Raw genomic sequence first — 144,179 nt, 5'->3', positions numbered from 1 at the left:
CTAAGGAGAATAGTAGTAGCGCTTGGCGGGCATCAGTGCTATGGCTAAGCGTTATAGCAGAAGCCCCCTTAGGTGTAGAGCTGCCCCAGGAAAGCGCTACTACTAATACCAATAGCAGTAGCGTCCTTTGTAAAGCAGCGTGACTGCTATGCATGGCTGGTGGCTGAATTTAAACCCACACACGCCCTCTCTGCCCCTTCCTCCCCCTTTGCCCTCTCCCCTCCTTTCTCCCCTCCTCTCTCTTATTTACTTCTACACCACTGTTGCCCTTCTTCTTTCTTCCTTCTACCTCTCTTCTCTGCCCATTAATGCCCCCTCCACCCTAAATCTCCTCCATAAATGACCTCTTCTAACTGTATGTTCCACATTTATTTGGCTCTCCCTCCTTCCATACATATAGATCTAGCTAGCTAGGCCGTCTCTCTCCCTCTACACTAGTTAGCTAGAGTCATCTCTCCTCACAACAACAAGATCTAGCTATTTGTTTTGCCGTTCACAATCTCTCTCGGGATATATATAGGTGAGTAAAAAGTTGTGCATTTCAATAATGGGAATTTTGTGTTTGCGATATGAAGGGATCTGTGTGAGTGACATGCCCCGTGAGTTGCTTATGTTTTGCCGAAATGTCGATTTATTTCCATTTCGGCGAATTTCGAGCAAACTCGACATGTCCTATTTTTACGCAAGGTAATGCCAAATTTTTATATGACTTGGATTCATGCATGCATTTTGTTTATAACCCTTTTCCTTGTTATACCGTGCAGTCATGACGGTGAGAAGAAGGAAGGTGGAGTGATACTTGCAATCCGCGGTGATGGAGAGATATGCAAATAAACGGACTGGGATTAGATGTCCATGTACAAAATGCAAAGAAGGAGTAGTTTTGGACCCGTTTGATGGTGGCTGTTTGAAGGCGCACTTGCTGATCAATGGTTTCATGCATGGCTATACTCGGTGGATAAGTGAAGATTATGATCAGGATGTCCACATGGCAGGGAATAACAACATGGAACTAAACGAAGAGATGACAGGTCGACACAAAGACGATGGCGCCGGACACACCGGCAGTGAAGAGTCCGAACACGACGACGAGGAAGAGTCCGGAAACGGTGGCGGAGAAGATTCTCGACATGGTGGAGAAGAGGCGACGAACACGCCACAGACTTCAACGATACTAAGTTCAGTCATGCAGGACCCTCATGTCTGAGACCTCCTTCGCAAGAGTACGACTAGGGACAAAGTTGCTTCTAGAGAGGAGACCAAAATGGCGCAACTTGAAGTAGACTCAAAGACTCCATTATATGATGGTTGTGATCCTGAGGTTACCCACTTGAGTTTCACACTAGAACTTCTAAAGACGAAGGCCAAAAACAAATGGACAAAAAAAGCCTCGATGAGCATTTGAAGTATCTACATAATAATGTTCTTCCCGCGGAGAACCTATCTCCTACTAGTGTCGATGAGTCCAAGAAAATCGTTTTCCCTCTTGTTATGCCTCACAGTAAATACCATGAATGCATCAACGATTGCATCATTTATCGGTGGGAGCAGGCGGAAAAAACCAGGTGTCCAGAGTGCAATGCTTCTCGATACAAGAAGGCAGGAAAGAAAGCTCCTCGAAAAGTTGTATGGTACTTTATGATCACTCCCCGTGTGCACCGTATTTCGTAGATCCTAAAGAAGAAAAGCTCATGCGCTCGCACGCGGAGAGGAAGAAGCCCGATGATGGAGATGATCCGAAGCTGAGACACCTCGCATATGCTATCCAGTGGAGATCATTCAACACCGAATATTGATTTTCCGCAGAAGATGCAAGGAAGATCATGCTTCGTGTATGTACCTATGGCATGAATCCGTTTGGAAACCAGAGCACCAACCACAACACATGACCCGTCATTGTATGGATGTACAACCTCCCCCATTGAAGTGTATGAAGACAAAGTACATACACAGGAGCATTCTAATTCAATGGCCGAAACAACCGGGAAATAATATTAACCTGTATATGGGGCTTCTTAAAGAGGAGATAGACACTTTATGGAAATCGCCGGTCAAGACATGGGACGCTAGGACAAGAGAATATTTCTATATGAGAGCTGCACTTATGACGACAGTGCAAGACTATCTCGGTTATGGGTACACCTCAGGGCAGGTGTGCCACGGATACCGTGGATGCACTAGGTGCATGGATGATACAACATCTCAGCAGCTTACGTCAACAAAAGATGGCGGGTCTGGGACAATCGTGTACATGGGGCATCGTAGATGGCTAAAAAAGGATGACCCGTGGAGAAAACGTGGAGATCTATTCAATGGTTTGGCTGAGCATCGAGGACCTCCACGTAAGAGGAGTGGTGCCGAAATCAACGAGATGTTGAATGACTGGCAAGAGTGCCCCGCGCTAGGAAGTTGGAAAAGGCGTCGGAGCCCCTGCTGAAGGTATGGAAAACGAGGTCTGTTTTCTCGGACTTGGAGTACTAGCACAATCACGACACACCTCATTGCCTTCATCAAATGCATATCACGAAGAATGTCCTCGAGAGCTTGCTTGGGACACTATTGAACATGCCGACTAAGATCAAGGATTGGCCATAGGTAAGGAAACACTTGGAAGATTTGGAGATCATGGGGGTCTCCACATGCCCGTGAAAAAGTCGACGGAGGAGACGGAGACAACGGCGGGGACAAGGGGAAGAAAAGTCAACAAGAAGGAGGATAATTGTGCCCCCCCCGTCTTGCTTCACCTTATGTCCTAAGGAGATCGATCAATTCCTGAAGTGCCTTACGGGAATGAAAGTCAGTTCCGGTTACTGTGAGAACATAAGCAGATTTCTAGACACTAAGAAGAAAAGGTTTAGCGGGATGAAGTCTCATGACTGTCAAGTGATGATGACGCAGATACTCCCGGTTTCCATTAGAGGGATAATGGACAAGCACATCCGTGAGACGCTTACTGGTCTCTGCAACTTCTTCGATGTTATCTCTCGAAAGTCCATTAGTGTGAAGCGGCTCCGAAGGCTACAAGAAGAGATCGTTGTCATACTATGTGAGCTTGAGATGTACTTCCTGCCATGTTCTTTGATGTCACGGTGCATCTATGTGTCCACATCGAGGACGACATCATCGACCTTGGGCCAACATTCCTTCACAACATGATGCCGTTCGAGAGGATGAATGGGGTAATCTGTGGGGACCCCGACTTACAAGTCAAGATTGCCGAATGATCGTGCTCAGTGATCCCAAAGATCAATGCTCACCGAACACACAGATACCAAATAAAAGAGTCTTACATCCAAGTACCGAATTATTACATCACATGACCGAATGGTCAAGTTCACAAGGTTGGGCCTAAGGCCAAATCATACTGATAGAACTAATAGCGGAAATCATAGGGGCTAAGCGGGTGCCCATGCCATCAAGCCTACACCGAGAGGCATTCTGACTCGGAAGCGTCCTCGTTCGGAGGGGCGTCTCCGAAGACGTACTCATCTCCAAACTCCGGTCCTTCCATGTCTGGTCAATAATATAACCACTGGCAAGCCAATGAGTACTGTTAAACGTACTCGCAAACAGCCCATGATATGAATGTTGAAAGTGAAGGATAACAATAATTTGCATCTTTGGTGGAATTCATCATGGTGGAACGGTCATGAATATGCATCAAGTTAAAGAATTACTGTTGAAGAACATGTTACAGATATCAATATATCTGTCGAGGGCTGAACCATCCGGGCTCACCCTATATGCCAAGTCACCAAACTTGGTCATATCATTACTTCCATAGTAACTCCTTTTTATCACCACTCACACACACTTGGTTTATGCGGAAACGACTGGACGTAGTTTAAGCAGAATTACCTAACTGTCCTTGACCGTGGACACGGCTATTCAAATAGATTTACACTCTGCAGAGGTAGTACGCTGGACCCATGAGATTCGGGAAACTTCTGTGTGATCCACGACTCGTGGTATGTATCATACCCGACGTAAGTACCCGATCAATGCCTTTCCCCTGATGATACTAGACAAAGAGGTCCACTCGATTGGTACCCAGCCCACATGTTGTACATCTTACGAGCATCGACTCTAGACAGTAACAACCATGCGGGGAACAATGGTGTGCCTGGGACTCATAAAAATGTCATAGTCATCCTAACTGGCACGACCCCATCAAAAGAGTGACCACACATCACTCCCGCCACTCGTAATGTGGCTCTTTGCTTGCACCGACGAGAGTAATCAACATAGCCCCATCCCATAAGGGGTAACGTGGTCGTACTGGTAAGGTTGGGACGTTCAACACATCATAAGTCTAATCGCATTTCTGAAACCATACTCACACAAATACCTAGTGCACCACGTCACCACAAGTGGCCACCTAACTCATCATCACCCTCGAGCATTAGTGGCACTCGACGGGGTTTTCATAAATCTTTGTTTATACCAACAACATGCTCATGCTATTTGCTCTAGTATTACTTGTCAACATGATACTAGCATGATCCTCAAAGGTGGTAGGATCAAGCTTAATGCATGTGCTCCGGAGAAGCAATCGGTAACATCACCTTAGTTATTTACCGACACTTATGATCATATGCAACAGAAATACTTGCTATCTTAACATGCAGTATGACATATGCTCAGTCATGGTCAAAGGGCTGCTTGCCTTGGTCAGCTAGGTATCCGGGGTCTTCGAGGTCTTCCGCTCCGATTCCCTTGTCACAGGGATTTTCTATCGTCGTCAAAAGAATAAATAAGAAATAACTCACTCAAAAACAGATCACAAAGTTATGTTAAAAATGTTCTTTATTACTAATAAATCTTAGTTGTTATTTTGAAAAATATTTGCCACTGTTTCCAATGAAGGAACTTTTTTAAAATTATCCAAACAGAAGCAAAACTATTCAAATTTAGTCATTTTTATTATTACGAAACAAAATAGTTGTTTGAAAAATTCTTCTCAAGGCCTTATTAAATACTACATATTTTTAGAAGAATAATAGTGGAAAAATTATATTTTTACACTCGTTAAATATTTTTATAAAAATCTTAGAAATAAGATTTTAAAAATAAAAGAAAAATGGGCTAAGTCCTTGGTCTGGCTCGGCTTGGAACTGGGACAGCCCAAGGCCAGCCGACAGCCTGCCCAGGCGCGCGCGCCGTCAGGTTTGAACCTGACGTGCGAGGCCGTGCGGTCAGCGGCTGCGGGCATCGCGGGGGAGGGAGTTGTGCCACCGACAGGTGGGGCACAGCTGTCGGGCTCATTTCCTACCTCTAGCTAGAGAGGAGAAGGAGCACGCCGGCGAGGCTGTCGACGTTCTCAAGCCCCAACGAGGATAAAAATGGGCTCGGCATGACGCCGCCTACCTGCTGGTGGTCGGGACAACGACGGAGAGGCAAGGGTTCGCCGGCGACGAGAAGGCTGCGGGGGAGGAGTTTCAGGAGGTTGTCGAGGAGGTAGCTAGGGGCACGGAAATGCTCGGGGAAGTTGGGGAAAGCTTCGTGAGGTCGAGGGGATCAGTTTGGTGGGTCGAGGAACGCATGAGCCATTGTGTATCTGGGGATCGACCGGAGCTCCGAGGCGGAGGGGCCTCGGTCGATCTCGGGAACCGGGGCTCTGCTAGTTTGCTAGGGTGGCTAGGGAGGTGCTAGTTGTCGTGGTGAAGCTGTCCGAGGGGTGCAGGAGCGAGGAGGAGTCCTAAAAATAGGCCCGTGATGGTGAGACGATTCGGGAGCGCCGGTGACTCACCATGGCACGCATGGGGGTGCAGGGAGGAGATGGGGTCGAAACCACTATCCTATGACGTGGTTTTGGACTGCCAGAACCATCTGCAACAGAGGGAGAGAGAGGAGTCGAGCATCCGTGCCCGCGCAACCTTGGCCAGTTCTCGTGCACGCGGGCATGCGTCGCACGAGCTCTAGCGCGGGAGAGGAGGGCCCTCATACGTCTCAAACGTATCTATAATTTTTGATGGTTTCATGTTGTTATCTTGTCAACTTTGGATGTTTTATGTACCTTTTATATCTTTTGTGGGACTAACTTATTAATTCAGTGCCAAGTGCCAGTTCCTGTTTTTTCTGTGTTTTTTACTCTTTTCAGATCTGATTTTGGAACACAGTCCAAACGGAATAAAATCCCCGAAATAAAATTTTCCAGAACAGAAGAATATCGGGGAATTGAGGGCCAAGGCAGGAGAGCTATAGGGAGCCCACAAGCCCTGTAGCCGCCACCAGGGGGGCGGCGGCTACCAGGCTTGTGGCCTCCCTTGCGCTCCCCTGCCCTAGCTCTTTCGCCTATATATTCCCTAAAATCCAGAAAAAAATCAAGGCATCCACGAAAACACTTTTCCGCCGCCGCAAGCTTCCGTTTCCGCGAGATCTCATCTGGAGACCCTTCCCGGTGCCCTGCCGGAGGGGACTTTGGAGTTGGAGGGCTTCTACATCAACATCATCGCCTCTCCAATGACTCGTGAGTAGTCCACTTCAGAACTACGGGTCTGTAGTTAGTAGCTAGATGACTTGTTCTTTGTCTTGGATCTTCAATACAAAGTTCTCCATGATCTTCATGGAGATCTATCCGATGTAATCCTCTTTGGTGGTGTGTTTGTTGAGATCCGATGAATTGTGGATTTGTGATCAGATTATCTATGAATTATATTTGAGTCTTTGCTGATTTCTTATTTGCATGATTTGATATCCTTGTAAGTCTCTCCGAGTCTTGGGTTTTGTTTGGCCAACTAGATCTATGATTCTTGCAATGGGAGAAGTGCTTGGTTTTGGGTTCATACCGTGTGGTGACCTTTCCCAGTGACAGAAGGGGCAGCAAGGCAAGCATCGTGTTGTTGCCATCAAGGGTAACAAGATGGGCTCTTATCGTAGATATGAGATTGTCCATCTACATCATGTCATCTTGCTTAAGGCGTTGCTCTGTTCTTATGAACTTAATACACTAGATGCATGTTGGATAGTGGTCGACGTGTGGAGTAATAGTAGTAGATGCAGAAAGTATCGGTCTATTTGTTTTGGACGTGATGCCTATAGATATAATCATTGCCATAGATGACGTCATGACTTTGCGCGGTTCTATCAATTGCTCGACAGTAATTTGTTCACCCACCGTCTACTTGCTTTCATGAGAGAAGCCACTAGTGAACACTACGGCCCCCGTGTCTATTCACAACTATCGTCTCCACTTTTACTTTTACTTTGCTTTGTTTACTTTTTTATTTCAGTTCTCACTTTGCAAACAATCTATAAGGGATTGACAACCCCTTCATAGCGTTGGGTGCAAGCTCTTTGTGTTTGTGCAGGTACTTGTGACTCGACACGTTTCTCCCACTAGATCAATACCTTAGTTCTCAAACTGAGGGAAATACTTACCGCCGCTGTGCTACATCACCCTTTCCTCTTCAAGGGAACACCAATGCAAGGCTCCCAGGCCACGGGGAAATCCTTTGCATATTTGCTAAGGAAGTCCCTATAGGCGTAGCCCGTGACAGAAGGATTCCTGGTGCCGTTGCCAGGGAAGGTCTGTTGTCGCAGTAGCAGAAGGATTTCTGGCGCTGTTGCCGGGGAGGAGGGTCGCTTGCCGAGGAGAGATCAAGTCAAGATCTATCCAAGTAGGTGTCACGAACTCATCTCTTACATTTACTTTTTTTCCCAGTTGCCTCTCGTTTTCCTCTCCCCCACTTCACATTTGCCATTTTCATTTGCCTTTCTCCTTTGCCGTTTTTATTTGCCTTTCTCCTTTACCGTTTTCTTTTGCCTTTTGCCGTTTTCCGTTGCCAGTTTTCTTGCTTGCTTGTGTTCTTGTTGGTTTGTTGAAGTCATCATGGCTGAAAACACCAAACTTTGCGACTTCTCGAGTACCAATAATAATGATTTTATTAGTACTCCGATTGCTCCCGCCACTAGTGCAGAATCGTATGAAATCAATGCCGCCTTGCAGAATCTTGTTATGAAACAGCAATTCTCTGGCCTTCCTAGTGAAGATGCCGCATCCCATCTCAATACATTCATTGAACTTTCTTCGATATGCAAAAGAAAATAGATGTGGATAATGACGTGATTAATTTGAAGCTTTTCCTTTCTCGTTGCGAGATCGCGCAAAAACTTGGTTTTCTTCTTTGCCTAAAAATAGTATCGATTCTTGGGATAAGTGCGAAGATGCTTACATATCCAAGTATTTTCCGCCGGCTAAGATTATCTCCCTATGTAACGATATCATGAATTTCAAGCAACTTGATCATGAACACGTTGCACAATCTTGGGAGAGGATGAAGTTAATGAGTAGAAATTGTCCCGCTCATGGCTTGAGTTTGTGGATGATTATACAAATCTTTTATGCTGGTTTGAATTTTGCTTCTCGCAATATCTTGGACTCCGCCTCAGGTGGAATGTTCATGGAAATCACGTTAGGAGACGCTACAAAACTCCTAGACAATATCATGACCAACTACTCTCAGTGGCACACTGAAAGGTCACCTGCTAGCAAAAAGGTACACGCTATAGAAGAAATTAACTCGCTTAGTGCTAAGATGGACGAGTTGATGAATTTGATTGCTAGTAGAAATGCTCCTTTATATCCTAATGACATGCCACTATCTTCCTTGATTGAAAGTAGCAATGCTAGTTTGGAAGTTAATTTTGTTGGTAGGAACAATTTTGGCAACAACAATGCTTTTAGAGGAAACTATGTTACTAGGCCTTTTCCTAGTAACTCCTCTAACAATTATGGCAATTCCTACAACAACACATGTGGAAATCACAACAAATTACCCTCTGATTTAGAGAGTAATATCAAGGAGTTCATCAACTCTCAAAAGATTTTCAATGCGTCCATAGAGGAAAAACTACTCAAAATACACGATTTGGCTAAGAGCGTTGATAGGATGTCTTGTGATATTGATGCTTTGAAAGTTAGATGTGCTCCTCCCAAGGTCAACTTGGATGGAACTTTAAAAGCTATGCGTGTCTCCATGAATGAGAGCAAAGAAAGAACCGCCCAAATTCGCACTAGGCATGAATGGTTTAAAAGGGTGCGTTCTAGTGTTGCAAATCACGAAGATCTTAAAGTGCTTGGTATGACTCCTCTTGAATCTTTGTTTTCGCGTGTCAAACCTATTGATGAAGGGGCTGGATATGAATCCACTTTGGTTGAAAAACGCCCCAATGATTCGGAGTCCACCTATCTTGATGATAAAGGTGTGGAGAGTGGAGTAGAAGAAATCAAAATATTGGGTAGTAATGAAACTCCCACTTTGGATTTCAAGGAATTCAATTATGATAGTTGCTCCTTGTTCGAATGCATTTCTTTGATGCAATCCATTGCAAACTCTCCACATGCTTATAGCCAAAGCAAAGCCTTTACCGCTCATATCGTAGATGCTATGATGAAATCTCTTGAAGAGAAGCTCGAATTAGAAGTCTCTATACCTAGAAAACTTCATGATGAGTGGGAACCTACTATCAAAATCAAAATCAAAAACTATGAATGCAATGCTTTGTTTGATTTGTGTGCTAGTGTTTTCGCGATTCCAAAGTCTTTATGTAATATTCTTGGTTTTCATGAGATTGAAGAGTGTTCTCTTAATTTGCATCTTGCGGATTCTACTGTCAAGAAACCCATGGGAAGGATCGATGATGTTCTTATTGTTGCAAATAAGAACTATGTACCCGTGGATTTCATTGTACTTGACATAGATTGCAATCCTTCATGTCCCATTATTCTTGGTAGACCTTTCCTAAGGACTATTGGTGCTATCATCGTTCTGAAGGAAGTGAATACTAGATTTCAGTTTCCTCTAAAGAAGGGCATGGAGCATTTTCCTAGAAAGAAAATAAGATTGCCTTATGAATCTATGATGAGGGCTACTTATGGTTTGAGCACCAAAGATGACTATACGTGATTCCATCACCTTTTGCCTAGCTAAGGGCGTTAAACAATAGCGCTTGTTGGGAGGCAACCCAACCAATTTATCCTTTTTCTTTCTATTTTGTGTTTTCCACACTTTCATAATTCTGTTATGATTGTGTTTTTTGTGTTTCTTTTTGCGTTTGTGCCAAGTAAAACCGTTATGATTAGTCTTGGGGATGATCGTTTGGTCATGCTGGAAAAGACAGAAACTTTTTGCTCACGAAAAGAATTTTCATTTTTTTCTAAGAGCTTTTGAGTTGATAATTTTTGCTGCTGATTTCTACGCAAATTCTTCAGACTGTCGTAATGTTTCAGATTTTTTGAAGTACAAGAAGTATACGAAGTATACAGATTGTTACAGACTAGTCTGTTGTTAACAGATTCTGTTTTTGTTGAGTTGGTTGCTTATTTTGATGAAACTATGGATAGAATCGGGGGATATTAGCCATGGAAGATTGAAAATACAGTAACCCAACATCAACATAAGTAGAATTGAAGTTTGCTACAGTACCTAAGGAAGTGGTGATTTGCTTTCTTATACTAATGTTATCACGAGTTTCTGTTTAAGTTTCGTGTTGTGAAGTATTCAAGTTTTGGGTGAAGTTCTTATGGACAAAGAGATAAAGAGTGGCAACAGATCAAGCTTGGGGATGCCCAAGGAACCCCAAGATGATTCAAGGATGCCGTAATGTCGGGACCCCGATCCTAAGTCATAAGAACCCAGCCTGTAACACATCACATCACTTTGCGGCCTCACGCACGGTAAACTCCACGGCTCCCACCTTACCTTGGCCGGGACCGTTTTCGTCTTTTGGCTCACGTATATGAATATGTTGCTAGCGTTCAAACGACAAAGAACCCGGGTCGACATGACTAGTTATAAACCCAAGTGGTACATCCGTACAGGGACAGGCATACATAACCCAGCAAAGCAGGTGTCGGTCATCAGCGTGTGTAGACGAGTCGTAGCAAGCTACAAGGACTCCATTACACCGCGTGACATTTCCCCGAGGGGACAGACACAACAGCAAAGAAGGATACATGCCGGTCAATAATGTGTTCCGAGCAGTAGCGAGCTAACAAGGCCCGATGGAATCACAAAGAGGCATTTCCCTGTAAAGAGTACTACTAAAGGCAAACAACTAGGTGTTGAATCCCACACATATAATGCATTTCAAACATACACACATTATGCACGATATGTGTAGAACAACATGGAATCACAACATAACTCTATGACTCAAGCATTTATTAAAGACTCATAAGAGTCCACATAGTATGATATTACAAACAGGGGTCTCGTGACCCGACACTCAAGTCATACAAACCACCAGCAGAAGCAAATCATGTCTGGGTACAGACATCTACTAAAAGTGGCTGGAAGAGCCTGAAAAGCTACTACGACCCTACCAAAGGATCCAGACCTCTGTCTGGGATTCCCAAGCTATTCCGGTCAACATCGAACACATCGCGTAGAAACTTTTAATGAGTCTCAGTCTTCTCTGCAAAAACATAAATAAAGCAACCCTGAGTACAAAGGTACTCAGCAAGTCTTACATCAGAACTATCTACATATGCATCATGTTTCAATGAAAGGATTGTGGGGTTTGATTGCAGCAAGCCAGCTTTGACTCTTGGCTAACCTGTACTACGACTACAAGTTCTTTCTTTGAGGTGGGATAACGCACACGAGCCACATATTCACCAATTCAATAAACCACTATGGATCCACTCTCGTCTCCCTAAGAGAAGGCCTTCCATAGCACTCACACTTATCTTGCATGTTTTAGAGTATACATTTAAATTGTCTATGTACCACGTAATGTTTCCAAGTAGTCCATATCCGAGGACGCGGCTATTCGAACAGATTGAATCACCCTGCAGGGGTATACTTCTTCACACATGCTCTCACCACTTAGCACCATATGCACGTCATGCATCTCGGCAACCTTCAAGCGGAAGCACTCGCGTGGGTGTCGGCCACGACCATTAACCACACAAGACCCTAGTCCAGGTTTATCGTCTATTTGAGACTGAACCCGCAAGGAAGTCCGGCCGAGGTTTCCTCTATGGCCCCAAACGATGTGCGCAGGGTTCCCAAGCCCATCATCCGGGTGCCACTTGGTACACCATGCCACTGTGTATCTACCGTAGTGAAGCCTACCCCGTCGGGCAGAGCTAAACACGGTCGCCAACACTTTTCCTACAAACACCAGAAACTAATTGCAACTCCTGGACAAAGATCTAGGAGATTAATAAGACGAGAGGGTCAATTAAGTATCCCAATGTGTGGTAGTATCTTGTCTTGGATAACACACACGGAACTCAGTTCTTAACGACGGTCCCAATGAGACAATCCACCATGTACTCCTACATGGCCTCTCATCGCTACCTTTACCAAATCGGATTCACACTTTTACTCTCACACTGTAGAACATGATCACAATCATCCCGATTCATCATTCAGATGGATCAGACCCGACACGACTCTAAGCATAGCAGGCATTGTAAACAAGCATGGATGAGTAAGCACAACAAGGCTCAAGTAGTTGCTACTCATGCTAAGTGGTTTCAACTATTTACTATGACAAAATCAGGTCATGCAAAGGAATGGGTTCAACTACCGATAACATGTACAGTCGAATCGTGTTTGTCCTAATGCAGTAAAAGAGAGCAGGAGCGAGAGAGTGGGTTTATTTCAATATGCTCAAGGGGGGTTTGCTTGCCTGACACGTCTGAAGATAGCAATGAGTCTTCACCAATGTCAACGATCATATCGTCGGAAACATTGTCTAAAGGGAGGGAACAACACCGACAAACAAGAAAGAACAACAATTACTTCACGGAAATGCAACACTATGATGCATGCTCAAGACATGAAATGAAAGGTGGCAGGGCTAATGTGGCTATCATTTCTTAAGTTGAAGTTGGTTTGAATTAGGATCCAAGCATCACTTCAAGCCGGGTATCTTTCCAAGTACCCTTATAATTGATTCGTCCTGATGCTCATAAAAAATGTTCCAACATGCATGGGGTTAGTATTTTGAGGTACTGTTTTGCATTGACCAACGTTTGGTCATAACAATTGAAGTGGAAATCAAATAAGTATCAATTTCCAGCTCCAAACTATTTATTAAATTTACCCTATTCATCATTTTGCCTATTTGGTGTTGTTAACTTTTTCAAACATGCATGAAAATGCCATAATCAGATTCTTTGGATTTTTCTGATCCTTTTTCATATATAAATTATTTCCATCCGAGTTATATTTTAATTTCTATGATTTTTACAAGTTTTAGCAATTTCGTGGATTTATCTTATAATTGAAACTCCTGACGTGTGGGGTCCATTTAGCTCAGCATTGCGTCAGCAGTCAACTGGCTTGGTCAGAGTCAAACCTGACGTGTGGGGTCCACACGTCAGTGACAGAGGTTAATTGAGAGGTTTAGATTAACTAAAATTATATTAGGCGCTAATTAGGGCCCACTGTTTTAGAATCGTAGGGCCCACTGTCAGTGAGTCATAGATTAACTAAAATTATATTAGGCGCTAATTAAACACCTCACCGGCTGGGCCCGCTTGTCAGCGACCCAGACCGGTGGAGCTCATCGCCGGTGGCCACAGAGCACGGAGGTGCTGACGGATTTCCTCCTCCGGCGACCAAATGGCCGGCGGAGGGCACCTACGCGGTCCTGGGACTTGGCCGGATCCATTTGGAGCGGTGGCTAGAGAAGGGAAGCACTGGAACGGCACCGGCAACGTGGTAAGCGGCGGCCGGAGCTCGGCCGTGGTGGAGAAGCGGCTACGGCGTGCAAGAGGAGAGGGGAACATGGGGAATCAACGGAGAAGCTCACGGGGGGCTCGAATGGCGGTTCGGAACGCTCGAGGAGGCCCTGCTGGCAGCGAATCGACGACGGCAACCAGCGGCCGGAGATGAGGAAGATGGCGGCAGTGGCGGCGCTCCGAGGCTCCCGGGCCCGATTCCAGTGGCGATGAGGAGCAGGGCGACGCGGTGGTCCTTATGGGCTTTTCAGAGAGGCGAGGGGAGGCCGGAGGCTGCAGCTGCGACTGACGGCGGCTTGTTCATGGCGGCTCGGTCGTGGCGAGCTGAGGCGAGGAGGAGAGCAAGGGGGAATGGGGAGGCTAGCTCGATGGGGACGTCTCTCCCGAGCCTATCCTAGCCACCAGGTCGGCGGGGAGGCCAGGCAGGCAGGAGGCGTGGCGCCCCTGGCCATGCGCCGTGGCGAGCTTCTCCTCTGCCTTCTGGCACGAGGAAGAAGACGCCTGAGCCCCTGGTGGGCTGGGCCAGGCGACAGGTAAGCCCCCTTTTTTCTTTTCTTTTTTTTTCTTTCTGTTTTCTATTTGCTAACATTTGTGTTGATTTGAAAATAAATCCGAATCATTTTGCAAAATCCTTATAATATTTTTATGTGGCATACATATAATTGCCCAATACCACATAATAGTTTCCGTATTTATAAAGCTATATTTTATATATAGAAAATATAATTCCATTTAAAATAGTTGTTTGATTAATTCAAAAATCCAATATAAAAAGTTTCTGTGATCCAAAATATTGGTGGACATTTTTATTTCAGTCCAATATTTTATTGAAAAATGAGGGACATTTCCTTGAATCAATTTGAAGCAATATTTATGTTGCTTGTTTGACAAAAATTTAAATGATGAGGCTTGATCACTCCTCATTTCATTTCCAAAAGAAAGAAAATAGGAATGCATGCATGAGATGCAATGACAAACAATTATGGGTCTAGGGCTGTGACACGTAAAAGCCTAAGCTTGGGGATGCCCCGGGAAGGCATCCCCTCTTTCGTCTTCAATCCATCGGTAACGTTACTTGGGGATATATTTTTATTCACCACATGTTATGTGTTTTGCTTGGAGCGTCTTGTATCGTAGGAGTCTTTTATTTTTGTTGTGTCCAATCTTCCTTGCTGCACACCTAGAGAGAGATACATGCACTCACCGTGATTTTGTCGAGCTTCACTTATATCCTTTGGTTAGACAATTCAGCTCACATGTGCTTCACTTATATCTTTTGAGCTAGTTGATTTTCCTCTGTGTGCTTCACTTATATCTTTTAGATCACGAAAGCGCGTGGCTTGGTAGTTGATCTATGCTATGAAAGTAGTCTCAAAAGGGGTAGGTAAAAAAAGGGATATGAAAACTTCGACCTTCATGTGCATTGAATAGTAAGAGAAGTTTGATTCATCTCAATTAGTTTTGAGTTGTGGTTGCGGTAATATTTAAGTTATGTTAGTATGGTGTTGTGGATCTAGAAATACTTGTGTTGAAGTTAGTGATTCCCGTAGCATGCACGTATGGTGAACCGCTATGTGATGAAGTATGAGCATGATTAGTCTATTGGTTGTCATCCTTTGTGTGGCGGTCGGGATCGCGCGATGGTTTATACCTACCAACCCTTCCCCTAGGAGTATGCGTTGAATGCTTTGTTTCGATTACTACTAAAACTTTTGCAACAAGTATATGAGTTCTTCATGACTAATGTTGAGTCCATGGTTTAGATGCACTTTCACCTTCCAGCTTCACTATCATCTTTAGTGCCGTGCAACTTTCGCCGGTGCACAAAACCGACCATTAGCCTCCCTCAAAACAGCCACCATACCTACCTACTATGGCTTTTTCAAAGCCATTCCTAGATATATTGCCATGCAACTACCACCATGACATGTGCCACAGCTTCTACATTGCCATTGCATGATCGTAAGATAGCTAGCATGATGTTTCCATTAATGTCTATGCCATGCTAGATCATTGCCACGGTACACTACCGAAGGCATTTCATTTAGAGTCATCATTGCTCTAAGTTTTGAGTTGTAAGTGTGATGACCATCATTGATGGAGCATTGTCCCATGTGAGGAAATAAAAGAGGCCAAAGATGCCCACCAAAAAAAGAGGCCAAAGAGCCCACCAAAAAAATGAGAGAAAAAGAGAGAAGGGACAATGCTACTATCCTTCCACACTTGTGCTTATTAAGCACCATGATCTTCATGATTGAGAGTCTATCGTTTTGTCAGCACCATATAGCTAGTGGGAAATTTTCATTATATAACTTGGCTTGTATATTCCAATGATAGGCTTCCTCAAATTTGCCTTAGGTCTTCATGAGCAAGCAAGTTGGATGCACACCCACTAGTTTTCTTTAAGAGCTTTCACTTACTCTTAGCTCTAGTGCATCACTTGTATGGCAATCCCTACTCATTCACATTGATATCTATTGATGACCATCTCCATAGCTCATTGATATGCCTAGTTAATGTGACCATCTTCTCCTTGTTTGTCTTGCAACCTCCACCACACTCCATTCCACTTAGTGCTAAAACCATGGCTCACGCTCATGTATTGCGTGCGAGTTGAAAAGGTTTGAGAAAGTAAAAGTGTGAAAACAATTACTTGGCCAATACCGGGGTTGTGCATGATTTAAATTCGTTGTGCAAGGATGATAGAGCATAGCCAGACTATATGATTTTGTAGGGATAACTTTCTTTTGGACTTGTTATTTTGAAAGTTCATGATTACCTTGCTAGTTTTCTTGAATTGTTATTGTCTCCACATCAATAGCAAACTATTGTTTTGAATCTAATGGATCTGAACATTCACGTCACATAAGAGGAGTTACAAAGGACATCTATGCTAGTTAGCATGAAAGCATCAAAAATTTCATTCTTTATCACTTCCCTACTCGAGAACGAGCAGGAGTTAAGCTTGGGGATGCTTGATACGTCTCAAACGTATCTATAATTTTTGATGGTTTCATGGTGTTATCTTGTCAACTTTGGATGTTTTATGTACCTTTTATATCTTTTTTGGGACTAACTTATTAATTCAGTGCCAAGTGCCAGTTCCTGCTTTTTCTATGTTTTTGACTCTTTTCACATCTGATTTTGGAACGGAGTCCAAACGGAATAAAATCCCCGAAATAAATTTTTCCAGAACAGAAGAAGATCGGGGAATTGAGGGCCAAGGCAGGAGAGCTACACGGGGCCCACAAGCCATGTAGCCGCCACCAGGGGGCGGCGGCTACCAGGCTTGTGGCCTCCCTGGCGCTTCCTGCCCTAGCTCTTTCGCCTATATATTCCGTAAAATCAAGAAAAAAAATCAGGGCATCCACGAAAACACTTTTCCGCCGCCGCAAGCTTCCGTTTCCGCGAGATCTCATCTGGAGACCCTTCCCGGTGCCCTGCCGGAAGGGACTTTGGAGTTGGAGGGCTTCTACATCAACATCATCGCCTCTCCAATGACTCGTGAGTAGTCAACTTCAGACCTACGGGTCCGTAGTTAGTAGCTAGATGACTTGTTCTCTCTCTTGGATCTTCAATACAAAGTTCTCCATGATCTTCATGGAGATCTATCCGATGTAATCCTCTTTGGCGGTGTGTTTGTCGAGATCCGATGAATTGTGGATTTGTGATCAGATTATCTATGAATTATATTTGAGTCTTTGCTGATTTCTTATTTGCAAGATTTGATATCCTTGTAAGTCTCTCCGAGTCTTGGGTTTTGTTTGGCCAACTAGATCTATGATTCTTGCAATGGGAGAAGTGCTTGGTTTTGGGTTCATACCGTGTGGTGACCTTTCCCAGTGACAGAAAGGGCAGCAAGGCACGCATCGTATTGTTGCCATCAAGGGTAACAAGATGGGCTTTTATCATAGATATGAGATTGTCCATCTACATCATGCCATCTTGCTTAAGGCGTTACTCTGTTCTTATGAACTTAATACACTAGATGCATGCTGGATAGCGGTCAACGTGTGGAGTAATAGTAGTAGATGCAGAAAGTATCGGTCTACTTGTTTTGGATGTGATGCCTATAGATATAATCATTGCCATAGATGACGTCACAACTTTGCGCGGTTCTATCAATTGCTCGACAGTAATTCGTTCACCCACCATCTACTTGCTTTCATGAGAGAAGCCACTAGTGAACACTACGGCCCCCGGGTCTATTCATAACTATCGTCTCCACTTTCGCTTTTACTTTGCTTTGTTTACTTTTTGCTTTCAATTCTCACTTTGCAAACAATCTATAAGGGATTGACAACCCCTTCATAGCGTTGGGTGCAAGCTCTTTGTGTTTGTGCAGGTACTTGTGACTCAACACGATTCTCCCACTGGATCGATACCTTGGTTCTCAAACTGAGGGAAATACTTACCGCCACTATGCTACATCACCCTTTCCTCTTCAAGGGAACACCAACGCAAGGCTCCAAGGCCGCGGGGAAATCCTTTGCATATTTGCTAAGGAAGTCCCTATAGACGTAGCCCATGACAGAAGGATTCCTGGCGCCGTTGCCAGGGAAGGTATGTTGTCGCAGTAGCAGGCCCCAGATGGTTGCTCGACGCAGAGGGGTTGTCGGGGAAGAGGTTGGACACCTCGGGGGAGGCTCGAACTGGTTGAGCGCGTCGCCCCCACCTCGGTGGCTTCCTGTAGCGTGCCTAGATCGCAGTTTTGGCATGCCACTGCATGCTGGTGCGCTCTGAGGCACTTTGGACGTGTCTAGCATGTCCTAGCACTAGCTCTAAGTGAGGCTAGCCGTTTGGGTCTCGTGGGAGCTTCGGCTGGTCAAGGGAGACAAGGAATACTGGTGCTGTCAGCTTTGAACTGAAGTCAGATTGGGTTTTTTGGCATTTCCACTTTGAACTAGTGAGGGGCCAGTTGACTGCGGTTGGGCATTGATATTAGCCACCTAATCTATGAGTTTGGAGAAAAGGGGTTGGGTTTAGCTGCGGAAAATATATGTCCTTCTAATCATCCCCAAATTTAATCAGATTTTTCTAAGGCAGAAAAGTATTTTTCCAAGTAGGAATACCAATTTTGGCCTCGAAATTTACATGTAATTATATTAGAAAAATAATTCTAAAAATAATTATCTTGTGGTTTTGAAATACTAAAATAAGTTAAAATCAGATCACCAACTTTGGGTAGAAACCAATCTTGCCATCAAGGGCAAGTAGTGCAACTCAAAGTAGGGTTTTACCCTGATCAGAAACAAGAAGAAGGTTTTGAAAATAATTCAATATTGTGAAATGGGGTTTTATCATCATATGATCATCACACAAGTCATTCAATGACAAACATGGCACTCAAATCATTAGTTTTGAAAAAGTTTTAACAAGCTCAGATTTTTGCATTACACAGAAAGTGGTAGCAAAAATAGGGTGTGACAGACCTATCCCTCTTACAAGAATCTCGTCCCTGATATTCCTAAGCTAGGTGCTAAAAAGGTCTGGAAACTCAGACCAGAGATAGTCTTCACACTCCCATGTTGCTTCGGCTTCGGTGTGGTTGCTCCACTGAACCTTGGAATACTTGATGGTGCGACTTCTGGTGCAACGCTCTGCTTCATCCAGAATGCAGATCAGCTGCTCGCGGTAGGTGAGATCTGGCTGAAGGTCAATGTCCTTGTACGGACCAGAACGGTTTGGCGCTTGAAGACACTTCTGAAGTTGCGACACGTGGAAGACGTTGTGCACACTCGAAAGTTCCGGACGTAGTTCCAACTGATAAGCAACTTCTACACACCTTGTCGTGATCTTAAAAGGTCCAATGAACCTTGGAGCGCATTTCCCTTTAACATGGAAACACTTGGTTCCCTTGAGAGGTGTGACACGGAGGTACACCTGGTCTCCGGGAATGAACTCCACATCCCTGCGGCGAGAATCCGCATAGCTCTTTCGTTGCGACTGGGCTGCCTTTAGATTTTCTCGAACAAGTTGCACCTTCTCTTCCGCCTTGTGTAAAACTTCCTGCCCGAAAATCAGCCCTTCACCGGTTTCGGACCAGTTGAGCGGGGTGCGGCACTTTCGTCCATACATCATATCAGATGGGGCCATTTGGAAACTGGACTGGTAGTTGTTGTTGTATGAAAAGTCTGCGAACGACAAACTATCTTCCCATTTGGCACCATGTGCGAAGATGCAAGCGCGGATCATATCTTCAATTATCTGATTCACTCTTTCCGTTTGTCCGCCCGTTTGCGGGTGGAAAGCGGTGCTGGAAAAGAGCTTGGTTCCGAGGGCTTCTTGGAACATCTTACAAAATCTTTAGGTGAACTGCGTGCCTCGGTCATATACAATCTCATTGGGAACTCCGTGAAGGCTTACAATACGCTCAATATAGAGACTAGCCAACTTGTTCCCATCATAAGTGGTGTTGACTGGAATGAAATGGGCCACCTTGGTCAGATGGTCGAGAATGACCCATATAGAGTCATGGCCTCTGCTAGATCTTGGTAAGCCGGTAACAAAATCCATGCCTATCTTGTCCCACTTCCATTCTGGCGCCTAGAGAGGTTGTAGCAATCCAGCAGGTCGCTGATGCTCAGCCTTGACCCGCTGGCACACGTCGCACTTGGGCAACATAGGACGCTATTTCCCTCTTCATGACATGCCACCAGAATCTTTATCGGAGATCTTGATACATCTTGTTACCACCGGAGTGAATAGAGTTGGGTACGCATAAACGTTTCCCAAACCACACTACTCCTTGTTCATCCACCGAGAATCCTGGGGCCTTGCCTTCTTGAATCTTCTTCTTGATGCCTTCAATGCTCTTATGACCCTTCTGGGCCTCCTTGATATCATCAACCAGCGTTGGTTTGACTTCGAGGTTAGCTAGGAATCCTGATTCTACTAGCTCCAATCCGAAGTTCTCCAATTCTTCATACAAGGCAGGTTGCCTTTCCTTGAGCATGACGTTCAAGGTGCTGGTCTTCCAGCTTAAGGCATCAACCACTACATTGGCCTTACCGGGGTGATATTGAATGTTGAGGTCGTAGTCTTTGATTAACTCCAACCATCTTCGTTGCCTCATATTCAATTCCCTTTGGGTGAAGATATACTTCAGACTTTTTTGGTCAGTGTATATTTCACATCGTTTCCCCAGAAGGTAATGTTGCCATGTCTTCAGGGCATGCACTACTGCTGCCAACTCGAGATCATGGGTGGCATAGTTCTCCTCATGCGGGCGCAGTTGTCATCATAGATACGCCACAACTCTGCCATCCTGCATTAGAACCCCACCGAGCCCGGTCCTGGAGGCATCAAAATATATCACAAACTCCTTGCTGATATCTGGAGTGGCCAATACCGGGGCGGTAGTTAGTCTCTTATTCAATTCTTGGAAGCTTGCTTCACCCTCCAGCGTCCATTCGAACTTCTTGCCTTTCTTCAAGAGCTGAGTCATAGGTCGAGCGATGCAGGAGAATCCTTCTACAAACTTGCGGTAATATCCCGCGAGTCCGAGGAAACTCCTGACTTCGTTCACATCAATTGGCGATTCCCAGTTGGTTACCGTAGTAATCTTGGAGGGATCAACTGCCAAACCACTTGTTGTCATGGTATGACCCAAGGATCCAACTTCGTTCAGCCATAATTGGCACTTGCTGAACTTGGCATAAAGTTGGTGCTCTCGAAGCTTTTCCAACACTAACCTCAAGTGTTTCTCATGCTCTTCTTCGTACTTGGAAAAGATTAATATGTCATCAATGAATACGACGACAGACTTGTCCAGGTATTCCATGAAGACCTTGTTCATGAGGTACATGAAGTAAGTTGGGGCATTAGTCAATCCAAAAGTCATTACAGTGCATTCGTACAAACCGTACCGGGTCACGAACGCAGTCTTGGGTATGTCTTTGGGTCGGATCTTCAATTGGTAATATCCAGATCGGAGATTGATCTTGGAGAATACCTTAGCTCCATTTAGCTGGTCAAACAAATCTTCAATCTTGGGGAGTGGATACTTGTTCTTGATCGTGACCTCATTGAGAGAACGGTAATCGACACACAGTATGATAGTCCCATCCTTCTTGGACACAGAGAGAACAGGTCATCCCCAAGGTGACGCACTCGGACGAACAAACCCTTTCCCGAGTTGCTCATCCAATTGCTTCTTCAACTCTGCTAGCTCTTCGGATCCCATCCTGTAAGGCTTCTTATAGACAGGCCTTGATCCGAGCATGAGCTCAATGATAAAATCGATGTCTCGATCAGGAGACATTCCCGGTAGCTCATCAGGAAAGACGTCCGGGTACTCACAGACTACTGGCACTCGATCGAGTTCTACTTCTAACAGGCTGATAACTCGTGGTACTTGAGCCGGTACTGGTTCAGAGACATACTTGACTTTGACCCCTTGGTCGCTTGTCATGGTAATGGCCCTGTTGGCACAGTCCAAGATGCTTTGATGCTCGGACAACCAATCCATGCTGAGAATTACTTCTAGGCCTTGCGACTTAAGCACAATGAGATCTGCTGAGAAGCTCGTCCCATTGATAACTATCCCGACCTTCCTACATCCTAGGTTGGTCCTCAATACTGCTCCCGGGGTGTGAATTGCCATTTGCCCACGAAGCAGGGTAGGTTTTAAACCACATTTTTCCGCAAATCTTTGTGTAACAAAAGAATGCAAAGCACCACAATCAAACAATACTGTTGCTGGGGTAGAGTTTACGAGGAACGTACCCAAAATGCAGTCCGGGTCTTCCTGTGCGTCTTCTACGGAAATATGATTAATCCGCCCCTTGCTGTGATACTGCTGATTGCGGGGAGCTTGATTCCTGTCTGGTGCTCCTTGGCCTTGACTTGGCGCATTGGGGCGCGGTGCGTCGGGCTTATTGGGACACTGCTTGGAATAGTGCCTTGTTTGTCCACATCCAAAACAGGTAACTTGTGCTGAAAGATTGGTCTTGACTCCACTGTTGTTCGGTGGATTTATTGCTGGTTTGGTGTTGACTTGCTGCTGAGGCTGGTAGTTCTCGCGAAATGTTGGAGTCTTATACTCCTGCTGCTGATAGCTGGGTCTTGCTGGAGCTGACTGCCATGGGCATGGCTTCGGGTTACTCGGTCCTCCACTACCCATTTGCTTGTGCTTACGGGTGTCGTCCATAGCACGACGCTTGTCCTCCAACATAAGGGCCTTATTAACCAGATTGTTGAAGGTCCAACATTCACAAACAACCAACTGATACTGGAGTGACTGCTCCAGTCCTTCCATAAATCGTTCCACTATGGCGGCCTTAGTGTTGATGTCTTCAGGTGCGTATCTTGAGAGGAGGTTGAACTTTTGCAAATACTCCTTAAGGGATCCACTTCCTTGCCTTAAGGCTCGAAATTCTCTCTTCTTAATGGTCATCATTCTAGGAGGAATGTGAGGAGCGAGGAATCCATCTTTGAACACAGCCCAAGTGATGACTTGCCCTGCTCGCATGATCTGAAATCCATCCCACCAAGCTCTGGCTGTGCCACCGAGACAGTGAGAAGCATAGAGGACCTTCTCATGATCATCAGTGCATTTGACCAGTGCGAGGAGGTCTTCGATAGTATGGATCCAGTCATCGGCATCCAATGGTTCAGTCGTCTCCATGAATATGGGTGGCGTAGTTCGCATGAACTCAGAGAGAGTAGAGCGACCATTGCCATTCCCGTTCTGCGGTGGGTTGTTCACCAAGGTTTGAGCCAGCTGCTGAATAGCGGCATTGTTGGTTTGACATTCCTCTCGAAGAGCTTGAAGGAACTGAGCCATAGTCAAGCTTTCGGGAGGAGGAGGTGGCGGTGGAACGTCTTCTTGCTGTTCGTGGTGATCTCTAGCTTGAGCTTCGCCTCCGGCTCCCTGCTGCTATCCTGAGGAGGCAGAGCCGGGGTTGCCGAACGTGCTGTTGCGAGTTACATTCACCATCCTGTCAGGGAGTAGACAGGTCAATTTGCCGAACTGGCTGAATCATAAGGGATGATGCTCTTGTAAAGAGGGGGTCTGGTGCTGTGCTAGTGTGAAATTTTTAAGCCAAAGGTTTTTGGAAAGCTAATGCATTAGTTTAAATCAAGCGATGTAGTCGCTCACAAGCTGCCTAAGGCAGAATGTGACTTGCATCCAACATGCTTACACGACACTCATGGTTCACTGAACCGATACATGAACTCCTATGCTCGGGGAGTAACTCCTAATTGCCTACGCTACTAATACTAAGCGGCAGTCTGAGCGGTCTCATAAGCGGATTCTGCGGGATCTTTATCTTCATCTTCATCTTCATCAGTGCTTCCCTTCTTTGAAGGAGGAGGAGAAGGAAGTGGACCATCATAGTGTTTCTTGGTTGGCGAGGTAGCAAAGAGTTCGGTGTACTCTTCCGCGATCAGGTGACGACTCTGAAGAGGAGTGGACTGAAGCGGTGGTATTCCTCCTCGAAAGGCGAAGCCAGGTGGTCCTTCGGGTGCTCCTTCCTTTTTCACCTTGCGGTTCTTCAGCTTCTCCGTGCGAAGCAGATCCTTGACTTGGTGCAGCTCTTGGCGAATCTTTGTTGACTCTTTGATCAAAAGGTGCGTCAAAGTGTCGGAGGAGAGACTGAAGTAGGTTTGAAACCTCAGTGGCGTCCCGTCCTCGGAAGATGGGTTGAGTGTCCAACTCCCGTCTATCTCGTTCTTAACGAAGGGTAGGTGACGAGTAGCTGGCTCGTCAGCCATCTCGGGAAAGATGTCGCGGAGTCGCATGAGCGCCTCTCATGCTGCGGTCTCCACTGCCAACATCAGATCCTCCATCGTGGTCCTTCAAAGAACCAACTAGTCGGGGAGTCATTAGCCTTCACTATCACGTCCACGTGATATTCCTTAGTGTCGGTGTTGACCCAGTGCTCGTGGTAGAGGAAGATGGGCGTGCGGCGTACTTGGCACTTCTCGAGGCTATCACTCAAAAGTAGAGGAAACCCCATCTACAGAAGCATCTCAGGTACGGTGGCCATCTACAAGATGTAGAGGAGAGGGTTAGAAAGTTCTTAGTGGGTGCAAAATCTTAGGTTAAGGTCTATGTGCACTAGTCGTCTTGGCTATCGTCCATGCTAGCTAAGGCTTCCTATAGTCAGGATTGCTGTGATACCAACTCTATGGGGACCCCGACTTACAAGTCGAGATCGCCGAATGATCGTGCTCAGTGATTCGAGAGATCAATGCTCACTGAACACACAGATACCGAATAGAAGAGTCTTACATCCATCTACTGAATTATTACATCACATGACCGAATGGTCAACTTCACAAGGTTGGGCATAAGGCCAAATCATACTGATACAACAAATAATGGAAATCATAGGGGCTACGCGGGTGCCCATGCCATCAAGCCTACACCGACAGGCATTCTGACTCGGAAGCGTCCTAGTTCGCAGGGGCGTCTCCGAAGACGTACTCATCCCCAAACTCCGGTTCTTCCATGTCTAGTCAATAATATAACCAGTGGCAAGCCAATGAGTACTTTTGAATGTACTCGCAAACAGCCCATGATATGAACATTGAAAGTGAAGGATAACAATAACATGCATCTTTGGTGGAATTCATCTTGGTGGAATGATCATGAATATGCATCAAGTTAAAGAATTACTTTTGAAGAACAGGTTACAGATATCGATATATCTCTCGAGGGCTGAACCATCCGGGCTCACCCTATATGCCATGTCACCAAACTTGGTCATATCATTACTTCCATAGTAACTCGTTTTTATCACCACTCACACACAATTGGTTTATGCGGAAACGACTGGACGTAGTTTAAGCAGGATTACCCAACTGTCCTTGACCGTGGACACGGCTATTCGAATAGTTTTACACTCTACAGAGGTAGTATGCCGGACCCACGAGATCCGGGAAACTTCCGTGTCATCCACGACTCGCGGTATGTATCATACCCGAGGTAAGTACCCGATCAATGCCTTTCCCCTGACGATACTAGACAAAGAGGTCCACTCGATTGGTACCCAGCCCACATGTTGTACGGCTTGCGAGCACCGACTCTAGACAGCAACAACCATGTAGGGACCAACGGTGTGCCTGGAACTCATAAAAATGGCATAGTCGTCCTAACTGGCACGACCCCATCACGAGAGTGACCACACATCACTCCCACCACTAGTAATGTGGCTCTTTGCTAGCACCGACCAGAGTAATCAACATAGCCCCGTCCCATAAGGGGTAACGTGGTCGTACTGGTAAGGTTGGGACGGTCGACACATCATAAATCTAATCCCATTTCCGAAACCGTACTCCAACAAATACCTGGTGCACCACTTCACCAAAAGTGGCCACCTAACTCATCATCACCCTCGGGCATTAGTGGCACCCGACGGGGTTTTCATAAATATTTGTTTATACCAACAACATGCTCATGCTACGTACTCTAGCATTACTTGTCAACATGATACTAGCATGATCCTCAAAGGTGGTAGGATCAAGCTTAATGCATGTGCTCCGGAGGAGCCATTGGTAACATCACCTTAGTGATTTGCCGACACTTATGATCATATGCAACCGAAATACTTGTTATCTTAACATGCAATATAACATATCATCAGTCATGGTCAAAGGGTTGCTTGCCTTGGTCAGCTAGGTATCTGGGGTCTTCGAGGTCTTCCGCTCCGATTCCCTCGTCACACGGATTTTCTATTGTCGTCAAAAGAATAAATAAGAAATAGCTCACTCAAAAACAGATCATGAAGTTATTTTAAAAATATTCTTTATTATTGATAAATATAAGTTGTTATTTTGAAAAATATTTGTCTCTGTTTCCAATGAAGGAACATTTTTAAAATCAACCAAACAGAAGCAAAACTATTCCAATTTAGTCCTTTTATTATTGCAAAACAGAATAGTTGTTTGAAAAATTCATCTCAAGGCCTTATTAAATACTAAATATTTTTAGAAGAATAATAGTGGAAAAATTTATTTTTACACTGGTTAAATATTTGTATAAAAATATTAGAAATCAGATTTTAAAAATAAAAGAAAAATGGGCTAAGTCCCTGGCCTGGCTTGGCCTGGAACTGGGCCGGCCCAAGGCCAGCCGACAGCCTGCCCAGGCGCGCGCACCGTCATGGTTGAACCTGACGTGGGGGGCCTGCGGTTAGCGGCTGCGGGTAGCACGGGGGAGGCAGCGGGGACACCGACAGGTGGGGCACACCTGTGGGGGTCGTCACCTACCTCTGGCCAGAGAGGAGGAGGAGCACGCCGGCGAGGCTGCCGACGTTCTCAAGCCCCAACGAGGACAGAAATGGCCTCGGCATGATGCCGCCTAGCTGCTTGTGGTCGGGACAACAACGAAGAGGCAAGGGTTCGCCGACGATAAGAAGGTCGCGACGGAGGAGTTTTGGGAGGTGGTCGAGGAGGTAGCTAGGGGCACGGAAATCCTCGGGGAAGTTGGGGAAATCTTCCTGAGGTCGAGGGGAACAGTTTGGTGGGTCAAGGAACGCAGGAGCCCTCGTGTAGCCGGAGATCGACCAGAGCTCCGAAACAGAGGGGCCTCGGTCGATCTCGAGCACCGGGGCTCTGCTGGTTTGCTGGGGTGTCTAGGGAGGTGCTAGTGGTCGTGGTGAAGCTGTATGAGGGGTGCAGGAGCGAGGGGGAGTGCTATAAATAGCCCATGACGGTGAGCCGATTCGGGAGCGCTGGTGACTCACCATGGCGCGCATGGGGTGTAGGGAGGAGCTGGGGTCGAAACCACGGTCTCAGGATGTAGTTTTGGACTGCTAGAACCATCTGCAATAGAGGGAGAGAGAGGGGAGTCGAGCATCCGTGGCCGCGCAACCTTGGCCGGTTCTGGTGTGCGCAGGCACGTGTTGCACGAGCTCTAGCGCGGAGAGGAGGGGCCCTGATGGTTGCTCGATGCAGAGGGATTGTCGGGGAAGAGGTTAGACACCTCGGGGGAGGTTGGAACTGGTCGAGAGTGTCGCCCCCACCTCGCTGGCTTCCTGTAGCTCGCCCAGAGTGCAGTTTTGGCATGCCACGGCATGCTGGTGTGCTCTAAGGCACTTTGGACGTGTCTAGCACGTCCTCGCACTGGCTGGGAGTGAGGCTAGCCGTTTGAGTCTCGTGGGAGCTTTGGCTGGTCAAGGGAGACATGGAATACTGGTGCTGTCAGCTTTGAACTGAAGCTTAGATTGGGGTTTTTGACATTTCCACTTTGAACCAGTGAGGGGACAGTTGACTGGGGTTGGGCATTGATACTGGCCACCTAATCTACGAGTTTGGAGCAAAGGGGTTGGGTTTAGCTGTGGCTAAGAGGACTTTTACCCATCTGTCAGAAGGTGCTCGACAGTGGTTTGAGGGGGTTGCACCCCACCACTGGTGCTGCAACTTAACAGATTTGGGGTTGGTGCTAAAACATGGGGTTTCACCAAGTTTGAGCTCCATTGGACAAGTTTAGCTTTGTAAACTTGAAAATACCACTATTTGACCAGATTTGTCCCTTCCAAACAGAGTGTGAGCAAACAAAGTCCCACAAATCCCATTTTTGGTGTGGAATCCTCATTTGAGGTATTAGGCAGTCCTGCAAAGTTTCATCATCATTGGACAAACTTTGCTATGTAGAGTTGCTCTAACTCCAATCTGGACAGAAGGGGTTTTAGGGTTATTTGGGGTCCTTAATCACCTTGGATCAAGGTGAAACTTTATGTGGACACCAAATATGTCTTAGGTATACCACTAGAATTTTCTAGGATTTTATTGAGAATATTTCTTTTGGAAATATTTCAAAAGGTCAAAATAGACATAAATGGTTTTCAGGGTTTTACTCAAATAATTATAATATAAATAGGGGTTTAAAATCTTATGTATGGAAAATATATGTCCTTCTGATCATCTCCAAATTTAATCAGATTTTTCTAAGTCAGAAAAGTATTTTTCCAAGTAGGAATACCATTTGTGGCCTTAGAAATGGACATGTAATTTAATTAGGAAAATAATTCTAAAAATAATTATCTTGTGGTTTTGAATACTAAAATAAGTTAAAATCAGATCACCAACTTAGGGTAGAAACCAATCTTGCCATCAAGGGCAAGTAGTGAAACTCAAAGTAGGGTTTTACCCTGATCAAAAACAAGAAGAAGGTTTTGAAAATAATTCAATATTGTGATATGGGGTTTTATCATCATATGATCATCACACAAGTCATTCAATGACAGACATGGCACTCACATCATTAGTTTTGAAAAAGTTTTAACAAGCACAGATTTTTGCATTACACCGAAAGTGGTAGCAAAAATAGGGTGTGACATCATCAAAGGATTTGTTCATAAGATGTCCCGTCTCGAGGGGAACATCATCCAGGGGTATCTGACCGATGAGTGCATATCCTTTTGCGAGAATATTATAGGCAAAGAAGACCGTGTTGTTGGTTTGCCCGTCAACAAGCACCATGGGAGGCTCGGAGGAGAAGGTCACAACAATGGCGGAAGGGAATTGCACGTGGACTACTAGGATTGACGGGGCGACTTTGACTGGGCTAACTTAGTGGTGCTATAACACCTAGATGTGGTAGATAATTGTGTGACACTACACAAAGAAATCATCGCAAAAAAGTACCGTGATCAAGGGATATGCCAGACGAACGACAAAGTTACTGTAGAGCACAACGCCACTTTTTTGCGTTGGTTCAAAGAGCAGGTTAGCGCTAATCCCCCGGATGAGGGCAGTGCAGACGGGTTTCTCATACAAGTCTTAGCACATGGCCCCGCTCCCAAAATTGTGTCCTATGAGGCATACGATATCAACAGGTACACATTTTACATGGAGTCCAAAGACATGGACAGTGATTACCAGAACTCTGGGGTGACGATTGAATGTGTGACCAACTCCAACGGCACAACTGAATGATTCTACGAAAGCATCGAAGAGATCTGGGAGCTTAACTATGCTGGAAGGCACGATGCGACGATGTTCCGTGTCAGGTGGGCTAAGGCCGTCATAAGAGAAAACAAGTATTTCACTACCATGTCTATACCCGACGCAAAGAGCGCTACCGTGAATGTTAACGTCATCGCCAAAATCGAGCCATGGATACACGCTAAGCACGTGACACAATGCTTCTTCATAACTGATCCGACCAATCCCAGCCGTGTTGTTGTAAGGAGGGGGAAAATGAACATCGTCGGCATGGATGGAGTCGCCAATGAGGAAGACTACGACCAATATGGCAACCCGATGAGGGAAGATGACGATGACGACAAACCATACGTGAAAATAAGAATCAAGACTACATTACCTAAGAAAGATCATACTCTATGGTGCCGGAAAATAAGAATCAACACAACGAACAAGAAAGGAAAGAAGCTCAATGTGAAATGTCTTCGACGCAGCTGAGAAACAGTCATTTATATAAATGTATGTATTTTGTGTACGAAACAACACAAGGTTCCGTGAATATTCGCGCAGTGTGGGAGGTAGATGTATGTTCTCTTCGTCGACTCCGTGCAAAAGGCCGCCAGGATAAAAACTAAAAACAAAAAGCAAAAACAAAAGGGAGAAAGCCATACAAAAGAAAAGTAAACAGAAAAGGAAAGGAAAATAATAGAAAGAAAAGTAAAATAATAAAAATAAAAAATAATAAAGAAAAATAATAATAAGGAAAAATAATAATTAAAATAATGTTAGCAGTAGCGCTGGATTGCTGAAAGCGCCAGTGCTAACTTAGCCGTAGCGCTCATACCAATCCAGCGATACTGCTATTTGTCTTAGGGCATTTAGCAGTAGCGCTGGATTAGTACCAGCGCTACTACTAACCTAGCAGTAGCGCTGGAACCAACCCAACGCTGCTGCTATGTTTAGATATGCCAGCTCCGAAATTTCCCTAACTCACCCTCTCCCTCCCACTCCCTCTACTCCCGCCTCTCCCCCTCTCCCCTGCGCGCTCTGTGTCGCCACTGCCGCCCGCCGGAGAACTCCTCGCCTGTCCCCATGCGCCCCCTACCCTCCCCATCATCGACCTCATGCCACCCCCTCGAGATGCCGCCGCCCCTCCAAGCGTCGCCGGCCCCTCCAGGCACCGCCGCTCCCTCCCCTCCCGCTCCGGTAAGCCCCCCGCCCCTCGTCCGTCCTCCCCTAATCCGGTTATATCAGCTTCACTAGCAGCAGCATGGTGGTGGTGGTGGTGCCTATCAGCTTCACCGGGAGCAGCAGAAAAATGGGGCTGTGCGTGATCTCGTTGTGGTTAATGTACATATTTTCATGTTCAAATGATGTTTATGCTTCGAGTGGTGTTTATGATTACACTAATGATTTTTTGATGTTTAGGACACTAGTGTTTAGGACAGTTTTGATGGTTACACTAATGAATTGTTAATAAGAAATTTTTTGGTGGTGTTTATGGTTCAAGATGTCATCTTGAGATACACGTTAATAAGAAAAATCAAGATATGTTTGTTGAAAATCTTTTGATGGGATAACTAGAAAGAAGGGGAAAATCCTATGGTTCACACTTGAATACTATGTAAAGAAGGTGAAATAAATCATTCTTGTTTGTAAAGTTCATCTAAGTAGGCACATTAGGTTCGAACAATAAAACCAATGGTTTCAAACATTTTATCTAAACTTTATAGAGGAAAAAGGGCTCGAAAATTTCTAAGCCCCTCCACTCCCTTTATAGAAGAAAAGGAAGAAGAAGAGAAGGGAAAAAGAATAAAATAGAGGAGGAGAAAAAGAAATAAGTTAGCTAGTGTGCTAGGTTAAATCTCTTTTTATTTTTATTTTTTGTCATTTAACTGATATTGGTATTAATTTTGCTTGCTAAGTTTTTGTTAATTGATCACATATTGTTTTGTGTTAATTAAGTACTCCGTGAAGTAATATTGGTCATTTTTGCCGGAATGTGCGAGTGGCCTAGGTTTTGCCAGAATGTTGATTCATTTCCGTTCCGACAAATTTCAGGCGCTCCATATGTCCACTTTTTAGCAAAGGTCATGCCAAAAATTTCCGTGAATTTCGGCATGACTTGTGTTAGAAACTAGGACATATGGAGTGCCCGGTAATTGCCGAAAAGGGGAATGAATCAACATTCCAATCAAATATAGCCCCCTTTTTATTATTATTGTTATTCGGCCTAGAATTAAACTATTATACTTAAATACTCGTAGGAAATTAATATGTCTAGCCAGGACGAAGCTGGGGGTTCTGTTTGCCACGAAGAAGACCATTTTGAGGAAGCAAATCATTATTTCGATTATCTAGACCAACGGGACATGCAGATGGAGGGTGGCAATGAGACCAACCCCGACACCAACACTGCCACCAGTAGCGATAGTGGCATGGCACCAGGACCGGCGATGATGTTGACATACCCGGTGAAGGACCAAAGCCGAAGAGGGCAAGAAAACAAAACACGCTCGGCACCGGACAAATTATGGTCACGGCGATGCAACCCATGAAATTAGAGCCAACGGCGCCGGAGTCAACGCGCAAGTGCTATTGCAATCAACTAGGATGCATCCTCAGTGAAACCGCCAACATCAACGATGAAAAGTTAAAGAAGATACCACATATGGAGCAGACTCTCCTAATGAAGTTGCACAATAGGTTCTTGTTCCCCGGGCGGACTAAAAAAACTTCCGTGGGATGACGAACCCATGACAAAGATAAACATCAAGGCAATGGTGACGTTCACCAATGGCTTGTCCGCTTGGAAAGTAAGGGTGAAAAAATCAATTCTAAACAATGAACCGTGGTCCAAGATTCATGCTGACAATCCGTCACTAACGCAAGAGGACTTCGAAAAATTCAAGGAGACTTGCGCTACACACACTACAAGGAATACTTTCTATTGCAACAAAATTTATTTCTACAACTATCTTTCGTGGCAATAAAACATTATATTACCACAAACTTTCAGTTCGTGGTAATATGCCCTACATATTGCCACATTTCAGTTTTGTCGCTCTAGGTACTCCATTTTGTTGCAATAGAAATCGTGTATTGCCACAAACTGTATCACCGTTGTAATATGGCAGTGATATTGCAACAAATAAGTTTCGTTGCGGGAATTAGTCATTTTGTTGCGATAGACACTTAGGTAATGCAACAAAGTAAATATTTGTGGTAATATTCTGGCGCATATTGCAACAATTTCAAAGTGAGGCACTAGACATAGACATTGTTGCAAAAAAATGGCTTCGTATTGCAACAAAACATGTATTGGTTGTAATAGGAAGACGTTTTGCCTCACCTTCATTGTGTTGCAATAACTATTATATATTGCGAAAAATTGTGCAATCGTGGTAATATCTACAGCATGTTGCAACAATCCCCTAGTGATGCAAAAAAGGAGCAATAGAACATCTCTGCATTTTCGTCTTAATTATAGACATATAATCAATATTCGGATTTATAGATATTAAGTGAAGATTTTTGCAAGTTTTAAGGAGGAATTAAAGTATCTATTAATTGCACAAATTTCAATTAACCAAAACAATGAACAAAGTTTACAAATGGATATAACACATTTTCTACTAAAAATACCAATTTTATTTTTCTGATAGGAATGCATATTTTATTTTGGAACTAGGGTGTTTTCTCCCAAAAACAAGGACTTGTGGGATAAAAATAAAAAACAAAGTGATACAAGGATTTGTACTCATGGCCTCTAGGGTGCAGAAGCAGATTCAGACCACTCGGATATGCATGTGTTGGTGACAATATAGTGGCCTCGCTGTAGATATCTTGTACCCGAAGGTTAACCGCACTTGAAGCAAAACTTCAAAGTTGTAGTCTGATGGTGACCACGGAAATCGATCGGTGACGACCATGAATTGGCGCCACTCTGTTCGCATAAGTGGTGTGACGAGGTGCATGCATTCCGATGCTACATTTAAACAACTCCTGGACATTACCTTTGATCAAGACAAAACACTCCCAGGCTCCATTTAAACAACCACCAATTGAGCAGCATACTAGCATGTATGTTGGCCTAATTTCCAGCAAGAATTCAGCATTAGATCAACAACACTACATCAAGATACGCGTGCACACACACATATATGTATATATATATATAAGGACATCAGACACACAATTTTAGTAGGGTATAAGAAACCATCTCAGCGAGATATATAACTCATCTTTCAGCATTACAGCACATAAGATTTAGCCGTCATACTTGTATAGATGGTTCACACAAAAGACCATAAGTTCACGGCAAAATAATGAAAATAGTAACAACACTAACAGACCACAAGTTCATAGCAACAGTGTGTACATAGCATCACTATAAAAATAGCAACAACACTAAAATAAAAACATCCATGATATTACACATCCGCAACTACTCTTCTCTTCTCTTCATCACCAAACTGTTAGCGCTGAGCACTAGCTTCTGTTCCCATTCGCCACAACAGATGACACTATGCATGTGCGCCGTGTTTGAACCTGTTTCACATGAGATCAAACTTCAGGAGAGATACCACTCGTAGGTAACCATAAAAAAGTTCAAGAATTTATATTCATGGCTTACACATGTGAAAAGTACCTTACCAAGAGATTTAAGTCTACACAAAGAACCCCTCGTCATCATCCAATTCTTCTTATCCTAAAGGAGCAACATGGCCATCATTTACGTAAGCCTCATCATCATCCGTATCATCATCAGATTTAAATTGAACATCTTCAAACTCATCAGGTTTTATATTTGTTATGACTGAAACATCAACGCTTGATCCTTCGTCATCATTTCTACTCCAACTAGTGATCTCTTTAGGTAGTGTAATCTTTGGCACTGTAATTTCTGATTCTATGACATCCATTACATCTGGCTCACCACCTTCATCGTCTTTAACAGCTTCGTCAAGGCCTACATCTTTTAAAACAGAGGGAGCAAGCAAATTGCATGGATTCATTTTAATAACAGCTGCCCAATCAGGGTTCTTCACATCTCTCACATAGAAAACCTGTTGAGCTTGGAGGCCTAGAATGTAAGGGCGCCCCTTGAATCTGTGTAGAGTAGTGTCGAGTTCAATAATTCCATATTTGGTGTCCTTCTTATACCCCTTACTCTGAGTTCTATTGGAAGGAGGCACATCAAACCAATCACACTTGAATAGAACAACCTCCTTACCAAGAGGAAAGTCAAGAAATATGATCACCCCATAATAATCAATATTGCCCGTGGTTGCATCGCCCTTAGCTATGATGCCACTATTTTGGGTAGTCAAATCCTTCTCTATATAGGAATTCCAAAAAAAAAATCCATTCAAAATTGTACGGTTGTATACACGAGCTAGGTGATTAGGTCTTTTAGCTAGTGCATAAATAAGACTTCTGACCTTCCCATCATTGTGGAGTTCTGTGATCTGTTTCATCGAATAGAATATGTGTGAGTGTAATGTACAACGTTGATGCATTATTATGAGGAACACTAGTGAAAATACGAAAGAAACTTACCCGTCTCTCAAACCAGACAACAAACTCTTTCTTGTGCTATTTCTGAGGATTAGGAGAATTGTTACTTGTGAGCTCCTCAAGATGTTCACTTCAAAGAGAAATGATTTTTAGTTGAAAAGAAAATTATTAATGCATATCACGATGTGAAATAAATACACAAGTATGCTTACTCAGTCCATGGCGCAGTTTCCTCATAGTTTTTTATTATGAAATGCCTCATTCTATTAATCTCAGCCAAAGAGAATGATTCACAAACAAAACCTTTCTTGGAGTAATCAACTGTACTAATTATGCTAATCCCTGTTGGTGGTTGATCTGTACCTCCATCTTCATGACGTTCGGACTGACTTAGCTTGGTAGGCATTCCATCAAGGAATCGACTGCAAAAAGTCATGCACTCTTCAAGTATGTACCCCCTCTGTAATACAACCTTCTGGTTGAGCCTTGTTACGCACATATCCTTTGAGCATACGCAAGTATCACCCAATTGTGTACATCCATCTATACAAGACAGGCCCTCCCAACCGGGCCTCTTCAGCAAGATGAATTGGGAGATGCATCATAATATCAAAGAATGCTGGTGGAAAGATCATCTCGAGCTGACATAGAGTTTCTGGATTGTTTTGCTCAAGTTCTCCAAATCTTCATCCCTTAACTCCTTGGAGCATAAATCAGAAAATAATTTACTCAACTGAAGCAATGGGTTAACAACATTTTCTAGCAAAAGCTTCCGCAACACAATAGGAAGAAGTTTCTGAAATATAACATGGGAGTCATGAGTTTTGAGTCCACTAATCTTGCACTTATCAAGGACCACACATCGCTTAATGTGTGAAGCATAGCCATCAGGCATCTTAATGCTCTACAGAAACTTGAGGAGCATTATCTTCTCTTCCTTCTTTTAAAGTGTAGCAACCTTTCTTTATTTCATACTTATGCTTACCGGGCTTTGGATGCTGGTCCTTCCTAATATTCAAGTCCTCCAAATCAAGACGAGCCTTCACACCATCCTTTGATTTCTTCTCCATCTCAAGCAAAGTCCCCGGAATGCTGTCACAAATGTTCTTCTCGATGTGCATAACATCCAAATTGTGCCTAACGAGCAAGTGCTTCCAATATGGGAGATGGAAAAATACACTTTTCTTCCGCCAGTTATGCCATCTATTAGTTTCCGGTCGCTTTCTCTTATTTGACCGTCCAAACAGTGCATGCTGAATGCTATCAAGCTCCTGCATAACTTGTTCACCAGTAAGTGCCACTGGAGCTTCTCTATTATTTGTCTTGTTGTTGAACAAGCACTTGTTTCGAAGCCATTTGTGGGTCCTCGGCAAAAACGTCGATGTCCCATGTAGCAATGCTTTCAACCATACTTTAGCCATAAAAAATATGTATGTTTGTGGCAATACGGGCATGCTAGCTTCCCTTTTGTGCTCCAACCACTCAGCATTGCGTAAGCTGGGTAGTCATTGATGGTCCATAACAAGCATGCATACATCTGGAAATTTCTTTTAGTTGCAGCATCATATGTGTAAGCACCATCCTTCCATAGAATATTCAGTTCATCAATCAAGGGATGCAAGTATACATCTATGTTATTTCCTGCTGACTTTGGTCCTGGAATAATCATTGACATAATCCAATTTTGTTGTTTCATGCACATCCAAGGTGGAAGTTATATGGGATAAGAATGACAGGTCATGTAGTGTGTGATATACTCATGAGCCCAAAAGGGTTAAATCCATCTGAAGCAAGGCCAAGCCAAACACTGCGAGCATCTTTTGAGAATTTCTTAGAATATTTCTTATCAAAATGCTTCCAGGCCTTCGAATCTGCAGGATGCCTCACTACACCATCATCCACCCGACCCTCCTTATTCCATTTCATATGTGATGACATAACTTCTATCATGTACAACCTTTGTAGTCTTGGAATGAGTGGGAAATACCTTAGAACTTTATGTGGCACTAGCTTCCTTGATTTACGACTTGATGCATTGTCTTCATCACTGGTAGGAGTAGATTTCCATCAAGACGCGTGACAGACAGGGCATTCTTCGGCATCAGCATGATCATTACGGAATATCACACAATCATTAAAGCACGCGTGTATCTTATTGTAATACAACTCAAGATCTCGGATCACCTTCCTTACTTTTGCGAGATTAGTAGGAATGCAGTGACCCTTTGGCAGCACCTGCGCGAACATGTGCAGAACTAAGTCACATGCTCTGTTGGTCATCCCAAACACGCACTTGATTTGGTAAAGCTTCACAATGAAAGATAGCTTTGTGACATCCTCGCAACCTGGGTACAACTCTTTTTTTGCCTCTTTCAATAGTTCGAAGAACACCTTGGCTGTTGCATTTGGCTCCTGGTTTCTTCCATCACCGCTATAATCATCCACATGAATGTCTCTTGTACCTTCATCATGATCTGCATTACTTTCCATGCCCGTGCCCCTTATGAGAGTATGGAGCATGTCACACATTCCAGCACCATCATCTACATCGTCTTCATTATCAGAATCTTCAGACATGATGCCCTCATCAAGTTGTTCACCATGGTATATCAAGTGAGTGTAGCTCTCATCCATCCCATAGTACAACAAGTGAGTATGAACCTCCTTTTTATTTCTCTGAGCACTATTCAGACATTTCCAACATGGACATGGTACAACTGATTTTGGATGAGGACCATCGAAAGCAAAATTCAAGAAATTCTTCATGCCAGTTTGCCACTCAATAGAATCTCTTTCTTTATCCATCCAACTCTTATCTCGTGTCATTTTGCCTTATCTCCGTCAAGCCTGTCCTCTTAAACAAACATAGCAGTTGCATTAGTACGTGCACTATAGTCAAGAGCATCACTATCTGCATCAAAAGACAAGACAACAAGGATACATACGGGATACCACACACAACCTTAATTGTTCTCTGTTATCTTCAGTGACTCACACAAGACAACAACATTATTGCCTGCTTAAAATTAAAGATGTTGAAGCCTGAATCATTTATTTACAGCCATAAAGGGCAAAAGAAGGTTTGATTTCAACCATACGATACAATCTACTTAACAAAAGATATCTGGCTATTCATAAGCATAGCAAAATCTAAATTTGCTGCACTTTGCTGCACTTGCAACGAAAAATAGTACAGAGGGAAACAGGGAGGGGAATACTCTGAATTTGCTGCACTTTGCTTACTCTGAATTTGCCGCACTTTGCTGCTCTCACGAGATGGAGGAGTGACTAGGAGAGAGCTTCTGCAGGGCGTTCCACTCATGCGCACGGGAGTCCCGGGCAGGCGACCAGGATGGCGGCAGAGCCGGAGCAGACCCGGTTGTCGCCGGAGTTCAGGTGTCGGGCGATCCAACCATGCGCCCACTGGCAGGATCGACCAGCAGAGATCCAGGGAAAAGGAGGCCGGCGGGCACAAGGCGCCGAGCGAACGGTGTCGGATCAAGGTTAGAGGGAGAGGGGAGCGCCAGGGAGGTGCCAGCCCGAGCTGCTTCGTCGCGCCGCCATGGTGTGGCTGTTGGATGCGGCCAACGCTCGGGTCGTACGACGGCGAAGCAGGGGATTTGGGGTAGTACTTTTGAGGATCTAGGATAGTATTTTTTTTTTGTATTTTCTTTTGCTTCAGATTTATTTTATGTAGTACTCCCTCTGTCCTTTAATTCTTATCGCGAGGGCATTTTTACCAAAATCCCCCTCCACCTTCTCTCGACAGAACCTGCATGCCGGGCGCCACAAGATCTTCTGGCTGCAGAAAGTGAATTACTTGCTCATCTATTAATTCGTTTGAAATTGCACCTGGATTTTGTCAAACTTAGGGCCGGATTTTGCACCAAGAGATATCTCTCACAACCACTGTGCAATCATCTCAACGATGAAAATTTAGAGCAAGATTTTGTCAAACTGAATCTTTCTCAACAGATTTAGTTATTTTGCTAAAAATTCAGTTTTGTATCCTGCTCTGAACATAAAGTGTACTGCTTATTGCAAGCAAGTTTAAAATTTCAGTCTAAAAGTCAGTTAACTGAATTTTGACACACTAGTTAACTAAATTTATTGTCATCTCTATCAAATGAACTTTAACCGTTCGTCCTGCTTCTCACTTTCTTCTATGTTTGCTAAGAAAAAAAATAACTTACTTTTGTAGTTATTCACATGATAGATGTGCCAACTTCCTTTCGCAAAATCTTGCAATTTTGACCAACATTTTGACAGACTTACTGTTAATCTAGAGCCACATGAGTCTTTGTTGGGTTAGTTATTTTTCTTACCCACCAACGATGCATAGAAATCTGCTAGATAACCCCAAGTCAATAGCAAAGGAGGAAGAAAGTGAAATGTGAGGCTGATCAACTTATCCATCAGCTAGATAACCCCAAGTGCAACTGGGTTCAGGGCGTGTACTCGCTTACCGATGGAAAAGGACAAATAATTGGATTGCTGTTTTCAACAATGGGTGTTGATGTTTGCATGATCAGTGTTAGTCCAAGGTAATCAAAGTACTGAATTACTCCTTTCTGGAGTATTGTCATTTAACAATAAACTGAGTTACTATCATTTAAGAGTAAACTGAATTTAACTTGGGTATGCAGTAAACTTGCTAGAGTATAAATTTATGCATTACTCCATATTTTCTGAAGTACTCTCATTTACTCCATACTCCAAATTTATGCATTATTCCTTGCTGGAGTATTTTTAAAATACTCCTAGTGTTAAAATCGTCATGTTGTATAAAGTTCATCTCTGTATGTGCTAAAATTTCAATTATATTGACTTACTGAATACTTTACAAAAAAATTCTGTTAAATTCAGTCACCATTTCTGAATTTTGACAGTGCTTCATACAGCTCCATCTAACTCCATCTACTCCTGGGCAAACTGAATTCAATTAAATTGAGTGACCATTTTGAAATTTGGAGTAGTTATCATACATTTTGTTCAGCAAACTGACAGGGAAAGATTTGTTGTGTACCCATTTTGTTCAGCTCTAGTTGATATCTAGGAGGAACTGGAACAAATTCTGCTTGTCAGATGAGATTTGAGGACAAAGCTCCTTAACCCAAGGGCCGAAGTGAACAAACATCCGAGCAGTCCCAGCAATCATGTCTGACTTTGATTTGCTCCAAAATTAATAGTGAATTTGATTGAATTTATTCTGTACCTTCACAGTGCACATGAGTAGAAGAAGCAAGGGAACGGGAGAAGCACGAGAGATAGCAGAGCTCCACTCCTCCACTGGCGGAAGCTCGAGGAGATGCAGCAGCCGAAGCTCAAGGAGAAAATTTAGCCGAAGCTCAAGAGCAGTTTTGGATGGCGGCACACGTCTAGGCGGAGGCCGCAGAGCAGGTCTAGGTGACGACGGGAGAGCGGGTCTGGGTGACGATGGTAGAGCGGGTCTGGGTGGCGGTGATAGAGCAGTTCTGGGTGGCAGTGGCGGAGCAGGTCTGGCCATCTGGGCGACGGCCGCAAAGCAGGTCTGCACAACGACGGAAGAGCTGGTCTGGGCGGCGGCGACACAGCAGGTCTGGGCGGCGGGAAAGGGTCGCGACGGCTTAGGTGTGGGCGGCAATGGCAAAGCAGTTCTTGGCGGCGATGGCATCGACGCCCATATGGAATCGCGACTAAAGAGGGTCGCGGCTGCCGGCACTGGCCGTGGCAACGCGCAGGCTACGAGCATAGGAAGAAGACGGGGCTAAGGGGGTCTGTTTGACACACTTTTTAGATTGTAAGGCTGATTCTGCAAATTTACCTATGAACTAGGTATCCGACAAATTTTTTGGGACGGAGGGAGTATGAAGTAAGACGTGGCAGATGGCGCGAGCACACAGTTGCAGAAATTTTGATATCGTATATATGTGCACATCACAACCTTTGGGGCTAGATCATAGTTGAGTTTATACAGGAATAAGAACTATAGTTACACAGTGAACAATTTAGTCTCTTGCATTCCAGGATTCACAATGACAACGTGGATGTATTTCTAAAAATAAGAGGAAAGTTCAGAGATCATGCCTACCTCGTTCCGGCAGCGGCAACGACATTTGGCGCTTCCTCGATCCGGCAGCTTCGACAGCGTCTTGGTGCTTCCTCGATCCGTGATGACGCTTCCTTGACCCACCAACGATGACACTGTCTTGCCGGTTTCCCTATCCGCCACTGGAGTCAGAATTGACGGCACTTTCTCGACCTGCTAACGGCGACGACATTTGGTGCTTCCTCGATCCGGTAGCTTCGACGGCGTCTTGGCGCTTCCTCGATCCGTGACAACGCTTCGTCGACCCAACAGCGATAACATCGTCTTACAGGTTTCCCGATCCGCCGTTGGAGTTGGCATGACGACGCTTTCTCGACCTGCTAGCGGAGACGACATTTGGCGCTTCCTCGATCTGACAGCTTCGACGGTGCCTTGGCGCTTCCTCGATCCATGACGATGCTTCCTTGACCCAACAACAATGACAACATCTTGCTAGTTTCCTGATCCGCCACCGGAGTCGGCACGACGGCGCTTTTTCGACCTGCTAGTGGCGACGACTTCTTGGCGGTCCCTTGATCCGCCAGCGGAGAGGGCAAGACGATGCTTCATCGACCCACTAGCGCCGACATCCTCCGCATCCTCTGATTCCGCCGTTGATGAGGCATCGACTAGAACGGGTGGGTTCTTCATCGATCCGACATTTGTCAATCCGCTCATAGTCAGCTCTGTAGATTAGTCAATGGAACAGAGAAGAAGCAAAGCTGGATTCAAGGCCAGCATTGTAGAGCGCACTGCCGGCCTGCCCACTTCGGCGTTGCTTTGTAGATTATTGCAAGCTAGCATCTAGGATCAAAAGAAGACCATCATAGATATTTTTCGGTCATTTTTTATGCCTAGTTTAAGTATTGTGTTTATTTTGATATCTTTTTAAAATTATGATATTGCCTACACAATAACACAATGATGAATTCAACACAATATCCTGCTGGTAGGATATCAAGTACAATACGACGACAACTTGGTAATAACATTTATATTCACTTCAATTTATGCCATATCAGAGTAGGTAATTAACATTTTGGATTAACATGTAGTTAGGGATGCGTCAGGTAATGTTCACACTTCAGAGGAAAGAGATGATGCACATGACTCCTTTCTACAAGGTACACGCCATCCTTAATTCTTAATCACTTATCTGAATGGTGCACACTGATAATGCTAAGTCCGTTATTTTTTTGTTCAATGAAGAAATGATTTGTTCTGCTAACAAGGATGGAAAGTATAACAACTTATAAAAACCAACATGGATAGCCGAGATCCCGTAAAAGGTTTATGGCATTTAAGCTATCTGTAACATTTGCTATAATGTAGAAAATCCTGGATTGCTTAATCCTGAAAAATATTAAACATTATACAGGAACTCAAGACCAATCTGACACTCCGGTGTCTTCTAATGACATGTGTGCATTAGAAGAATGGCCATCCCATGCTCGCCGCAACCGTGCGCAACTAGAGGATGGTTCTTGCTTTAGTTTATATTTGTGTCATCATTTCTTACAATCTAATACCCAGTAATACAATAGTTCTTGTATGATGTGGGATGTAGAAGTTGGTGGACAGAAGAAGAAAGGGCGAGGTGTTCTAAAAGGTTTTACAGCATCTAAGAAGCGTTTTGCCAATGGATCTGCAAAGCTAAATATTGCATTCTCTGAAAAATTGGGTGGTACAGTAGGAATGAACTATCATTCATTCAAGGATGACGTGGTATTCATAATGAAAAGAAAGTTACCACTCATTGGAGTAAGGAGGTGGTCGGACATTCACCCTACCATACATCGACTCATTGTTGCAGATATGATAATGCGTACAATCTTTTCCACATGTGTTATCTTACTTTACTTTCTATAATGTAGTTCTTATGTATGTTCATTTGTTGTATGCTTTATATGATAGATGGGATCTAGAAGATACACCAGACACAGAAGAAAAGGTACTCAAAATTGCAAAAGAGCGATAAAGAGGCTGACGATCAATTCTAAGCTCCACTTACAAGGCATAGAAAACAGATGCAGCTAGATTGACTAATCTACCGAAAGATTTACAACCACAAGAATGGGAATGGATGATTGAGTATTTTGGCACTGATTTAAAATTCCAGGTTATCTCTAAGAACACAGTTTGTCTACTATGTGTTAAGATGAAATGGCTTGTTTGACTCGTTATATTTGGTTTTCATGAATTGATAGGAACGCAGCTAAAAGAACACCGATAACCATAAGAAACACAAGACAAAACACAGAATTGGACCAAATCTTACTCGCAAGTAAGTTTTGAGAAGGTATGAGTCTAACAAATTATTTATGCCTAGCTGCTAAATATGGTTTCATGTTTCAAGCATCTCATTGTTATATCACTTGCAGAGAAACCCAGAAACTGGAGAAGTGCCAGATTGTATTGCTCTGTGGGAACTCACCCACACGAAGAATGGAACATGGTCTAACACAAATTCACGGGATGTTTACGTGAGTACACTGACTTTTGGTTATTCTATAGTTATTCAATGATGTGCATTCAACAAGCTTCATGATCAGCTGGGATTATTCATGCGTTGGATCGTGTTATTCTTGTTTCATCTTTTATAGTGTCAATATTGATGCCATATCTATAATTGTTCTTTTCATTTTTAGGACAAAGGATGTGAAGAGGTTAAAAACAAAGAGACTGAAACTCAAGGTCCACTTTCAGATGAGCAAAGAAACAATATTTTCCAGACCACATACAAAGGCACTCTACAATGCAAGTCATCGCAGCCCCGTGGGTACGGATACATGGCCAAACCTTCAACTGGTTCTGAAAGGTTTCGTACCCAGTTTGAAGAGCAAGCTTGTGCTACAGTAGCCACCCAGCAGCGAAACTCTGAGCTCAGCCACCAGGTCAATGATTTACAACATCAACTACAAGCTGAGCGTGCGAATACACAAGACATTATTAACTGGGAGCGCGCTGAGAGAGAACGACTTGAGGAGAAGTTAAAAGAAGAGAGTGCTGAAAGGGAAAGATTGTTGGAAGCGGAGCGAACATCAAGATTGAAATTTGAAAAAAACATGATGACAAAGTTTGCAGAATTGAGCAAACAGATGGGAACCCAACAGGTGATTACATGCATATGTTTCAAACCTCTTAAGATTTATGTTGGTTACTTGCATTGTTGAAAGTGCACTTCTATTTACATGTGTTTACGAACAGGATTGATAAAGAAAATTGTAATCCAAACTTCCAAAATACTCTTTTACAGAGACCTAGTCCTAATAAGGCTGCAGGTGCAAGGCCAACTGTTATTTCTTCAAATGCGCTCATACATGCTTCAACAAGTAATTATCGAATGTTTAAAGCAATTGTAAGTCACAACTTTGCTTTCTCTTCATTTTCACCTTCATTTTATACGTCATTGGCCTTCATAATTATCTAGCTGCTTCTTGTTTTTTACGATGTGTTGTTGTTGCATCGAGTCACAATCTGAAGAAAAACCGAATATGTGCTAGGTAGGACATGAACTTAACTAAAATTATACACCGAGTCACAACTTAAATCAATAATGGAAGCCATACACTCTAGGGGACCACTCTCAGGAATGCAGTAACTCGAGTACCTTGGCTACTGGCCACATGGAAACTGGGACGTAGTTGTAGCATCGACCGTTTGTTTCTGCAGTTTGCGTGTCTGGTATAGATCTCATAGAGATAAAAACCAATAATAATGTTCCACATGTTGATCTTAAAGAGTAAGTTTCGGACGACCGTGCAATGCCAGCGTAAATTAGGGTAATTTACTCTTAGTTTGATCATTTGTACAACTAGCTTAGAATAACGAGATTCACTTGAAGAGATGCACGTTGAATAGTATGTGATGGATATTACGTACCCAAAAGTATAGCGCCATGTGCATCTTGTTTGCTTTAACTGGACTAAGGTTCAACCATTCATGTCATATTACTGAAAGAGCTCGCAATGCATGTGTGTAGATGAACATATGCAGTTACATGTGTAGGGTGGTCTCCTAAGTTCTGAAGTAAATATTCTCAGTCTTCCACCATTAAAAAATATAACCACACATCCCCTGCTATTTGGTACACGCAAGTAAATATACAATGTGACATATACAGGTAACTACTAATTGTATTTTGCCAAATTGATTAATCAATACATGTGTCTCCACGGTTCACATATAATTGCAAATAAGATCTTGCAATATCTCAACATTACTTCACTGTGCAAGGAATTATATCAATTCATGGAGATTCTGCTCATCGTCTTACCTCGATGATGCATGAAGTCAGGGCAGAAAGGAGACGTCGGAATTTTAATCATGGTCCACCAAAAAAGCATTTGAAAATAGGAATTTCAGGATCAAAATATGCTTATTAAAATTCATATATTTATCCAAACCTCGTCGGAAGATATTCGGTTTCAACAAGTAAGAAGCGAGAGGAATCAGATGAAGGAGTGCTACACGGTTTTTTTTAGGGAGAGGTGTACGTACAGTTTTTTGTTTGACAAAAGAGGTAGGTACAGCTATTCGTACAGGAGTCATGGTACATGACTCTTGACGTTAAAAAGTAGACTTCCAAAACGATTGAGTGGTTTGATTGATACAACATTATTAAGATTAACCAAGTGGACTCGTAGTGTCCCCATCTCCTACTCCATCAAACGGATGTAAGTTAGTTCAGGTTTGAGACTTGTCACGTGTATTTTGAGTCTTTTTTCCACCATGAGAGTAACATAAATTGTGGGGTTAAGATTGATCAATTATATAGATCAATGGTGTAATTAATTTTAGTGATGTGGATTATCGTGGAGAGTCGTATGGTGCATCCAATTAGCAAATAGGAGATTTTGCATTATTGCAGTACCATCGATATGATTTTTGAGGTATGGTATACTGGCTCATTAACTAGAATTTTTTTGATTTCTTGATTGCAGGGTCCAAATTACTAGCTGGACTAGACTCGAGATGACGGAGGATCCAAAGAACTACCTGGACTAGACTCGAGACCACGCACAATTTAGTCTTGGCACTTAACTAGGATGGCTGGGCCAGTTTCATTCGATGGTTTGCTATGAGAACTATGAGTTTTATGAATCTATTATATGCACGGTTTTGAATAGTGTAATTGAATGCCATATTTTTTTATGGTTGCAATAGGCTATTACCACGACCCACTTTTGGTTGCCACATGTTTGCACAACGAAAAATATAGTGTTGCAACAGAGCACTTTATATTGTCGCAATAGCTTTGCCACCACAATTTTTTCCCATGATGCAATAACTGTGTGGCGTGACAAAAGCAAGTTTTGTTGAAATAGAGTATCACCACGAAAAGTTTACATTGTCGCGGTAGCTTCTCGCTAGAGACATGTTGGTCGTTGCGATAACTATTTGCTGCCACCAAGCTAAGTTTTGTTGAAATACAGTATCACCACGAAATCTGTAAATTTTCGCAATAGTTACTCGCTGCAAACATTTCATCTGTTGTGATACCTATTTATCACCACCAAAATGAGTTTGTTGCAATTTCCAGTTATGACGCATGGAATATTTGTTGGGATAAGTTAATGCCACAAGTGTAGTGGTTCGTGGAAAAATTCCTAATGTCATGAAAATAAGGATTGTTGCCATAGTTTGTTCCCTCAATTTACTATTGCCACGAAAGACTATGCGCCACGAAATGACCGTCGTTGTTATAGGTTCTTGCCAAAAATGTCTATCGCCACGAACTATCAGGTGCCACGATTTTTGGCATGTTGCATTAAAGCTATCTCCACAAATCAAATTGTGGCATCAGGTGAGTATTGCGACAGGGGAACATGTGGCAACTTCCCGCAATGAATGTTGCAATAGAACACTTTATTGCCACGATTGTTTTTTTGTGGCAATAACCTATTACCATGCGTCGAGTCGCAACGGTTGCCAACAAATGCCATTTTGTGGCAATAGGTACTTATCGCCACAAATCGTCATGTATTGCGATGAACGATTTCATTGCAATAGACCCAAATCCTTGTAGTGAGAAGAAGCGCAGTAAAAGTCGGAGAAACTAAAGGAGCTACAGGCCAGGAAGACGCCTGCCCACCGCCTCGAAAGTAGTGGTTACGAGGGGAAGAGGCATGTATGGGCCAAAGAGGACGCCGAACGTGAAAGTCACGGAATCCCAGATCCCTTGAGGGAGTTGACTGACCCGCAGGAGCGTGACTGGATCAGGCCCGATACAAGTGGGACCCCGTCAATAATATCTTTTCCACGGACCCAAACACAAGGGAGTTCATGAGACTACTGGTAATTTTTCTATCACCACATTATATTAATTAGCTTCCAATCAATTTTACAACAAGTTTTGTCACATTTATAAACCATCCATGTTCCTTTTGCAAAAAGAGCAACACCAAAAGGCAGCCGAAAGCGACGAGTCATCTCAGTCATCGGCAAGGCCCAAGTGGGACAACTCGTTCAACCGGGCCTTGAACATACTTAAAAATGTCTCGGTTGACAAACCTCTGTCTTATAGACGTGTACACGATGTCGGAGATGGCGCCTCGTGGATGAAGTGCTACCACGAGAAGTCGGAGGAAAAAAACAAAGAGACAGCTCTCTCAACATACCATCGACAAGAAGGTCGCGCAAGCGGTCGATAAGAGCAAAGTTGAGACCAAAGAAGAGCTGGCCAAGGTAATCGACGATAAGGTCAATGCAACTGTGTCAGCTTCCTTGGGCCAATTGGTTCCGACATTTTTTGAGTTTGTGAGGAGGAAGCTAGAAAAAGGGCGAGAGGACTTTCCCCTTCTCAGCTTTGTCGGGAGCAATTCTGCGAACATCGCACCACAAGCACCTGCTCACGCAATCGCACATGCTCACGTACCTAGTCTCGCTCGGGTTCATAGCAGCCCGTCCTCCGTCTCTGGCGTGCTTGGCGGGCTTCGTCTTTAGCTGAGCTCGACGCCATCATGGCAATTACGTGTCATACACTCTTCACCAGCATGTCTATAGTCTTTCATTTCAGTTGCTTGTCGGATGTCTGTCGTCGTAGTCATGTCTTTGCAGGCCGACGAAACCCTGTGCACCCTACTGTACGATGTCAACGGCCAAAAGGTGGATGTGGAAAGGGCAACGATCATGAAGCTGAAGGAACGCATGCTCCACAACCGACAGATGCCCCATGGCGTCTTCAAAGTTTGCATGGCCAGTGTGAAAGTGGGTTTGAAGCATTTGCCTCTTCCTACACCAGTCGATGGTGACGAGACACCAAAACGGACTGGCGCATGCAAGACCTGGATCTTGCCTTGGCCGAAGACTCACCTTCATGTCGAGGCGCCCGGTAGCACACCAACGACAACTCGTCAACAAGGTATGAACACCACCCCACCTAGCCAATTACCTGCACCTGTCGCGGCGGATGATAGCGGTCGACGCGATGAGGGAGAGCCTCCATTAGTGCCAGCTGAGGTCGCCCCCATCGAATAAGCAAATGTTGATGATGTCATGGAGGAGGATGCTGATGAACCTAACCAGTATATCAATACTGGCAATGACGATGCTCGGGAGTATGATTCAGGCTATGAGCATGGAGATGAATTGATGATGCTTGAATTGCCAGAGCCGCAAAGTCCTACGGGTGATTGCAAAAAGTCTCTCTTCATGCGATCCTCGCAGGAGACGCCTCCATATGCCTCCTTGATAACCCACAAGTATAGGGGATCGCAACAGTTTTCGAGGGTAGAGTATTCAACGCAAATTTGTTGATTCGACACAAGGGGAAGCCAAAGAATATTCTCGAGTATTAGCAGTTGAGTTGTCAATTCAACCACACCTGAAAGACATAGCATCTGCAGCAAAGTTTCAGTACCAGAGTAGCGTGATAGTAATGGTAGCAGCAGTAAAAGTAGCAGTAGTGACACCAGTAGCGGTAACAGGAGCAGTAGTGACACTAGTAGCGGTAAAGTAACTTAGCAAGGACCAGTATAGGAAAAGACTCGTAGGCATTGGATCGGTGATGGATAATTATGTTGGATGACATTCATCATGTAACAGTTATAACATGGGGTGATTTGTAACTAGCTCCAGTTCGTCAATGTAATGTAGGCATGTATTCCGTATATAGTCATACGTGCTTATGGAAAAGAACTTGCATGACATCTATTGTCCATCCCTCCGGTGGCAGTGGGGTCCGAATGGAAACTAAGGGATATTAAGGTCTCCTTTTAATAGAGAACCGGAACAAAGCATTATCACTTAGTGAATACATGAACTCCTCATACTATGGTCATCTCCGGGAGTGGTTCCGGTTATTGTTACTCCGGGGTTGCTGGGTCATAACACATAGTAGGTGACTACAACTTGCAAGATAGGATCAAGAACACACATATATTGATGAAAACATAATAGGTTCAGATCTGAAATCATGGCACTTGGGCCCTAGTGACAAGCATTAAGCATAGCAAGGCAGTAGCAACATCAATCTTAGAACGTACTGGATATTAGGGATCAAACCCCATCAAAACTAACTCGATTACATTATAGATTTCATCCAACCCATCACCGTCCAGCAAGCCTACGATGATATTACTCACGAATGGTGCAGAGCATCATGGAATTGGCGATGAAGAATGGTTGGTGATGATGACGGCGACGATTTCCCTCTCCGAAGCCCAGAACGGACTCCAGATCTGCCCTCCAAAGGAAGAACGGGTGGTGGCGGCGGCTTCGTGTCGTGAAACACGATGAACTCTTTTCTGTTAATTTTTTCTGGGCGAGAGAGACTATATAGAGCTGGAGTTGGAGGCGGCGGAGCCATGAGGGCCTCGCAAGCCTGCCAAGCGCGGCCAGGAGGGCGCGCCTCATGGGCTTGTGGGCTCCTGGCTCCGTTCCACCAGGTAATTCTTGCGCCAGTGTTTTTTATATATTCCACAAAAAATCCTCGTAAATTTCCAGGTCATTCCGAGAACTTTTATTTCTGCGCAAAAACAACACCATGGCAATTCTGCTGAAAACAGCGTCAGTCCGGGTTAGTTCCATTCAAATCATGCAAATTAGAGTCCAAAACAAGGGCAAAAGAGTTTGGAAAGTAGATACGATGGAGACGTATCAAATCCCCCAAGCTTAAAGCCTTGCTTGTCCTCAAGCAATTCAGTTGACAAACTGAAAGAGACAAAAGAAAAACTTTTACGAACTCTGTTTGATCTTGTTGTTGTAATTATGTCTAACTCATATTCAGATTATCAGCAAGATCATAAGCTAACCACATAAGAAATGACATTTAGGTCTCGCGGTGAACTCATATCAATGGCATAATCAACTAGCGAGCAATAATAATAAGCTTCAAACGTCAACAGTTCAATCAAAACAATCATGAAACAATATGAATAGATGGTATCTCGCTAGCCCTTTTTGAGACCGCAAAACATAAATGCAGAACACCTTCAAAGACCAAGGGCTGACTGAACATTGTAATTCATGGCAAAGAAGATCCAGTCACAGTCATACTCAATATCAATTAATAGCAAAGCATAAAAATGACGGAGGTGCTTTCTAACTGGTGCTTTTATAAGAAGAGGATGACTCAACAAAAAACGTAAATAGATAGGCCCTTCGCAGATAGAAACATTGATTTGCAGAGGTGCTAGAGCTCAAGCTTTCAAAACAGAGATAATTAATTTTGGGTGGTATGCTTTCATTGTCAACGCAATGACCAAGAGTTTTCACCATCTTCCATGCTGCAGATATTATAGGCGGTTCCCAAATAGAAAAGTAAAGTTTTGACTCCCCCACCACCAATCAATCACACTCCACGACTAGCCGAATCCTCGGGTGCCGTCCATACCAACAACAATCCAGGGGGAGTTTTGTTTCCAATTATTTTTTCTATTTGAGCATGGAACTGGGCATTCTGATTACCGGCCCCTTTCTCGTGAGTGATAGTGAATAAACACATATCGAGGATAACACGCCTAGCATGGAAGATACTGACCACCCCTTAACACCACATGAGCGGTTCGGGCATACTAAATAGGTTATTACTTGAATATTTAAAGAGTGGCACATGCAAATTTACTTGGAATGGCAGGTAGATACCGCATATAGGTAGGTATGGTGGACTCATATGGAACAACTTTGTGTTTATGGAAGTGGATGCACAAGCAGTATTCCCGCTTAGTACAAGTGAAGGCTCGCAAAAGACTGGGAAGCGACCAACTAGAGAGCGACAATAGTCATCAATAAGCATTGAAATTAACCAGCGTTGAGTGCAAGCATGAGTAGGATATAAATCACCATAAACATGAATACCATAGAGGCTATGTTGATTTTGTTTCAATTACATGCGTGAACATGTGCCAAGTCAAGCCACTTGAATCATTCAAAGGAGGATACCATCCTATCATTCTACATCATAATCATCTTGAAAATCATGTTGGCATCCAAGACGAACCATTATAAGCTCCTAGATAATTAAGCATGGCATCAGAAACTATGATATCTAAGTTGTCATTGCAAACATGTTTCTCTCATAACAATGTTGAATTAGGAACGATGAGCTAGTCATATTTACAAAAACAAAATAGGTCGAGTTCATACCAGCTTTTCCAGGCTTAGTCACTTCATCATATATCGTCATTATTGCCTTTCACTTGCACGACCGAATGATGTGAATAATAATGAGAGTATTCGTGCATTGGACTAAGCTGGAATCAGCAAGCAAAATCAAAGGAGAAGACAAAGTAATATGGCTCTTTGATGGATAAATAGATATGCATGTGAGAGCCACTAAACATTTTAACCATGGTCTTCTACCTTGACCCAAAGAAAAAGAAAACTATTTACACGGGAAAGCTCCCAACAAGCAAAAGAAGAACGGGAAATCTATTTGGGTTTTTTTAAACACCACTAAGCAAGCTGGAAAGTAAACTTACAACTATTTTTTTTTGTTTTTTGTTTTTCTCAAACTAGACAAACACACGAGAAGAAACCGAGAAAAAGAAATAAACTAGCATGGATGATACAGTGGCAAGGTGTGAACACCGACTAACAAGGTGAAAGTGTGAGCATGAATATAAAGTCGGTGAGAAACACGTACTCCCCCAAGCTTAGGCTTTTGGCCTAAGTTGGTCTACTCCCACGGCTGGTCCGGGCGATATCCAAAATCATAATGGGGGTTGTACGGGAACGCGGAAAACAGGAAAAATAAAGCTAAATTTATCATTTTTCTTCTAAACAACAGAAAGTAAAAGTTCGAAACAGAAGGTTGTGACTCCTAGATTCATCCATTTCATGGTCATCAAAAGAATTCTGTCAATGAGGTTGATCAAGTCTCCTTGACAAACTTTTTTTCAAATCACATAAAACCGGAGAATTTTTGAATAATCACTAGGTTACCTCAACGGGGATGTGTATATCCCAAACAAGTAAATCATACTTCATCTTGATAGTAGGTATAGGGCATTCAAAGCTTCCAATAAGAATTGATGAAGTTTTTTCAATAGCATTGATGCAATGTACTCGATATTGTTTCTTTGGAAACGTGTGCTCATTACCCTTAACATGGAAAGTGACATTGCCTTTGTTGCTATCAATAACAGCCCCTGCAGTGTTTAAAAAGGGTCTTCCAAGGATGACCATCATGTCATCATCCTCGGGAATATCCAAAATAACAAAGTCCATTAAGATAGTAATGTTAGCAACCACAACAGGCACATCCTCGCAAATGCCGATAGGAAAAGCAGTTGATTTGTCGGCCATTTGCAAAGACATTTCAGTGGGTGTCAACTTATCCATTTAAAGTCTACGATATAAAGAGAGAGGCATAACACTAACACCAGCTCCAAGATCGCATAAAGCAGTTCTAACATAATTTCCTTTAATGGAGAAAGGTATAGTGGGCACTCCGGGATCACCTAGTTTCTTAGGAGTTCCACCCTTGAAGGTGCAATTAGCAAGCATGGTGGAAATCTCAACCTCAGGTATCTTCCTTTTATTAGTCACAATATCTTTCATGTACTTAGCATAAGGAGACATTTTGAGCATATCTGTCAAACGCATTTGCAGAAAGACAGGTCTAATCATTTCAACAAAGCGCTCAAAATCCTCATCATCCTTTTTCTTGGATGGTTTTGGAGGAAAGGGCATGGGTTTCTGAACCCATGGTTCTCTTTCTTTACCATGCTTCCTAGCAATAAAGTCGTTGTTATCATATCTCATGTTCTTAGGTTGTGGGTTATCAAGATCAACAGCAGGTTCAATCTCCACATCCTTATCATTACTAGGTTGAGCATCAACATGAACACCACTATCAATATTATCACTAGGATCATGTTCATCACCAGATTGTGTTTCGGCATCACAAACAGAGACATCATTTGGATTCACAGGTGTAACAGCAATAGGTTTGCTAGCATGCAAGTTCCTATCATCTTTATTTTTCTTCCTATTACCAGGATGACTAGGTGCCTCAGTGTTAACTCCTTGAGAATCTTGTTCAATTCTCTTAGGATGGCCCTCAGGATACAAAGGTTCCTGAGTGATTCTACCACCTCTAGTGATGACTCTAACAGAATTGTCATTCAACTCATTGAGCAAGTCATTTTGAGCCTTAAGTACTTGTTCTACTTGAGTAGTGACCATAGAGGCATGTTTACTCAAGAGCTTAAGATCATTGACACTTCTATCCACACAAGAACTTATATGAATAATCATGCGAGCATTTTGTTCCAATTGTCTGCTAACGTAACCATTGAAACTCTGTTGTTTGGCAACGAAGTTATCAAATTCATCTAAGCATAAGCTAGCAGGTTTATCATAAGGAATATCACTCTCATTGAATCTACAAAGAGAATTTACCTCTACTACTTGTGTCGGGTTATCAAGACCATGTATTTCCTTGATAGGTGGTAGATTCTTAACATCTTCAGATTTGATACCTTTCTCTTGCATAGATTTCTTGGCTTCTTGTATATCTTCAAGACTGAGGAATAGAATACCTCTTTTCTTCGGAGTTGGCTTCGGAGGTGGTTCGGGAATAGTCCAAGCATTATCATTTCTCAAGATATTATTCAATAGAATTTCAGCTTGTTCCACAGTTCGTTCCTTGAAAACACAACCAACACAACTATCTAGGTGGTCCCTAGAAGCATCGGTTAGTCCATTATAAAAGATATCAATATTTCTTTTATCTCAAGAGGGTGATCAGGCAAAGCATTCAGTAACTGGACAAGCCTCCCCCAAGCTTGTGGGAGACTCTCTTCTTCAACTTGCACAAAGTTATATATATCCTGCAAGGCAGCTTGTTTCTTATGGGCAGGAAAATATTTCTCAGAGAAGTAGTATATCATATCCCGGGGACTACGCACACAACCAGGAGCAAGAGAAGTAAATCAAGTCTTAGCATCACCCTTTAGCGAGAAAGGAAACAACTTAAGGATATAGTAATGGCTAATCTTTTCCTCATTCGTGAATAGGGTGGCTATATCATTCATCTTAGTAAGATGTGCTACAACCGTTTTAGACTCATAACCATGAAATGGATCAGATTCAACCAAAGTGATCAACTCAGGATCAACAAAGAATTCATAATCCTTATCGGTGACAAAGATGGGTGAAGTAGAAAACTTATGATCGTATTTCATTCTAGCATTCAGAGATTTTTCTTTCCACTTGCGCAATCAATTCTCAAGATCATAGCTATCCTTACAAGCAACAAAGTCTTCAGCTACCTCTTCCTCCATAACATAACCCTCAGGTATATTAGGCAATTCATATCTAGGAGAACTAGTTCTAACAGGTGAAATAGCAGGTTCTACTTCAATAATTTCAGCAGTTTCAGAAGTATCATCACATTCAGCAGTAACTCTAGCAATTTGTGCATCAAGAAATGCACCCAGTCGCAAAGCAGTATCAAACAAAGCATCATCATAAGCATCATGGATAGCAGAAGTAGCATCATCAAGCACAGGCGACATAGCAGAATTACCAATACGTGGTCGTGTCGTAAATTTACTCATAAGTGAAGGGTGAATCAAGTGCAGAGCTAGATGGCAGTTCCTTACCTGTCCTCGTAGTTGAGGGCAAGACTTTAGTTTTTGGATTTCTCGGATTCCTCCTAGTGATCAATAGACGTAAATCCCAAGTGATTCAGAGAATAGAGCTATGCCTCCCCGGCAACGGCGCCAGAAAATAGTCTTGATAACCCACAAGTATAGGGAATCGCAATAGTTTTCGAGGGTAGAGCATTCAACCCAAATTTGTTGATTCCACACAAGGGGAAGCCAAAGAATATTCTTGAGTATTAGCAGTTGAGTTGTCAATTCAACCACACCTGAAAGACTTAGTATCTGCATCAAAGTTTCAGTAGCAACAGAGTAGCGTGATAGTAATGGTAGCAGCGGTAACAGTAGCAGTAGTGACAGCACTAGCGGTAACAGGAGCAGTAGTGACAGCAGTAGCGGTAAAGTAACTTAGCAAGGTCCAGTATAGGAAAAGACTCATAGGCATTGGATCGGTGATGGATAATTATGTCGAATGACATTCATCATGTAACAGTTATAACATGGGGTGATTTGTAACTAGCTCGAGTTCGTCAATGTAATGTAGGCATGTATTCCGTATATAGTCCTACGTGCTTATGGAAAAGAACTTAGATGCCATCTATTGTCCATCCCTCCCGTGGCAGCGGGGTCCTAATGGAAACTAAGGGATTTTAAGGTCTCCTTTTAATAGAGAACCGGAACAAAGCATTAGCATTTACTGAATACATGAACTCCTCATACTATGGTCATCTCCAGGAGTGGTTCCGGTTATTGTCACTCTGGGGTTGCCGGGTCATAACACATAGTAGGTGACTAAAACTTGCAAGATAGGATCAAGAACACACATATATTGATGAAAACATAATAGGTTTAGATCTGAAATCATGGCACTCGGGCCCTAGTGACAAGAATTAAGCATAGCAAAGTAGTAGCAACATCAATCTTAGAACATAGTGGATACTAGGAATCAAACCCCATCAAAACTAACTCGATTACATGATAGATCTCACCCAACCCATCACCGTCCAGCAAGCCTACGATGAGACTACTCACGAACGGTGAAGAGCATCATGGAATTGGCGATGAAGGATGGTTGGTGATGACGACGGCGACGATTTCCCCTCTCCGGAGCCCAGAACGGACTCTAGATCTGCCCTCCAAAGGAAGAACATGTGGTGGCGGCGGCTCCGTGTCATGAAACACGATGAACTCTTCTCTCTTAATTTTTTCTGGGCGAGAGAGACTATATAGAGCTGGAGTTCGAGGCGGCGAAGCCACGAGGGCCTCACAAGCCTGCCAGGCGCGGCCAGGGGGGCGCCTCCTGGGCTTGTGGGCTCCTGGCTCCATCCCTCCAGGTAATTCTTGCGCCAGTATTTTTTATATATTCCACAAAAAATCCTCGTAAATTTCAAGTTCATTCCGAGAACTTTTATTTCTGTGCAAAAACAAAAACATGGCAATTGTGCTGAAAACAGTGTCAGTACGGGTTAGTTCCATTCAAATCATGCAAATTAGAGTCCAAAACAAGGGCAAAAGAGTTTGGAAAAGTAGATACGATCGAGACGTATCATGCCTCTACCCAGCGAGAACAACACGGGGGCCATCCGCTAGTAATTAGGCCGATGACGCTGGGGGTGGTGGTTAGGGAAGGTATGGCGGGCTCACTACCGCCACTCGCCAAGAAGCGAAGTAGGAGACCGGAGAAGAAAGGATCTAAAGGCGCCAGAGCTGCTTCAAGCAGCCGGTCTCCTCTAAAGCCCCGAGAGGTAGATAGAATACCTGTCATAGGTGTGGATCGTTTCCATGTCACCGGCAACCCGATCCTACTTCAGAAAGCGCTAGAGAATATACAGAACAATGATCTAAGGAGACTTCATGATGATGTGCTGGCCATAGAGAGAAGACTTCTCAGCACGAAAAAAGCAGGATACTACCCGCTTTACCTAGCTCAGATTCCAGGTGCGATGTCATACGTCGACAGATGGCGCGCGGATAAGTTCATCCTGTGATTTGACTGCATCTCCGACATGTTCCACATGACCAATCTGGATTTAAAGTTCATCCGCCTATATGCGCTATATTTGAACTACAACATCATGCGCGAGAACATAGAATATATTTGTGTCGCGGACTCGTACTATATGCACGAGAGCTTCTTGATAGTCTGCAAAGAACATCGTGACTATGTGAGCAAGTACATCAGCGACTTCATGATCGCTAATAAGGACAAGGAAAGGATTATCCTGCCTTATCATCCCACGTAAGTCATCCGCGGATATCCTTTCATAAGTTTTCATCATTCCTTTGCAAGCATTGAGGCTAATTTGAGGTGTACCTTATTTTCGCAGCGCGGGGGGGGGGGGATGCGTCGTTCTCATCTATCTGTACCCACAATACTCCCATGCTCTATACTTGGACTCGTAGAAGAACATCGAGAAAAAGTATTGCACGCACATAAAGAGTGTTCTTGATAGTGCCTTGATAACCTTCAACCTTACTGGTGGATATATCAAGGTGAAAAATTACAGGAATCAAGCGCCGACTTTTGGTCATAAGACCGACTTCTGGTGCATCCAGCAACCGAACAATAGTAAGGTTGATGAATTCTACCTCATGCATCACATGATCGAGTACACAAGGGATAATCAACGCCTTCGCATGTGAGCTAATTCCGGCGATGCCGAAATTGTCAACTGGGCCACAAGCATAGGAACGACACCGGATCAGCGAATCCGAGCTGAGTTTTGTCACATACAGTGTGAACTTGCCCAAGTGATCATGAACTAGGTCGTCGAACAAGGAGTGATGTTCTTCCATGGGCTATTGAGGCGGGAGAATGTCCGAGAACTGCTATGCACTCAACGTTTGGACCTAAAGCCTTTCAACCAGCTCGGGTCATTCATCCCTAACTATGAAGATTGGGGTGCCGACATGGAGAGTGATTGATGATGAGAATGTGTTTTTATAATTAGTACTACCGGCTTCTATGATTTAGCGCATACATCGGTATAGTTAATTAGTTTGTGTATGTGGAACTTCGTTACTTATGTTTACAGCTTGTGTTATGCTAACTATGCCTCTTTGTGTTTCTCAAGTACATTATGTAGCATATTATATATCGTTGTTAATCAACTTACGATGCAGATACACAGATCGGAGATGGCGAAGGGCTGCTATGTTGTATTCATTGGGAGGGGTCGAGGAGTGTACGACCATTGGCCAGACGCTCAGTCCTAGGTGGACAGGTACCCGGGTGCTAGCCATAGAGGGTTCGACAGCAGAGCCAAAGGGTAAATGAGTTACTTGAGGTGAATGCTACGGCAAGAGATGGAGCAAAACTTGTGCCTCAAGAAATACTGCATAGTCGCGCTCTTGCTCATGTTGATCGTTCTTCTCTTCTACATGATGGTTTAGATAGGGATGATGAAACTTGTGGGTGTGCCATGACTTATGTGTATCGTTATTTTCGAGATATGATGATATTTGTGTTGGATAATGTTATTTGTGTTGGATAATGTTGATGATGGTATAAATGACGAGACTACTTTATGTGTATGATCTAATGAGAATAATGCATGTTTATTATGATACGATGAAACTACTTTTTAGAGCATGCACAAATTTGTAGAGGGGGCATAAATACGATGGGAAATAAATGTTGAAAGCAGGAATATTTGCAGTAGCGCTCGAATATTAGTAGTAGCGGTGGCTTGGCAGTAGCACTTTATCTACTCCTGCGCTACTTCTAACGTAGGTACCAATATCGCTTTAAATACAGCGCTACTGCTAACAGGTTAGCTTTAGAGCGTTAGTAGTAGTGCTGCCCCTAGCGCTACTAGTATGGGAAAAACCAGCGCTATTGGTAGGCTTTTGTAACACCGTGTGTTTAACTCTCCTGACTGATTTGATATACCTCACAAATTTGGACCAATTAATTTTTTTTGTGATTGATTGTGATGCTTGATGTGATTGTTGCTTGCTTGCCTCTTGGTTGTATTTGAGTCAATGTTCCTTCTACTCTCTAGACTCACCTCCTTAACCCAAAACCCTTGCCCAATGATCATGCCATGTGTGCAGGACCAGGAACTATTTTTTACCAAACATTATTTTCACCAAAAAGAATTTCCTTGATTTAAGCTTTCAAAAACCCATGAGTTGGGATTTGTACTACAAGTCCTCAAATTAGGGAAGTTATTTTGCATAAATAATTTTAATTAAAACCCATTATCAAAATGGCTTCCCAAAACCACAATAGTATTATTTTAAAAGTTATTTTGCTATTTTATTCAAATACCTTCCTATGAAGCCAAAAATGGTCCTTTATGAAAGAAAGTTCGTTTATTACTTTCAAAATAATTGAGAAAATTTAGGGAAACTCATTGGACATATATATACCATATATATGAGTTTCGACACATGGTCATGTTCAAAATATTGGGCAAAACCCTTCAAAACCCTCCCTTCCTATTTCAAGCTTTTGGAATATTTCTATAAGAAATATTCTCCATAAGTTCGTGCAAAATTCTAGAATGTCACATATGATATATGTGATGATCTTGGCAAGTTTAATCTCAATCTAAGCTGATTTGATTGCCCTAATTATTTTAAAACTCTATCTCTCCAGATCCAAATTTGAGCAACTCTACATTGCCAAGTGTCTCCAATTGTGCTCAATTTGGTGGACATGTTATGATACTCCAATAATGCATCCACACCAAGTGGTGCATCAAGGAGAATAGAAGAACTTGTCCCAAGACCCTCAAAACCCTCTGTGTTGATTTCTAACTTTGGAAAACTTTACATTATTAAGTTTCTCCAATTGATCCCAAACTTTTTGGACATTCTTTCATGCTGAAATAATGCTCCCACACAAAATATTGGATTTGTGGGAATTGATTTGAATAGTTTTGTAAGCATAAGGCCATTTCTGCCCATTTCATGGGATTTCCAAGTCTACATTGGAAACCTTCTGCACCAAATCCCAAATTTGGTGTCCAAGCTTATTCTCATATGTTAGCCCTAACACCCATCAAACACCTTGTGTGCACTCACCAAAGTTGCTACTTTGCCCCTTCCACTTATCTCCTTGATCTTATATTTTTACCACAACTCTATATAGTTACCTTTTACCTCTAGTAGCTTTGCCATGCCACTGGTCAATTATTGGAGGGCGACCCCATGTAACTACCTTTCATTTTTACCTTGGCAACACCATTTTTCCCACCTCTGCTTATGGTAATGCCCCCACGTCCTTCCAGAGAGCCCCTAGCATCCCAAGGCATCATTTCAAAGAAAGATATGGCATGCTCATGTAGGAAAAATGATCAGTACATCTGAAAGTTGATTTATGGATGAAATGTAGCTTGAACTACAAGTACTAGCTACCCACCTCCCCCTGAGCTGTAACTTTGCAGAAATGAAGTGCTTCCATGCCTTAGGCTGCTAGACACGGTTTCACCCCATTATCTCTGAAGTAAGTGCCCTAATTGGTAGCCTTAAGTTTGCTGTTGCAAACTAAACTGCAGTCAAATCTCATTCAAACCAGCTCCACAAGAGACCAAATTGCTCAGTCACACCCCAAAAAGCATGCCCCACACCCGAGACATCTTTGACTGGTCATAAGGACCCTGTAGACATAGGTGGCCGTGGTGTCCACCACCCTGTCATGCAATAAGGATGCTTTACACTTTGTTTTCTTCCTCCAGGCCATATCCAGCCATTGCAGCATGTCTTAGCGCGCCACCAAGATCCCTTTGACCAGTCCAGCCCCTTCCCGACACCAGCTTGCCTTCAAGCTCCTTCTATGACGCGTGCTCCCGCATGTCAGAGAGCACCCGACAGCTCTCAAGCTCTCCCTGTCACCCCCTCGCTTATCTCCTTGCCCGGAGCCCTCTCTGGCTATCCCTCAGTCCCTCCTCCCTCCTAGCAACCTCTTGAGCCTCCCTTTCTAGCCCTGGGTTCTCCTCCTCCCCCAATGCTCGAAGCCCCATCGGCGGCCTCTGCTCGGGCTCGTGCCACTCCGGGCTATCCCTCCACCCTGGCCAGCGCGGAGCTCCCCCTCAACCTCCGTAGGACCCTCCCCTCATCGACAATGCCCCTGAGGCATCGTGCACCAAGGACAGCAACAGTAGACAGATCCTCCTATGGCCGCCCATGCTGGCGCCGTTGCGGCCCTCCCACACAGGTGAGAGGCACGGGGACGGGCGCGGCACCACTGATAACCCACAAGTATAGGGGATCAATTGTAGCCTTTCTCGATAAGTAAGAGTGTCGAACCCAACAAGGAGCTAAAGTTAGGAAAAATATTCCCTCAAGTTCTATCGACCACCAATACAACTCTACGCACACTTTACGTTCGCTTTACCTAGAACAAGTATGAAACTAGAAGTACTTTGTAGGAGTGATAGGAAAGTCTTGCAAGAAAGGAAAGAACACGGAAATGAAAACTAGGGGCTGGTTAGATAAAGAAACAACTACGAGGGTCTAACGAGTGTGGAAAAGTGGTGGTAGGACTTGTGGAATTGTCCCTAAGCAATTGACTACGTTACTAGATCGATAGCAAGTATCATGTGGGAGTGGCCTCTGCTAGCATGTCATCCCTTACTTGGAATTCTATGCACTTATGATTGGAACTATTAGCAAGTGTCCTCGACTACTAACGTTCATTAAGGTAAAACCCAACCATAGCAATAAGATATATTGGTCCCCCTTCAATCCCATATGCATTAATTTCTATGCTAGGTTTGAAGCTTCTGTCACTCTAGCCTGCCAATACATAGTCCTATCAACATACAACTAACCCTATGGTGTGATCCACGCACGCGATCATATGATGGGCACCAAAGGACATCAACATAACCACAAGCAAATTAAACCAATCATAGCAATTCATCAATCACCGATAGGACAACGATAATCTACTCAGACATCATAGGATAGCAACACATCATTGGATAATAATATGTAGCATAAAGCACCATGTTCAAGTAGAGGGTACAACGGGTTGCGAGAGAGTGAACCGCTAAATATAGATGGGGGAAGATGATGGAGATGTTGGTGAAGATGACGGAGGTGTTGGTGTAGATCGCCATCACACGATGATGTCCCGGGCGGCGTTCTGGCGCCGCCGAGAGAGAGGGGGAGAGAGCCCCCCTCCTTCTTATTCTTCCTTGACCTCCTCCCTAGATGGGAGAAGGGTTTCCCTTCTGGTCCATGGTATCCATGGCAGCGGAGGGGCGAGAGCCCCTCCGAGATTGGATCTCTCTCTCTGTGTCCTTCTATTTATGCGCTCCCAGATTCTGCGTTTCACCGTTTCTTAAATTTCCAGAGATCCGTAACTCCGATTGGGCTGCAATTTTAACACGATTATTTTCCAGATATATTCTTTCTTGCAGCGACAGAAGGGCTCCAACCGCCTTAAGGAGCGGCCACAAGCCTGCCTGCCGCGAGCCCACCCCCTGGCCGTGGCGACATGGCTTGTGGGCACTCCATGCATTGCCTCGCGTTGATTTTTCTTTCCAAAAATCATAAATATTCCAAAAAAAATCCCCGTAAGTTTTTATTACGTTTGGAATTCGTTTGGTATGGATATTCTGCGAAACAAAAAAATGCAACAAACAGGAACTGGCACTGGGCACTGGATCAATATGTTAGTCCCAAAAATAGTATAAAAAGTTGCCAAAAGTATATGGAAGTTGTAGAATATTGGCATCAAACAACAAAAAATTATAGATACGATGGAGACGTATCAACCGCCTCCTGAACGCGCCGGCGGGCGCAGCGTCGCCAAGGGAGGCTGGAGCAACCGGATCGGGCGCCGACATGAGCTTGGCCCCGTCGTTCCTGCCTCCTCCTGTTTGAACGGGAGGAAGGAGAAGGATCTGATGGGCGGGCCCTTCCTGTCAGTGACACGGCAGCCGGTCCCAGCCCCATAAGTGAAGGCGCCCCGCGCGGTTTACGTCTCTCTGTGGGGAAAGCGCCCCCCCAGCAAGGCGCTTTCGACGTGGCCTCCTACGCGCCAGGCCGATCCACTTGGTCGGCCCAGCTCCTCCCCACCTCTAGTGGGCGCAAGATAGCCCCTGGTATTAACCCCCTTTTTCCATTATTTTTCTTTGTCCAGTAAACTTCAAAAAACCCATAGAGAATTCATTCCAAATCCAAATCTTATGATTCAAATTTCTACGGGTTCCTAAATTCAAGATCTATCCACATATGTGCATGGAACATTTTTCTAGAGCAACTTTGTGTGGTATTAATATTGAAATGCCCATTTGAATATTTTAAACACCACCTTTCAAAAATCCTAGAGGATTCAAATCAACTCCAAATGGAGTGATTCCAATTTCCAAAATCTTATAATATCATGCTCAATTTTTGAAGCCTTCGTCAACATTTTTATCTCGCATGGTTCTGTTACATTAAATAAATAGCTGATTTTTGCTATTTATCCCATGTTATAAAATCCCTAGAATATTCATACCAACTCGAAATCTGGTGAAACAACTTCCTAAATGTTTCTAAATTCATCCTTTGTCAAATGAGTGCCTCCACTCATTTTAAGCAGAATATTTTCTGTAGGTTCATAAAGGATCACCTATTCCTCCTTTCATCCATTCAAAAATCATTGATGATCTAAATCTCCTATAGGAAACTTCGGGTATTTTTCTTATGACCAGAGAGGTCCAAGAAAAATAAAAGCTCCTATTTAGATAACACTTTTGTTTCTGCTTGCTGGGTGGCTTACTGTGTTGTTTCCGACAATAGTTGACGGAGTAGAGGGAGTACTTGGAGTTGGACAAGAAGACCTCGAAGACCACGAGGACATATGTGTTCAAAGGCAAGCAGCCCTTTGACCATGTCTAAGAATATACTTCTATGCATGACACACTAGTCATTCTACCGCGAGGCCCATAGTTAAGATCTATCGGTGCACCCCCACCTTGGTGTTTCCGATAGCTCGTGTGGAGCACTTACATTGAGCATGACCCTATTATTTATGAGGGTCACGCTAATAATATATTGACAAGTAGATAGTAGTCCCACGCATTGAAAGAGCATGTGCATGATGACCGTAACACAAACTTGATATCAAAGGTTTTACAAAAACCCCGTCGGGTGCCACTAATGCCCGAGGGTGATGATGTTGAGTTAGGTGACCACTTAGGGAAGAAGTGGTGCAACAGGAAATGTTTTGTGTGAGTGGTTTCGGAAATGGGATTCGATTTTTGATGTGTAGACCATCCCAACCTTACATGTGCGACCATGATACCCCTTTATGGGACGGAGCTTTGTTGATTACTTTGGTCGGTGCTAGCAAAGAGCCACATTACTAGCGGCGGGAGTGATATGTGGTCACTCTCGTGACGGGGTCATACCAGGTAGGTCAACTATGTCGTTTTTACGTGTTCCGGGCACACCGTTGGTCCCTGCATGAATGATACGATCTAGAGTTGGTACTCGTAAGACGTACATCATGTGGGCTGGCCTCCAATCGAGTGAACTCTTTGTCTAGTATGATCACGGGAAAGGCAATGATCGGGTACTTACCTCGGGTATGATATATACCACGAGTCGTGGATGACACGAAAGTTTCTCGGATCTCGTGGGTACAGCGTACAACCTATGCAGAGTGTAAAACTATTCGAATAGTCGTGTCCACGGTCAAGGACAATTGGGTGGTGCCACTTAAACTACGTCCAATCGTTTCCGCATAAACCAAGTGTGAGTGTGTGTGTTTAAAGGTGTTATCTGAGTAAGAGGATATGACAAGTTTGGTGACTTGGCATATCGGGTGAACCTGAAGTGTTCAGCCCTCAGCAGATATGTTGATGTCTGTAACCTATTCTTAAGATTACCATCTAGTTTATGATTCATGTCCATACACGTAACTGGTCATGTTTATTTACAATCAAAACTTGCTTTCCCGCAAAAGCTACATATTACTTTATTATCGCACCAACTGCATTGTCCATATCATGGGCTGTTTGCGAGTACATTCAAAGTACTCATTGGCTTGCCACTGGTTATTTCATTGACTAGGTATAAGAGGACATGAAATGGTGACGAGTAACTTGGTGGCATTGCTATGAGCTAAGACGCTTCCCAGTCAGCATGCCTGTAGGATAACGTTGATGGCTTGGGTTCATGCTTTCGACCAATATCTTCTCTATTGGTCAAGTTTGGTGTGCTGGCCTTCAAGGTCCTATATATGTAAGACCTCACCGCAATGGTCATTTATTGTATCAAATGATATGTATGGAGGTAAGACTCTTGTTATTTAGTTTTTGTCTGTTCGGTGACCATTGATCTCTGGGATCGCTTAGCACGTTCATTCGGCGAACTCGACTCGTAAGTCGGGGTCCTCACAGAGTTGGTATCAGAGCCATTCTGACTGTAGGAAGCCCTTAGTTAGCATGGACATTAGTTCGGACCAACTGATTTCCAGACCCTTACAAAGTACTTGCAAAATCTGCATATTTCTCACCTCTCCTAAATCTTCAAAGAAAGTGAAGGTTCTACCTTGGCCTTCCACCCTTATTTTCCAACACTACTCGTCTACTTTTTGAAAACTTGCAAATGGTCACTAGCACCCTTATGCCCACTGACCATTGGATTAGTTAAAATCCTCATGGGCAACTTGGAAGGAAGCAACCTTTGCAAGCAATAACCCACGTGCATGGAAGAAAAGTATGGCAACACTATGACTGTACGACACAAACAGAAGTACCTCCATGAGTGATGAGGATATCAAGACCCAGAAGACGGTGACACCCTCGATAGTGTCTCAGAGTGATGCAACCTTACCTACAATGATCAGTACATAAGATATGCAAGACCATGATATGCATAACTGATAAACCAACCCTGTCATTATCAATGTTCGGTCGACCACCACCGGTGGATGAGAACCTCGCCATTTGGTCTGCATGACCTTAGTGAGCAGGAAAATGGTTCTCTTCATCCCCAGCTCTAGGTGTCGATATTGTGATCAACGTGACTGACGGGTCGGAACTCTATCATGCCTTGCTGATGTCATCGCATAAAGGTTGTCCACTTGGAAATCTTGACGCCTGAGAAGACAAGAAGACAATGACAATATTATGAAGACAGGAAAAGATCCTGTCAATGACAGCCATGGGGAACAATCTTCGTCACGAACTCCCGAGACGAGAAGTCATCAAGAACTCTTTTCAGCCAACCCGAGTCGTTTCGGCAAACAACAACAAGATGCATGACAACACCGTAAGAAGACTGAGATGATTGAGCGGACTCCTCCCGGAAGCACGACGTAAGCACGACAGTCGAGTCTGAGAACCCCTATGGTAGGATGAGTCGTGAATCCCCTATATGAAGTATGTTTGTGCTTTGATATAAGTCGCGCTTTTGCTCTAGGAAACAAGCATGTGGTTATATCACCTGCCTCATCCTGATGATCGAGTTGACTTTTCAACACTTGTTTGATTGCACTTGCACTATACCACCCTCTTCTGCTCTGCCCTCTATGCTACTTTCCCTCTCTCCCACCTTTCTCGACAACGGGAAACTATCAAGACAAGATACACCAAGGATCCACTTCGATATGAAACTAACATTGAAGACACTGGCTACAACATGCTTAACCAGACACAACCCGTAGGAGTTATGATTTTCCTCAAGATTGGAAACCCTCCCTAGACCAACCTAACCGTCACAAGCTCTCCACCTCAAATTTCTGGTCACGTGTCTAATACACGGATTCGCCAGGACACGCATTGAGCTCCGATAAACCCCCGCTTAGCACCTGGTTTTGTATGGAACAAGTGATCACGGTGAACAAGTATCCTTCAATCTTAAGCCAGTACCAAAACCCAGATGACACAGGAAGGATCATTCTGAGATATATAATTTGTTGGCAATGAATGTTGTGATGATAATACGTATCTTGAGGATATAGCCAGACTATCTTGGTGGATCGTAAGACCCTTACATAGGTAGGTGAACTTGGTGGAACAAGTTGATAAGTAGCACAACCTACATATTCCTGGAGTAAGTTTGGATTAAGTATGACAATTATGATCGTGAGCTAAAATCTTGGTGATACAATAAATTGGGTTTGTCGATTAGTAGTCATGGGTTGATGATGTTACCATATTGTCTTGGAGTAGCAAGTAGGAGTTCTTATTGGACTTGAGTTTTGGATTAAATAGGTAATCCCAATAGGGTATCGATTATGCATGAGGCCACATGGTTTGGAGTAAGTTGGATTTAGCCTGATGACCTCGATCATGTTACCATGTTTCTCGGTGGATGACAAGTAGAAGTAATTGGAGTTGTCAAATTGATTTACGAACCTCTATAAGCCGGTTTCGGAGATCGTAGGCCATGACATTGAAAGTTGGTGGATACACTATGACATAGTCCTTGCGATAACATGTAGAACAGGAGGACTCTAAGTGATCATGTAGAACCCATCGGTATTGTAGTTGTAGGAGTGATGGGTCCCGTGATGATCGATCGGATTGATGGACCACTTTATCGGATTCGTATTAAGGAAACAAGATCTTGGATTGGTATACTACATGTTTCCTTAATATAGAAATGCAGTACCGTGTCCATTGGATGATCTAGCTAGACATTTGGATTTGTGGTGTCTTAATTCAAGCTTAGGAGCTTGTATACCTCCCCGAGAATCTTGCATAGGAATGTGTCGACGTTCTGGGAATGGGGGCACCCAGACCTGCCTGCCTGTGGCCTAAGGGTGGCCCGCTTCATCGAGCAAGTCAACGAGCCCGACACCAACCGAGACAAGGCCCTCGTGAGGGCCCAAGCCTAGTGAGGAGGAGCAGCATCGAGACCCGTAGGGGGGCCTCCTCAGAACCCCTCCAGAGCGGCAGATATTCCAAGGCAAGGCTCGACCTCAGGAGTCAAGGATGACACGGAGGAAGGACGGGCGAGCAACAAACAGCAGGGCGGTGCAATTTCCTCTTTAGTGCAAAGGGGGTAAGGACGTACCAGGGTTCCCAAAGCATCTTCCAAAGGTTTTTTTTTATGTAACAAAACCGTTGCCGCCAGCGAGCAGGACGGGCGTCATCCCTGGAACCGACCCTGTTGCGCTGATAGTCACTTTGCAGGCGAAGACCACCTTTGGGAAGGGAGAGCATGTTCCCCTGTTCCCCTTCAAAATTGGCAATTGTGGGATCCCTTCCCGCTGAAACGACAAGGGAAGAGGACTAGGACCACCACTATATATAGATGATAGGTTGACGATAAGGGAAGAGGACTAGGGCCGCCACTATATATGGAGGATAGGTTCTCCGTAGAGGGGGATGGATTCATTCACCCACTAGCACCACACAAAACCACCCAGCCTCCGGAGGCTCTTGAGCACTGTACTAGTTCGTCCACCAACCTCCACGAGAGGCAATCCACCAAAGCAGGAGTAGGGTATTACGCTTCTCAGCGGCCCGAACCTGGGTAAAGTGTCGTGTTTTGTGTCCTCCTCAACATCGAGTGACTTCCTTGTCATTCTTAGCAAGTAGCACATTAGGTGAGGCGAGCCAGTGAGATATCTTCGTACACGACCCTGAGTTCAAATCTTTACGGTTTTGCGGAGCCCAAAATCCGACATTTGGCGCGCCGGGTAAGGGGCGTGTCAAGGTTTCCTCCAAGCTCCACCTTCACCAAGCCTCGCCGCTCCGATGGCTGATACTCGCCGGGGTCATGCCGAATGCCACGCCACCCGTGTCGCTCAAACAACACGTGCAGGCCCCACCGGCGCGCGCCGGTCACCATCGCCCATGGTGAACGCCGCCACGGGCCCCGATGCTCAAGAACAGCAGGGTTCCTTCCAGCCAGCTACCGAGCACCCCGAGGCCGCATCGCCACTCCGACGCTCATCCGGGCTTCTGGGGCGGCCTCGCACGCCCGACCGGAGATGCTACACGGCTAGCGCGCGCTTGCCATGGCCACCGAGCTTCTCCGCTACCGGACCGCCCCTGACTGGCTCCAGTGCATCGAGGAGCTCGTTGCCGCCGCCAGCGACTCCGCAACGCTCTCTTGTTTGTTTCAGCCCCAATCGTCCCAAGAAAAAGACGAGGAGCAAGATCCGCCACCCCCACCATCACGGCGTGACGTGCGTCGCTAGCCCAGGCAGGAAGCGCGCCCCGGGCCCAACCTTGCGAGCCCAGGGCGAGGCCAGGAGACGAAGCGAGCTGTCAGGTGGTTCCTACTGCGCACCGACGCACACACGCTCCTTGTGCTACAAGTCCTAGACCGCAAATGCGCCCCGCCCGAAGCAGACCCGTTGGAGCAACAGGACCAAGTAGCCCCTGCACGCGCCACACCCATCGGACCGGTGGGATGCCTCCCCTTCAGCCCCGAGCTCTACCCAACTATGTGGCTGAGCAAGCTCAACCCCAACCTGCCCCCGCGCTACGACGGCACCCTGGACCCGGCAGAGTTCCTGCAACTCTACACGCTGAGCATGAGGGCGGCAGGAGGAGGTGACAAGGTCATGGTGTGCTGGTTCCCCATGGCACTCAAGGGCGGGGTGCTTTCTTGGCTCCTCAACCTCCCAAAGGCGTCCATCACCTCTTGGGATAGCCTGCACGAGCGCTTCATCGCCAACTTCCGGAGCACTTGCGACCGCGCCCCCACCGTGAACGACCTATGGTGCATCAAGTAGCAGGAGGGGGAGACCCTGCACAAGTTCATACAATGCTTCATGGTCATGCACCTCAAGATCCTCAAGGCATCGGACAAGGCCGTCATCTCGGCCTTCTCCGACAGAGTCACCGACCTCAAGATGAAGGAGGAGATCGCCATGAGTGATGAAATGAGCACCGCACTGGAGATGTTCAACCTAGCAAACAAGTGCGCCAGGGCTGAAGAAGGTCGCATGTCACTCCTCGGGCCTCAAGCGGCGGAACCAGAGGAGAAGAAGGCCAAGGCCAAGGAGGCAAAGCACAAGGCTCCTGCTGTGCTCGCAGCAGAGCCTGAGGCGAACTACGGCCGAGGGGCAGAGTGTACATCAAGAGGAGGACCAACGTGTATCTTCCATGGCACCAGCAACCATGACACCTCCGAGTGACAAGAGCTCCGCCTCGTCCGAGATGAGTAGTTCAGCAGGCGCCCCGGATGGGTCGACAGAGGCCCCACGCACGGCGGTGGCCGCAATGGAGGCCGCTGGGATGACCGGGAGCCGCGTCAGGGGTGGCGTGAAGAGCCTAATGAAGACCGTTGGCGCGACCCGCCTCAGGAGGACCCCTCGCGTGACCCGACTTGGGAAGATCGCTGGCGAGACAACCCTTAGGAGGGGCAACGACGTGGTTAGCCTCGTCAGACTCTCCCTAGTGAGGATGGGCTTCCCCCGCTGCCTCCGCCACCCAGAAGGAGAGACGAACACAGGCAAGACGATGGGGCTGGGGCGTTCCAGGAGGTCAGGGCGGTGGCCTCCATCCTGGGTGATGCCCAGACCCTAGACTCGAACCGCGCCTTCAAGCAGTTCGCACGGGAGGTGAATGCCGCCCTCCCGAAGCCTGAAGTGATGCGCCCCCTCAACTGGTCCCAAACCACCATCACCTTCAACCCAAGTGACCAGCTCAGGTGCTCATTGATGTCCGGCAAACTCCCGATGATGTGCACCCTGACCACCAACAACGTCCTCGTCACCAAGACCCTTATCGACAGCGGAGCAGGGCTCAACGTCCTCTCTGTCGAGACCTTCGAGAAATTCCAGCTGTTGTACGAACAGCTCATGCCGACCAAGCCCTTCTCACGAGACACGGAGGGGTTCACCGTGCCCATCGGGCAGGTGCATCTGCCAGTCACCTTCAATGATCGCAAGAACTACCACATTGACATCATCGTCTTCGACGTCGCGCACATCCACCTGCCGTACAACGCGATCCTTGGGTACCCGGCTCTCGCCAAGTTCATGGCAGTGACCCACCATGGCTACAACATCCTCAAGATACCAGGGAGCGGCGGCGTCATCACCGTCGCCTACGATGAGAAGGATGTCGTCTGTACACTCGAGCGCTCCTACCGCGCAGCTCGGCAGAGCGCTCGGACGTCGAAGAAGACGAGCCACCTCGCGAGGACCCACGCAAGAAGAAGAAGGAGCTCCTCCCCATTGAGCGCCCTGGGGCTTCGGGCTCCATGCTGGGAGGCGGGGCCATGCCTCCCATAGCATTGGAAGGCGCGCTTGGTGCCGCCCATGGGTTAGGGATGGGGCTCCCACCAGGGAGGTCCCGAGCCTGACCAGTGAGGCAAGGGTGGCGCTAGAGCACAACACGAGGGCGAGCTTCGGCGCCCGTCCGCCCAGCTGTCGTGAGTCCGTCATCAGAGCAATCCGAGAACTTCGAGAGGCCCAGGCCGTGCGAGGCGGAGACTGACCTGCACCACCAATCGCAGTCGTCGTCGTCGGCACGGTTGACCAGCTCCGCATCTGCATCAACGCGCTCGCAACCGACAGAGCCATGGCTCAAGGCCCCCTCTGGCCCACGCTGACAGACCTTCGGTGGGTGTACTGGGGCACCGGCACCCTCATGCTCTTCGGGCTGGCGAACATGGCCGCCACTTACCGGCGGCTCCAGCGGCCATGCTCATGCCATGCCTGCTAGGGCATGGCGAGGAAGAGGAGGAGACGCTCGGGCGGAGCGAAGGCCGCGAGCCTTGGGAGACAGTGGACCCGTGAGGGTCATAACCGTAGAAGCAGGAGATCGGATGACGACGGCACCTTCGGCACTCCAGCGGCAAGGCCGCCAAGTGACTTTTTGTTGGCTGCTGCCAGGTAAATTTTTGGCTCACCCTGTCCGAGGGCGCCCATAGGGCCACGTGGCCTCCGGGAGCTCAGGGCACTCCCCAGCCACTACTTTCATTTAAGGATCCTTCATTTATTTCTATCTCACCTATTTTGGACCCTAACATTCTACTTTTCTTGCGTCTTTGGGCGGTCGAGCACCCGCTTGGGGTCTCGGGTCAAAGCTTATCCTTGCAGGCCTCCTGAGGCAGAAGACAGCCTATCTCACTCCCAAAGAAGAAGAAGTCAACAGGGTTTGCCAATGACCCAAAAGAAGCTCAGTCCACCAATGTCTCGGGGTTAGGGACACTTGCCATGCCAAAGCGTACTCATGACCTCCCAGATACACCCCCACCGTGACACTCTCACGTAATAACGAGCTGAGGCTGTATATGCCCAGGGCCCCCCGAGGATGCAGAGGAGTCCATCCCATGCCTAGTGGCAGCCCTATGCTCCGCGGTGTGGAGAAGCTCAGTCCACCAATAACTCGGGGGTAGGGACACTCACGAGGCCAAAACGTCCTCGCGACTTCCCAGATACGCACCCACCGTGGCGCCCTCACGTAATAACGAGCCGAGGCTGTATACGCCAGGGCCCCCCGAGGACACGGAGGGGTCCACCCCACGCCTAGTGGCAGCCCTACGCTCTGCGCTGGGGAGAAGACGGAGGCAATCAACACAGTCCACCAATGACTAAGCCCACAGCTGGCCAGGAAATCAACAGAGTCCACCAATGACTAGGCCCCGCAGCAGGTCAGGAAATCAACCCAGTCCACCTACGACTACGCCCACGCCCAATGCAGAGGACACACAACTGGAGGTATGGAGCCTCTCGTACGTGAAGGGGGACCCCTGAGCATCGCGACTCAGGGGCCTAACTGCGTCCGTAGCCCCTTCCCCGTTTGGGCAGTCCTTGGTTTCCGGTCAGTCCAATCGAAGGGGGGTACACGCGGGGCGGGCCCTGCCGACGCAGAGCCTAGTGCGCTCGACAAGCCACTTCAAATCTCTCGGGGAGAATGCTGGAGTCACTCGTACGTCAAGGGGGATAGCTGAGCATCGCGACTCAGGAGCCTGAACTGCACCCGTAGCCCCTCCCCCCTTTGGGCCGTCCTTGGTTTCCGGTCGGTTCAATTGCGGGGAGGTACACACGAGTGGGTTGTGCCGATGCAGAGTGCCGAAGGAGTTCAGTAGCCTCAAATTGTCAGCTTCTTAGGAAGGACATTGGAGTCGCTCGTACATCAAGGGGGACTCCTGAGCATCGCGACTCAGGGGCCAAACTGTGCTCGTAGCCACTACCCTCTTTGGGCGTCCTTGGTTTCCGGTCGGTTCAATCGCGGGGATGTATGATGACCCACAAGTATAGGGGATCAATCATAGTCCTTTCGATAAGTAAGAGTGTCGAACCCAACGAGGAGCAGAAGGATCTGACAAGTGGTTTTCAGCAAGGTAAAATCTGCAGGCACTAAAATTGTCGGTAACAAGTGATTGTGTGGTGAGATGATTCGTAGCAAGCAACAAGTAACAAAAGTAGCAACGATGCAGCAAAGTGGCCCAATCCCTTTTGTAGCAAGGGACAAGCCTGGACAAAGTCTTATAGGAGAAAAAACGCTCCTGAGGACACACGGGAATTTCTGTCATGCTAGTTTTCATCATGTACATATGATTCGCGTTCGTTACTTTGATAGTTTGATATGTGGGTGGACCGGCGCTTGGGTACTGCCCTTACTTGGACAAGCATCCCACTTATGATTAACCCCTCTCGCAAGCATCCGCAACTATGAAAGAAGAATTAAGACAAAGTCTAACCATAGCATTAAACTAGTGGATCCAAATCAGCCCCTTACGAAGCAACACATAAACTAGGGTTTAAGCTTCTGTCACTCTAGCAACCCATCATCTACTTACTACTTCCCAATGCCTTCCTCTAGGCCCAAATAATGGTGAAGTGTTATGTAGTCGACGTTTACATAACACCACTAGAGGAAAAACAACATAAAACATATCAAATTACCGAACGAATACCAAATTCACATGACTACTATTAGCATGACTTATCCCATGTCCTCAGGAACAAAAGTAACTACTCACAAAGCATAATCATATTCATGACCAGAGAGGTAATGAGTAGCATCAAGGATATGAACATAAACTCTTCCACCAAGTAATCCAATTAGCATCAACTACAAAGAGTAATCAACACTACTAGCAACCTTACAAGTACCAATCTGAGTCGCGAGATGGAGATTGGTTACAAGTGATGAACTAGGGTTTGGAGATGAGATGGTGCTAATGAAGATGTTGATAGTGACGAGTCCCCTCCAATGAGAGGAGTGTTGGTGATGACGATGGCGATGATTTCCCCCTCCGGGAGGGAAGTTTCCCCGGCAGGATCGTCCTGCCGGAGCTCTAGATTGGTTCTGCTCAAGTTCCACCTATTGGCGGCGGCGAATCCATGAAAAAGCTCCTCCTTGATTTTTTTTCTGGACAAAACCCTTCATATAGCAAAAGAGGGGGGGCATTGGGCCAGCAGGCTGCCCACATCCCCTCATGGCACGGCCTGGGGGGGGGGGGTGGTCGCACCGTGCAGGCTTGTGGCCACCTGCACGCGCCCCTCTGGCACTTCTTCGGCCCAGTATTTTTTATAAATCCGGAAAAAAAATCCTTGTTGATTTTTATGGCATTTGGAGTTGTGCAGAATAGGTATCTCAACTTTGCTCCACTTTCGGATCAGAATTCCAATTGCCGGCATTCTCCCTCTTCATGTAAACCTTGCAAAATAAGAGAGAAAAGGCATACGTATTGTACCGTGAAGTGAAATAACAGCCCAAGAAGTGATAAATATCAACATGAAAACATGATGCAAAATGGACGTATCAAGTCCCCCAAGCTTAGACCTCGCTTGTCCTCAAGCGAAAGCCTAGCTCAATAAATATGTCCACGTGTTTAGGGAGAGAGGTGTCGACAAAACAAGATACAAACATGCATGCATCATGATCATGATCAGAACAGCAATACCAACATATAATCTCTCATGCTAAAGTGATAATTCCTTCACAAAGTAAAGCATGGATCAAGAACCTTATGGAGAAGTAACAACTGATATTCTTTAGTCATTGAAGCAATTGCAATTTATCACAACATCAGAAAGAGTCAAATAAGAGCTTGTAAAGAAAATCCACATACTCAATCATTCTTTCGTTCTCTACAATTGCTACAACTCATGTGGTACTCATGAGATCAAAGTTTCAGCTGGACACGGAGAAAGATAGGGGCTTACAGTTTTGCCTCCCAACTGCTTACCTCAAGGGTAATGTCAACAATAATAGTTCATGAATACTTGCCTCCAAGTTGACATATGAATATAGATCTTTCCCAAGCATATGACGTTAGCCAAGACAAAGGCGAAATAGGGAATTGGTGAAGATCACCATGACTCTTTTAAGGGAAAAAAGTAAAGGTACAAGATAGGCCCTTCGCAGAGGGAAGCAGAGGTTGTCATGCGCTTTTGAGGTTTGGATGCGTGTCCTCTTAGTGCGGAGGAACGTCACTTTGTATTGCCTCTTGTGATAAAGAACTTTATTATGCAGTCTGTCGCTTTTATGTCTTCCTCATCACAGGTTCGTACAAAGCTTATTTTCCACACACTAATAGATCATACATATTAGAGAGCAATTTTTATTGCTTGCACCGATGACAACTTACTTGAGGGATCTTATTCAATCCATAGGTAGGTATGGTGGACTCACATGGCAAAACTGGGTTGATGGTTTATGGATGCACAAGTAGTATCTCTACTTAGTGCGGGAGGTTTGGCTAATGTGAGGTAGAACCAATCTTCACATGCTGAGGGACCTCTAATCATATAACATTGTTCCGAGCCAAGCAAACACAATTCATTATGCTGTCTTCCTTGTCCAACATCTACTTCTAGGCATGCAATAGTTTAGTGAGTGTTCACAATCATAGATGGTATCAGAGATGATATATTTATATGTGAACCTCTCCTTCTTTATCACTTCCTATTAATTGCAACCATGACCAAGGTCTACGTTTGACTACCCTCAACAAGTTTCAATCCTCATTCTTTTCATATGTGAAGCCATCACTTCCCATAAGATCATTATATGATCTTTCATGCTTTTGTTCTATTCTCACTCTTTTGATCATGGCAAGAGGCAAAGCCCTTCAACTAAGACACTCTTTATTATATGTCTCACGAGCTCGAATACATCAGGGGTGACACAAAGCAAAACTCAAGACTAAAACACTAAGACTTTTAATCTGCCAGAGAAAGACAAAACTGAAAAGGAAAACTAAAACAAAGGTAAAGGCAAAAGATGTGATGGTGATACGATACCGGGGCAACTCCCCCAAGCTTGGCACAAGCCAAGGGGATTGCCCATACCAGTGCTCAGTTGTCTTCCTTTGGTGGTGAAGGTGGAGGGTTGTAGCAATATTTGACTCCAAGAGGGCCATTAATCTTTGATTTATACCTTGGAGATCTGCGATATGTTTTTCCATCAAAACAACTTCACGAGTGAGACAAGTATTGCGAGCACGAGTTGTTTCACAAAGCCTCAAGAGTTCAATCAAGGATGAAGACAGTAGGTGGAGGTAGGGTTCGAGGAAATCCACTTCTTCAACTTCTTCCTTGTTGAGCACAGATTGCACCTCGTCCCATGCCTGATTCTTCTCCTCAGCTTTGCCCTTGGTTTCTTTAGGTAGCCTTTCCTTAGACTCCATTACCTCAATCCTTTTCATATCAGCTTGTACTTCTCCATAGACTTGACAGAGATTGTTCTCCCCCACAGATTCCTGAGACGACATCTTGCTCTAAATCTGCGGCAGAAAACAGGCTCGAAACGAAAAACAGAGGAAATCTGCGTGATGCAGGGGTCAGACCAAACGGGAGTATATAAAATGATTTTTCAGACCAGAAGGAGTACCCCGCACGAAAACGGAGTCCGGGAGGCGCACGAGGTGGCCACAAGCCCTCACGGCGCGGCCAGTGGGTGGGCCCGCGCCGTGCAGGCTTGTCGCCTCCTCGCGCACTTTCTGGACTACTTCCAATTTTTGTATTTTTTCAAATATTCCAAAACGGAGAAAATTTCCTACTGGAAAAGTTTTGGACTCTGATTTCTTACCGAATCACATACCTCTTCGTTTTCGGAGTCTGAAACAGGCTGATAAATATCCCTTAGGTATTCTTCCGGAGTTATGGTATTGATAATATTGCTTTCAACATTTATGGGAGTACCTGAGATATAATGCTTGATTCTCTGCCCATTTACAACTCTCGGACAATTACCTCCCGTGTTGTTGATCTTGATAGCACCGGAACGATATACTTCCTCAAAAACATAGGGACCTTCCCATTTAGAGAGAAGCTTTCCTGCAAAGAATCTTAAACGAGAGTTATATAGCAAGACATAATCACCTACATTGAACTCACGCTTTTTTATCCTCTTATCATGCCATCTCTTAGCCTTCTCTTTGCCTGAGTTCTCCATTCATCAAGCGAGCTAATGTCAAGCAACCTGTTCTCACCGGCAAGTTTGAAATCAAAGTTGAGCTCTTTGATTGCCCAATAAGCTCTATGCTCTAGCTCAAGAGGTAAATGACATGCTTTACCATATACCATTTTGTACGGAGACATGCCCATGGGATTCTTATAGGCAGTTCTATAAGCCCACAATGCATCATCGAGCTTCTTAGACCAATTCTTTCTAGACCTGTTGACAGTCTTTTGCAGAATTAGTTTAATCTCTCTATTACTTAGCTCTACTTGACCACTGGACTGGGGGTGATAGGGAGACACAATTCTATGGTTGATATCGTACTTAGCAAGCGTTTTACGGAAAGCACCATGAATGAAGGGTGAACCACCGTCAATCATTAGATATCTAGGGACTCCAAATCTAGGGAAGATAACTTCTTTCAGCATCCTGATAGAGGTGTTGTGATCAGCACTACTAGTGGGGATAGCTTCTACCCACTTAGTGGCGTAATCAACAACAACGAGGATATGAGTATACCCGTTGGATTTTGGAAAAGGTCCCATATAATCAAAGCCCCGGACATCAAATGGTTCAATGTCAAGTGAATAGTTCATAGGCATTTCCTGACGTTTGCTAATATTACCTATTCTTTGACATTCGTCACAAGACAAGACAAACTTACGCGCATCCTTGAAGAGAGTGGGCCAATAGAAACCTGATTGCAATACCTTGTGTGCAGTTCTATCTCCCGCATGGTGTCCTCCGTAGGCCTCGGAGTGACACTTTTGTAGGATCTGTCCCTGTTCAGGTTCAGGTACACAACGTCTAATAACACCATCTACTCCTTCCTTATAAAGGTGAGGATCATCCCAAAAGTAGTGTCTCAAGTCAAAGAAGAATGTCTTCTTTTGCTGGTACGTGAAACTAGGTGGTATGTATTTGGCAACGATATAGTTCGCATAAGCAGCATACCACGGTGCACTACGTGAAGCATTGATGACATTCAGTTGCTCATTGGGAAAGCTATCATCAATAGGTTGTGGGTCATCAAGAACATTCTCCAACCTAGACAAGTTATCTGCTACTGGGTTATCAGCACCCTTTCTGTCGACAACGTGCAAATCAAATTCTTGTAGCAAGAGAACCCATCTGATAAGTCTAGGTTTAGTATCTTTGTTCTCCATGAGGTACTTAATAGCAACATGATCAGTGTGAATAGTGACTTTGGAATCAACTATGTAAGACCTGAACTTTTCACATGCAAACACGACTGCTAAAAATTCCTTCTTCGCAGTAGCATAGTTTCTCTGGGCAATGTCTAGAGTTTTACTAGCGTAGTGAATAACATTCAACTTCTTATCGACTCTTTGCCCTAGAACAGCACCAACAGCATAATCACTAGCATCACACATGATTTCAAACGACAAGTTCCAATCAGGTGGTTGAACAATAGGTACGGTTATCAAAGCCCTCTGATGTATTTCGAAGGCTTCCTCACAATCATCGTAAAAAACAAAAGGAATATCCTTTTGCAAGAGATTGGTAAGAGGCCTAGAAATCTTAGAGAATTCTTTAATGAACCTTCTATAGAAACCACCATGACCAAGGAAACTTCTTATACCTTTGATATCTGTGGGGTATGGCATTTTCTCGATTGCATCAACCTTAGCCTTATCGACTTCAATACCTCCTTCAGAAATTTTATGTCCTAAGACGATGCCTTCATTAACCATAAAGTGGCACTTCTCCCAATTCAAGACAAGATTGGTGTCTTTACATCTCTGTAAGACTCGATCAAGGTTGCTGAGGCAATCATCAAAAGAAGACCCGTAAACGGAAAAGTCATGCATGAAGACCTCGACAATCTTTTCACAAAAGTCAGAGAACATAGCCATCATACATCTTTGAAAGGTGGCAGGTGCATTACATAAGCCAAAAGGCATACGTCTATAAGCAAAGGTACCGAAAGGGCAGGTGAAAGTGGTCTTCTCCTGATCAGATCGTGCAACTGGTATTTGGGAGAAACCAGAATAACCGTCTAGAAAGCAAAAGTGTGTGTGTTTGGACTGCCTTTGTAGCATTTTGTTGATAAAAGGCAAAGGGTAATGATCTTTCCTAGTGTGTTTATTCAATTTCCTAAAATCGATCACCATCCTATAGCCAGTAATAATCCTCTGTGGGATCAATTCATCCTTATCATTAGGGACAACGGTAATACCTCCCTTCTTAGGGACGCAATGCACCGGACTCACCCAATCACTATGAGCAACATGATAGATAATACCCGCTTCCAGGAGCTTTAGTATTTCTTTTCTTACTACTTCTTTCATCTTAGGATTTAATCTCCTTTGATGATCAGCAACTGGTTTGAAATCAGGATCGGTTTTAATCTTGTGTTGGCATAGAGTGGGACTAATGCCCTTGAGATCATCAAGAGTATATCCAATAGCAGCACGGTGCTTTCTCAGAGTTTTGAGTAACTTCTTTTCTTCATGCTCTGAGAGTCTAGCACTAATTATAACAGGATATATCTATTTTTCATCAAGATAAGCATACTTAAGAGTATCAGGCAACTGTTTAAGCTCGAACACAGGATCACCATTTGGTGGGGGTGGATCCCCAAGCAGTTCAACAGGCAAGTTATTCTTAAGGATAGGATATTGTTCTAAGACAACTCTATCTATTTCATCCCTTTCATCCATATGCATATCATCTTCATGCTCAAGCAATTATTGCTCTAAGGGATCAGTAGGAGGCATGGCAATAGAAGCTAAGGCAATAGTTTCATCCTTACTAGGCGACTCTTTTTCATGAGGTTGTCTACCAAACTTAGAGAAATTGAACTCATGTGACACACCTTCAAAGCCAACAATGACAGTTTGCTTCTCACAATCAATATGAGCATTGACAGTATTGAGAAAAGGTCTACCAAATACGATGGGACAAAAGCTATCTTGTGCGGTAGCAAGAACGAGGAAATCAGCAGGATACTTTGTTTTACCACATAAGACTTCAACATCCCTAACAATTCCCACAGGGCAGATAGTATCTCTATTGGCAAGCTGAATAGTGACATCAATAGGCTCTATCTCAACAGGTGCAATCTCATCTTTGATTTCATCGTATAAGGATTGAGGTATTGCACTAACACTAGCACCCACGTCACATAAACCATGGTAACAATGATCTCCTATCTTAACAGAAACAACAGGCGTGCCAACAACAGGCCTATGTTTGTCTCTAGCGTGAGGTTTAGCAATTCTAGCAGCATCTTTACAGAAGTGAATATTATGTCCCTCAACATCGTCGGACAGAAGATCTTTGATAATAGCAATGCTAGGTTCAACTCTAATTTACTCAGGGGGTGTAGGTGTTCTAATATATCCTCTACGTATCACAGTTGAAGCTTTAGAATGATCCTTTATCCTAACAGGGAAAGGTGGTTTCTCAATGTAAGCACTGGGAACAATAGGATCATTATAGGCAATGACTTTCTCTTCAACTCGAGTGGGTTTAACTACATTGACTTCTAAAGGAGGATGATATTTAAACCACTTCTCTTTGGGGAGATCAATATGAGCAGAAAATGATTCACACAATGAAGCTACTATCTCAGAGTCAAGTCCATACTTAGCGCTAAAGTCACAAAAAGTATTTGTCTCAACAAAGGATTTAACGCAATCAAACGTGAAATTCATACCTGACTCCTTACCTTCTTCAAGCTCCCAATATTCAGAGTTGCGATTAATTCTCTCCAATAAATTCCATTTGAACTCAATATCTCTCTTCATAAAAGAACAGGTACAAGAAGTGTCAAGCATGGTGCGATCATCATGAGAAATCCGAGCATAGAAGTTCTGAATGATAATTTCTCTCGAGAGCTCATGGTTGGGGTATGAATATAGCATTGATTTAAGCCTCCCCCAATTTTGAGCGATGCTTTATCTATCACAAGGACAAAAATTATAAATATAATTCCGATCACGATGTACTAAATGCATAGGATAAAACTTTTGATGAAATTCCAATTTCAACCGATTGTAGTCCCATGATCCAGTATCATCACATAGCCTATACCATGTCAACGCCTTATCCTTCAAAGATAAAGGAAAGACCTTCTTCTTGACCTCATCCTCGGGCAAACCTGCAAGCTTAAATAAACCACAAACTTCATATACATAGATTAGATGCAAGTCTGGATGTGATGTTCCATCTCCTGTAAAAGGATTAGCCAACAGTTTCTCAAGCATACCCGAAGGAAATTCAAAGCAAATATTTTCAGTAGGTGCAGCAGGTTGAGGAGCAACTATTTGTTCTTCCGTTCGAGGTGAAGATACCCCGAAAAATCCCCTCAAAGGATTAGTATCCATAGTGACAAGTGACAATAAATTTCAGCACACTATATGAATGTTTCCTTACCAAGTTCCACTTACCAAAGGAGATTCACTCCCCGGCAACTGCGCCAGAAAAGAGTCTTGATGACCCACAAGTATAGGGGTTCAATCGTAGTCCTTTCGATAAGTAAGAGTGTCAAACCCAACGAGGAGCAGAAGGATCTGACAAGTGGTTTTCAGCAAGGTAAAATCTGGAGGCACTGAAATTGTCGGTAACAAGTGATTATCTGGTGAGATGATTCATAGCAAGAAACAAGTAAAAAAAGTAGCAACGGTGCAGCAAAGTTTCCCAATCCCTTTTGTAGCAAGGTACAAGCCTGGACAAAGTCTTATAGGAGGAAAAACGCTCCCGAGGACACATGGGAATTTCTGTCATGCTAGTTTTCATCATGTTCATATGATTCGCGTTCGTTACTTTGATAGTTTGATATGTGGGTGGACCGGCGCTTGGGTACTTCCCTTACTTGGACAAGCATCCCACTTATGATTAACCCCTCTCGCAAGCAACCGGAACTATGAAAGAAGAATTAAGACAAAGTCTAACCATAGCATTCAACTAGTGGATGCAAATCAGCCCCCTACGAAGCAACGCATAAACTAGGGTTGAAGCTTTTGTCACTAGCAACCCATCATCTACTTACTACTTCCCAATGCCTTCCTCTAGGCCCAAATAATGGTGAAGTCTTATGTAGTCGACGTTCACATAACACTACTAGAGGAAAAACAACATACAACATATCAAATTACCGAACGAATACCAAATTCACATGACTACTATTAGCATGACTTATCACATGTCCTCATGAACAAAAGTAACTACTCACAAAGCATAATCATATTCATGACCAGAGAGGTAATGAGTAGCATCAAGGAGCTGAACATAAATTCTTCCACCAAGTAATCCAACTAGCATCAACTACAAAGAGTAATCAACACTACTAGCAACCTTACAAGTACCAATGGGAGTCGCGAGACGGAGATTGGTTACAAGTGATGAACTAGGGTTTGGAGATGAGATGGTGCTGATGAAGATGTTGATGGTGACAAGTCCCCTCCGATGAGAGGAGTGTTGGTGATGACGATGGCGATGATTTCCCCCTCCGGGAGGGAAGTTTCCCCGGCAGGATTGTCCTGCCGGAGCTCTAGATTGGTTCTGCTCAAGTTCTGCCTCATGGCGGCAGCGAATCCACGAAAAAGCTCCTCCTTGATTTTTTTTCTGGACGAAACCCTTCATATAGCAGAAGAGGGGTGCCGGTGGTCCAGCAGGATGCCCATAAGCCCTCATGGCGCGGCCTGGGGGGTGGCCGCACCGTGCAGGCTTGTGGCGACCTACACGCGCCCCTCTGGCACTTCTTCGGCCAAGTATTTTTGATAAATCCGGAAAAAAATCCTCGTTGATTTTTACGGCGTTTGGAGTTGCGCAGAATAGGTATCTCAACTTTGCTCCACTTTCAGGCCAGAATTCCAGTTGCCGGCATTCGCCCTCTTCATGTAAACCTTGCAAAATAAGAGAGAAAAGTCATAAGTATTGTACCGTGAAGTGAAATAACGGCCCAAGAAGCGATAAATATCAACATGAAAACATGATGCAAAATGGACGTATCAAGGTACGCGCGGGGCGGGCCCTACGGACCCAAAGTGTTGAAAGTGTTCTGGAGCTTCAAAATCCTCGCTGTGTTCCCCTCATAAGGGCAGCTCGCGCGTCAAGGGGGGCCCCTAAGCATCGTGAGTCAGGGGCCTAACTGTGCTCATATCCCCTTTCCCTTTTGGGCCGTCCTGGAATTCCGGTCGGTCGAACCGCAACAAAGGTATGCGCGAGGCAGGCCGTGCCGACACAGAGTATCACAACAAACATGAAAGAAACGAGGAAAAGAAACCATTCAAGCAGTCAACCGGTTATTACAAGCCTTAGTAAGTCCTTGAAAATGCAAATGAGTTTGATGCCTCCCGAGGCACGATGTGCATTGCAGGGAAAAAGAACAGGGGGAGAAATCAGGAGGAGCCGCTGCCGCCGGTCACCCCGTCTTCAGGGGGCTTTTCGTCAGTGTCAGAAGTGTTGTCCTCCCCATCATCGGCTACGGCGACATCCGGAGATGAAGGAGCTGCGACGCGGGAGAACCTCTTCACCAACGCCTCTACGGGGCCCTTCACCGCCTCAGCGGCGCTGTGGCAGGCCTTAGTGGGGACTGGGAGGATCACGGAGCTGAACTCGAATCCCGACTCGCGAAGATGAAGGTGACTAAAGACGCGTTTAGCGGCCTCAAAGAAGAGGTCGCGGCACGCGCAGTCCATGATATTGTCCACCTGGACGACGATGTTCTCCAACACCACGGTGAGCTCCGCTGCGAGCGCAGCGAAGCTGCTCTGTGGATTGGCCAGAGGCTCGTCAAACCCGTCCCGGCAGAGGGAGCGGAGCGCCGCGCAAAGCCTGAGCTCTACATTAGGGAAGCCGACCAGCTCCGCGACCTTCTTCCTCTCGGCCGTGGCGAGGGCTTCCCCCTTAGCATCAAGGAGGGCCTTCCTCGAGGCGACCTCCTTCTCCTGCTTGTCCAAGTGCACCTGCTTGGCACCCAGGCGATTCTCCCCCTAGGATAGCTCTCCTTCCTGGGCGGCGAGCTTGTCCTCCCGGGCCGTGAGTTCTTCCTACTCCAGACGACGCAGCCCGGCTAGCCTGGCTTGTTCTTCTTGGAGGGCCTTCAGGCGAGCCTCCGCCTCTTCGCTATGTTTGGTGGCTGCAGCGGCTCCTTCCATCACCTCCTCGCACGCGGCGCGAGCGGCCTTGGCCTCCTTCTCGCCATCCGCCATCGCAACCGCGACCTCGCTCAGGGCGGCAAAGGCGTTGTTCAGGATGCCCTGGGTGTATGTCGAAGTCTTCGGGACCCCCTCCTAAGGAGCCTCTAGTGCTACCGCGGGCAGTGCCATTAGTGAGGTATCGTCAAAAAGGACAAGGGGCTCCGGAGGCTACCCGAAGGATGTGAGCATTGGCGCATCAGCGGGCCGAGGGCCCTCAAGAGCCTGCCCCTCGGGGAACGGCGTCGCCACGACCGCTCAGGACGCTCCGAGGGCTCGAGGATCGCGATGACCAAGGCGTGAGAGGCCGCCGCGCGAGCCTCCCCTTCTCCATCGGCTGGCGGTGACGCATTGGAGGGGGGCTACAGTGCGTCAGGAGTCACCTTCGGCCTGACGCCCATCTTCTTTCTCTTCGCCCTTGGCGAGACGACCCCCCTGGACATCAGGTGAAACAGGAAATCAGCCAAGCGCGGACGACGGATGCGGACGACACGCTAAGACAAGTAAGTTACTCTTCGAGGTCGATCCATCTCTTCTTCTTCTCCGCCCTCGCGACGACGGGAGCGATAGGGCCCCCACGGATGGAGGCGAGCCCGACGTGTCATGCTTTCCGCAGGCGGAGGCGGGATGGACCAAGGATAACCCAACCTCGCACTTCTGGGGGGCGGGCACGCAAGCAAACCGCGTGGCGCACAGGGCCGACGGGGGTCCCTTGGAGGTCCTGGTCGGGCGCGAGGAGATCACCGGGGAGTCCTCGCCGATGGCGTCATCATCTTCAAGTTCACGTAGAAGGATGGCCTGCGACGGGGGAGGCTCGTCCACTGTGCAGTCGTTGACGGTCTTCTCCGAGTCCACCTCACCGGGGGTGTCGCCAGATGACACCTCTACCGGACCGGAGCCCTCGGCCGGGAGGAGCCCCCGCTCATCGAAGACAGGTAGCCCAACGATCAGGTCGGCCTGGTCGTTAAGACGGTACAACGGACCTAGAGCCTCAGGAAGGTCACCAGGGTCACCGCCCAGCAAGATAGCCACGACTCTGCTCCGCTCCTCAGTCGGGAAGTCGTGGGACCAGAGCCTGAGCTTGTCATCACCGACCCGGTAGTCCCACGCGGGCCTGGAGTGGGCCTGAAGGGGCGCCAGGCGCTGCGCCAAGAATTCCTTCCTACCATTCCACCGGTCAGCCTCTTGGCGCTGATGTCGCGGGAGAAACGATCCAGGACGGGCGCGGACCGAGGGTCGGAGAGCTTCACTGAGCTCCACGTGGAAGTCTTCTCCGGCAGCCCCTTTGGCTCCTCCAGCCGGGGGTTGGCGTCCTTGAGGCTCATAAGAACCCAACGTTGCCTGAAGTTTTCCACCTTCTTCCCGTCCTTCAGGAGCATATTGCCGCTCTGGGCCTCCACGAAGGAGACAGATGCCGACAAATGGGCGCCGTCGTGCAGGCGCAGGCTGAAGAAAAGGTGGAAGAGGGCTACTGAGGACCGCACACCTACGAAGGCCTCGCAGTAGAAAGTGAATACGGACAGAAGCAAGAAAGACTTGGGCTGGAGGTGAAGAGCATGGATCCCATAATGGTTCATGATGGCGGTAAAGAACCGGGAGAAAGGCGGCACCAGCCCGGAATAGACGATGTGGAGGAAGAAGGGTTATCTAGCCTTTGACATGGGCCGCTTTTCTATGGCGCCAGGCCAGATCGTGGTCCGCTTGTGCTCATTGGACTCGGCCGTAGTCCATGGAAGCACGGGGACGAGATCCATGTCATTGGAAAGGGCACACTCCAAGAGTGGAGGAGCCCGGGGCAGGACCTTGTGCCTCTTGCTTCTGCTTGCCAACGGGCGACATCGCTAGGTTGCCGAGGGAGCGACGCTGTGCTCGATCTCGGAGATGTCGGTTGGAGTTGGAGACCAAGGAGGAAGAGCAAGTGTGGGAGAAGGAAAGCAATAATGCACCGACACAATGAGCCAGGCTCCTAATAACTCGGGCGGAAGACAAGGGAGACCCAACATCAGCCGCGTGACGCACACCGGCCTGGCCCAGAGGCATTTAGGGCCCGCGGCACCTCATGCCGCCCCCCGAGGCTTCGCCCACAAGCCAACCCGAGCACGCCGTGGGCCCGGGGGCTACTGTCGGTGTTATGGGAATGGGGGTACCCAGACCTGCCTTCGTGTGGCCCACGGGTGGCCTGCTTCATCGAGCAAATCAACGGGCCCGGCACCATTCGAGACAAGGCCCTCGTGAGGGGCCAAGCCTCGCGAGGAAGAGTAGCATCGAGACCCGTAGAGGCGGACTTCTCAGGACCCATCCAGAGCGGCGAATATTCCAAGGCAAGGCTCGTCCTCAGGAGTCAAGGATGACGCAAAGGAGGAACAGGCGAGCAGCAGACAACAGGGCGCTGCAGTTTCCCCTTTAGTGCAAAGGGGGTAAGGACGTACCAGGGTTCCCAAAGAATCTTCCAAAGGTTTCCCTTCGGGTGTAACAAAGCCGTCGCCGCCCGCCAGTCGGACGGGAGTCATCCCTGGACCCGACCCAGCTGCGCTGACAGACACTTTGCAGGCGAAGACCACCTTTGGGCAGGGGGAGCATGTTCCGTTGTTCCCCTTCAAAATTGGCCATTGTGGGATCCCTTCCCGCCGAAACGATAAGGAAAGTGGACCAGGGCCGCCACTATATATAGAGGATAGATTGCTCCATAGAGGGGGATAGATTCATTCACCCACTAGCACCACACAAAGACACCAAGCCTCCGGAGGCTCTTGAGCACTGTACTAGTTCGTCTTACCAACCTCCACGAGAGGCAATCCACCAAAGCAGGAGTAGGGTATTATGCTTCTCAACGGCCCAAACCTAGGTAAACTGCCGTATTCTGTGTCTTCCTCACCATCAAGTGAGTTCCTTGCCATTCTTAGCGAGTAGAGCGCTAGGTGAGGCGAGCTAGTGAGAGATCTTCGTACATGCGCGTGAGTTCGAATCTTTAGGGTTTTGCGGAGCCCGAAATCTGATAAAATGCATGTGCAATGTAGCTATATCATACTTATGGTGTTTAGGATTAGTCCTTCCCTCAACCCTGTAATTGACTTATGTGAGATGGTATCTTTGATGAAATAGGGTGATTTGTCCAGAGTTAGAGGTCACACTATTGGCATCCGAGGATTGAGCTTAGCGATAAGATGATAGATGTTCACTCACATCCTAAGTTTCTTGAATCCCCAAACCTTCACCGAGCCATAAGAAATGACTCTAAGTCGTTGTAATATGGCCAGTACCCCGCCCGACCACCACCATCGTATCTGTGAAAAACATGGGCATGAAGAACTAGATCGTGTTGGACCATGAACCTCTCAGCCAATGACCGCCCATAGGAAGTCCCCGCTCTCCTCACCTGTCTCATGAGCACTGTACTTATGTGATGCTTGGGGAAGTATGTTGTTATCCTCATGGATGACATACGTATCCACCCAATAAGAGGAGGAACACTTTAGTCCTGTTTGGACGAGCCCCAAGAACATCGATCGTTATGCCTCTCGGGAGTAAGGTGTTATGTCAAGAGGATGGGTTTCCCGAAGCAAACTCAAGACAGCGGAAGTCTATACTTCCCTACACAAGGTGAAGAAACGCAGTGGTTAGAGAAACCACGACGAAGAAGAAAGAAGTAGTAGAAGTCAACCACCGATCCTGGGCCGACTACATTAACGATGTCAAGAAGCCTCGACGATTCAAGCCAATGAAGCCTTTGGACAGTGAGAGAAATCATAGAGCCTCTTCTTGGTCCAAACCAAGGACGAGAGTCCTAATTGGATCCTTGTGAAAACCTCCTAAAAGTGATTCCCCCGCTTGCCGAGCCAAAGACATTGGGAGTGGATGACTGGTCTATAATCTTGGGGAGCCATCTCATCTAGGACCCCTCACAAACCTTTTGAGATGGTAGAACCTGTTCTAAACATTGAGTCTCCAAGCTTAGACTCACGGGCAAGACAAAACCAAGACCCTTTCACGAGAATACTTCGAAGACCCACTGCACCACCCTCGAGAATGAAGACCACCTGTGACCATAGCTCGCCTGCCTTAAGGGAGTCAAGGACTTCCCCATCAGCAGAGAGCTACGCGAAGACCTTGAACCTTATGTTCTAACACGAGACATCCATTTGTCGCTAACCAATGTGCGCAACTCGAGACAGAACCCACACACACACTATCTTGCCACATATTCCGACTTTGGAATGCACTTGCAAGCCAGAACCTTGCACGGACTTAGTTCACCAAGCCCTCGGCCCTCAGTCAAGCCTAACTTATTGCCAGAACCCTGTTCATGGTCAATCAAGGGAGCGGAGGACGCGAGTGGTATCATCAAGCACTTCAAAAACCATAGAAGCAACATGGGGACATGAAGACTACCTCTGACCCAGGATCTTGTATCTCTCCAACACCTAGCCTAGAAATCTCAGGCACAAGATTTTCTTAAGGGGGTAAGGTCTGTAACACCCTGTGTTTAACTCTCATGACTGATTTGACTTACCTCACAAATTAGGACCAATTAAAATTCATGTGATTGCTTGTGATGCTTGATGTAATTGTTGCTTGGTTGTCTATTGCTTGTATTTGAATCAATGTTCCTTCTACTCTCTAGACTTACTTCCTTAAACCAAAACCCTTGTCTAATGATCATGCCATGTGTGTAGGACGAGAAACTATTTTTACCAAGCATTATTTTCACCCAAAAATATTTCCTTGATTTAAACTTTCAAAAACCCCTAAGTTCGGATTTGTACGAGAAGTCCTCAAATTAGGGAAGTTATTTTGCACAAATTATTTTATTTAAAACCCATTATCAAAATGGCTTCCCAAAACCACAATAGTATTATTTTAACAGTTATTTTACTATTTTATTTAAATACCTTCCTGTGAGGCCAGAAATGGTCCTTTATGAAGGAAAGTTATTTTATTACTTTCAAAATATTTGAGAAAATTTAGGGAAACTCAGTGGACATATATATTCCATATATATGAGTTTCAACACATGGTCATGTTCAGAATATTGGGCAAAAGCCTTCAAAACCCTCCCTGCCTATTTCAAGCTTTTGGAATATTTCTATAAGAAATATTCTCCATAAATTCCTGTAAAATTCTACAATGTCACATATAATATATGTGATGACCTTGCCAAGTTTCAGCTCAATCCAAGTTGATTTGATTCCCCTAATTATTCTGAAATCCTTTTTGTCCAGAACCCAATTTGAGCAACTCTACATTGCCAAGTGTCTCCAATTGTGCTCAAATTTGGTGGACATGTTCTGGTACTCCAGTAATACATCCACACCAAGTGGTGCATCAAGGAGAATAGAAGAACTTGTCCCAAGCCCCTCAAAACCCTCTTTGTTGATTTCTAACTTTGGGAAACTTTACATTATAAAGTTTCTCCAATTGATCCCAAACGTTTTGGACATTATTTAGTGCTCAAATAATGCCCCACACCAAATATTGGATTTGGGGGAATTAATTTGAATAGTTTTGTAAGCAGAAGGCCATTTTTGCCCATTTCATGGGTGTTCCAAATGTACATTGGAAACCTTCTCCACCAAATCCTAAATTTGGTGTCCAAGCTTATTTTCATTTATTATGTGATCATGTTAAGTTTCATATCAATTAGATTCCATCTGGTAGCCCTAACACCCATCAAACACCTTGTGTGCACTCACCAAAGTTGCTACTTAGGCCCCTTCCACTTATCTTCTTGATCATAGATTTTTACCATAGCTCTATAAAATTACCTTTTACCTCCAGTAGCTTTGCCATGGCCACTGGTCAATTAATGGAGGGTGACCCCATGTAACTACCTTTCATTTCTACCTTGACAACACCATTTTTACCCCTCTTGCCCCACCTCTCCTTAAGGCAATGCCCCCACCTCCTTCTAGAGATTCCCTAGCATCCCAAGGCATCATTTGAAACCAAGATATGGCATGCTCATGTAGGAAAAATGAGCAGCATATTTGAAAGTTCATTTCTGGCTGAAATGTAGCTTGAAATGCAAGAACTAGCTACCCACCTCCCCCTGAGCTGAAACTTTGTAGAACTGTAGTCCTTCCATGCCTAAGGCTGCTAGACATGGTTTCACCCCATTATCACTCGAGTAAGTGCCCATATTGGCATCCTTAAGTTTGATGTTGCAAACTAAACTAGTCAAATCTCATTCAAACCAGCCCCACAAGAGACCAAACTCCTCAGTCACACCCCATCAAGCAGGCCCCACACCCAAAACATTTTTTACTGGTCATATTGACCCTATAGACACACGTGGCCGTGGTGACCACCATCCTGGCATGCAATAAGGGTGCTCTGCATTTTGTTTTCTTCCTCCAGGCCATATCTGGTCGTTGCAGCGTGTCTTAGCGCGCCACCAAGCTCCCTTTGACCAGTCCAGGCCCTTCCCGACACCAGCTTGCCTCCAAGCTCCTTCTGTGACGCATGCTCCCCCATGCCAGAGAGCACCTGAGAGCTCCCGAGCTCTCCCTGTCACCCCCTCTCTTATTTCCTCGCCCCCGATTCCTCTCTGGCTCTCCCTCAGTCCCTCCTACCTCCTAGAAACCTCCTGAGCCTCCCTTTCGAGCCATGGGTTCTCCTCCTCCTCCAATGGCCTAAGCCCCATCGCCGGCCTCCGCTCGGGCTCGTGCCCCTCCGGGCTCTCCCTCCACCCTCGCTAGTGTGGAGCTCCCCCTTAGCCTCTGCAGGACCCTCCCCTCGTCGCCGGTGCCTCTGCGGCCTCGTGCACTGAGGCGAGCGACAACCGACGGCTCCTCCTCTGGCCGCCCACGCCGATGCTGTTGCGGCCCTCCCCCGTAGGTGAGAGGCATTGGGACGGGTGCGGCACCGCCTCCTGAACATGCCGGTGAGTGCAATGTCGCCAAGGGAGGCCGGAGCTACCCGATCAGGCGCCGGCATGAGCTCAGCCCCGTCGTTCCTGCCTCCTCCTGTTCGAACGGGAGGAAGGAGAAGGATCCGACGGACGGACCCCGCCTGTAAGCGGCACGGCGGCTGGGCCCATCCCCATAAGTGGAGGCGCCACGCGCGGTTTCTGTCTCTCTGTGGGGAAAGCGCCCCCCAGCAGGGCGCCTTCGACGTGGCCTCCTGCGCGCTAGGCCGAGCCACTAGGCTGCTCCAGCTCCTCCCCAATGTGAGTGGGCGCAAGATAGCCCCTGGTATTAACCCCCTTTTTCCATTATTTTTCTTTTTTCAGTAAACTTCAAAAACCCATAGAAAGTTCATTTGAAATCCAAATATGATGATTCAAATTTCTAAAGGTTCCTAAATTCGAGATCTATCCACAAATGTGCATGGCACATTTTTCTAGAGCAACTTTATATGGTATTAATATTCAAATGCCCATTTGAATATTTTAAACACCACCTTTCAAAAATCCTAGAGGATTCAAATCAACTCCAGATGGAGTGATTCCGATTTCCAGAGTCTTATAACATCATGCCCTATTTTTGAAGCCTTGGTCAACATTTTTATTTGGCATGCTTCTGTTACATTAAATAAATAGCTCCTTTTTTCTATTTATCCCATGTTATAAAATCCCTATAATATTCATACCAACTCGAACTCGAGTGAAACAACTTCCTAAATGTTTGTAAATTCATGCTCTGTCAAATGAGTGCCTCCACTCATTTTTAGCAGAATATTTTCTGTAGGCTTCATAAAAGATCACCTATTCCTCCTTTCATCCATTCAAAAATCCCCGATGATCCAAATCTCGTATAGCAAGCTTCAGGTATTTTTCTTATGTCCAGAGAGGTCCAAGAAAAATAAAAACTCCTATTTATATAGCACTTTTGTTTCTGGTTGCTGAGTGGCTTACTGTGTCGTTTCCGACGATAGTTGACGGAGTAGATGGAGTACTCGGAGTTGGACCGGAAGTCCTCGAAGAATCCGAGGACTTCTATGAGCAAAGGGAAGCAACCCTTTGACCATGTCTAAGAAAATACTTGTATGCATGACACCTTGGTCACTCTATCTCGATGCATATAGTTAAGATCTATCGGTGCACCCCAGCTTGTTGTTTCCGATAGGTCCTCTCGAGCACTTGCATTGAGCATGACCCTATCATTTATAAGGGTCACGCTGATAATATATTGACAAGTAGACAGTAGTGCTACGCATAGAAAGAGCATGTGCATGATGATGGTAACACAAAGTTGATATCAAAGGTTTTACAAAAACCCCGTCGGGTGCCACTAATGCCCGAGGTGATGACTTTGAGTTAGGTGACCACTTGATAAAGAAGTGGTGCACCGAGAAATGTTTTGTGTGACTGGTTTCGGAAATGGTATTAAATTTATGATGTGTTGACCGTCCCAACCTGACATGTGCGACCAGGATACCCCTTTATGGAACGGGGCTTTGTTGATTACTTTGGTGGGTGCTAGCAAAGAGCCACATTACTAGTGGCGGGAGTGATATGTGGTCACTCTTGTGACGGGGTCGTACCAGGTAGGTCAACTATGCCGTTTTTACACATGGATGATATGGTCTAGAGTTGGTGCTCGTAATACGTACATCATGTGGGCTAGGTACCAATCGAGTGAACTCTTTGTCTAGTATCGTCAAGGAAAAGGAAATGATCAGGTACTTACCTCGGGTATGATATATACCGCGAGTCGTGGGTGACACGGAAGTTTCCCGGATCTCGTGGGTACATCGTACAACCTCTGCAGAGTGTAAAACCATTCGAATAGCCATGTCCACGGCCAAGGACAGTTGGGTGGTGCTGCTTAAACTACATTCAGTCGTTTACGCATAAACCAAGTGTGAGTGTGTGTGTTTAAAGGTGTAATCTGAATAAGAGGATACGACAAGTTTGGTGACTTGGCATATTGGGTGATCCCAAAGTGTCCAGCCCTCAGCAAATATGTTGATGTGTGTAACCTGTTCTTAAGATTACCATCTAGTTTATGATGCAAGTCCATACACGTAATTGATCATGTTTATTTACAATCAAAATTTGCTTCCCCGCAAAGGCTACATATTACTTTATTATCGTACCAATTGCATTATCCATATCATGGGCTGTTTGCGAGTAAATTCAAAGTACTCATTGGCTTGCCACTGGTTATTTCATTGACCAGGTATGAGAGTAAAGGAAATGGTGAAGAGTAACTTGGTGGCGTTCTTGTGAGCTAGGATGCTTCGCGCTTTCGTCCAATATCTTCGCTATTGGCCAAGTTTGTTGTGCTGGCCTTCAAGGCCCTATATATGTAGGACTTCACCGCAATGGTCATTTATCGTATCGAACATTATGTATGGAGGTAAGACTCTAGTTATTCATTTTCTCTGTGTTCGGTGAGCATTGATCTCAGGGATCAGTGAGCACGTTCATTCGGCGATCTCGACTCGTAAGTTGGAGTCCCCATAGCTTTCTCCTAGTAGTGTCATGTGGAAAATGTAAGCAAATCATACAAGCGTAGATTATGGCAGCAATAGTACCTTTGAAGTGCAAGTACCATGTAAACTGAGTTGCCTAAGCTTAATCTTGGTTGACATGTAGTCCTTCCATATGCACGATCACTAGACAAGGTCTTCTCCCAAACGCCCTCGAGTAAAACTCCTTTTTCTAAGACCCAAGTTTGCTGCTGGAAACTTAATTATAGTAGAAACCACTTCTACCCAACCCCTTATCCTCTCAAACCTCTCTAGTGCTCTCCTACTGTGTGCCTCACACGCTAGACAACATTTCCCGACCAAAAGATGGTCATGGACATGCCGTGGCATGGTGACCATGTTGTTGGCATGCATCAATGGTGCTTTGCGACTTGTCCTTGTCCAGTAGATCCCGTCCACCTCCGTTGGAGCACCCAGGCACGCCAGGGATTCCATACAAGCGTACCACGCCCCTCCCCGAAGCCCGCATGTAGCCAAGAGAAGCTCTGAGTGTGTGATCACCGAACCCAAGGGCATCCGAGGTGCACGCGGGCCCCACCTCATCAACTACCCATTTCTACCTCCCCTCTAGGTTGCTCCACTCCCTTCAGAGACCCCCTGGGTAACCTAGTCGAACTAGTGAGCTCATTTTCCTCCTTCATTTCTGCCATGGTGCCACGTGGACCTCGGTCGTATTCGTGCCAACCCGACTCCCTCCTCTCCCCTGAACCGCGCATGTGCATTTCTACCACCACCGTTCACCTCTTCCTCGCTCCATACCTTTCTTTCCAAATATTTGCATTGCACATTTTTCTATAAAGCGTTACTATAGTGTTCAAACTCAAATTCAAATTCGAATTATTCAAACCGCACTTTGGAAAATCCCTAGAGAATCGAAATCAACTCCATATTGAGTGATTCAAATTTCTAGAGGCCCTAAATATCATGCACTATTTATCTATCCATTCTTAACATTTTCCCGTGCTATATTCTGGTTGGATCAAATAAATGGCCCCATTTCTCATTTATTCCTTCTTAGAAAACCCCTAGGAAATTCATCCCAATTCCAAATCCCGTGAAACCAGTTCCTATTATCTTCTGAAATCATGCCCTATTTGATGAATGCATTCACTCATTTTGGGTAAAATATTTTATGAAGACTTTTTATAAAATCATTAATCCCTCTAATGCCACCTTTAAAAATCATTGTTGATCCAACTCAAATAGTACCACTTTAGGTATTTTTCTTATGACCAGGGGTATCCAAGAAAAATATAAGTCCTATTTATGGAGAATTTTTAGTTTTTGCATGTTGTTTTCTTATTGTGGTTGTTTTCGACGGTAGTTAACAAGTAGATGAAGTGCTTGGAGTTTGACCAGAAGCTCATGAAGACCTCGAAAACTTTGCTGAGCCAGGCAAGCAGCCCTTGACCATATCTAAGAAACCATTTTTTCATGGCATATAGCACTTTTTTCGGTTGCATTGAATCATGACAAGTCGATGACCGCCGTGGTGGGTTACCTCTGTTAGCTTCCTCCCTGATACATGCACTAAGCACGACCCTACCTACTTATGAGGATTGTGTGGGTGGGAAGTAGTTAGGATGTGAATATCTACTACGCTAATGGTTTGGGAAAATGCGTGGTGTCGGAAAAGAAATTATTTCAAAGATATTTCGAAAGCCCCGTCCGGTCCCACTAATGCCCGAGGGATATGGTGTTGAGTTAGGTAACCAATTGAGAAAGAAGTGGTGTACCGAGACAAGTTGTGTGTGTGTTTTCGAAAAAGGAGAGATTTAAGATTTGTCGACCGTCCCAAAATTACATGTGCAACCATGATACCCCTTGATGGGACGGGGCTTTGTTGATTACCTTGGTCGATGCTAGTAGAGAGCCTGCATTACTAGTGGTGGGAGAGCCAAGTCACTCTCTCGATAGAGGGTCATGCGAGGTAGGGTGACCATCGGCTGTTTTCACACACGCGGAGCACACAGTTGTGTCCCCTCAGGGATGGTGCAATCCTGAGCAAGTCTCATAAGATGTACATCATGAGGATGTGGGCCAGCGAGTGGACTCTTTGTTTAGTGTCATCAGGGGAAGGCATTGTTCGGGTGCTTACCTTGGTTATGTAATATACCGCAAGTCTTGGATGACACGGAAGTTCTCGAGTCTTGTGGGTACAGCGCATAACCTCTAAAGAGTGTAAAACTATTCGAATAGCCGTGTCGACGTCTAACAACCCGAGACCGACGCTTGAGAGGATTCCCCTTTTATTCCATTGTCTCCGTGTTAATTATTTAGTTGTCGCATTCATCATTACATCATGTGCATCATCCGCATTGCATCGACACTCCGTTGTCGTCAGTTTTCAAAACTTGCATCTGTTATTAGTTGTCGGTTCTCTCCGTTTTGTCGTAGACCATTTTGAGACCAACCACACACGCACGCGCCCGCGACATCATTTAAATCTTGTTTCTAAAAGTGTGTATAAAACATTTTCGGATTGGATTGAAACTTGGCTTGCCATTTTATTTTAATCTAGGTAGGACGTGTGCCAAATTTCAGCAATCAGAGTCTGTTTGATACCCGAACGGTTGACCGTAGCGACACCGTTATCGGTTTATCGACGGACGTTTTTTGGTGTTTCAAAATCCTGTGCGGAGGCCGAAAATCTCCCTCTCTTCTCAGGACAACCTATTCTATACAGAAAAACACCACCCACCTACCCTACCCCTCCATTTCGGACCGTCGGATCAAGATTCGACGGTCCGAAAACGGTGCAAAACCCCTATCCTAATCCCACATGTTATAAATAGATGTACAAGCCTAAAATCTAGGCAGTTTGTCCCTCGGCCGCTGCCGGTGTTTTTCCCACCTTGGGATCTTCCAAATCCTCATTGACCAACCCCATGTCTCCTCTGGTTCCTGAGGCTGAGCTGCCTAGCGCCTCCAGCCCGGCGTAGCCGACCTCACCTACCAGATGGAGCACCACCGGAGCCCCGACACAGCCGAGCCACCCCTCTGCCCCGTGTCTCTTTTTCCTTCCTTTTCTTTTTCTCCCTGTATCCTCCTCACCTCTTTCTCGTGATGCTACAGGGCCGCCATGGACACAGCCAGAACTGCAAGACGGCCGCACCGGCGAGCGCGACACTGGAGCACCGCAGGCAACAACATGCATCAAGGACGCCAACTCCAGCAGCCCCGTCCGTGCTACCTCAGGCAGGACCACGCCGATCGCCCGCCGTGACCAGGAGCTGCAAGCTCGTCTCTGCCGCACCGTGCAGCCGCCGGAGCGCCACCTCTGCTTGGCCCTGTCATCATTGCCCCCTCTTCCGACAACTCTGGTGAGCAGCAGGTCAACGCCGCAGCTCCCCTCCTTCCTTCCCTCTTCTTAATTCTTCATCCTCGCTGGTTCTCTCCTGTGCCTCCCTCTAAATTTCTCTCCCGTGCAGACTCTCCATGGATAGCTGCCCGAGCTTGAGTGGACGCAGCACCGGAGCCCCGTCCTTGCCTAGATCCGGCAAGCCCGAGCCGCCTAGAACCCATTCCCGGCCTCCCCTGTTGCCGACTCGTCTGGATCAGGCCGATCCGGCGAGGTATGCTAGAGCCGCCACGGTCCAGGAGGAAGACCTGCACGAGCCTCCGTTGAATCGATCCATACGCCTTCAGTTTGATTCAGTTAGCATCGCGGTATGGTTCATCTAAAGAAAACTCAATTCTGTAACACTGCCCGCTCGTAGCCTAGTGGTCGCATGCGCTTGGACCAAACGAGATGTGGTGGGTTCTAGTCCAAGCCACCTAATTTTTACGTGCGTTTTAAATTTTTTTGGCAATTACGCTATACTTTATCCGCAACTATTACTTTCACACGGTCACGCATCTAGCCTAGTGGTCATGCATGCATACCCCATCCAGGAGCTCTCGGGATAAAATCCGAGAGAGCTCATTCTTTTGCATATGTTACTTGGTTAACTTTTTCCCCATCGTGCACACACTCAGCCCCTCGGAATTGATCCAATTCTGGGCTGCTTCTGCCATGATCTTATTAATTTTGAGACATGCATTGTTATATGAGATGCGATGTTGTCCGTTTCGTAGATGCCATGTTAGTCACTCATTCTTTTGCATATGTTAGTTAGTTAACTTTTTCCCCATGATGCACACACTCAGCCCCTTGGGATTGATTCAATTCTCGGCTGCTGCACTATGTTGCAATTTGGCCCATGCATATATTTTTCTGCCATGATCTTATTAATTTTGAGACATGCATTGTTGTATGAGATGCGATGTTGTCCGTTTCGTAGATGCCATGTTAGTCGCTCATTCTTTTGCATATGTTAGTTAGTTAACTTTTTCCCCATCGTGCACACACTCAGCCCCTCGGGATTGATCCAATTCTGGGCTATACTTTTTTGGCAATTACGCTATACTTTATCCGCAACTATTACTTTCACACGGTCACGCATCTAGCCTAGTGGTCATGCATGCATACCCCATCCAGGAGCTCTCGGGATAAAATCCGAGAGAGCTCATTCTTTTGCATATGTTACTTAGTTAACTTTTTCCCCATCGTGCACACACTCAGCCCCTCGGGATTGATCCAATTCTGGGCTGCTTCTGCCATGATCTTATTAATTTTGAGACATGCATTGTTATATGAGATGCGATGTTGTCCGTTTCGTAGATGCCATGTTAGTCACTCATTCTTTTGCATATGTTAGTTAGTTAACTTTTTCCCCATCATGCACACACTCAGCCCCTCGGGATTGATTCAATTCTCGGCTGCTGCACTATGTTGCAATTTGGCCCATGCATATATTTTTCTGCCATGATCTTATTAATTTTGAGACATGCATTGTTGTATGAGATGCGATGTTGTCCGTTTCGTAGATGCCATGTTAGTCGCTCATTCTTTTGCATATGTTAGTTAGTTAACTTTTTCCCCATCGTGCACACACTCAGCCCCTCGGGATTGATCCAATTCTGGGCTGCTGCACTATGTTGCAATTTGGCCCATGCATATATTTTTCTGCCATGATCTTATTAATTTTGAGACATGCATTGTTGTATGAGATGCGATGTTGTCCGTTTCGTAGATGCCATGTTAGTCGCTCATTCTTTTGCATATGTTAGTTAACTTTTTCCCCCATCGTGCACACACTCAGCCCCTCGGGATTGATCCAATTCTGGGTTGCTGCACTATGTTGCAATTTGGTCCATGCATATATTTTTCTGCCGTGATCTTATTAATTTTGAGACATGCATTGTTGTATGAGATGCGATGTTGTCCGTTTCGTAGATGCCATGTTAGTCGCTCATTCTTTTGCATATGTTAGTTAGTTAACTTTTTGCCCCATCGTGCACACACTCAGCCCCTCGGGATTGATCCAATTCTGGGTTGCTGCACTATGTTGCAATTTGGTCCATGCATATATTTTTCTGCCGTGATCTTATTAATTTTGAGACATGCATTGTTGTATGAGATGCGATGTTGTCCGTTTCGTAGATGCCATGTTAGTCGCTCATTCTTTTGCATATGTTAGTTAGTTAACTTTTTCCCCCATCGTGCACACACTCAGCCCCTCGGGATTGATCCAATTCTGGGTTGCTGCACTATGTTGCAATTTGGTCCATGCATATATTTTTCTGCCGTGATCTTATTAATTTTGAGACATGCATTGTTGTATGAGATGCGATGTTGTCCGTTTCGTAGATGTTATGTTACCCCATATTCATGACTCCGGCACATGGGAACCCGGTAATCGGGATCACCCCATCATTCTTTGGCATGACACGCACCCACTCAAAATTCTTTTGCACCGGTATCACGTTGAGTTATCGGGACCGGAACGTTGCCCTGGCATAATTTCAGTTTTTCCTTCATGGTTCCCTTTCTTTCGCGGTGGCGACACATGCTTCATATCCTCTTGCCAATGTTTTCATAAAATTGCATGCATGTTGAATTCATGGCATAATATCTTGTGTTGCGCATATCTTTTAACCATAGCTTCTTTGGCATGACACACACCCACTCACAATTCTTTTGCACCAGTATCTCATCGAGTTATCGGGACCGGAATGTTGCCATGGCATCGTTTCAGTTTTGTCGGTATGGTTCCCTTTCTTTCGCCATGGCAACACATGCTTCATATCCTCTTGACAATGTTTTCATAAAACTGCATGCATGTTGCATTCATGGCATAATCTCTTGTGTTGCGATTATCTTTTAACCGTAGCTTCGTTCATATGTTCGATATGTGTAAACCAACTAGAATGACGTGCAGAATCACATGCTTCACCTCTTCCCATGTTAACAACATTTAAAAAATGTCGGTACCTAAATGTAAGTGAACTAATAATTCATATGTGTAATTTCGTCAATATGCAACTCATTGCATATTGAGCTTCACTTGATGTGTAGTGTTTGATGTTGAGAATTGCGATGCCATGCCGTGCATAATTGAAATCGATCATGCATCATATTTGGTTGTGCATCATATCGTTCATGTGTCGTGGTGAATATCATGTGTTTTTTTTGTTTTAGTATTGCTTCTTCTCGATAGAGTTCCGCAATCATGTTGGAATGCGAGGATCCGTTCGTGTACGCCGGTTCGTTTGCTTCAAGTATTCGGCCTTCTTCCAAGCGGGATCTTAGGCAAGATGACCATTTCCCTAGATACCATTACTATCAATGCCATGGTAGTTGTCGCTACGACGTGCGAGCTACGACGCTTCCCAATCATAATGCCTGTAGGGTGAAGGCAAATGGCATGGGTTGACGCTATCATTGAAGATATTTGGCACGAGTTATGAAGACTTGGCCTTAAAGGCCATATTTGAGTAAAACAGTACGTAATGGATATAAGACTCTTTTTATTCTGTTTCTGTGTGTTCAGTGAGCATTGATCTCTGGGATCACTATACACGTACATTCGGTGAGCAGGACGTTTGACTCGGGGTCCCCACAAAGCTTGTATGAGAGCCACCCTGACTGTAGGAAGCCTTAGTTAGCAAGGACGTTAGTTATGATAAAAATATTTTTTCCAGACCCTTCAAACCACTTACAAAACTTATATATTTCTCACCTCTTCTAAGTTTTCAAAGGAAGCGAAGGTTTTTGCGTTAGCACTTCCACCCTTACCCTCTTGATTCTCCTGATTTCCTTTTTCAAAACTTGCAAATGGTCGATAGCATCCTTATGCCCCTAACCACTGGATTCCTGGAAATCCTCGTAGGTAACTTGAAAGGAAGCAGCCTTGCCAAACGATCACACACAAATTTGGAAGACAAAGTTGGCAATGCTACGACAAGATGACACCAACATTAGCTACCTTCTCGAGGAACAAGGACATCAAGACGCAGATATGGTGGCACCCTCGACATTTTCCCAGAGTGATGCAACCTTGGCCTACAATGTCCATGTACAAGATGTGCAAGATCATGATATGCATCGCTAATAGATGACACTGTCCTTACCGTTGTTGTGTCGACAACCGTCAGTGGATGACAACCTCACCATTTGGTTCGCCTCACCATAGTGAGCAGGAAAACAATTCTCTTCATTCCCCGCTCTTGGTGTCAATGTTTCTATCAACATAACTGCATAAAGGATTGTCCACTTGGGGCTCTCGACGCCGTGGGAGACAAGAAGGCATTGACAGGAATATGAAGGCAACATAAGATAATATGAATGATAGCCATGAGGGACCACCTACATCGGCAACTCACCACATGAGAAGTTGTCAAGTACTATTTCCAGCATAACTCGGATCATTTCAACAAAGAACTACAAGGACATAGCAACACCCGAGGAAGAACAAGAAGAGTAAAATCTTTCTCTCCTAGACATGAAGCAAGCACGACTACTGAGTCCGAGAACCTCGTGGGTAGGGTAAGTCGTGTATCCCCTATGCGAAGTCGAGTCCGTGAAATGGTTTGAATGGAACCATGTTGTGTGTTGCTTGTTTGTGCTTTGATATAAGTCACACTTTTGCCCTAGGCAACATGTACGCGACTATATCACCTACCTTATCTTAATATTGTGTTTGACCCCTTTCGGCACTTATTTGATTACACTTTCATTGTACCACCACCTTAGGCACTCCCCTCTATGCTACCTTCCCCTCTTCCCCATATTGTCAACTGAAGACCAGCAAAACAAGATGCACCAAGGATCCACCTCGACAGACAACTAGTACTAAAGACTTTGATTACAACGTACTCGACCAGACTCAACCCCGTAGAGTTATGCTTTTCCCTCAAGATTGGAAACCCTTCCCTAGATTTAACCTAGTCCCCACCAGTTACCCCAGCTCAAACCTCTGACCACCTGTTTAATACACGTATTTTCTAGAGCACCCGTTGAGCTTCAATAAACCCTCCTTAGCACTTGGTTCATTATGGAACTAGTGATCATAGTGAACATATGCATTTCATCCCTAAGACAACACAAGAATTGTGATGCCATAAGGAATTTTTTTGAGGATATATGACTAGGAGACAAATGATTTGATATGACTATAATAAGTATCTTGAGGATATTGCTAAACCCCTTTTTGCTAGATAATGGGATTTTCATGATAATAGGTAAACTTATTGGATGAGGTTGATAGAATATCATAGCTTGTTTCCTCTTTCACTAAATTGGATTTAGTAGGACAATAGTGATCACAAGTCAAAATCCTTGGTTGTACGATAATTGGTTTTGACAAGTAATGAATGTGGACTGATAATGTCGAAATAATGAATTTGAGTAATGAGTAGGAAATCTCGTTGGGCATGCGATTTGGTTTAAATAGGTAATACTAATAGAGGGTTGGTGTTAAAGTAAGACTACATGGTTTGGAGTAAATTGGATTTAGTCCAATGATGTTGATCTTGATACCATGTTTCTTGGTGTTTGTTGAGATAGGAAAATTGGAAGTTGTTAGAATTGACTTAAGGACCTATAAAACCTTAACCTTGGAGTTTACTAGATCATCTTGATGGGAATTGGTGGATATACTGTGATAACAGACCTTTCAATAATTTGTGGATTATAGGAACTTTAGGAGGTCATATGGAACACCAACAATATTGTGTTATAGTTGTAGTGTGTCATATAATGGTTGATGCGATCGGTAAGCCACTTGATTGGATTAGTAGGAAGTAAACAAGATCTTGTATTGGCATGTTATGTGTTTCCTTAGCAAAGATTTGTAGTACCTTAGATCTTGGATAGGTTAGTCGAGCAGTTGGATTTTTAGTATCTTACTAGTACAAATGCCCGTGCGTTGCGCCGGGCGAAGAAAGAGGCCAACTTAGCATTCAAATGGAAAAATGAACCACATAAAAGACTACTTACCTTCTACGAGTAGTACAAAAGCACATAATATTCAGTTCAGGGAGGGCGAGGCATCACTCGCCCTTTTTTTCAGGGACTACAACGCGTTTACGCCGGCCTGAACCATTTCATAAAACTGAGAACTGTACAAAGGTAAATGTAAAGTGGGATTAATAGAAACGAAAAATAGGGAAAAATTACAATCTCACATATAGGTGATACAACATAGTGTTGTAATCCATTAAGAGCCCTTTCTTAATTTCATTTGAATACCTGTTGGGCCACAACATAAGATCATAAAAAATCTTGCTACAGTAATGTGCAATTCCTCAAAAACATCCCAAAATAGATTGGAGTTCCTGCGCTTCCATATATTCCAAAGGACCGTGATAAGCACAGTAGAGTGAATCTTGTTGAAATAAGTTTCTTCTCAGAGATCTTCAACTGAATCAGCATTGAGTGGATGAAAACTTTGTAGTTCAGACCACGGCAAGGCTAAGGAGGAGGAGCTGATTAACATATGAGAAATATTCTCTAATTCGTCATAGAAAGGACAATGGTTCGACTGGCATATGAGCACTATCCACTCTCACTGTCTATTACCACTACCGATCAAATTGAGTAGAAATATTACTATTAGCATCAATAGGGAGTATATATCAGGGTCAATCAGCAGCATACATATATTAGTAACGGCATATGAAGCAATCGGCAATATACATATATCGGTAGCAGCATATGAAGCAATGAGCCACACCTCGATTCTCTGTGTTATGTTCTCACCACAACCTGGCCAATAAAAAGAATCTATCCCTCCTCAACCTCCCTTCTTGTTGTGTTCATCTGCACGGGAACAGTCACCCAAGCGCTTAGTTTTTATAATGAATGTAAACAATACTAAGCAGCAAAATCCTTGAAAATACTCTTCCAATGGATCGACATGTGTAAAGCATACATATATTACAGCCTTGTCAGCAAATTGAGGAATGTTGGGCATGTCAATTCCTATGAGCAGAATTGGAGTTTCTGGAAAAGAGATTAGTTAAATTGAAGATGCCTCTTTGCCACAATGGCTAATCAACATGTTTATAAAATAGACTGAATAACTATGTTAAGTTTCAGTGTTACATGAACACAACCCAACTACGACGACTCTGTATTGTCGTCGGGCGGTCGGAGACCACCCAATACATCCTCGTTTCCAAAAGTACGCTAATGGAATAGATTAAATTAACATGTAAAGCAATAGTAATCAGTACATATGAGCATTAGAATATACTCAGTCATTAGTCATTACTACATGGAGCTAGAGCTGTAGTTTGTTTTAGTAGCTGATGTAATTCTAGCATCACCTCAATTCGAACATTTCCAATTCTATTTTTTTTAGTTTTCGCAAAGTTTTAAATAGCCGGCTATAGCCCAACTATAGCGGGGCTATAGCTGTTTGAGCAGGTGCCGCTATGTGGCATAGCCCGCTAAATTTGCGAAATAGCCCGCTATTTTGCATAGCCCGCTATTTTAAACACTTTGTCGCTGAGCTAGAGTTACATCTAGCAGCACCTCAATTTTTTCATGTACATAAGTTAGTAGCTGATGTAATTCTAGCAGCACCTCAGTTGTCGCTAAGCTCTTCTGTACAACCTGAAACAAAGGAAATCCTATGTACAAGCTGAAACAAAGCAAATAAACTACAGGATGGAGGCTATAGAATATATATACGACTTGATGGAAATCCTTAAAATAATTTTTTTGGTTATGCTCCATAGCAACATCCTCTTTCAGGTGCTTCCCTGGAACAAAAAGAAGAACAAACAATTATGATCGAGCAATTTGTTCCCTGATCCAGAAAGAAAAATAAACAGTGGATTAACTACTAATTTCTCAAATTAAACTTAAAGTATCTAAAACCGACACACGACGCATGAATTTGTCATAGTTTGGCAAATATTGGACTAATATAATATACAAGCATCACCCAACATCCAACTTATAGAGATTGAACGCTCAGACTAAAGAAAAAAGTAGCAACATTAGTATACGTCCAGGTTACACAAATTGATAAACTGGGTTACTTCGTTAGGATGTCTCAGCTGCATACATCACTCTAAGAATTCTTTACAATGGAATCGGCCACATCCACCTCGAACAGATTAACTAAGAAATAATAAACTGAAACTATGAGTGCTCAGCACCGGCTGCATCTCTAATGGTCATCCTCTCCTAGCACCAGCAGGTTGAGCAACTGGACACAAGCGTGTGTCGAGGTTTCCTAGTTAATTTGGTGAACTGTTCAATTTCAAAAGGGGATTTGGCTTATGGGGAATAGTTGGGTGACCTTCAAGCGTACAGTACGGTACCTTGTTTGTGCTGTGCTCAGGGGAGGAGGCCGGCAAGAGCTTCAGGAGGCCGCCGGCAACAGGAGCTCGAGGAGGCCAGAAGCCCCAGGTGAGGTCGAATTAAATTTCCACCTCCACGAAGATCTTTGCATGCACTAGAGGACACCGTTGCTGCAGACCTCCTCGGGGGCAGAGGCAGGAGGTAGCTTGCAGCGGCGCTGGAGGCAAATTCCAAGGGGGAGGCGTTGCACATCTAGCACGGGAGCGGCGGGGATGGGTTGCCCGCGGCGAGATCTCGCTGGATTCTAGCACGGACGACTCGTGGTGGTGGTGATGAAGAGAGAAGAAGAAGGGGGAGAGAGATGCGCTGCTCATCTGCTTGTCCAGCAAGGGTCCGTTCACCAACGGCGACACGAGGTGGAGGAGGTCCGACCCCCGTCTCCTCGCGCCCGCGTGCCCCCTCCTCGTGCCCGAGCTGAGATGCCGGCGGTGGGCGTGCATGGTCTCTGGATAGGATAGGTAGACGTTGACCGCGGCGAGGGGGGATTTTGTAAAAACGAAACGTTTTTCAACTATAAACAATGGACTGCGGGTTTATTCAGCCAAGGACTTTTTTGTAAAAATACCGCGGCGTAAATTTCGACAGAAGCAATAGCCTCTTTATTATTACTAGTACATTGCCCGTGCGTTGCCACGGGGTACAAATATTCTACTGATCCAACTTCAATTGTATTCTAGTGGTCCAACTCGAATTGTGTGAAACATACATCTTTATGATCCTCATGCACATTAAGCAACATTTGTTTTTCTCTACCGACTTCTTCGTCGTCGTCGTCCCCCTCTCCCTCTTCACCCACTACTGCATCCCCACTCTAAGCTCACTACCACCATTAGTGGCGCATCCCGCTTAGAATCATCAAACCTTCCACATCCACACAATTAATTTCGAAGGATTATTTTGCCGGTTTCTTCTCCTTTCAGAATCGTCAAACAATAATATTAACATAGAAGTATTTAGCGTAAAACACCAAAGTTCTCTATGCCCACACACCGCCACCACGACCTCTTATGTCTCGCCTCCATAATGTGATTCCACTCTCGAAAGTGATGTTGTGATCCCAAGCTCATGTGAGGTAGGGTGAACAGTAAAACAAAAAAACTAACTATTCATAGTAAGCATTTTTTAATGTTTTCACTGCTTGCAAAGTTTTAATACCGGATGACATTCTGGAAAACATAGCAAAACATTGATGCTCCAGAATGCTTTTGAAAATGACATTTTGGACCATCGATTCTGGCTTTTTTTGCCACCTCTACCACAAATGTCATCTGATGATGAAACTTTGCAAGCAGTCAAAAGATTTGTCAATGTTTGACACACAAAAAAACATCATTTTTTGAGTTTATCTTCCTTTTTTACTGTTCATCTGAGCTCACATGAGCTAAGGATCAGAACTGTCGTGTCCATGTCAACTCCCCCTTTTCTCCTTCTACTGAATCAATATTGTACCCTCATCAAGGAGAAATTGGTATAGTGCGCATGAACATATGTGGAGAAAGTTACGATCTAACACTATAGAAGTAGAGTAACATGACAAAGAAAAGATCATGCTTCTCTTCTTCAGACTTCGATCTTTCGTATATGAAAATGAGCAAGGTTCCCGTTTCATTTTGATGCAAAACAATATATTATCCTCTTAGCCGACATACAATTAGTCTATTTTACAGTCAGCATGTTATAATAATTTCGTAATCTTAGAAGAAGCTTTGTGCACCTTTCTCTTCTCTATGGCAAACCACAATACCCCATTCATCTTCGGGCCTTTCGATTCCTTAGTTGGTGTTGTGCATGTGACAGATCAGGTCTACCAAATGGGAGTTACAAATAAGGAAATGAGGATTCAGTACATGCATAACTCAAACTGAATTGTAGATTTATTACGTACTTTCAAGGATATAAATAGCATAATTCATATAAGAGACCAATCATACGGACGCTGAGTCAAGCAAACACACTCACTCCAAATCAAGAAAAGGAAATCAGTATTGAGTTAACTATGTATATAATACAAAAACTATGCATGGATCCACTTTCCTATACATCAACTTGCAGTAGATATATTCGGTTTATTTAGCTAAACTTCTAAAGGCACACCTTTACAAGCTGCATCTTGTTCTTCTCCGAAAAAAAGAAAATACAACTATTAAATCTGAGATCTTAATCATGAAATCATTGTAAGCAATGTGATTCACATGACAAGGTCCGCACATATATGTTCACCCTGCTGCAATTCATGAAACAATTATTGTCTGAGAATCAAGTGTGATATTATCTTGATAGTCGATACAATGTGTTATAGAGTTGACAATGCTTGACGTCATACAAGGGAATTATATTCCAAACAGGTTAACCAACCCACGGATATTGTGGAAATCCTCCCCCTGCAATAATTGGAGTGCTCGGGCTCGGATATTGACTACTTGAGATCATATAAAATAAAACTTGAAGTTGATATAGTATGATGACAACCTGAATAATAACATCTAGCAAGTGAAATTGCATTGGAACCTGTTACGTTTATCAGAAGTTTTGGATGCAAAATAATATGTTGGGAGTAAAGGAGAGCCTACAGGATGGTTCTCCAGCTCTTTTCTTTCAGAAGTTTTGAAGGTTGTTCGATATATGCAAAACTAAATGTGTCAACTTCAGTTGTGCATAAACACTCCATCATGTGACTTTCACGACACAACCACCATATTAAACCGAGCATCATTACGATACAGAACTGAATGTGTCAGTTTCATTCTTGCAAGAGCACGACACCTAATCAAAGTTGGATGATTTGAGGCATTCTCTTCATCAGGGAAATGTGCATGTGTGTACAGAGGAACAATAGCAACAGCGGGCTAACAACATCTACAATGTGGGTTACCTTTTGCTAGCATCCAGCGGTGAAGATGGTCAAAGAGGAAGAGTTGCTCACCTTGGAAACCTGAACGACGCCAGCCTGACCCAAGAGCTGCGCGAGGCACTCACTGCTGACGTTGTAAGGAAGGTTGCACACATACACCTTGGCTTCCTCCGACGACTTCACATACTCCCAGACCTCCTCCTCCACCTCAACCGTTGTCTCCTCCTCGCTGACGGAATCCAGGGCCTCATCCTCCGGCATACGACTGGGAGGGGTTGGAGTCACTCTAGATGCAGAGGGAGGGGATCTGGGTCTAGCATTCTGCCTTCCGGTTGGGATGTGGGGCCCTTTGGCACCGTCGTCGTCGTCGAGAGGAAGACCTGCATCTGGAGCGGGGGTGAATGTGCGGGGAGGCGCCAAAAGAAGATGTACACGGATCGAGATCGATCACAGAGAGAGGAGGAGGAGGTTGTGGCGGCTCGACTCACACGTCCATCCCTCCAACCTCTCCTCTCGGACCTCGTCATCCTCCTCACCGTCTTCCCCCAATCAGAGCCTCGGCGAGGCGTGGTTGGAGAGAGGCGGCGGCACGGTCCATGGCTAGCGACGGGAGCGTTGGTGGCGCGATCGGGAGGACAGGATGGGCGGGGCAAGGCGTGATTGGAGAGGGGGGGCGGCGTGATCCGTGGCTAGCGACGGGAGCGTTGGTGGCACGGTCGAGAGGATAGGATGAGCGGGGCGAGGCGTGGTTGGAGAGGGGCGGCGACGGCGCGATCCGTGGCTGGCAACGAGAGTGTTGGTGGCGCGGTCGGGAGGACTGGATAAGGAAGGGATGTGCGGCTAGTGTTCCCGAATCATTTTTTATAAAAATTATAGGGGCTTTTTTATAAAAATGCTGCGGTGGGTTTTCCGACGGAAGCAATAGCCGCTTTATTATTAGGTATAGACTAGCAAAAGGGCCCGTGCGTTGCAACGGGAAAAAAATACCACAAGCTTTTAGTATTTTTATAATCATTTTGATTTATTAAAATAATAATCTAACTAACTAATGTAGTCAGTCCTATCCTATTTTGTTGAGAAATCAACCCGTCCATTGTTAATTCCACCATGATGAGAAATTGAGCGGGACAAGCAAAGCAAAACAAAGAGGCTACATGAATTGATCAATGGACTGTTATCTTATTTCACTCATGGGGTAGAGAATGTGGGATCAGATGACAAACTGAAGGTGGTGTTCCATTCTCTGTCTCTACAAGAATACAATCTTACATTCAATACATTCATTCACCAGCAAACAAATCCCCACAAAACAAAATTTCTTGCCGGTGCTTGGCACACGGTTGGAGGCATGGGGAGGGGATCTCACCAGATGATGAGTTCCTGCCGGAGGAGGGGATACGATGAGTGGAGCAAGGGTTAGGCGCCTCTATCTGTCCATAATGAGTCGTCGTTGTCGCGCCATAACCTCGGAGTTCCCCATGTGAGCCATGGAGGCCCGCCTCCACCTGCAAGTACTTCGCTCCGCCGCGGCGCCGTCGTTATGCATCGAGCAGACGCATCATCCCCAGTCACTGTAGCTGTCGCGTTGATTTGATCCAGAAGTTGTGCTCGAGCACCGAAACGGGGGCAGCAAGCGGGCAGAGATACGGCTGCGGAGGCGGGTGGGTTGAGATCGACAACAATGGTGGTTGAGGTCGGCAGCGGCGGCGAATGGTGTGGAAGCAGCCTGGGCACAGGCCAGGATGGACCAGGGTCGACGCGATGCGCTCGAGCGCCGCAACGGGGGCAGTGAGCGGGGAGAGGTACGACCGCGGAGGCGGGTGGGTTGAGATCGGCAGCGGTGGCGGTTGTGGTCGGACGCGACGGAGAGTGGTGTGGTGGCGACCTGGGCACAGGCCAGGGTGGCCCAGGGTCGACGGGAGGAGGCGATACGTACGGGTATAATTTTTACAGCGAATTGTTTTTTCCTTTTGCGTTGCAGATAAATGATGGAGCGCGGGTTGAATAACAAAAATTACATGGTTTTCTTGTAAAAATGTCGCGGTGGGTTTTCCGACGAAAGCAATAACCTCTTTATTATTAGGTATAGAGGTAAAGATTCAAGCCTAGCAACATGTGTTCTTCCTGAGGATTTTTACATAGGGATACATGAGAGTTGGCTATAGTATACTTATGAGATTTTTGTTTACTCCTTCTCTCAAACATTGGAGTTGAATAGCGCAAGGGATGTTGGATCTAACTTATATGAGATGGTACTTTTGATGTTATTGGATGGTACTGTTTGGAGAAATAGGTAGGACTATTGGCATCTAAGAACTATGCTCAAGGATAAGATGATAGACGTTCACTCACATCCTAAACTCCTTGAAACCCTAAGCTTTACTGAGCCATAATATGATAGGATTATGACCATAGGTCTTGGCTTTAAGGCATTAGACCAGGGCCAATAATCCGCCTCGACCACCATCAATCATGTCCATGAGGAAGTTGGACATGAAGAACTAGATTATGTTGGACCGCAAACCCCCTTGACAAGTGACCATCTAGAACAAATGCCCGCTCCTCTCACATATCCCATGAGCAATGTGCTTATGTGATGATCAAAAAATATGTTTTCATGGATGACATACTTATTTATCCAATAAGATGAGGAACACCTTAGTTCTGTTTGGACAAGCCCCAGAAGAACCAAATGTCGTTCTTCTCATGTGTAAGGTTTTACCTTGAAGAAGGGGACTCCTTGAAGCTCCCTCCAAGCAGCAGAAGACAATCCTACCAAGAAAGATTAAGAACCACTACGGTTGGGAAACCATGACAATGAAGAAGAAGCAATGTAAGTCAACCACCATTTCTTTGCTAGGTACATCACGCAGAATACGTCAAAAATAATTGACATTCAAGCATGATGAAACCTTTGGACATCAGGAGAAATTAAAGGGCCCATTTTTGGTCCAATTAAGGATGTAAGTTCTGACTGGATCATGGTGAAACCCCTGTCAAAGGTGGTTCACCACACTTGCCAAGCCTCACACCTTGGGGATTGGATGGCTTGTCTATACTTTTGCATAGCTAGCTCATCTAGGACCCCCTCAAAAACTTTCCTAGGTGGTAGAACTCGTCATCAACGTCGAGTCTCTAAGCTTAGTCTCGGGATGAGACTCAACCCAAACTTTTCCACAAATGGATACTAAGAGGCAAAAGGACTAAACACTTAAAAACGCGCTGGAAACTTCTGTCCGTGACAACGAAGGCAAATGATTGAAGATGAATGAATAAAATACGTGGGCAACTTACTCAAGCAGAAGATCCCAACGAGAATCCCATGTTGACATGCTTCAACACTCTCAAGGTTGAAGACCACCTGCAACTGAAGATCACCCGCTTTAAGGAAGTCAAGGATTTCTCCGTCGAAGGGAAGCTACACCAAAACATTGACCCTTGTGCTCTAACACAAGACATCTAGATGTCAGTAACTAACGTGAGCAACCCGAGGACCAGCACAAAGACATAGTACTTCGCTGCGTATTCCGACTTTCGAATACACACACAAGCCAGACCGTTGCCCGAACTTCGTTCACCAAACCCCTGACCTTTAGACAAGCCCAATTTGTTACAAGAACCACGTTCACCCTCAGACAAAGCAAAGAGAAGCATTCAAAGCTGCACCATCAAGTTCTTCAAGACCCACTGGAGCAATCACATCGGAGAAGAAGCACCATGGGAACGTGAAAACTACCTAAACCCGAAACTTTGTATGTTTTCAACGCCTAGCCTAGCAATCTCAAGGATGAGATTCTTGTAAGGGGGTAGGCCTGTCACACCCTAAGATTTGCCTAATATTACTAAGTTAACTTAGCTAAAAAATTAGGGCCAACAATTTTTTGTGTGTTTGCTTGTGATGCTTGGTTTGATTGTGTGTTTGATTGTGTTTTAAATCACGACAAAATACTCCTTCTCTCAAGACTCCTCTCCTTGATCTAAATCTTTGCCCAAAGACCATCTCATGTGTATAGGACCTAGTACTATTTTAAAAAAAGTATTATTTTGACCAAAAAGCATTTATTTAATTTAAGCTCTCAAAACCCCTTGAATTGAGGTTTGTACCACGAGTCCTCAAATTAGGGAGGATGTTTTGCCCCAGATATTTTATTTGGATGCTATTATAAAAAAAACTTCCCAAAAACACAAAATTATTATTTTATAATTTATTTTCCTATTTTATTGAAATACCTTTTTGTGAGGCTAGAAATGGTATTTTATAAGGGAAAGTTATTTTTATGCTTCAAAAATAATTGAGAGAATTTAGGGAAACTCAGTGGACATATATTTTCCATATATAAGAGTTCCAACACATGGTAATGTTCAAAATATTGGAGAAAATCCTTCAAAACCTTTTCTGTGTATTTTATGTTTTTGAAATAATTCTATAATAAATATTCGCAAATAATTCCAGGAAAATTATAGTAAGTCACACATAATATATGTGCTGAGCTTGCCAAGATTCATCTCAATCCTAATTGTTTTGATTCACCAAAATTTTCTAAAAGCCTCTCTATCTAGATCAAAACTTGAGCGCCTTTACATTGCCAAGTGTCTCCAATAATTCTCAAACTTTGTGGACACATTCTAATACTCTAATAATGCATCCACACCAAGTGGTGCATCAAGGAGGACATATACACTTGTCAAAATCCCCTCAAACCCATCTGTGCTAATTTCAAGGTTTGGGGAATTTTGTATTATCAAGTTTCTCCAATTAGTACCAAACTTTTTGGGAATTCTCTAATCCACAAATAATGCTACCACATCAAGTGGTGCATTAAGGAGAATAGTTTTGCATGATGTGATCTAAGGAAATCCAGTTCTCCCAATTTCTAGGGTTTATCAAGTTTACATTGGCAACTTTCATCAAATAACCTCAAAATTGGTGATCATGACCAATTTCTCTTACCATTTACCCCTTGTAAATCTCGTGACCATTGGATATCCCTGGATGCCCTAGGACATCATCAACCACCTTCATCCATAGGCTTGTGGACAAGCGAAGTTGGCCAAAAAAGATTCTCGTTGCCTCCAATTTTTTACCACAGTATGTTCTAACCCTGTTGTACCTACAGTAACTTTGCTATAGTGTTAGATCAATAATTTGGGGCGTAACACCCTTACTTTCCCTATCTTTTTACCATGACAACACCTCTCTTTCCCCTCTCCTTCCATTTTGTTCATGCAAATGCCCCCAAACTCTACCACAACTCCATTTGCATGATAATGCATCTGTCCAAACCCAAAGATGACATGTTCATGTGGAAAATATGAACAAATGATCCAAACCTAGATAATGGCAACAATAGTACATTTTAACTGCAAGTACCATGTAAACTAATCTGCTTGAGCTTAAACTTGGCGGACATTTAGTCCTTCCATACCCATAACCACTAGACAAGGTCTTCGCCCAAATGCCCTTCAGTAAAACCCCTTTTTCTAAGCCCCAAGTTTGCTGCTGGAAACTTACTTTCATCTCCAGTGCTTTCCTACATGTGTGCCTCACACGTTAGGAAACATTTCCCGACCAAAAGGTGGTCCTCGACATGCCTTGGCATGGTGACAACGCTGTTGGCAAGGAGCAACATGCTCTATCAATTGTCCTTGGATAGTAGCTCTCATCCAAATCCGTTTGAGAACGCACACACGCCAGGGATTCCATCCCCACACCCCTTTCCGATGCCACCATCTAGACAAGAGCGGCGTGAGAGCGTGCTCATCGCGCCCGAGGGCATCCGAGGAGCACCCGAGCCCCACCACATCGCGTGCCGAGTTCTACCTCCGCTCGAGCTCGTTCTCGCCATCTAGGTCACTCCCCTCCCTCCAGAGATCCCGTGGCTAAGACAATCGAGCTACTAAGATCAATTTCTTCGTCGACGGCCGCCATGGTGCCTCCTCGACTATGATCGAATATGTGCCAGCCCGACTCCCTCCTTTACCCGAACCGCGCGAGAGCATCTCTAGGACTACCAGTCACCTCTCCCTTGCTCCACCCCTTTCTTCCATAGAAAGGGCGCCGTGCCCAACATCATCGTCGGCTACCTCCACCACCACCGAAGCCGCGATCGACCTTGACCTCCCCCAGAGCCAAGGACCACCCAGGCGGGTGCGGCAAGCGGCCCCGAGCACTACGGCGGTCGTAGCGGCCCCGGAGCCACAGGGGCTGTGCCGGCACACACTTGGCCGGTCTCCCCTACATCTCCCATGTTCTGGAGGGAGGTGGAAGGAGGACATGATAGCTGGGGGCCACCTGTAAGCTGATGGCCGGTCGGGCTCACCATTTGAGTGGACACAAGTCCCACTATAGTACGCCTTCGGCGTGTCTCCTGCGCATCCGCACCTATGCTACTAGGTCGCCGAGTAGCTATTCCTCGCCCAGTGTGCCGTTTGGCCATTTTTGATAATTTCTCTTTACTATTTTCTTTTCCAGATAAGTTCATAAATCCACAACTAATTCATTTCAACTACAAAATTGTTGATTCAAAATTCTAGGTGTTCCTAAAATCATGGCCTAACCAAATATGGGTGTTGCACATTTTTCCAGAAAGATTTTCCGTAGTGTTCAAACTCAAATTAAAATTTGAATTATTCAAACCCACTTTGCAAAATCCCTAGAGAATCTAAATGAACTCCAAATTGAGTGATTCAAAAAAAATATTATGACAACCATAGTACCTTTGAACAGCAAGTACCATGTAAATTGATCTCCCTAAGCTTAAACTTGATGGACATGTAGTCCTTCCATACCCATGACCACTACACATGGTCTTCTCCCAAATGCCCTACAGTAAAACTCCTTTTTCTAAGCCCCAAGTTTGCTGCTGGAAACTTACTTCCACTAGAAACCAATTCCACCCAACCCCTTATCCTCTTGAACCTCTCCAGTGCGCTCCTACACGGGTGCCTCTGTAACTCCCAAAAAATCGGGTTATCGATTTTTGTGCTGTTATTCCTTCCTAGCTTCTCTCTTCCGGATTTTTCATCTGGAATTTGGAAAATGACGAGGTGAACCCAATCTATCGTCAACCTCTCCGTGCTTTTCCCATATCCTTGTGCCCTCTTGTCCTTTTGGAACCCTAGCTCCGAAGTATTGGAACTGGGAATCATGTCATTGTGTTTTCAAAGGAGTCATCATTTCCCTTGCTCTGTTGATCCTCCAAGTCTTCCCAGAGATCATTCATCCCTCATGACCCCCAGAAATGCAAAATTATTGCCAAGTCATATGCAATATTTCCCCTTTGGAATTAATTGTTGTTCCAGCTTGTCTGAGGAATTAAATCTAGGAAAATAGCCATCCATCTCCAATGCTCATGAAAATTTGTAGAGATTTTCTTTGAGATCCTATGAAGCTCTCATAAAATATTGGCCATCATAGAATAAAGGAAAATTGCATTTTCCTATTTTATGCCAATATAGCATTTTGGGGCCTTTCCAAAGGAACTACCATTTTGGTAGCTGGGAAAAATCCCAAATAATTTGTGGTGCTTCTCATCCTCATATATTCATCATTTCCACTCTAATATCAATCTCCCTAATTTAAAAATTGAGCACAATACCCCTTTGCAAATTCTGTCCAGATCTTGTGTTTGTAAAGGAAGTGCTTGATTCCTTGTTCCCCTTGAGTTGAAATTTTGCAGAGTGGTTCATTATGTTAAACCATCCCTGTCCACCAGAATTTAGCCCATTTCATCACCCCATTCTTCCCCAGCAAATTATTTAAGATTATGTCCAGATTGGAGCATTGTGAAGGAAGTACCATTTATATTTGTGCAAATGGTATGAAACTTTGCAGTGCCTTCATATTTCTAAATCACGAGTCTCCTCCAAATTTCAGCCATTTCCATTTAGCCATTTGACCCCAGCATCATCTTCTTCATTTCTGGTCAGTATGCCAAGTTACAAAGGAAGTACCCCTTAGACTTATTGGATTGTGCTGAACTTTGGCCAGGATAGTGACCTTAGTGAGTGGTCAACCTCAGCCAAATATCATGCCAAGAGGTGCACTGTGGTGGCCACACCATAGCACAAACACCTTGCTGTTGGAGACTATTTGACCTTGGTTCTTTCACAACAGAGTTGTAGCATGGATTTTGATGGGTCAGTTCAGCTCAGTGTTGCTTGGAGAACACCCTAGACAAGGTTTGATAAATTAATGGGCAAGGCAAGGCCATGGCCACGTGGTGCCTTGGGCATAGAGTGCCAAAACGGAGCTTTGTGCATTGAGGCGACGGGAGCACATCTCCAGCTAGCACCAGCCTGTCCAAGAGTGTCGAGAAGGTTCCCCTAGCTCACGTATGCCCTCTAGAACCCTCTACCCCTCGTCTCCTTGCTCCTGGAGGTGTCTGCCATTGGAGTCCCACCATAGATCTCGAAGCTTCTTCCGGCGTTGCGGGAACTCCATCCCTTGGCTATAAATGGCGTGCCCCGAACCCCTGTCGACCCTCGAGCACCAGCAGACCCCCCCTTTTCCCAAGCTGGAGGAGGTCCGGCCCCCTCCGATTGCCACCCCGACCACTGTTGGCCCCGGCTAGAAATTGGGACGGCAGGGTATCTTTCCATCGGCCTTGACCCCTCCCATGCCTTCCACTCGCCACCTCATGCCTCCCCACCTCCTCGCCTCGTCGCTGGAGGGACCAGGGCGCCACCCCAACCCTGGCCGAGACTGGCGCCCGCCGCACCCGATGCCCCGACCACCTCCTAGCCCTCTGGCACCCGCCTCGCCCCGGATGGGTCCGCCCCGTCGCCCTGAGCAGGCCGGTGGTCGGAGCCCCGCGCGAGGTGGCCTATAGCGTCGGCGGCGAGCTCGGCGCAATGGCCATGGCGCCTCTCGCGTCCCCGTTGCGAGGAAGAAGAAGATGCAGGGAGGAGGAGAGAGAGAAGGGGTAGGCCCCACCTATAAGAGAGAGGAAGGGAGTGGATGAGGTGGCCCCCACTCGTAAGTGAGAGAGAAGTCACCCCCGGGCCCGCGCGCTTAAGTGGAGACGTAAAGGAGGAAATACGCTTTCGGGCGTATTCCTGGAAATGCGCCTTCTGATTTTACCTCGCCGACCGAATCTGCTAAGTTGTCAACGTTCACTAGTTAAGAGCAGAAATGAATAAGTTTTATTTGTTTTCTCCCTAACGAATGAACATCCGTAACTTTTCGCTCGTAACTCCGATTGAGGTAAAACCAGTGCCCACGTATTCGTCTCGTCAAGCCGTTTCGATTATACCATTTTCATAATATGTTTGCACATCAGAAATGACCGTTTTGCCCTTGCCCTCTGATTGAGCCCTCCGAGAGGGAAACCTCTCCGGCAAATCTTTTCGGTGTTGTATTGCGCTCCTTCCTTGTGTATTCGCCGACCCCCAGGCAAGCAATCTCTTACCATGAGCTCCGGACCTACGTGATAACTTTGCTTGCACTCTGTGTGTTTATCTGTATCACCTTTTAACCCGCATTTATATATAATTGTGACAGTATTAGTAGTAGTTACTAGAATTACTCTTCATCCAACATACGCCCTCAGATGTTGCTCTTACATATTAAATTCAAAATGCTTATATCCGAGTACATAGTGAGGTGTTGTGTGTGAAGCTGACGAACCCTTGCTCGCATTTCCTTCAATAATGGCACTATGCCTAAGTCTGTGCTATTTCCGGCCGTCCGGGGTGGATGCCAATTTTATATTTATATTGTGAGCAGCTGTCTCGTGTTCTGTGCTGCTTTTCGGCCGTTGCGGGCAACTGTTGAAATTCTCTCCGTGGCGGTGACTTTATGCTCTGAGCTGTGCTTCGGCCATCTTAGGGAACTACTACTTTCTTCTTATCAACACCGCCTCATGCTCTGAGCTGCTTTCCAGCCGTCTTGAGTCAGAGTTGAGTTATTCCGGTAACGTCCCAGATCTGTGTTGTAAAGACCGTTCTGGTGGCTACCAATTTATTTGCTGATTTTATGCGAGGGTTCCGAAGGTCTAACTTATAGCTAGAATCTATAAAAGTAATAGTTTTCCATTCATATTATACTGTTGAGATTACTGTCTATGATTACTTTGTGTTTCATCCGACAGTTTATGAATATAGTTTTACAGTAGTGGCTAAATCTTATTAATTATCGGATTGCGATGACATCGTAGCGTCAGCTATGACAAATAATATTTAGGATAAGATACCTAGTTGGTTGATGAGAGTCACCTGTCCGGGCCCATCAGTGCAACCACATTTGCCGTTGTGGGACGACCGTGACTTGGGGCTGATCGCGTGACCTTTCACCGGTACCTCCAAAGAGGGAGGGTTATGCACGCGTGCTACCCCGATCAGGTAGGCGGTGATAACCCTCTGAGCCAGTTCAGTTGTTTGTGTCGGCGTCCCCGGATGGGACAATTTAGTTTGGCCACGACAGTGGCATGTTTCATGAGGACACAGGGCCACCCAAGGCAGGACTCCGGGGAAGGATGAATGCCGGTGGTACGATGAAAGAGTCATGGGTCCGGCAAGTTTCGTTGGAGCAATGCTGGTCCACCCGAATGGGATCTCGAGGTCAGTGCTCCATAGTGTGGGTAAAGTGTGCAACCTCTGCAGAGTGTCAAACCTATTCGAATAGCCGAGTCCATGGTAAGGGACAGCTCGACCAGACCTCAGTAAACGGTCAACCATATCAGTATTAGTAATGATGGAAGAACTCGCCTCGTGTGAACATCAGAGGATGTTGATAACATGATGTGTTATCGAAGAGAAGGCTACATGATGACTGGTCAGATGACCGTGTGATGTTATTTGAATCCGTTCAGATTGGATTATGAGTATGTCGAGGGTTGTGGTACAACGCAGAAAAGGGTAAGTTGATATTCAGTGACAATACGTTAGTTAAGCACTTGTTGTGATCTTTGTCATGCTAGTGAGGTAGATTACATGTTTAGTCCATGTCATGCTATGCTTGATTTATATTTTTCCTGTTAATTCCATGCCATGCTTAGAATAGCTATTATATAATCATTGTGCTTGCGTTTTTACATGCTTGTTTGGATGCTATGTATTTGGTTGTCTCGCGAGTACATTCAAAGTACTCACCTGACCTTGCACTTGGCTAGTTGCAGGAGAAGACTCGTCGTGCTAGATCGTAACCAAGTCAGTCCTGCGAGTTATGGAGCCCAGCCAGGGACGTCATTGCCGCTGTACCAGGACCTCTGCTGTCATTTAGTTAGCCTTGGAGTCATGTAATATTGTTGTAAGCAACAGTATTGTAACAGTCCATCATATTAATAAAGCCATATTTGCCTGGAATTTCTGTATCATGTCTTTGGCGTGCGTCCGGTCTTATCCTGGGGATGAATGTGCGCCGCCCCTCTATCGGGGTGCCATAGCCTCACATGCTAGACAACATGTCCCGCCCAAAATGTGGTCCTGGACATGCCTTGGCGTGGTGACCACGCTGTTCGCATGAAGCAACGATGCTATACCACTTGTCCTTACCCAGTAGCTCTCGTCGAGCTCCGTTTGAGCACCCACGCGCACTAGGTGTTCCATCCAAGCCTCCCATGCCCTCCCTGATGCCGACATGTAGACAAGAGCAGCTCTGAGCGTGCTCACCATGCCCTAGGGCATCCAAGGCGCACCCGAGCCCCACCTTGTCACCTGCCCATTTCAACCTCCCCTCGAGCTCATTTTCACGCCGTAGGTTGCTCATTTTCCTCCACCATAGCTTCCACGGCATTGCCTTGACCTCTGTCGATTCCGCGCCAACGAGACTCCTTCCTCTCCGAGAACCATGGAGAGCATCTCTAATTATAGGATCCGAAGTATGTTTAGGGGGGGGGGTGATTAGACTACTTGACCAAATAAAAACTTAGACTTTTCCCAATTTTAGTTGTGGACCAGTTTTAGCAAATATGACACGTCAAGTTCACCCTACACATGCATATCTAAGAGTATAGCAGTGGAAAGTAAAGACATGCGAATGTAATGTAGATGGTAGGGAAGGAAGATTAAATGCAAAGGTTGACACGACGATTTTTGGAGTGGTTCCGATAGGTGGCGCTATCGTACGTCCACGTTAGTGGAGACTTCATCCCACGGAGGGTAACGACTGCAAGAGTCCACGGTTGGCTCCACCCACAAGGGGTCCATGAAGAAGCGGCCTTGTCTATTCTACCATGGCTTACGTCCACACATGACTAGCCTCACTCATGGTAGATCTTCACGAAGTAGGCGAACTCCTTGCCCGTACAAACTTCTTGGTTCAGCACCACAACATGAAAAAGAAGGCTCCCAATCGACACCCAACCAATCTAGGATGCACCACCCTCCAAAAGGTAATAGATGTGGTAGAACGATGAACTCCTTGCTCTTGTGCTTCAAAAGATAGTCCCCTAAACACTCAATCAGTCTCTTACAAATTTGGCATGGGTAGGAGAGATCGGTTTTGTGGAAACAACATGGGGAGGCTAGAGATAAAGTTTGAAATGGTTGGATTGGAATCTCTTGATCTCAGCACATGAGTAGGTGGCTCTCTCTTAGAAAAATGGATCTAGCAAATGTTTATGCGTGTTCTGATTGCTTCTTCTATCAGTGAGAGGAGGTGGAGGGGTATATATAGGCATCCCCCAAAATCCAACCGTTAGAACATTATCTCCCAACTCGGTGACACCAAAATGAATCTTGGTGGTACCGAGTTGCACTAAATGTGACAGGTTTTGAATTCTCGGTGAGACCAATATATGAATCTCGGTGGTACCGATATGTTGACGTAGGATAGTTTCCAAATCTCGATGGTACCAATTTCAACATGGGAAATTCTAATTCTTGAAATTGAGAAAATATAAAGTTGGTCATTGTGTTTTGGTGGCACCGAGGTGAAAGTTGGTGTTACCGAGAGATTAGGGTTCAGCAAACGATCTGCCACTTGGAAAATCGGTACGGCCGAGTGGGAAAACTTGGTGGCAATGATTTTGCTGGTTTGGCTTGGGACAGAGATATTTGTGGTTGAATGACTCAATCTTTTTGTTAGCTATCTCTAAGCACTTGAGAAACCAATTCATCATAATACCTCACCCCCTTTTAATATTATTGGCTTTCATATGCACTCAAAAGTGATTTATCACAAATGCAAAATGTAGGGTCCTCTTACTTGAAGCATGAGCCAATGCTATTCCTTTCCTTGCATCAGGGGGTTTCTCCCCACAATCATTTAGCCAATGCATATTTGAATTTTTTTTGAAATATACTTGGATAAGATCATTAGTTCAATGATATATATGTTGTTATTAATTATGAAAACCACCTTAGGGAGCAATTGTGCTTTCAATCTCATCCTTTTTGGTAATTCATGACAACATATAGTTCAAAGCTTTGACAAAAGATATAGTCAATGATTAGCACCGTCGCTTTGGGAAGTATGTGAAAAGCAAGAGCTCCCCCTAAATTAGTGCATTATTTTAATTTGCATTTGAATGCAACTATACAATCGATTAGGATCATTGGGCACTCTTCCATTCCACATACATCTTGGTGGTGCGCATAAATGATATGAATGAATAGTAATGCATATAACACCAAACAAATAAGTGAATGATCATCATGGGGATATCTCAAAGGTACAACGTAGTTGCATTAATAATCAAAGTGTATGATCAAACATGGAAGTTTAAAGTCGTCAAAAATACCAAAAGGTTTGTAAAACCAAACAAGAGCAAATAAAATGCAAATCTCTCTCTCAGCCCTAATTAATCTATACAGTTCTCCCCCTTCGGCAACAAGTTACCAAAAAGTTCAAAGATCTAGAACTAAGCATCGCTCTGGACTCGATCTCCTCCGGCATCAGTCCATGGAGTGGACAAAAGAGCGTCGACGAAGGCTTATACGGATGTCCCTAGAGCTATAGGTATATGCACTTGAGGTGTAGGAGCTGAAGCTAAGGCTTAAGGTGCTGAAGCTTGAGCTAACGAAGTTGGTCTTTCTTCCATCACTCACATAGCTACAAACCTATACTGGTCCTGAATTGAGTAGTCCTTGGAAGAGGTAGCTCTTCATTATTGCTGCTGGAGCGGGGAATCTGCACTAAATGAACTTCATGGTGGAGCTACTGAACAGGGGTAGTCAACTCCATGACTTTGACATCCAGGTCATGGAATTTTGTTTCCACATTCCTCTGAAGGCTCTTCTGGTTTAACAAGATCGTCGAAATACTCTTCTCCATGCCTTGTATGGTGCTGACAAGAAAATCCATCTGCTCATCTGTAGTTCTGAGTTGTGGCGTCGAGCATCTCTAGCTGCCTCTCATGCCTCTACTACCTCACGTGCTAAAGCTGAACTGGGATGGCTGGGATCCATCACAACTACATTGTCTTTGAAGCTCGTTGAAGTGGCGGGTGTGGACGACCAAGTTGATATGCATGCTTGATAACCTTGACATTGATGAGCATCGGAATGTATGGTGCATACCCACAAGATCTCTTTTGATCTGCAGCAGTCCTCCTGACAGTCTCAACTATCAAGTCCATCACTCTAATCCGGCTATGGGTGTCTAAGTGGTGCAATATGTTAATGGAATAACCTCTCATCATCTTATTATCTCCTCACTTGGGCATTAGGGTATATCTCGTAATGGTGTTTGATGTTGGTATTCCTGCTTGCAGAAAACAGAGACAACCAAATTTGTGTGTCTGACGATACTGATGGGTATTGAATTGTAATTGTTTTCCATTGTGTTATGATTCATCTTGTGTTCTGAGTACACATCCAAATCTCCCTCTTGTGGCACAGGGGCACCAATGATAGTGGCCCAGTTATCTATGGCTGACTCATACATGTGACCTTCCGTCATCCACCCTATCCTTCCATCTGGATAGAAATGAGCAGTTGAATAAAATTGCATGACCATCTCATGAATCCAAGCTATGATCTTTGGGCCAACAAAATATTCAATATCAAGAAGCTTGAAATTCTCTCTCGCATGAGGATAGTAGTACTCATTGTCCTTGATGTAGTCCCAATCAACATATCACATGTCACTGACTGCATGAATCTTGTCTAGAAACACTGTCTCATAAAATATTGTTGCTCCTTAGTGTGAAAACAAGGATCAACTACAGTTCTTCTCCTGGTAGCATATGGATCAACAGTCCTCCACTGCCTCAATCATTTGTCCTTCTCTTCTTCATGTCTTCCACAATAGGATGGGCATCGTTGTGCAATGGCAAGTGAGCTCTCAACTTTCTTAGCAGAGATGCATCTTCTTCCTCAACGGCTTATGTCGATGCAGAGCCTTTGTTCTTCTCTGCCGCAGGTATGTCCTTAGTAGTCCCCTTGGGAGCTATTGGCTTCTTTGGTGCTGAAGGTTTGGGTGGAGTCTTTTAGGGCATAACATCAGACATGATCTTCTTCTTCTTAACACGAGGGTTTTGCGCTGGAATTTCTTCCTCCTCTTCATCAGAAGCTTTTGCTGGATCTTCATACATAGAGGTTGGCCTTCCAATAATATGCACTACTCTCTTCCTTGCTCTTTTCTGACCTCGTTTCTTAGCTTGACTAGAAGAAGGGGCTTCAAGGGTGAGAATCAATCATCTCTGAGTAGCCTCTGGAACATTCACTAAATCAGGGATAAAATTAGCATTCTCCTCATCAGAATTGAGCTTCTTCCTTGACCTAGTTGCTGCCTTTGGAATATCATGTGAACTAGGTGTACCTGGGTCAGAAGCTGTCCTCTGAGGGCTTGTGCCTGAATCCATCTCGGCAATGGGTTCTGCGAAATCATTCTGCCTGTCTTGTGAGCTTGACATACTTACAATCACCAACCAAACAAGATTACCGTGTGAAAATAATTAGAAGAGCTGGAGTGGATGAGCATCACAAATATTCAGAAGTTTTTGCAAGTTAAAGCTCGGAAAAATTTATGTCTAACACTCTGCAAAAAGGTATTTCGGTTCCACCGAGACGAAAATTTGTTGCCACCGAGACTGACATTCTCTTTAACATAAACTTGGCAACCTTTTCGGTTTCACCCAAAAGGAAACTCTATTTCACCGAGACTATTCTCATTAGACCACAACCAAAATCAGTAGGAACGATTTTTATGCCTCGATGACACCAAGATTTGGTTTTGTGGACAGTTAGCCCTAAATCTTCCTTCGTTCGCTAATCAACCCGAACTAACTTCTGGATAGAAAGATCACAAAAATGGACTCAAGATATGCAAACCTATTTGCACAACATTCAGAATTTGGAGAGCAAAGAGGAGTCGGATCCATACCCTAGTGCGGAGAAGGATCTGCTACAACGACGACGACAACATTGATTCCTGTCGACGGCGAGGACTCCAGTAGCGAGGGCGCACAGGTGAAACGAGGCGATGTCCTGAGGACTAGGGCACGACATCGAGGAGGTATGGGAGGCAAAGATTGAAGTAGTAATTTCAAACGTCAGGTCCACGGATTATATAATCCTGGCTGTCGGTGCCAGCGAGTTGGGTTTTTCGGTGCCACCGAGTTCCATCACTGTAAGTTTACAGTGAACTCGTTAAGGCCGAAATGATTCTATCGGTGGTACCAGAATGGAAAACCTGATCAACCCTAGGCTTCGGTGGGACCATGTTTTTGAGGTTGGTCACACCGAGATGCGTTTGGGAGGTTTTTTAAGTCAGCCCTTGTCGAGACGGATCTCCGACAGGTCCTCACACAGAGTGTCCCTAAATTGCTTTCTCCCATTTTTGTGATGTAGCATGAATAGAATCTGAAACGAGAAAGCATAGATAGCTAGAGATAGGTTCTTAGGCATTCTTGTATATCCAATTGGAGAAATAAAATTGAAAGCCAAGTAACAACAATTGGATATCCTCGAATGTGTAAAACATGCATACCAACATGCTCACCCAATAGGATCTCAAATAAAACATGGTGAACATGCACAAACACTCCAGTATCTACCACGCACATTGATGATGCGAAGACATCTATATATGAGTATATTGACTTAGGAGAAAAACAAGAATACTTGATAATAGGTCATACTCATCGTTTAAGCACAAGTGGGGTTTCCACTTTTACATAAAGCTTTCAATGTGTCCACATCTTTAAGAGATGCTTATACTCATGTCTTAGAGTAAATCTCCCCTTTGATGTGACAATCCCACTAAGTGGGATAAACTAACCTTGGGGTTTGTCGTAGAAGACTTCATGTAGGTACAGTAGTGGTGGATGCCCATTGTTGATGAAGATCATCTTGAGTTGGGGCAGTCCTTGTTGTTTCTTACTCTTCTCACCTACACGGATTAGTCCCAAAGCACAAGGAACATATGCAAGTATATCTATGGGCATGGAATGAAATTCATGTGATATGAGGTCCAAAGATACATTAATTACCTCGTCCCTTGCTTACCTTTGAGGGAATGTGTGAGTCCTTGAACTAATGCATACGGTTGGAGTTGATTGCATATAGTTCTTTCCAATATGACTAAGAGTGTATTTCATTGGCGGAGTCACCCCTCAAGAACTTCTCTAGTTCTCCTTCTTGGGGACCCACATCAGCTTGATGGGATCCTTGGAGTAGCGGTAGCACTAGATAAAGTAGAGCTAGCAGTGTCCTTGGGAATCCACTTGACCTTGGCTTAGGGTTATTCCCAAATGAGTGAATCTCCTCTTGAAGCTTACCTTGCCCTTGTGGTATTGTGGTAGAAGGTCATCTTGAGAGCTTGTTTGTAACGACCAAGATGCGGTCCTTTCCGATCTCGGGATCGAGGCCCCGAATTGGAAAGGAGGGCATCTAAGCGTCTCGCAAACAGGTAACACAACACATACATAATACTCCCTCCGTCCCAAAATAACTGTCTCAACTTTACACTAGGTCTAATACAAAATTGTACTAAACTTAAGACACTTATTTTTGGATGGAGGGAGTAATAAAGACAGACAATCAGGGGTTCAATTGCCTTCTCATAAATATCTCAGAGTACATCACACATACAACCAAGGTAGTTCCGCTACGGACTACAAAACATAGAAAGTCTATGCTACCCTGCCTGTAGGCCCACGATCACGACCACGCCTCAATCTTCTGGATAGTAAACGTACAGACGGTCTGTCTCCTCATCATACTTCCACGCCAGCTGCGTGCCGTCGTGATCATCTGTCTCCAGGGTACCTGAACCTGTTGGTATTGTGGAGGAATCCGTGAGCCACGGGGACTCAGCAATCTAAGACCTTGTTGCCAGAACTAGTCAAGTTATTAGGTAGGATAAGGTGAAGTGTTTAAGGTTGCAGCATCCTAAGCTTGATTTGGTGGCTATCTTACGTAGCATTTATGAAGGTGGTCTACACTAGCGGTCGTGAATACTTGATCACTAAGTGATCCTGAGCACCTACCTACGTCATTCATAACCCCACCGTGTTCCCGATCGAAGAGAGATCTTCGAGGGGACAGTCACGGTTACGCACACAGTTGGGCAATTTTATTAGATTATGTTGAAGTTGTCTAATACCGGATGTTAACAAAATATTCCAAGTTGCCACATAACCTCGGGCACGGCTTTCCGAAAGATTAAACCCTGCAGGGGTGCTCCAACTAGTCCATCACAAACGTACACGGGCCGCAATGTAATCCTCTATCATGAATCTCGTGATCTCGTCAGATTCCTTAGAGGAAAACCTCAACTCTGGGAGAACCAAAGCTTCACCGGGATTCCTATACGCAAGATATATCGCTAAGGTAAGAGAAGGCTAGCAGGACCTCCCGACGTGTCGACGACCCTCATAAGAGCCGCGTATCTCAGTCTCAGGACACGCCGGATGAGTCACACTACATGTATACCAAACCCGAGGTTGCCCTGTGGTGGCCCCATAGTCTGCCCAGTTTGGACCAACACTCATGAGGAGCACTGGCCCGGATTGTTGATTAAAGATCCTCGGGGTGATCATTCCCTATGCAGATTATTAAGTGATTAGCAAATTAACACCAATGTTGGGTCCTTCCGGACAAGTCTTATCACTACGCTATTTATCGAGGGGGTCCCCATGACAACCCCGAACGTGTTAGGAGCGATCAATATGGAATCAAACACCGGTAGCCGGTAACTGAGGCGGCAATAACGGAACAAAGCACCCGGCAAAAGGCCAGGCCTTCCGTCATTTACCAAGTTTATAGGTGCATTAATTAAATAACAGAATCTAAGATAATGATATCAAGCTCATGTTGTCACATGAGAAAAAGCACCTGCATGTAGCAACACTAACATTAGTAGCTGAGCAAAGCCTACTTAGCCATTCAAGTTTGCTAGGAAGGGATTAGTGTTTGGGTTCATGGCATATCAAGAGGTAAATATTTGAGTGGTGGCAGCGAGCAATATGACATGGAAATGCAAACTAGCATAACAAGTCTAGAGATGGAATCAAGGTCATATCATCTTGCCTCTGATATCCTCAGCTTGGAATGGTTCTTGATCGTCCTGCACGTACTCTCCTGACTCCACTTATTCGTTCTCCGATCCCGGTGCTACCCAACATAAGAATAACATCCAATGAACAACAACACCTCAAGATGCAACAATCACATTATGCATGAGATAAAAAATGAGCATGCAACACTATTTCTATCACTAGCACAAGCAAAAGAAGCTAATACAAGTTCCTGCACAGAACTGTACTCTAAGCTATTTTGACATGCATGAGAATGACATGATCATATGCGTCTCGTGAAAACGATGCAAAACCATGTAAAGAACATTACAATCGGAGCTACGGATCAACGGGAATCGACGAAACAATATATGAAGCCCTACGTGTCAAAATCATCACCACACACTCAAATGGCACAAATCTGGTATTCACAGGTTGCCAAGACATAAAACAAACCATCATGGATGGGGTGGAGCAAAGAAGAACACCACAACATCAACTAAGCACTCACAATCATCAAAAAGACAAAACTACACAATCTGCCAAAAACTGCATCATAGCACTTTGTGAGCTACATGCAAAGCACCTACAGCCACCCAACTATGACAAATAATATATGTGGCTGTAGCTAGCCAAGAATACTACCAGCACAAGGAAGAATCACACAAAAAGGAATTAAACACAGGAAGATACAAGGCTGCAAACTTTCCCAAAACCATCAGATCACAGGGACTTTGTGAAAATTCCTGCACCTAACTTTCTGTCTTTGCTCTCAAGCTTTTTGACAGCAGCCAAAACAATATCTACAGGGCTCCAAATGACATGAACTTTTACAGTGAGCTAGAAAAACATATCAGGTCCAACTTTGTAGTTGAAAGCTAGGGCTAGATCAGAACACAATGACCAGCACAACCTCATCTACAGGAGAAGAAAATATAACCAGATTCTCAGACTTGGTGAAAATCTCAGATTTTCACTAAGCTGGAATTTCATCCACAAGCCTACTTTGGATGGGCACAACTTGCACACATGGATCCCAAATCATGAATTGAAACCAACATGGGGTAGAGGGGGTCACCCTCTACTACCACAAGCAAGAAACAAATACAAGAGCACCTCATAATCCATGGAACCAAGCTCTAAACTTAGAAGAAAATGTAAATATGACTTTTCCAGAAAATGTTCCAATGGCAAAAATGATTTCACCAATGGACTCCTGGGATCTTTCTACCCCAAAACCATATATAAAACATATGCACTTGCTTGGAGCAAGTGAGCTCAAACTAGGAGGGAAAAACTATATAGAATCCAACATAGTGAATAGTGCAACATTTCATGCAACTTTCACTAGAACAACTATCACCTAGCTATGCTCATGTGCACAAAGACAATATAGACATGAGGGTTTGGACCCCATGTCTTGTGTCCTGCACAACAACACCACAAATACTACTACCACATATATCTTACACACAACTCATGCCCTCTTTCATATGCACATGAGGAGGAGCACAAGTGTTGCAAAGTGGGGCTGTTTTCACCACATGCATATCATCAACTCACATGCATGTCATCTAGTAGAAACCCACACCACCTACACATGCTAGCAACACAAAAGAATGCTAACACATGCATATGGCACTTACACACACATGCACATACCTACTGCCATCTAACTAGACACACAAGCAAAAGAACACAAACCACCTACACTTACATCAACTACAAGGGATGCACCACACACACCCACCCACATATAGCTAGCATCATGTGTATGCACACACACACACATACCTCTCACAAGAACACACACACACACACATGCACACTCCACTATGCTTGCAAGCACAATATTATACAAGCAAATGCACCTACATGCACTCCCTCTAGAGCACACACATACATGGGCAGAGAAATGTTTAAACCAATATAGCACAAGAAGTAAAACAACTAGCTACTCACCAAAGCTAGTGAAAAAAAATACTCAACAGCAAAAAAAAAGAAAACAAAAAAGGGGGGGTCTCTGGGTTCGAACCCAGGATCCCCTCGTACTGCCTACTGCACCCAAACCACTCTGCTACTGACCAAGCTTGACAATTCAGGGAATTTTAACAGGATAAAACATCCCCCTGCGCTACTGCTACTGTGCCAAAACAAAGGAGAATTAAAAAGGGGAGGTGGCAACCCTGGGACTCGAACCCACGCCCACCTGCAACTACACACAGACACACAACATCTGTCGCTACGCTACGCTCGAATACTTGGTGTAACCAAGGGAGTTAGCAAGGTAACCCATCGAGGCGGGTGTGCCCTGCTACTCACAGAGTCGCCGACGGCAGCAAGCCACCGGAGCGAGCCTACATGCTCCACTGCTGCTCTGCGCTGCGACGAAAGGAACTACTACTACTGCTGCTACACACGGAAGATCTTTGCTGCTTTTTCAACGCCGAGACACACCACATCATCTACACACACAAACTGCTGTTGCTGCTGCTCGGCAGAGAGCTCGGCGACAGTGAGGTCGTCGGCTCCTCGTCGAGCTTCTGCTGCTGCTGCGCCATGCTACCGGAAGAGAGCCCCTGCACCACAACGTTGCCACTCGAAAGGGAGAGCTCCCCTGCAACTGCTAGGTCACTACACACCACACGTGACCGAGTAAGAAGCACACACACACTTGCTACCCTCTATCCACTGTTAGAGAAACGCGGCGCAGCACCACGTGAACCTAAGGCAGAGCCGAGGAGGAAGAAGGAAGGGGAGGTGATCCCCACCTTGGAGGAGGAAGTAGAGGTTCGGATCGGAGGAGGAGGGCGTCGGAGATGAGGCAGATCGACGACGACGAAGCCCTGAACCGCAGACCGAAGAAGAGGAGGCAGACCATCGGGTTCGCGCCGTTGACGAGGTCGAGCTCGTCGGTGTGGTCGCTTCCCAACCCTCCCGATGATGGGAATGGAGCGCGGGGTCGAGGCCCGAGCTCCTGGACATGGCGACGGCACCGGACGCCGACGGGAACGGAGGTAGGCGGCGGCGATGACCTCTCTCTCTGCTAGTCCTACAGAAGCTTACCAGGGAAAGAAGAAGAAGAGAGATGGAGATGGGGAGATGTGGCGGCGGCGGATGGGGAGCGAGGGTAACCCTAGGACGAGGGGGGGGCACGGACGCCACGTTATATGGGGGTGGTCCTCGACGTTTGTGCAACGTCGGCATCTCTCTCTCTCTCTCCCGGCTACTAACGGAAAGAAGCAGAGGGGTGCGGACGGCGTTAGGCAGGAGAAGAAGGGACGCGCGCGTGGGCTCCTGTGCGTGAGAGGGAGAGAAGTGGGCCGGCCACATGAGAGCAAGCCCACAGGGTGGCGACAGATAAGAGAAAATCAATATCCCTGGCTTTCCTATTTACAGAATAGAACAGGGAAGGAAAGAAATGCACAAGGATATCTACAAGAGCTAAAAAACACTAGCACATCCCTGGACATGAAAAATCAAGACCTAATTTAAAAAAAATAGAAACAAGAGTTTAGGAGCAAGTAAATGTTTTACAAAACAGAATTAACTTGGTCTGTTTTGTAATTATATGCACCCTTAAAACATATTTTAAAAATAGCAAACACACCACTCCATATCCAACACAAAACCTGCTAAACCATGGGCATTTTTAAAACAGGAAAGGAAGGAGTGAATCTTGACTTAAAGAAGAAATAGAGAGGGAGGGAGGATGGTTTGAAACCTAAGCAACTTACTATCACATGCACTCATAGTAGCCCCTCAACACACACACAAGAACACATGCAACACTAGGTAGCTAACCACAAGATCACCACACCAAATGAAATGCTAAGATCATATAGCAACAACACAAGTCAAGGGCATGCAATGATATGCTATGCATGCATGCATGGGAAGGAAGTAGTAGGGAACACACATGAAATCATGGTACCAAATATAACATCATAATCGTGACAAGGTGGACCCACTTCCAATAGGTTCCAAATAGGGAAGGTTTATACTTGGGGCACTACAAACTGTCCCACACTACAAGGAAGATCTCGCCCTCGAGATCTAAGACTGAAAGAAATCGGGAAATTCGGAACGGAGGTGATCCTCGCGTTCCCAAGTCGCCTCTTTATCGGAATGGTGAGACCACTGCACTTTGAGAAATTTGACAGTCTTGTTACGGGTCTTGCGCTCAGTTGCCTCGAGAACCGCAACTGGATGCTCACGATAAGAAAGGTCAGGCTGAAGGTCGATGTCTTGAAGATGAACAGTGCGCTCGGGGGTCTTGAAACACCTCTGAAGCTGAGAAACATGGAACACATCATGGACATTTGCAAAGGTTGACGGAAGCTCGAGCTGGTACGCAAGGTCTCCTCTCTTGCCAACCACTCTGAACGGACCAACGAAACGAGGTGCAAGCTTGCCTTTGATGCCAAAACGCCGCATACCCTTCATAGGAAACACCTTGAGATAGACAAAGTCATCAAGCTCATAGGACATGTCACGGTGCTTGCTATCGTAATAGCTCTTCTGACGGGACTGAGCTGCTATGAGGTTGTCGCGAATGATCCGACACATCTTCTCGGCTTCTTTTATCATATCATTGCCAAGGATCTGACGCTCGCCGGTCTTGGACCAGTTGAGCGGAGTACGACACTTTCTACCATAGAGAATCTCAAACGGAGCCTTGCTAGAACTAGCTTGATAACTGTTGTTATACGAGAACTCCGCAAAAGGCAGACAATCTTCCCACTTCATGCCAAAAGAGATAACACGGGCTCTCAACATATCCTCAAGAATTTGATTCACTCTCTCCACTTGACCACTAGTCTGAGGATGGAACGCTGTGCTGAAGCGGATCTTCGTGCCCATAGCAGACTGAAAGGAGTCCCAGAACTTGGAAGTGAAGATACTTCCGCGACCTGAAGAGATCATCATAGGCACGTCGTGCAAAGAGACAATCGTGGAGGTGTACAACTCTGCTAGCTGAGCTGCTGAAATGGACTCCTTGACTGGAAGAAAATGAGCCACTTTACTCAACTTGTCGATTACGACGAAGATAGCATCATTACCCTTCTTGGACTTCGGAAACCCGGTGACGAAATCCATCTCAATGTGATCAAACTTCCACTCGAGAATCAACAAAGGCTGCAAAAGGCCTGCTGGGCGTTGATGTTCTGCTTTCACCCTTCGACATACATCACACTCGTTTACGAACTAAGCAATCTCACGTTTCATACGAGTCCACCAGAATGTCTGCTTCAAGTCATGGTACATTTTGGAGCTTTCAGGATGAATAGAGAGCAGAGAGTTATGAGCTTCTTCCATGATCACCTTCCTGAGATCACCTTTCAGGACGACAAGGCGGTCCTCGAAAAACAACGTGTCCCTGGCATCAACAGTGAGGCACTTATACTTGGGGAGACTCTTTCCCACGCCAATCTTGACCTTCTTCACCATAGCGTCAAGAAGTTGAGCTGCTCTGACCTGATCTTTCAAGGTAGGAGGGATTTGAAGGTTCGCAAGAAATCCCTGAGGTACTAGCTCAAGGTTGAGCTTCCTGAAAGACTCACAAAGACCCGGCTGGAGAGGTTGCAGAATCAGACTGTTGAAATATGCCTTCCTGCTCAAAGCATCTGCCACAACATTTGCCTTGCCTGGCGTGTACTCAGCACTTGGATTAAAATCCTGGAGCATTTCCACCCAACGTGTTTTCCGAAGATTCAGGTTAGGCTGAGTGAAAATGTACTTGAGACTCTTGTGATCGGTGAAGACTTCAACCTTACATTCCAACAGGATATATCTCCAAGTCATCAAGGCGTGTACCACAGCTGCTAGCTCAAGATCATGCACATGATAGTTCTTCTCCGCTGGCTTCAACTGCCTGGAGGTATAAGCAACCACCTTCTTATCTTGCATCAGGATTGCACCAAGACCCTGGAGAGAAGTGTCGCAAAAGACCTGGTATGGCTTGGAATCATCTGGAGGGGCCAAGACCGGAGTGGAGATAAGCTTCTCTTTGAGTGTATCGAAAGCCAGTTGACACTCTGGAGACCAAGCATACAGAACACCCTTCTGAAGAAGACTAGAGAGCGGCTTGGCGATCTTGGAGAAGTTCTCAACAAACCTTTTGCAATATCCAGCAAGCCCGAGAAAGCTTCAAAGCTGCTTCACATTATGCGGAGGCTCCCATTCAACAATGGCTTGAACCTTGGACGGATCAACTTTAATGCCCTCGGCAGAGATAATGTGCCCAAGATAAACCACTTCTTTCAGCCAGAACTGCACTTGGAAAACTTAGCATATAACTTGTACTCTCTCAGTTTATCAAGAACCAATCTGAGATGTTCTTCATGTTCTTCCTCAGTCTCAGAAAAGACCAGAATGTCGTCGAGATAGAGCAAGACAAATTCATTCTTGTATGGGGAGAAAATATAGTTCATCAATCGACAGAATGTCGGAGGAGCATTTGCCAGACCAAAAGACATGACCGTATACTCATACGAGCCAAAACTAGTCCTGAAGGCTATCTTCGGAATGTCTTCCTCGCGAATGCGAATTTGATGATAGCCCATTCTGATATCAAGCTTGGAGAACACTTTAGCACCTTTCAACTGTTCGAACAACTCAGTTATGTTCTGAAGTGGATATTTGTTCCTGATTGTCTTCTTGTTCAATGGACGGTAATCGACACACAGTCGGTCCGTGCCATCCTTCTTCTTGACAAACAGAACACCATAGCCCCACGGAGACAAGCTCGGTCTGATCAAACCCAAACGTTCCTGCTCATCGAGTTGTCTCTTAACTTCCTTCAATTCTTTCGGCCCAGCTTGTATGGCCATTTGCACACTGGCTCTGTGCGTGGCTCAAGCTCAATGACAAACTCAACTTCACGGTGCGGAGGCATGCCTGGCAGCTCTTCAAGAAACACATCTTGATATTCGTAGACTACTGGGACTTGCTCAATAGGATTGATCTCACCGTTTTCATTCAAGGAGAACAGACGGATTGTCTCATCGCGCGCGGCGAATATAATCACGTCTTCCGAAGAGTGGGTAAGCTTCACTTCTTTGGCTTCACAATCAATTGACGCCTTGTTCATGGCCAGCCAGTCCATACCAAGAATCAAGTCGATGTCGGAATTGCCCAAGACATACAGAGAGGCCAGAAAAGAATAACTTCCTATCTTGACACAAGCATCCGGAACAACCCAACGAGAAATCATAAGCATACCCGGAGAAACAATGTCCAAAGACCTAGCCAACTCTTGAAGATGGAAATCATGCTTTGCCGCAAAAGAATATGACAAGAAAGAATGCGATGCACCAGAATCGAGTAGCACTTTAGCAGGAATATCATTGACGAGGAGGTTACCCATGATCACATCTGACGGGTTCTCTGCTTCAGCTGCGTTCACCATGTTGGCTCGAGCTGATCTGGGGTTGAATTTGACAATAGAATTGCTTGGAGGTTTGCTTGGAGGAGGAGGCGGCAGTTGGAGCTGTGAAGTACATTTGTTGGCATAGTGACCCTTCTGCCCACATTTGTGACAAGTGACATCTGCTGGCTGCCGGAACTGAATCTGAGGAGGCCCTTGCTTCTGATGTTGGTATCTCTGTTGGAAGCCAGGGTTGGTTGGGTGGGAAGAACCACGACCACCTGAGTGCTTCAGCTGCTGTGAGTGCCGAGGAGGAGGAGGAAAAACCCAAAACCTCTGTTGCTCCTGAACCATCTGAGTCAAGGAAGAGCTGGAATCTCTGAAGCGCTTCTTGGAATTTTCCAACCTGAGCAAGGCTGCCTCTGCTCTGAGAGCTAGGTTGTAGAACTTGTCGAATTCCTCAAGATCGTGCAAGCCAAGAGCTAACCGCAAGTCTTCTTTCAAGCCACCCCTGAACTGGTAAATCTTGCTCTTCTGATCCGGGATATCCTGCAGCGCGTAATGAGCCAGCTTGTGGAACTCGACATTGTACTTGTACACGGAATTGCCGCCCTGCTTCAAATGCCTGAACTTCTCACGCATCTCCTCTACAAAACTGGAAGGGATGTAGTGGGACCTGAAGTCACGACAGAACTTGTCCCAAGACATCACCCTAGCACCTCTGGAGTCTTTGAGTTGTTGCCACCAGATAGAAGCCTGCCCCTTCAACTGGAATGTTGCAAACTTGACATAATCCTCAGGACACACGTTGCTACACTCGAAATGCTAGTTCATATCCCGGATCCAATCCTCTGCATCAAATGGCTGGTCGCAAGAAGTGAACGTCTTTGGTTGATTCGGCAGGAATTGACTCAGATTGGCGAAGTGATTGCCACCCTGCTGGAAATTGCCTTGCTGTTGATTGGCTCTCTCCTGGATCAGCTGTAACAGCATCTGAGCGTTTGCATTAGTAGCAGCCATGACCGCTTGCCAGGCCTCAGCAGGAGGAGGTGGCGGCGGCGGGTTCTCCGGAGGAGGAGGTGGCGGCGGCATATCCTCACGCCCTGGGTTCTGACGAGTTGGTGGAGCTATCCTAAAGACGGACACCATATTAGTCCACAAAATAAATTGAAGATATTGCTGAATCAAAAGATAGGAATATCTGAACAGAATTTAGCAATTGCACTCGAACAACATAGCAAGAGTGCATCCTCAAAGTAATAGACGACAAAATTCCGATAAGGACCACTTCAAACAAGTGTGGGCTAGAATTTCTCAGAACAAACCTATGATCGAGATTCCCGAAACCTCAATCAAGCGTCTGTAGGAAGATAGTCCTATAAGATACTACTTGAAATCCCACCTATGAATTCCCGAAATAACTGGTCATGCAATCTGGTACACGGATACAAGGAGTATTTCACACAACTCCTAAACTAACCCGTCACCTGTATTACATCCTTCAACACACAATCAACATCTCGAACCTTCATCTACAACAGACCCTCGTGATCACAACGACACCAAGTGTGGTAGTTCCCCCGAACAATCTGCACCAGTACTGGGGACATCGGGGTTATCTCACCACTACCAGTATTGAAGCAATAACGAACATCCTTCGTTCTTAGATACTCAGAAATTTGAATGATGGCGATGTTCGCAAAAATCCCCCGGAGCTCAACTCCCCTGAAACTTAGAGCAGATAGGAGGCACCAGGACAGGATTCCATCACATCGAACTCATATAGATTTCACAAATACCCGCATGATCCTAAAAAAAATTTGAGCGAGAAAAGGAGTAGAGTTAAATATTTCCTAAGACGGAAACCTCACCGGAGCATAGAAGAGGAGAAAAAAGAATGCTACTCTCCGATATAACTAAGACTCAGAACATTTTCTAGACTCGACTCGGCCAAGTACGATCACACAAAGGGTCCTATGGTCGTAAGGCTCTGATACCAACTTGTAACGACCAAGATGCGGTCCTTTCCGATCTGGGGATCTAGCCCCCGAATTGGAAAGGAGCGCATCTAAGCGTCTCGCAAACAGGTAACACATCACATACATAGTAATAAAGACAGACAATCAGGGGTTCAATTGCCTTCTCATAAATATCACAGAGTACATCACACATACAACCAAGGTCGTTCCGCTACGGACTACAAAACATAGAAAGGCTATGCTACCCTGCCTGCAGGCCCACGATCACGACCACGCCTCAATCTTCTGGATAGTTCATGTACAGGCGGTCTGTCTCCTCATCATACTGCGACGCCAGCTGCGTGCCGTCGGGATCATCTGTCTTTGGGGTACCTGAATGTGTTGGTATTGTGGAGGAATCCGTGAGCCACGAGGACTCAGCAATCTAAGACCTTGGTGCCAGAACTAGTCAAGTTATTAGGTAGGATAAGGTGAAGTGTTTAAGGTTGCAGCATCCTAAGCTTGATTTGGTGGCTATCTGACGTAGCATTTATGAAGGTGGTCTACACTAGCGGTCGTGAATACTTGATAACTAAGTGATCCTGAGCACCTACCTACGTCATTCATAACCCCACCGTGTTCCCGATCGAAGAGAGATCTTCGAGGGGACAGTCACAGTTACGCACATAGTTGGGCAATTTTATTAGATTATGTTGAAGTTGTCTAATACCGGATGTTAACAAAATATTCCAAGTTGCCACATAACCGCGGGCATGGCTTTCCGAAAGATTAAACCCTGCAGGGGTGCTCCAACTAGTCCATCACAAACGTACAGGGGCCGCAAAGTAATCCTCTATCACGAATCTCGTGATCTCGTCGGATTCCTTAGAGGAAAACCTCAACTCTGGGGAGAACCAAAGCTTCACCGGGATTCCTATACGCAAGATATATCGCTAAGGTAAGACAATGCTAGCAGGACCTCCCGACGTGTCGATGACCCTGATAAGAGCCGCGTATCTGAGTCTCAGGACACGCCGGATGAGTCACACTACGGGTATACCAAACCCCAGGTTGCCCTGTGGTGGCCCCATAGTCTGCCCAGTTTGGACCAACACTCATGAGGAGCACTGGCCCGGGTTGTTGATTAAAGATCCTCGGGGTGATCATTCCCTATGCTGATTATTAAGTGATTAGCAAATTAACACCAATGTTTGGTCCTGCCGGACAAGTCTTATCACTACTTTATTTATCGAGGGGGTCCCCATAACAACCCCGAACGCTTTAGGAGCGATCAATATGGAATCAAACATCGGTAGCCGGTAACTGAGGCGGCAATAACGGAACAAAGCACCCGGCAAAAGGCTAGGCCTTCCGTCATTTACCAAGTATATAGGTCCATTAATTAAATAACAGAATCTAAGATAATGGTATCAAGCTCATGTTGTCACATGAGACAAAGCACCTGCATCTAGCAACGCTAACATTAGTAGCTGAGCAAAGCCTACTTAGCCATTCAAGTCTACTAGGAAGGGATTAGTGTTTGGGTTCATGGCATATCAAGAGGCAAATATTTCAGTGGTGGCAGCGAGCAATATGACATGGAAACGCAAACTAGCATAACAAGTCTAGAGATGGAATCAAGGTCATATCATGTTGCCTGTGATATCCTCAGCTTGGAATGGTTCTTGATCGTCCTGCACGTACTCTCCAGACTCGACGTATTCGTTCTCCGATCCCGGTGCTACCCAACATAAGAGTATCATCCAATGAACAACAACACCTCAAGATGCAACAAGCACATGATGCATGAGATGAAAAATGAGCATGCAACACTATTTCTATCACTAGCACAAGCAAAAGAACCTAATACAAGTTCCTGGACAGAACTATAATCTAAGCTATTTTGACATGCATGAGAAAGACATTATCAGATGCGTCTCGTGAAAACGATGCAAAACCATATAAAGAGCATTACAATCGGAGCTACGGATCAACGGGAATCAACGAAACAAGATATGAAACACTACGTGTCAAAATCATCACCACACACTCAAATGGCACAAATCTGGTATTCACAGGTTTCCAAGACATAAACCAAACCATCATGGATGTGGTGGAGCAAAGAAGAACACCACAACATCAACTAAGCACTCACAATCATCAAAAAGACAAAACTACACAATTTGCCATAAACTGCATCATAGCACTTTGTGAGCTACATGCAAAGCACCTACCACCACCCAACTATGACAAATAATATATGTGGCTGTAGCTAGCCAAGAATACTACCAGCACAAGCAAGAATCACACAAAAAGGAATTAAACATAGGAAGATACAAGGCTGCAAACTTTCCCAAAACCATCAGATCACAGGGACTTTGTGAAAATTCCTGCACCTAACTTTCTGTCTTTGCTCTGAAGCTTTTTGACAGCAGCCAAAACAAAACCTATAGGGCTTCAAATGACATGAAATTTTACAGGGATCTAGACAAACATATCAGGTACAACTTTGTAGTTGAAAGCTAGGGCTAGATCACAACACAATGACCAGTACAACCTCATCTACAGGAGAAGAAAATATAACCAAATTCTCACATAGTGAAGCTGGAATTTCATCCACAAGCCTACTTTGGATGGGCACAACTTGCACACATGGATCCCAAATCATGAATTGAAACCAACATGGGGTAGAGGGGGTCACCCTCTACTACCACAAGCAAGAAACAAATAGAAGAGCACCTCATAATCCATGGAACCTAACTCTAAACTTAGAAGAAAATGTAAATATGACTTTTCCAGAAAATGTTCCAATGGCAAAAATGATTTCACCAATGGACTCCTGGGATCTTTCTACCCCAAAACCATATATAAAACATATGCACTTGCTTGGAGAAAGTGAGCTCAAACTAGGAGGGAAAAACTATATAGAATCCAACATAGTGAATAGTGCAACATTTCATGCAACTTTCACTAGAACAACTATCACCTAGCTATTCTCATGTGCACAAAGACAATATAGACATGAGGGTTTGGACCCCATGTCTTGTGTCATGCACAACAACACCACAAATACTACTACCACATATATCTTACACACAACTCATGCCCTCTTTCATATGCACATGAGGAGGAAGACAAGTGTTGCAAAGTGGGGCTGTTTTCACCACATGCATATCATCAACTCATATGCATGTCATCTAGTAGAAACCCACACCACCTACACATGCTAGCAACACAAAAGAATGCTAACACATGCATATGGCACTTACACACACATGTACATACCTACTGCCATCTAACTAGACACACAAGCAAAAGAACACAAACCATCTACACTTACATCAACTACAAGGGATGCACCACACACACACCCACATATGGCTAGCATCATGTGTATGCACACACACACACACACATACCTCTCACAAGAACACACACATGCACACTCCACTATGCTTGCAAGCAAAAGATTATACAAGCAAATGCACCTACATGCACTCCCTCTAGAGCACACACACACATGGGCAGAGAAATTTTTAAACCAATATAGCACAAGAAGTAAAACAACTAGCTACTCACCAAAGCTGGTGAAAAAAATACTCAACAGCAAAAAAAAGAAAACAAAAAAGGGGGGTCTCTCGGTTCGAACCCAGGATCCCCTGGTACTGCCTACTGCACCCAAACCACTCTGCTACTGACCAAGCTCGACAGTTCAGGGAAGCTTAACAGGATAAAACATCCCCCTGCGCCACTGCTACTGTGCCAAAACAAAGGAGAATTAAAAAGGGGAGGTGACAACCCTGGGACTGGAACCCACGCCCACCTGCAACTACACACAGACACACAACATCTGCCGCTACGCTACGCTCGAATACTTGGTGTAACCAAGGGAGTTAGCAAGGTTACCCATCGAGGCAGGTGTGCCCTACTACTCACAGAGTCGCCGACGGCAGCAAGCCACCGGAGCAAGCCTATATGCTCCACTGCTGCTCTGCGCTACAACGGAAGGAACTACTGCGACTGCTGCTACGCGGGGAAGATCTCTGCTGCTTCTGCAACGCCGAGACACACCACATCGTCTACACACAAACTGCTGTTGCTGCTGCTCGGCAGAGAGCTCGGCGACAGTGAGGTCGCCGGCTCCTCCTCGAGCTTCTGCTGCTGCTGCGCCATGCTACCGGAAGAGAGCCCCTGCACCACAATGTTGCCACTCGAAAGGGAGAGCTCCCCTGCTACTGCTACATCACTACACACCATAGCTGACCGAGTAAGAAGCACGCACACACATGCTACCCTCTATCCACTGTCAGAGAAACACGGTGCAGCACCACGCGAACCTAAGGCGGAGCTGAGGAGGAAGAAGGAAGGGGAGGTGATCCCCACCTTGGGGGAGGAAGTAGAGGTTCAGATCGGAGGAGGAGGGCGCCGGAGATGAGGCAGATCGACGACGACGAAGCCCTGAACCGCAGACCAAAGAAGAGGAGGTAGACCACCGGGTTCGCGCCGTTGACGAGGTCGAGCTCGTCAGTGTGGTCGCTTCCCGACCCTACCGATGATGGGAATGGAGCGCGGGGTAGAGGCCCGAGCTCCTGGACATGGTGACGGCACCGGACGCCGACGGGAACGGAGGTAGACGGCGGCGATGACCTCTCTCTCTCTCTGCTACTCCTACACAAGCTTACCAGGGAAAGAAGAAGAAGAGAGACGGAGATGGGGAGAGGTGGCGGCGGCGGATGGGGAGCGAGGGTGACCCTAGGACGAGGTGGGGTACGGACGCCACATTATATGGGGGTGGTCCTCGACGTTTGTGCAACGGCGGCATCTCTCTCTCTCTCTCGGCTACTAGCGTAAAGAAGCAGAGGGGTGCGGACGGTGTTAGGTAGGAGAAGGAGGGACGCGCGCGTGGACTCCTGTGCGTGAGATGGAGAGAAGTGGGCCGACCACGTGAGAGCAAGCCCAGAGGGTTGCGACAGATAAGAGAAAAACAAATTCCCTGGCTTTCCTATTTACAGAATAGAACAAGGAAGGAAAGAAATGCACAAGGATATCTACAAGAGCTAAAAAAACACTAGCACATCCCTGGACATGAAAAATCAAGACCTAATTAAAAAAAAATAGAAACAAGAGTTTAGGAGCAAGTAAATATTTTACAAAACAGAATTAACTTGGTCTGTTTTGTAATTATATGCACCCTTAAAACATATTTTAAAAATAGCAAACAAACCCCTCCATATCCAACACAAAACCTGCTAAACCATGGGCATTTTTAAAACAGGAACGGAAGGAGTGAATCTTGACTTAAAGAAGAAATAGAGAGGGAGGGAGGATGGTTTGAAACCTAAGCAATTTACTATCACATGCACTCATAGTAACCCCTCAACACACACACAAGAACACATGCAACACTAGGTAGCTAACCACAAGATCACCACACCACATGAAATGCTAAGATCATATAGCAACAACACAAGTCAAGGGCATGCAATGATATGTTATGCATGCATGCATGGGAAGGAAGTAGTAGGGAACACACATGAAATCATGGTACCAAATATAACATCATAATCGTGACAAGGTGGACCCACTTGCAGTAGGTTCCAAATAGGGAAGGTTTACACTTGGGGCACTACATTGTTCCCTTGGGGAGAGTAGGATCATACTTCGCCTTTTGAGGAACAAACTTCGGAATGGGATAATGACCTTCTACCCATTCAACTATGTTGGCATTGAAGTAGCCAACACCTTGCTACTTCCTATGTTCTCCTTGATTACGCACAATTTCCTCGATTTGCTTACTTCCGGCAAGACTTTTGAAGACACCTCTCTCTATAATTCATTTCAATAAATGAAGAAACTTTCTTGCCTTTGTTACTAGTATTCTTAGGTTTAACTTGTGGAACAAAAGAAGACAAGAGAAATTGTTTGGCTAGATAAGAAGAACTCTTCTTTCTAAGATCATCATTGATTGCTTTTACAAACTCATGTTTTTGCTCTAAATTTAGCTTCTCGAAAAGTAGCTTCTCATGAGTTCTTGCAAGCTCTCTACACTACATGAATCAGACTCTTTGTCGTCTCCCATAACGGACGGCAAAGAGGTGATCCACGGACGACAAAGTTCTTTGCCGTGAGCCTCATGTCGGCAATGTTCCTACGACTACTTTCGATGACATATCATCTTGTTTGCCGTCAGTCTACCTGAAGCGTACGGCAAAGGTCTATGCCGTCAGTCTCTGGCTCCGAGAAGACGGCACACATTCTTATACGACAGCCGACAAGCAACGCCTTTGTCAGGGCTAATGGAGGCTTTGCCGTCTGCCTCCCTCCCTCTCTTTGTCGTCTGCATCCCTCCCTCTTTGTGTCGTCTGCCTTCCTTCCTCTCTATGCTGTCTGCCTCGCTCCCTCTCTGTGCCATCTACCTCCCTCCCTCTCTTTGCTGTCTTCTCCTATGGGCTAGCACAGAGTTGGGCTAGCACAGGAATCATCCCTTTGCCGTCAGCCTCCCTCCCGCTGTGCCGTCAGCTGTCACATCCCTAACCCTTAAGCAAGATAGCATTGTGCTCATGTCTTCTTTGCATTAGCATCTAAGAAGTTTCAACAAAAACAACAAAGTGGCAAAGGAAAAACTCAAAACCCTAGCCACCATTTCAATTAAAGGAAATCTCAAACTAGTTCAAAATCAATGAACCCAAAATGGCCTCAAGAAATGTTCAAACTTTCTGATAAATCATGAAAGTAAATGAGCATTGGAGAAAACTATTTTCTTGACACTTTAAGCTTTTTGAATAAAAGAAAAAGGCTACTGGTTTCAAGTTTTA

Source organism: Hordeum vulgare, chromosome 4H, assembly GCF_904849725.1.
Source record: "Hordeum vulgare subsp. vulgare chromosome 4H, MorexV3_pseudomolecules_assembly, whole genome shotgun sequence".
NCBI lineage: Eukaryota > Viridiplantae > Streptophyta > Magnoliopsida > Poales > Poaceae > Hordeum > Hordeum vulgare.
The sequence above is the reverse complement of the archived record's forward strand: the minus strand, read 5'-3'. Positions refer to the sequence as shown.